The 121,896-nt window shown below is 40.3% G+C and overlaps 17 protein-coding genes across 20 annotated transcripts; 5 read left to right on the top strand and 12 right to left on the bottom strand.

The window, feature by feature from the left end:
- Positions 1-1,135: 1,135 nt before the first annotated feature.
- LOC117788790 lies at positions 1,136-15,716 on the top strand. The gene is made up of 3 exons (XM_034627658.1): positions 1,136-2,944; positions 13,946-14,176; positions 14,585-15,716. The coding sequence occupies exons 1-3, from the start codon at positions 1,288-1,290 to the stop codon at positions 14,701-14,703; spliced, it is 2,007 nt and encodes a 668-aa protein (XP_034483549.1). The 5' UTR covers positions 1,136-1,287; the 3' UTR covers positions 14,704-15,716.
- Positions 15,717-24,477: 8,761 nt separating this feature from the next.
- LOC117786510 (interaptin) lies at positions 24,478-38,924 on the bottom strand. Of its 2 annotated transcripts, none has more exons than XM_034624810.1 (4): positions 38,913-38,924; positions 25,267-27,293; positions 25,071-25,199; positions 24,478-25,013 (listed from the first exon to the last, which is right to left on the bottom strand). In XM_034624810.1, exons 2-4 carry the CDS (start codon positions 27,271-27,273, stop codon positions 24,774-24,776), a joined length of 2,376 nt encoding a protein of 791 aa, XP_034480701.1. In that variant the 5' UTR covers positions 27,274-27,293; positions 38,913-38,924; the 3' UTR covers positions 24,478-24,773. The 2 variants fall into 2 exon arrangements, with proteins under 2 accessions (XP_034480701.1, XP_034480700.1); XM_034624809.1 differs by lacking the exon at positions 38,913-38,924 and adding an exon at positions 27,347-27,487.
- Positions 27,773-33,675, top strand: LOC117786509 (alsin homolog). Its single transcript, XM_034624808.1, has 5 exons — positions 27,773-30,391; positions 30,445-31,057; positions 31,131-32,288; positions 32,865-33,016; positions 33,085-33,675. The coding sequence occupies exons 1-5, from the start codon at positions 28,081-28,083 to the stop codon at positions 33,306-33,308; spliced, it is 4,458 nt and encodes a 1,485-aa protein (XP_034480699.1). The 5' UTR covers positions 27,773-28,080; the 3' UTR covers positions 33,309-33,675.
- Positions 33,804-35,915, bottom strand: LOC117786512. Its single transcript, XM_034624811.1, has 2 exons — positions 35,364-35,915; positions 33,804-35,310 (listed from the first exon to the last, which is right to left on the bottom strand). Exons 1-2 carry the CDS (start codon positions 35,857-35,859, stop codon positions 33,896-33,898), a joined length of 1,911 nt encoding a protein of 636 aa, XP_034480702.1. The 5' UTR covers positions 35,860-35,915; the 3' UTR covers positions 33,804-33,895.
- Positions 38,925-39,857: 933 nt separating the features above from the next.
- LOC117788578 (endocuticle structural glycoprotein SgAbd-9) lies at positions 39,858-41,151 on the top strand. The gene is made up of 3 exons (XM_034627364.1): positions 39,858-39,862; positions 40,616-40,643; positions 40,723-41,151. The coding sequence occupies exons 2-3, from the start codon at positions 40,632-40,634 to the stop codon at positions 41,116-41,118; spliced, it is 408 nt and encodes a 135-aa protein (XP_034483255.1). The 5' UTR covers positions 39,858-39,862; positions 40,616-40,631; the 3' UTR covers positions 41,119-41,151.
- A 10-nt stretch (positions 41,152-41,161) lies between these two features.
- LOC117788576 (ankyrin repeat and BTB/POZ domain-containing protein 2) lies at positions 41,162-56,283 on the bottom strand. The gene is made up of 6 exons (XM_034627363.1): positions 56,165-56,283; positions 45,197-47,108; positions 43,136-44,105; positions 42,715-43,078; positions 42,328-42,655; positions 41,162-41,687 (listed from the first exon to the last, which is right to left on the bottom strand). Exons 1-6 carry the CDS (start codon positions 56,281-56,283, stop codon positions 41,445-41,447), a joined length of 3,936 nt encoding a protein of 1,311 aa, XP_034483254.1. The 3' UTR covers positions 41,162-41,444.
- Positions 56,284-66,761: 10,478 nt separating this feature from the next.
- LOC117787073 (copper transport protein ATOX1) lies at positions 66,762-67,768 on the bottom strand. The gene is made up of 3 exons (XM_034625518.1): positions 67,560-67,768; positions 67,408-67,483; positions 66,762-67,206 (listed from the first exon to the last, which is right to left on the bottom strand). Exons 1-3 carry the CDS (start codon positions 67,563-67,565, stop codon positions 67,073-67,075), a joined length of 216 nt encoding a protein of 71 aa, XP_034481409.1. The 5' UTR covers positions 67,566-67,768; the 3' UTR covers positions 66,762-67,072.
- A 177-nt stretch (positions 67,769-67,945) lies between these two features.
- On the bottom strand, positions 67,946-69,330 carry LOC117787051 (aldose 1-epimerase). The gene has a single exon (XM_034625496.1). It carries the CDS (start codon positions 69,210-69,212, stop codon positions 68,109-68,111), a length of 1,104 nt encoding a protein of 367 aa, XP_034481387.1. The 5' UTR covers positions 69,213-69,330; the 3' UTR covers positions 67,946-68,108.
- Positions 69,331-69,505: 175 nt separating this feature from the next.
- LOC117787249 (angiopoietin-2-like) lies at positions 69,506-71,066 on the top strand. Its single transcript, XM_034625731.1, has 3 exons — positions 69,506-69,580; positions 69,658-70,859; positions 70,914-71,066. Exons 1-3 carry the CDS (start codon positions 69,512-69,514, stop codon positions 71,029-71,031), a joined length of 1,389 nt encoding a protein of 462 aa, XP_034481622.1. The 5' UTR covers positions 69,506-69,511; the 3' UTR covers positions 71,032-71,066.
- A 283-nt stretch (positions 71,067-71,349) lies between these two features.
- Positions 71,350-72,953, bottom strand: LOC117787333 (probable fumarate hydratase, mitochondrial). The gene is made up of 3 exons (XM_034625832.1): positions 72,789-72,953; positions 71,722-72,730; positions 71,350-71,663 (listed from the first exon to the last, which is right to left on the bottom strand). The coding sequence occupies exons 1-3, from the start codon at positions 72,927-72,929 to the stop codon at positions 71,404-71,406; spliced, it is 1,410 nt and encodes a 469-aa protein (XP_034481723.1). The 5' UTR covers positions 72,930-72,953; the 3' UTR covers positions 71,350-71,403.
- A 490-nt stretch (positions 72,954-73,443) lies between these two features.
- LOC117787262 (probable fumarate hydratase, mitochondrial) lies at positions 73,444-75,031 on the bottom strand. Its single transcript, XM_034625743.1, has 2 exons — positions 74,832-75,031; positions 73,444-74,769 (listed from the first exon to the last, which is right to left on the bottom strand). Exons 1-2 carry the CDS (start codon positions 75,015-75,017, stop codon positions 73,498-73,500), a joined length of 1,458 nt encoding a protein of 485 aa, XP_034481634.1. The 5' UTR covers positions 75,018-75,031; the 3' UTR covers positions 73,444-73,497.
- Positions 75,032-75,340: 309 nt separating this feature from the next.
- Positions 75,341-76,770, bottom strand: LOC117788210 (aldose 1-epimerase). 2 transcript variants are annotated; one of them, XM_034626906.1, is made up of 2 exons: positions 76,629-76,770; positions 75,341-76,555 (listed from the first exon to the last, which is right to left on the bottom strand). In XM_034626906.1, exons 1-2 carry the CDS (start codon positions 76,758-76,760, stop codon positions 75,386-75,388), a joined length of 1,302 nt encoding a protein of 433 aa, XP_034482797.1. In that variant the 5' UTR covers positions 76,761-76,770; the 3' UTR covers positions 75,341-75,385. The 2 variants fall into 2 exon arrangements, with proteins under 2 accessions (XP_034482797.1, XP_034482798.1); XM_034626907.1 differs by having other exon boundaries at positions 75,341-76,545; positions 76,629-76,644.
- A 376-nt stretch (positions 76,771-77,146) lies between these two features.
- Positions 77,147-78,217, bottom strand: LOC117789086 (ORM1-like protein). Of its 2 annotated transcripts, XM_034628114.1 has the most exons (4): positions 78,123-78,217; positions 77,784-78,038; positions 77,571-77,722; positions 77,147-77,509 (listed from the first exon to the last, which is right to left on the bottom strand). In XM_034628114.1, exons 2-4 carry the CDS (start codon positions 77,958-77,960, stop codon positions 77,374-77,376), a joined length of 465 nt encoding a protein of 154 aa, XP_034484005.1. In that variant the 5' UTR covers positions 77,961-78,038; positions 78,123-78,217; the 3' UTR covers positions 77,147-77,373. The 2 variants fall into 2 exon arrangements, with proteins under 2 accessions (XP_034484005.1, XP_034484006.1); XM_034628115.1 differs by lacking the exon at positions 78,123-78,217 and having other exon boundaries at positions 77,784-78,039.
- A 60-nt stretch (positions 78,218-78,277) lies between these two features.
- On the top strand, positions 78,278-84,463 carry LOC117789082 (mediator of RNA polymerase II transcription subunit 1-like). The gene is given in 5 exon segments (XM_034628110.1): positions 78,278-78,513; positions 78,598-79,974; positions 80,032-82,013; positions 82,971-83,622; positions 83,625-84,463. Coding segments are annotated over 5 exon segments (4,722 nt in total). The 5' UTR covers positions 78,278-78,476; the 3' UTR covers positions 84,299-84,463.
- A 246-nt stretch (positions 84,464-84,709) lies between these two features.
- LOC117789084 (adenylosuccinate lyase) lies at positions 84,710-86,336 on the bottom strand. The gene has a single exon (XM_034628112.1). The coding sequence runs from the start codon at positions 86,234-86,236 to the stop codon at positions 84,791-84,793; it is 1,446 nt and encodes a 481-aa protein (XP_034484003.1). The 5' UTR covers positions 86,237-86,336; the 3' UTR covers positions 84,710-84,790.
- A 699-nt stretch (positions 86,337-87,035) lies between these two features.
- LOC117789085 (mediator of RNA polymerase II transcription subunit 1-like) lies at positions 87,036-88,266 on the bottom strand. Its single transcript, XM_034628113.1, has one exon. The coding sequence runs from the start codon at positions 88,154-88,156 to the stop codon at positions 87,125-87,127; it is 1,032 nt and encodes a 343-aa protein (XP_034484004.1). The 5' UTR covers positions 88,157-88,266; the 3' UTR covers positions 87,036-87,124.
- Positions 88,267-89,233: 967 nt separating this feature from the next.
- On the bottom strand, positions 89,234-92,924 carry LOC117789083 (mediator of RNA polymerase II transcription subunit 1-like). Its single transcript, XM_034628111.1, is given in 4 exon segments — positions 89,234-89,550; positions 89,552-91,359; positions 91,412-92,788; positions 92,873-92,924. Coding segments are annotated over 4 exon segments (3,420 nt in total). The 5' UTR covers positions 92,910-92,924; the 3' UTR covers positions 89,234-89,352.
- Between the last annotated feature and the right edge of the window lie 28,972 nt (positions 92,925-121,896).

Here is a 121,896-nt window from a genome sequence, read left to right as displayed (position 1 = left end):
TGAAATGCACATCAATATAATATAAAGTCAGTAATAGAAATAGTTTATAAAAAGCCATGCAAATATAATTAAAATTTAAAAAAATTAGAATGCTTAAATTTAAACTGTTTATTAAAAAAATAAATAAATCTTATTTTATGTTTGATTTTCTTTTTAACAAAATTATTTACATAAATATATATAGTTTAGCTTTTAGCAAGAATAAAAAATCTTTTTTATTATCATTTTTTATTTAATATTAATTTAATTGATTTTAAAAAAATTTAGTTTTTCTATTATGAAGAAATTAAATAAATAAAAAATGTAGCTTAGCTTTGCTAAGTTACTTATAATTAATAAACAATTGCTAATTGTTAAACTGCAAATATATAATAAGTAATTGATAAATGAAGTCTTGATTTTTTACAATAGTTAGAAATAATTCTAAAAATACTTCATCTATCTAGCTTTTTAGATTATTTAAACTGTAACCATTTCTAATAATACAAATCTCTTGGAAATTTGAAAAGACTTTCGAATATTACAAGCATTGTTTATAATGGATTTGCAAGTGTAACATCGAATTGAATCTAACGGTGCTCGGGAACAATAAAAGCTGAAGATCAGAATGTTGCCGCTGAGCTAAGTCTGAACTGAACTGAGTCTGTGTCTGAGTCTGAATGTGGCCTCCGCTGAGCTGAACTATATCGATATATCATTAGCAGGCTTTTGATTTACAATCGCCTTTGTTTGTTCTTTGTTGGGCCCATTTTGGCGAGTGGTTTGCTGCTTTGTGGCTTGGTTAGCACAATAAATGTGCCTGAGTGCGGCTAATAGCACTTTCCAGCCAAAAAGTATTCACATACTCGTACTCGTATGCAGAACGAATGAAAGTGTTCTCTATAACAAGCTCCAATTCGCTTCCCGACGACAGACGGAGTGGAGTGGAGCAAGCCCAAAGACAATTTGGTATGAGTTGCAACTGACTTCAAACATGCCTCAAACGGCACAAGACTGAATCGGACCAAAGCAAAGCAAAGCAAAGCCGAACTTGCAGAGCGGGCCAAGACAGCAGTCGATGTTGGTTGGGCCTGGCGAGCGGACGTGACGAGCGCGTGCAAAGACGAGAAAAGCGACAACGAAGACGAAAGCGAACACGAAAATAACGAAATAAAGACGAAGTAGTATAACGTAAAGCGACGCGAGTGTAACGACTGTGCGTGTGTGCGTTGTGTGTCTGTGCTTGTGTGCGTGTGTGTATGTTTTTTTAGCATGTGCAGCATTTGAGTAACGGCGACTTCGATCCAAATGGCCAACTGGACTCTGGCCAGACGCTGGATCGAGGCCAGCAGGCTGCTGCTGCTGCTTCTGATCATCCTGCAGCTTATTGCAGCAACGCCAGCGGCGCGCAATTCAAATCCCAACAGCAACAACAATAACAATAACAATATTTGGCGACGCGTTCGTCTCGTGACGAGCGTTAGTGCCAATTCCCCAGTTCAGGAACGTGAACGCAATGCTTATCAGCTGCTCAAGGCCAACAACAGTAGCAGCAGCACCACTAGCACTACTACCAGCACCACTACAACAACCACCACAACCACAACAACAACAGCTGCACCACGTCGCAGTGCCAAGCAATTGTTGCGTCGTGAGGATCTCAATGTGCACGAGAGCAACATATCGAGTGCAGCACGTTTGGAAATGTCCACGGAGTTCTTTGTGGTGCCCACAATGAAAGCAGTGACCAGGAGCCACAACAGCACCGCTACAACTGCCACGCCCACGCGTAGTCAGGGCGCCCGAGCACGCTCCGCAAATACGCCGCGTGCCACACAAGGCGGCAGTGCGACACCACCGAGCATTGTGTCCACCACACAGCTGCCGTTTGCCGGATTGCGCAAGGAGGTTTGGGTGGTGCCCGTCCTGGTGCTGGCCAGCCTCACCATGCTGATGATGGGCGCCTTTGAGATCTTTGTGCTGTTTAAGGCCTGGCGCACGTCGCCATCGCGTCGTCATCTGTTTCTGGGTCAAATGCTCCTGCTGGGATTGTTCGCCTGTGCCGGATTGGGAGCTGTCATTACAGCTCAGCCCACACTGCTCAGCTGTGGCGCCATACGCTTTGGTGTGGGCGTTGCCTATGCTTTGGTATTCGCCGCTCTTCTGGTCAAATGTGTCTTCCTGATCAGCCTCAATGGTGGCGTCTATTTGCCGGCTCCGTATCAGGGTCTCTTGCTGCTTTTCGCCCTGCTCATCCAAGTGGCCATTGGAGCACAGTGGCTGCTAACACAGCCACCGGAGATCTATACGACAAGTGTGCCGGTCATGGGCAGTGGTTTCCTATCCACCACAGTGGCATCGCAGACCAACTACTCGGCTCTGTTCTATCCCACATCCTACACAACGCTGGACGGCACACCGGAGATCTACACGAGAATTGCCGCAGTGAGCACCGTGCTCATTCCGCTGTGCAAGACGCAGTTCTCGGAGCTGCTCTTCTCGCTGATCTACATTGTGTTCCTCATCGTGTTCATTGCGGTGCTGGCGATCAAATCGCGTGGCATACGTGACAATTATCGGGAGGCGACATACATTGGCCTGGCCATTGGCGGCGCTATTCCCATTTGGCTGGGCTGGATGCTCTGTGGCCTGGCCGTTGCGGAGCGGCATAAGGATGCATGCATTGCCTTTGGATTGGTTGCCACATCGGCTACCGTCTTCCTGGTCATGTTTATGCCCAAGGGCAGACAGCTGGCGGCCATGGGCAAGGAGGGTCTCTATGTCGAGGATCGCGAGGAGCAGTTCAGTTCGTTGAGTCGCGCCGGCTCCGGCTATTCACCATCCTTCTTCCACTTCAAGCCCATCAAATACGGCGTGATGAGTGGCTGTGGCTTGCCGAACTCGGCAACAAACACAGGCCAGGGACTCAGCTCCAAGCACTGCTCTAGTGCCAACAATGGCGGAGGTAAGTCATGTTAAAATTGTTTTATCTTAGGTTTAAGTTGAAGTTTATCCACTTTCAAGTTTGTCACAATTGTCTGCAACGAATCACATTTACGTGTCGAGCCCAGACCCAGCCTTAACTGCAGGGTGTCCCTCCACTCAGCTGTCAGTTGCTATTCATTTTGTAATAACTTTCTTTTCTTGCTTCACATATGTATGGCGTATGCCGGGGAATGGGGGGGGTGGTGTGTTGCAAGCCTCAGGGCGAACTCTTGAACTCTTTGTTGTTTATCTGCTCGTTTAGTCTTTCTAAAAACAAAAAACAAAAACATAGAAAAGCAAAAGTCTTGACTTTCAAACGGTAGCCAACACTGCACAGTGGAACGAAAACTTTGCATAAAATAAACAAAAAAATAAAGCTCATTAATCTTTACGTTTTAAGATATTGTTTAGCATTTTGAATATAGTTCTCTACAATTTTATGCAGCAAAAAAAATAAAAAGTTGTCATTTTATATTATACAAATTGCACTCTAAATTCAATATAATGAAGTTGTACACATTGATACTTTAATTAATAAGTCAGCTCATTAATTATAATATTTTGAGGTATTTTTAAAGATTTGAAATCAAATGACTTAGGCAACGAACTTGATACAATTTCATTTGAATTTATAATTTCCAGTTTGACATTTATTAATTCGAAAAGTTCTTAGAAATCAAGTTATTTCACAAGATATTGTTATCTTGCCACCACTGTGCGGCGATAACAACTGGGCTTAAAATTGTTTTGCCATGCCGTGTAATTGTTTGGCATATTAATTTCCTCGAGGCCGTCGTGTAAGCCAAGTGTAAAAAGAGCACACACATGGAGTTATCCATGTGTCTATCTGCCAGTGTGTCTGTCCGTCCATCTGTCTTTCTATCTGGCTGTATCTATCTCAATGTTCATTTGTGTGCTCGCACGGCTGCTTTCATTTTCGTTGGTGAGAACGTCGCACAAGTTCGTTGCTGAAGTCTTTTGATTTAGTTACCTCTGCTGCTGCGGCTTTCTTAATAATTTTTGATAACTGCTACGTTGTGGCTACTGCGGTGTAAATGTGGCCATCAACGAGATCTTATTTATTAGGCAGATTTCACATTTGGTCATTAAAAGGTGTTAAATGTCATTGTCAATTTGTAGAAATTAGTCGTGACCTCCGGCAAATGGCGAATGAGGCATCAAGCACATTGTCAAAGCGGCAAGTGAAAAGTGGCAAGTGGAAAAAGAATGCCATCCAAGGAGATCATTTCGCGATTTATGAACCGCTTAACAATAATATTTGCTTAAATATTTGTTTGAAATTTCTAAACAACAACAACAATAGCATCAAAGCCGATAAGCTAACAAAAAGTCTTTTATGTTGGCTTTCTAATGAAAGCAAAAACAGTTGGATATGCTGGCAATGGAAAGAAGAGGGGCAGATAGAGGGAAGGTAATGGATAGATGTGCGTGTCCGAAACATGTAACACACATTTTTACACTTTACGTAATTTAATTAATAAAATTCCATTAAATTTACGATTACATCAAACAATTAACGAAATATTTATAGCCAAAAGAAAGTAGATACACGTAATTGGACAAAGGCGAATCTTAAATGCGCTTTCAAGGGTTGGGCAGAGGTAGCTCATAGATACTATGATTTCCCATTTAGCTTAGATGTAATTATTTTCAAAGCGTCAATTTGACAGTTAAAAAATATTTCCATCAGATAGTGTAGTACATTAATTTCTTATAATCTGACTTAAATTTAATAAAATAGCTAATTTTTTATGTAGCATTTTTGATGACAAACAAGATTATTATTTTTCTAGCTTTTTTTTTAAGTTTATTCAAGTTTGCTTGCAATTTTTTTCATTGAGATAAACAAGTCTAATCATAAATAACAATTTAAGTCTGTACACTTAATTAGTTATTGGTTTTTAAATGAATACGATCGTAAATCGCATTATTTAATAACTGATTAGTCATATTAAAAGTGCAAATGCTGACTTGCCATGGGATATTCTCAGCGTTTAAGCTCTTTTAAGCCAACTTACATAACAATTCTTCTGGTTAGGGTATAAATGTTGCAATAATTTACCGAATTATAGCACTGCGCCGCTGGGCTTAAGTAGGAAGCGTTGCACATGGCAGCTACTTGACGGCGACGACGACTCTCTGTTTATGTGTGAGTGTGTATGTAAGATTGCAGCTCTTGCCACGCATGAAAGCAAATACAACCGATACAAAGCATAGGCAAAGCTAGAGCTGGAGTTGGAGTTGGAGCTGGAGCCTCTCAGCCCACAACTGAAACGCTTCGTCTCACGCCAAGTGCCTGTGGGCAGCCTCACTCTGCGTCTGGGTCTACCCTATCGCTGTACAAAGAAAGCGAGACAGTCAGACAGACAGACGGAGACGGACGAGAAGACAGACAACTAGACAGACAAAATATAGGTAGGTACGTATATAGATAGATAAATGAAAGATATAGTACTTTTGCCATGCTACATATATACGTCAAACTGTCTGCAATTGAAAGTGCATTTGAGGGTAACAGCAACAACAACAGATACAACAACAACAACAAGATCAGCTATGACAAAAAAAAATAAAGCAAACCAAAACCCAAAGACAAATGTCTGGAGACACAGAGCACAAAATCAAAGTTGGCACAGGGCTTAACAAGCAAACGGAGCCGGAGCTGGAGACGGAGACGGAGCTGAGCCGAGCTGAGCTGACATTATCGGGTACCGTCCCATGTCCGGGCTCTGGCATGTGTGTGGGTTGTAGTTGTGATTTGAGCCAAGCCAAGCCAAGCCAAGTCGAGTCGCGTTGAGTGAAGTGAGTGAGGTGCAGGCAAAAGGGTTTTTGCTTGATTAAGGGCAAAAAAATCAAAATAAAAATAAAATTAAAAACTGGAGCTACGTGGGCTGCACAAGTAAAAAAAAGTAAAAAATAATAAAAAGAAATCAAAACAGCAAACAAATTTACATAAACCAAAGTCAAAAGCAAAAGTTGTTAAATAACAAAAGACTTAGGCACCAAACCGGCACAGTCAGATAATTTGTAATGATTGAAAGCTTACAGAACAATATGGCAAGTTCTATAGTAATGTAAGAACATGCTATCAAAAAATTTGTTTGATCGGTTTTTGATTCTTATAAATACCGTTTTCTGAGTTTTTCTTTTTACTATAAGTGAATAAAGTCCTTCAAGTCCTTCCTTTAACAAATATTTATATCCTCTTAATAAAGTAAATTAGTTTGAAATTGTACAGGGAACAAATGTAAATTTTATAATATTTGGTAGTACAAACACTTTTCATTGAAATAGGATATAAGTAACTCAAATTTGGCTTAGCTAGAAATTCATTTCATTTATAATAAATATTAGTTTTCTGAGTTAATTAAACCATCTTCAACTTCAGCAGAAGTCCAGTCATTTATTCGAAATCGATAATTAAGTTTCAGGCAAGTAAAATAACCGTTCTTATAGGTAAGGTAGAACCCACAGTCAAATGGTTTCTAATAAACCCACAATATCAAATTTCCTGTCAAACCCTATACCAAGCACAGATACCATAAGCATACCTGCAACTGTATATACATATGTGTGTGTGTGTGTGTGTGGTCGTTCCCAGTAAGCAGTTCGGCACATAATTCACTGAGCAATTTGCAACAATAAACTAAACGACAGCTAACGGCGTTGACGCCAAGGAATGAGCCAAAGTCTGAGTCGAGGTTGAGCCAAAGACTTGGAATCGTTCGATGATTGTTGAGCCAAAGGCAAAGGCAAAGCCAAAGACGAGGAACGCAGATTGACAGCTTCAGCTACAGCTACAGCTACAGCTTCGGTTTCAGATCTTGGCAGAGCTCACTGGTCTGGTTGTTGTTGCTGCTGCTGTTTGTTATTGTTGTTGCGACGCGTCGCCAACATGGCCAAGGATCGGCGAGCTGCTGACTCGCGATATGGCCGATATGAGCAGGCCGGCGGTTGCCGTTGATTGAACGCGCATAAACCGCTTGAAAAGAGTTCAAGGTTGCTCGCTTTAATTGAAGGCGCATTGTTGTAACAGCTACAACACCGCCAACCTGGCCGACACGACAACGATGATGATGACGATGACGATGGCGATGACGACTACGACGACAGCAGCAGGGAGCAACTGAACAAACTGTGCGATGACAGGCCTAGTCACAAAAATAGACACTCAGAGGGAGGTTCAATAAATATGTGGGTTTTGCCAAGAGTAAAAAGTAGTAAATCAGCTAAATAAATACATTAACTTTTAGGATGAAAAGTTGGAAAATTGACATGACGTGATCCTTATTTTATATTGGAGTTTAAATATATTGACTATCAATTCGTTAAATATATTATAATATTAGCAATTAAAAAATTAACAGATAAAGCTATACAAATTTATGTTTTATCCAAGAAAAAAGTCGCTAACAATGTCTTTTAATTTATTAAGTAATTAAGTACAGAAACCTAGAAAAATCAAGTTGTGTGTGAAAAAATACTAAGCTTAAATATTTAAAGGCGCAAAATAAGATGACAATCACTTTTGTCTATAGATGGATAAGATTATTTGAAAGTTAACTAAGTACTCAATGAACCACCCCATGATTTAGGTACTTCCGCCGCGGTTGCATGATGAAATCATTTTTTTGTTGTTGTTGTTTTTAAAGCTTTTCAATGATGTGTCGTCGTCAGGCACTTGAACTGGCGATGGCCACTTGGTCAGTAAGGTAGAGATGAGGTAGATGCATCTGCCATGGCCTTTGTTCTATGCGACGGCGCATTTTTTCGTAATTTTATTGAGTGACTTTATGCCAGGCAGATACATACATAAAATCAATCATTCATGCCAATGGCTGAAGCGACGACAATAACAATAATAATAACAGCCAATGATAATAATAATAATAATAACAACAGCAACAACAATGCTAATTCACTTACTTGTGTTGTCAACTTGGTTACCTGGGAGAAGGTTAAGAGTTGCGCGGAAGTTTTTTTTTGTGTTTTATGTCTTGCTCGCATGTTTATCTTTGGGATATGTCAATAGTTATCTGTACAATAAGCCGCCAGAGGAGGCCATAATGAAATATCGGATTAACTGTGCCGACTTTGAGACTTGAAACACTTAAAAAACTGATCGATCTTTCAATGTCAACAACAGCTAGAGTGTTGGGAACTTGAGAAATGGAAAGAAAGTTCTGTTATAATTAACATAATTCTCGATATTTAAAAGAATTATTCATAAATCGAATCACCTTAACCTACCTAAATTGGTCGCCAAAGTCTTTTGTTAAACAAATCGTAGGTCATCAAAAAGCATGTCAAATGAGTTGATAATTGAGTTTAAATAAGCTTATCATTCTTTAGAAAAATTAAAGCAACTGTTTTCTTTGAAATAAAGGTGAGAAATATTCAACTTTTACTTCTAAAAAAGTTGTACAATACAATTGTTTTTGCTATATAAAAACCAGTTTGTCATATGATTTGGTAGTAAGAGATCATTTATATTCCTATAGTTAGCTTTCCTAAAGCTTCTCCGTAAGACCACAAAAAAGAACACCTTGCTAATGAAACTTGTGTTTGAAACAGAATAACAACAATTTATAATCGAAAACTAAATGAAAAATAGTAACTGATCACTTTTTCAATATTTTTTGCTATATTTTTAATAATATTATAAGGTTTAATCATTAATCGATCATCTAAAGTTTATTCAACTGTTTTCCAATACAAAAATATACTTTTCTTTAGTCAAATTCTGCAATTTGAGACCCTATAAAAAAACTGGTTTGATTGATTCGAGTGGTTCATTGAATTGCTATGACCACCAGCATCAGCTGTCAAAAAACAGCAAATATTGGAGATGAAAAAAAATCGATTAGCCTCAATTGTTCTAAGCCCTCTTCAAACAAAAACCAAAGACTTAGGCAACGAACTTGAAATTGAAAAATTTAACAGCAACAAAAAAAGGAAAACAAATTGAATTGAACAGAAAATGAACAGCAAAGAACTGACGATGACGATGGCGTAACGTACAAATCTGTGAAGTACGTGTTGCTGAGTATCTTTGTGTGTATGTGTGTGTTGGAAACTTAATATATGAGTCGAGTAAACGCTGCAGCACGTGCTTGAAACGAGCGTCACTGTATATTACCACAAAATTATAGCGGTTTTGCAATAACAGCGTCCCAGTCGATGGCTGAGAGTAAGACTGAGCCTGAAACTCATGGATGATATTTAAGTTTTCGCCTAGAAATAGCAGCCACAGCTAAAGACAGAGTCAGAGGCAGAGTCAGAGTCAGAGCTGGAGCGAACGATGTGGACGACGTTGTAAACGTAATCGATAACCAGTTCCGAATTGTTGCAATGAAACCGAAAGCGGAAAAGCCAAGCGATTGAAGTAGTCAACCAGCCAGGCAGCGAGCCAGTCAGTTAGCTAGCCAAGCGAGTGGAGCAGCAGAAGCAACCACAGCAGCAACCACAGCAGCCACCACCACCACCATCACCACAGCAGCCAATGAGCCATGTCAACTGCATACGTTAAATTATTACGCTAAATTGGCCAAGAGCAAGCGCTGCTGCGTACGGTATCAGATACTCGTTGATTTGCGGTTAATGCCAGCACGCACATAATGCAAATTGAATTGTAGCAATTTGAAGGTCATACGCCCTTCGTCGAAATATGCAAATTGCCAACTGCGTTGCGATCATGTGAAAAAGTGCAACTCTTCCGCTTAGAACTTAAATCTAACTGTGGCTATGACCCTTGTTTGCTAGCAAAAGCGAGCCACGTTCATGACAATGAACTCGACACAGACAGATACAGAGAGAGAGTGATAGAGAGATAGAGAGAGAGAGAGAGAGAGAGGGTAAGAGCTCCCAACGAACGTGGCCAATTAGTTATAATGCTGCTTCGTGATATCACAACATCTGGCAACTCACTCTCGAAGAACTCACACACACACACACACATACAGCCACACATACATACGTAGTCATAGTAAAGCCCAGAGAAGCCAAGTACTTGGGACGGAAGACCCCAGAGCTGTAGTTGAAGTTCGAGCTGAAGCCAATAAGGAAAAACTCGACGCTCGCCAAGGAAATTACTCAAGTCTGCAAAGTATGTAGCAACAAACAACAACAACAGCAACAGCAACAGCAACAATAAGAATACTTTGCAGCGGCTAGAACAACGACAGCAACAACAACAACAACAAGAGCGAACAATGACAATCTGCACGTAGCAATCAGTCAACGTGCGGCAGTTGGTTTAACTTTAACTTGTTGCCAGCGATACTACGTGTGAGACACTGAGAGGGAGACTGAGAGAGGGAGAAGCTGGGGTAGAGAGGGAGGCAGGTAGATCCGGCAACGACAACAGCAAAATGCAAAACGTGGAAAAACGTTAGCGGTTAGTTGACTGTCAATAGAGATGGGCAATTATGTGATTTTCATGGTCAAGGTGGAAAGAAAGAAAAATCGTTGAACTTGCTCAAATGTCAGATGAAAATGCCGGAAAAGCTTTAAAATACCTAAATAATAATGAAAGAAACGGCTAACTTAGCTATTATTGGTTGCAATTTTTGACATAACGTTTTTTTAAGTATCTATAAAACACACTTTACGATAATTAAGTTTTAAAGCTTATTTTACATAACAAATTAATTTACAATTATTTTTTGATTAAGTTTTTATAAAATATACGTAAATTATGTATTACTTTCAACAATAGGTACTTGAATATAAATAAATAATAAATATTTTTAAGACACAATTAAAAGTATTTTGAGTAATTATTGAGTTAAGGTCAAGGAATTAATTTCTATTTTTTCATAAAATATAATCTATTAATTACTTTAAAAACAAAATTCTTTAATATAGCTAGCTAATAAATATTTATTAAACAGAATTAAAATTAGAATAAATATGTATTAATTTAGGACCAATTGAACCTTTAAGTAACTTCAAGAAGTCAACAGTGACAGGCCATCACTAGCAGTCACTGTCATCGCTAGCACACTGCGAATTTACGCCCACACATGCAAGCACAGATGCACCAATACTAATGCACTGGGGAACACGCACGAGTTGAGCCTGGTCATACATATTTGCACTTAATTAGTCATTTATTTTTTGTTGTTGTGGCTCATTTTCTAGCTAGGTTTTTTTTTGCTATGATTCTTGTTGTTTTTGTTGGCAGTCGAGCAAGAGGCAGCAGCCACAATGTGGCATATTTTATGCAAGCGAGCATAATTCATAATATAATAGTAAGGCGAGCTGACAGACACTTTAGCAGAAGAGCAGAAGCTATTGCTCATTTGTGAAGAATCTCATTTTCCGGGCTCTGCAAATGGAATCAGGCAGCAGCCAAGAATTAAGCCAAATTTGCCGCTTCAGCTGCAGCCGCAACAAACAAGTTTGCAAATGTGCAACACACATTCGAAAAAACACACACGCACACACACACACGGGAACATACAGAGAGTGAGTGAGAGAGGCGCATATACACATGTATTTTCATTTTCTGACACATAATTCCAGATTCACAGCTCGTGCGCCGCCAGAGCAACCAGAAGAAACAAGCGAGCTTAATTGCAGTATTTGTTCTAAGTTAATTAGAAAACCAAGACCGCGAACTAAAACATCAGGGGGGTAAGAGAGGAAGGGGGAAAGGAGACGGAGGACAGAGGCCAGTCGGGGCATAAGCTTTTGCAATGGCAAAAGAAAAGCCAGATGTGTGTAACTGCTGCATTTAACACTGTCAAGAGTTCAGCAGGCAGCCCAGTCAAACCCAGAGACCAGTCACAGCCCCATTCCCGGTGTCAGCTCCAGACCCAGACTCAGATCCAGAAGCCAGCTTAGCAGAATTTCCGAGTCAACGTTTTTATTTATCTCAGCCTCTGTTATTTTTGTTCGGTTTTTATGTCATTAACATAGTTTACGAGTACTACGTGTGTCTGTGTGTGTGTGTGTGTGTGTGCTGTTTTCTTACATTGGGCCTGCAAGCTGTTGAAAATATAATAATCATAATTTATAAGCCATGTCTGAAAAATCGGGCAGCGGCGACAGGCGTATACAGCTTGGGCAGGCTCACAGCCGGTTGATTGGCTCGCATTTGTTTGGCTTTGCATGTTAATAATATTTATTTTTAAACTTATATATATGAACTTAATTCTCTGGCGGCTAATGATAATCCCAAATTCGCTCACAAAAATAGAACTTCAAGAGTTGTCAAACAAAAGACTCAAGCGACAAACTTGTTGAGATTGCTACCTAATTACTGACAAGTTTGTCTAGTTTATAATATAATTGTTGCTAATATGCTAATTAGAGGGCTTATGCAAGCTTAAACAAAAGACTTAGGCGACAAACTCGAAGTGCAATTAAGCTTAGCAGAAAGACTTAGGCAACAAACTTGAGTGCAGTAAATCATTATTAAACTGATTAATATTTATAAGATTGCAGCTGTTATTCGCATTTATAAATAAACCATTTAAGGGTTTTTATAAAAAAATAATTACAAGTTGATTTTATCTAAATCAAGAGATTTCAACAACAAATCATTTTAGCTATGGATTCCCGGTATAATTAGAGACGCAACTGCTTAAGGTCTATTTTGTTTGTTTCTATCAGCATATCTTGTTTTTGCTGTTAATTCGCTTTAAAAACCATCTTGTTAAATAGCTTAAACTAATGGAAACTAGTAAATCAGCTGAGTTAACGATAAACATCATATTTAGTGATATTTTCATAGTTCAATGACATGAAAGTTATATAAACAGTCGGAACATGGTTGAGGGGACTCTGATCTTTGATGAGTGTAATCAATTATATGCTTATGTGAACTTTAAAGTGTCATAAAATATGGATATATGCTGTTAATGACCTTGTTGAACATAATATAAAAACTGTAATAAGCAAACGCTTAAGGTTTAGCTCAATACGAAAAGCGAACAATAATCAACAGATGCAAAGCAGACTTTCTCTATGGCTTGAGGGTGTTATAAAGTTGGCCCATTGACACGAAAGGTTTTAGCTCAGATTTTGGCATCATTAATGCTCTCATAAATTACTGCTTAGCTCTGGCGCTTAGGCAAAGGCAAAAGTGTGAAATATGACAAAGTAATTTTTGAATTTAGGTTTTCTGTGTAGCTCAGTCAGTTGGCCAGTTGGGTCAGTCTGGCTAATTAGTGGTCGGACGTAAGTGGTTTGAGCCGCAATGTGTGCCCAATGCGGCAATTGTGACATCTTTTTTTATATTATACATATAATATTTTTTTTTATGATTGCTATAAACCTTAGACTTTTTTTACCTTGCACTCAATTAATTTCTATATATACATGTATTTATTTTTCTATCACATATTTTTTTCAATCCATCATACATCATCATCGTCATCATTTTATCATCATCATTGCGACACACAATCACAAACTTATCATTACAATGGCAACAACAACACGAATCCAAAATATTCAATGGTCACCCTCATCGAATTTGTCAACATCATACAATATTCTCGACACGCTCACAACTCACACACACACATATGTACACACAACATACATTACATAATCTTTTCATGTTGTTTTTCTTATTTCTCTTATTTTATTCATCAATCATTTTGAATATCGTTTTCTCATTTTTGGTTTTGTTTCCGGTATTATACCTTTTTCAAATTTAATTAAATTTACATTGATTGTTAAAAAAAAATACAAACAACAACTGTTATTTGTATGTGCGACATCACCAAATAATTATTGTACATATATTTACCCTATATATATATATATATTTATATGCATATGTCTGTGTGTGTGTCACGTCTGGATTTTGATTTTGGTTTGGCTTGGAATTGCTATCGATAAAACGCACACACGCACGCACATGCACATACACACACAAAACCAATACCAATATCAACAACAAAAAACCCTTTGCACATCAACAACCACACGGGTTCCGGGCCACCAGATCGAGTCGCTTTGGTCACCGCCGCACCGCCGAGCTATACACGTATGTATCACTATTTTCCAGCACATTTGAGCGCGCACCCGTTTTGCTATTACCCACCCGCACCACCGCCACCACCGCCCGCACCGCCCACACAGCTGGCCACACCGTTGACCCTCAAACAGCTGGGTAACTCGCTTACCTCCATGACACAGGCGGCGCAATTGGCCAAAACGCTGCGCTATGCGCCAGGTAATAACAAATGTTTAGTTCTATAGATCGATAAAATCTTTTTTAAACCAAGTAACAGTGTGAACGATTGACCACTGTTCAAGTAAAATATTTATTCTAAAACTTTACGGTTTACAAATCCAAATTATTTTTACAACTTATTTGATTTATTGGGGTTTTGTTTTGTCGTTTGCCATAATTAATACCTACGAGTAAAATTAAAATAAAAGATAACTTACACTTGCAGAAAAATATCTTTATCTGTCTAAGTTTAAATTTTAATTAATAAGTGTTTATTGAATTCCAAATGCACCTTAGAATTGACAGCAATATAAACCAATAATAAAAAGCGAAGATAATATAATTCATACTAGAAATTATTTTTATTTAAGTTATACTTTAATATATATTCTCTTACTCCATTTAAAGGCATGTTCATACGACCCGACGAAACGAATCTATATACGACGCTGGAGCCCACATTGAGCAGCAATCCGAATGTTTATTTCCAGCGCAGTGGCGCTGTGCATCCGGGAATATTGTACTGACTGCAGGCAGGAGAACAGGAGAAAATTGAGAGCCACCGGAGCTATCGAGAACACTGGAACTGAGTATTTTTTCTTAATATTAAGCAGCACATAGCGCTCCCCCCTTTCCCTCGCCCGTTCCCCTACACTCACTCATATATCCTTTATACGGCTCCCAAGGAGCAGCAATAAGTGAATGATGATTCAAATAAATAGTGTAATACATTTGTCATAATTGCTAAGCTTTTAGATTATATAAACTATATAAAAGATTAAGACACGCTAAATAAAATGTATATTCCTAAGACATCGAATTAATAAAAATGTGCTGAGATTTCGATATATTTAAGCGACAACATGAGCTCGAAATGGATTTACAATTTGTAATCCTAGATCAATATAAAGAATTAAATATTTTTCACCATTTACACAGGCCATATAAGTTTATACTTACGTTGATCTAATCAGTTTTTATTGACTATAGCTATTCTCATTTAGTCTGCAATAATGGTGAAATTTAGAAATATAGTAGATATCGATTGTTGCAGCCGATCGAATAGAATATAATATATGTATGGTATATCTAAGAAATTATTAAATTTAACATTCAATTCAGTTTTTAGTTAAGCAATCGATATCTATTATGCGATATCTAAAATAAAATAGTCCTAAGTACTCATGTCAAGTCTATATGATTTCAAATGATTAATTTTTGTGTTGAATTTTAATTGAAATAGTTTGTGTGGAACTTTAATTTAATAATTGTAATATTTCAAATGTTCAAATCGAGTTAATCTTGATGATTTCACACAGTTTTATAACGCACTAAGATTAATGCCTTCATGAGCAATTAAGCCCCAATAAAGCCCAACAATTTGTAAGCAAAACATTTGTATAGCCAAGTAAAAGATCGTTTAAGTCAACACACACAAAAAATGTTATATGTACATAATGCCTTCAGGCAACACACACACACACACACACACACACGATGAGCAAATACTCTCAATAAAAACCGATAAGAAATAAGAAAATAAAAACGAAACACAAAAAAAAAAAACAAAAACAGAAACAGAAAACAACTTACACTCAATTACGAGTTGTTGTATCACACAACGATTACGATTACAATTACAATTATATATAATTGCAAATTATTGGCATTGCAGCGCCTATTAACGCCTTCAAACAAACAGGCAAGAGCCTGTAACTGGTATAGTTTATAGACTATACTTTACTTTGGGAGTGGGGGGACCTATATTATTGGATGCCGATGCGGCAGCGGCGCTGCATATTTCAAATAATTTCTTAACGCTTTGAGAGATTGGGTGCCAGTTGGTTAAACGTTAATGTTGAGCTATTATTGCCAAGTTCTAAGTGTAAGTGCCTTAAAGCAATTCCATTACACAGAGGCAGGGGCGTAGGCAAGCTGATGTCTAAGAGGGGAGGGACTAAATAAATATTTTAATTGAATTGTTACTTATTTTTTTAAATGATAACTTGTGTATTGCTTGTATAAATTAAAGATTGACAAATCTGAACGGAAATTCAATTAGACACAGCACACTTTTAAGAGGGGATCTTATCATCTAGCTCTAAGTACCCCTTCTTGTTAACGCCACTGTCTTAGCCAACGCCTATCAATTGACCCTATAAGGCAACTTAAAGATACACATACAAATGCAAGCCGAGGGCGTGTAGAGTGAGGCAAGAAGTGATCCACAGACTTTCAGCCTCGCATTAATTAAGTGCAACAATGCGGCTTACAGAGTGAACAACGTACAGATTCGAATGCAGCCTGAAGATGGACACATACGTAGTACTTACATACATAGTTACCACAACCACATGGAGAGTCACTTCCACAGCACGTCGTTCGTATTAATGACATTTCTCACGAACATTTTGCCAGAGCTACCGACAACGTACATAGAGTGAGTGAGAGGGAGACAGTGTCATGTCCAGATGTCCAGTCTCCAAGGCATGTCAGTGTCTGCATCTCTGGTCTCCGCACTCGACTCCATTCGTTGAGTCGCCTCGGTTCAATTAGGCGCGCCTTCAAATCACAAGTCAATCAAAGTTGTTAGATTTGCCGTCCTTAGTTTTGAAACGTAGTCTAGGTCTGGGACTATGTCTCAGCCTCTGCCTCTGCCTTTGCCTCTATCTATGTCTATGTCTATGTCCAGATCTGAGTCTAGGTCTGGGTCCTAGCAGTGACTGCCAGGTCTGGCGGGTTGACATCTTTGACATGGCACTGTGGCGGCATCAATTACAACATCTATGACAGCACAGCGTGAAATGTTTGTACATGTCTCGGCGGCGCTTCCGATGGGACCAATTAGCCCTAAGTAGGCATTTCAATGGACTCTGCAATTAGCCAAAATCGAAAGCAACAATTTCATTTCATCATGCCCATCATCATTATCAGCATCATCTCATCTCATCGCGCATCGACCATCACCCATTGCCAATCACCAATCGATCACCCGTATACGATATGGAGCTCCAATTTCGATCCTATTTCTATCTCTACCAAGGGGCGTGCCAATATTTACGTGCAAATGGCGTTTGGTAACGCTTTATGGCCTAATGGGGCAACACGACTTGCCACAAATGCTCAGGCGACGAGGGTGCGGGAATCCAACAAACATTGAATGTCTGTCAGAGATGAGCAAAGTCACGGCATCATGAGTATAGAATATTTTAATAATAATAAAAAAAAAATTAAAGCTAACAATAGTATATAAGTTTTGAAAGATTTTTGCTTAGTTATTTATCAGAGCGAAACAGACAGAGAGGTAAGGAGCAAGAAAAAAATACTCAAAAAGTGTCAGGCTATATTTTTCTAAAGTTTACCAGATTGTAACAATTTTTGAAACATTCTAGCATTTTAAGTTTTGGTTATGTTCAGTCAGAATTTACAGCTTGAAAGCATATCTTATGTTTAATGTAATTATTTAATAAAATAGTTTTTTTTTTAATAAAATCAAATAAATATTAAAAGCGTGAAGATATGCTTCGACTTTGTGTGGTACTCCTGACTCTTCAATTTTATCTAGGGCTATTCTATTATTTTTAATAAGATTCAAAATGCTACCATTAAGTATTTTACTCAGGTTATTTAAGGCTAAGTTCAGTTATTATAAATCTAGTCAATTAAGGTTTCTTAAGGCTCATCCTTCGGCTAAAATACACTCAAACTTATTTTACATTAGAAAGTCTAACGTTAAGCCCAACACATAATATTAAGTTTGGAGAGTCTTCAAAAAAGCTATAAATTATAAATTGATAGTAAAAAAATGGTAAAAGAAAACATGAGCTACTGAGGAAAGAACACGTTAAAAGCAATAACAAGCATCATAAACTATGCATTTGAGGATTTTTTTTGTTGTATTTTAGTAATTTGGACGGAGTGCTTGCGCAATTTTTAGTGATGTAATATGAACTTTGGTTTGTTGAGTTGTTAACCAAGATGTTATTGAACACCTTTAACTGGTCTTTTACAGGTTTATTGCCTTTCGGGCTCCTTGTTATTTCGCACGTATTTCTCACTGCATTGTTTGTTGTTATTGGCTTCAAAAATAGCCACTTTACGGGCAAAAACATAGAACAGTGCTAGAGTTTCTAGCATAAACGAAAGAACGATCACCGTTTTGACTCATCTCCCATGTTGCATCTGCCGAAATTGCAGCTTGCGGGTATTGCAGGCTGTCTGACTGTGACTGTGACTGTATCTTGGCTCTGTCTAACTGTATGTCTGCCTTGGATATTATGTCTGGATTTTATTTTTTATTTTAAATTTTCTTTTCTTACATTTCTTTTTTTTTGGGAGATAGAGTTTATAATAATTCGCGTTGCGGGCAAATTAAATTAGTGAGCTGAGCCGTAGCGTAATCCCTGAATGAATGGATGCAGTAAAGCCACTGGCAGGCACCTCAGATACTATTACTACTATTATTGCGGTGCAAATGTTATGGCCGTGTTATATATAAGAGACGTCAGGGAATGACCATAACACTGTTATGGGCCCTTAGGGCAGCGTCACGTTGCTGATTTGATGGTCTGCAGATGGAGATGGCGATGGCGATGGAGATGGAGACGGAGATAGAGCTTGGAGTTTGAAGCTAAAGTTAGTCTGGCGATCGGCTGTTGATAAGCTGAGCAGAACTGGTAATGCGTGCATTGACCGCAGCCCTGAAGCTGGAACTGTTGCTGACGTAAGTTGAAATTAAATTTGAGGTAAGGCCCCATTTTTAGCCTGGGCAGTGAGTACAGTTAACCTTGTTTAAGTGCGCCACGCACAGCCTGATGGTCAGCCAAACGGGAGGCGGGATGGGCAGGGAGAGGGGGGGTAGATTGGGGACAGTTGGTGGAATTGGACAGGCGTGCCAGTGTAAGTCCAATTAACAGTACCCAGAGTGCCCAGAGACGTCGCTCTAACTACGTGTCGTGCCTGTCGCGTACCGTCGCCGTCCTGAAGGAAGTCACCAGTGACTTGGACGGCATTTGTCGCATGCTCCTGCTTATAGCATATATATATATATATATATATATATATAACTGGTTCTGGCGACCGAGAGACCAAGCAAGCAACCAACTAACCAACCAGCTAGTCAGCCAGTCAACCAGCTAGTCAACTAACCAAGAATCAAACCAAAGCAAAGCAACACCTAAGCTTAGAGAACCGGCAAGCCGGCATACAAGTTTATAGCGGATGCGTAAACGCATTTGGCTCAAATGCCGTTAGGGCCTTTGACTAAATTGCATGGCCATGGACAGGGCCACTTTGCCTTTGGCTGCAGCTCAAACTGCGATTGCGTCGACGACTGCATCTCACACTGTGGCATTTGCATGCGGCAGGCAGGCAGGCTGGCAGTCAGGCAGTCAGGTAACAAGAATTGCCATTGACTTGGCATCTATCTTCGAGCAATGTTAATGCATTACGGGCCAAAACAGCCGCCCAGATCGACGCAGCAGCCGCCCATTTGACGTAATCAACACAATGGCCCAAAATGTTTCGGTCATTGAATTCTTTTGCTACGTATCTTTGAATCTTAACGGTTATTTTTTCTCTTTCTCTCTCATTTCTTTTTTAGAGGCGCGAGATCAATGTACCTACCTCCTGCCACTTCCACTGCCGCTGCCACAACAACTGACTCTGAAGTTGAGCGCACGTTGGAGTTTCATCCAGCTGCTCTCATGCTCTCATGCCCTTTTATGTACATGCTCCATTGATTAAATAATCTCACAGTAAAACAATCATACGAGAACCTTTTAACATTTCACACGTAGCACTATAAATACACTTACTTTTAAGAACAGAATTTAAAACACTAGGTACAATATTATTTAAAAATGCTATAAATACTACACTACTATCAATATGTAGAACTTTAGTACATAGCATAGTAAAAAATATTACAAATTAAAACAGATTCTTATAATGGTTTGAAATTAATGTTGTAAACGTTAAAATAAAGTTTTACACATATTTAAACAAATTTTCAAAAATGCTTAAAATATAAAATTTATATGTTAATTTAAAATATATAAAAAATTATTGTTTATTAATATAAATTTTATTTTAAAATAGAGATTTAATTCAAATTTATAACAAAAGCTAAAGAATGCACTTTAAACTATCAAAAAAGAATAGACAAAATGAAGAAAAAGTTTACAATTCTCAGCTGAAAGTTAGAGCATTACGCAATACCAAACGAAGTACAGACTACGTAATTATTTTTTATGATCTTCAGTGAAATGGCTACCGACTCATCTCTTATCCCTCATCTACCATCATCTATCTCTATTCAAGCCTTTAAAATTATCTGTATGCCATTAATTTTGGGTTGAAACTCGTGTAGTTGAACTTTAAATGCTTGGAATTGTTGAATTGAATTGGGCCAAAGAGTTTCAGCAGCGTTAAGAAGATTGAAATGTGTTTTTTTTGTTTAGCCTCTTGTTTTCTGTGTTTTTACTGCCTTCAGTAATGAAATGCAAGTTCATTGAGTCATTGTTGTTTTTGGATTTGGTGATAGAGTTGTAGAAATGATTGTGTGAAAAGCGAGTGAGGTGAAAAGAGAGAGAGAGAGAGAAAGAGGAAAAAAATGTATAGTTCGTTTAATTGTGATTTATGTATAAAGAAAGTAACTGTTTAGCCAGGCTTAAAGTAAGTAGTTATCACAAAGAAAATTGTCTGCAAAATATTAAAATTAAGATACTTAAAAGCAGTAAATTTAATACGAGTAAATTTTATAATATTGTTAGGAAAATTTTTTATAAAAATCATGAAAATTGTTGTGAAACTAATGCAATTGAGTATGATACTTATAAAGTGGAGAATCTAAATGCCTTTATCCTTATAATTGAAATGGGTCCATGTTAATTTAAATAAATAAATAAATGTTGTTCAATTCGTGATGATATTGCAATTAAGGGGTTAAAAGACAGCTGCCTTTTGAAAACATCTTTGATCGTTGATCTATTTAAAGCTTCAATCACGATTCTCTCTTTGGCATCTGCTTGGCTGCCGCTCCAAGTCATCTCTTCGAAATGTGTTCTATTCAGGTTCCGTTGCCAGCTCTCCTGTGGTGCCATTGGCCATTGTATGCAAAAGCCTCAAAACGTGCGCTAAATATAAAATTTAATATTCCAGCTTTTAAACATATGTGTGTACTTAAGGCCAAATGAAGAAGATGGTCAACAGAATGCGGCTTCTGGCTCTACACTGTGCTGATCTCTCCTAGACACTTCTTGTCAGCCTTTTACTGTGCTGCTGTGGGCTAATGGGAGCGCTTAGCTAAAAACTCAAAAGTTCAATTGCTAATGGGAGTAGGCTTGGGGTTATTTTCGCTGATTTTTTACGACTATTTTGTATCTTAAAGATACAAGTTTATTTATGGCCAGCGCCAAGTTCACGATGTTCTGGCCGTAAAGTGCAAAAAGTGCATAAAATGCAACGAATGACATTGCAACACTCCACACCACACCACCACTCCCGATTGCTGCCACAAGAAGCCGCATCAGCGTCAGAATTCGAATCACAGAATCAGCCACTAAAGATGCTTTTTATATGTACATGTGTGTCTCTCTAAAAGTGTGTGTGTGTGTGCGTGTGTGTGGGTAAGTTGAGTTTAATGTAGTTTGCCTGCTAAATGCAAACGCACAGCAGCCAGCACAACAACACACAACACACACCACACAACGCACCACCGTGGCCACCGTCGCAGCTGAATGCTAAAAGGGTTTTGCTTTGGTTTCGTTTATTTTATTTAGTTTTCTGCATTTTTTTTATTATTATTATTCTTCCTTTTTTTTATTATTTTGGTTTTTGTTGCTGCTGCGTTGATGCGCCTCATTAGGAGTGGCTGGAAACCAGTTTCAGGGGCACAGAGTCCCAGACAATTGACAATTTAAACGAATTTCTTTCAAACACAACACTGACATGGCCCCGGCACATATGACGAATAGTCAGTCAGTCAGTTGGCTGCACCGCCGCCTGGGGCCGAAGTTTACGCATGAAAAATGCAGCTCCGGCCATTTGGCCACCAACTACAGAGGGTATGCAGAAGGCAGGAGGTAGGATGCAGGAGGAGCTGTGGAGGCAGCTAGAACAGACAGCCGCCTGTATGAAGTGTCATTCATCTGCCCATAAACGCATTATTCAATATACTTGTACTAGGCGGAGTGGGAACCGAGAAGGAAGTCGATGCAAGGAGCTAGAGTTGGAGGACTGCCGCAGCTAGACAAACGAGTGATCGGCAGACGAACAACAACAACCACAACAACCACAACAACGACGACGACGTCTGACTAAATGCCTCATACTGTGCTGGGGTCTTGTGGGTCTGACTGCTGTTGTTGTTGTAGCTGATGCTGCTGCTGCTGTTGTTCCTGCCAGGCACTTGGCCAACTATCTGTCCATGCTGTCTGCTTAGTTTCAAGGTTAACAAGTTGCATTTGCAATTTGGGACCTCAACACTGCGGCCAGACGACCGACGACCCTTTCGACTGCGAACCGCATCAATCGCTTTCGGTGAGAATTAAATGTTTATGGCTTTACTGTTTGCCCAGCAACCATTTTAATGAGCGACCTCAACAAATCCCCCAATACCAAAGCAGTCATCGGCACAACGACAGCAAAAAGCACTCTCAAGCGAAGCAATTGATACTCTTGAATCTCTCCAATGCAATACAATCCAATCCAATCCCATCCAATCCAATCCTTTCGTGGCCATTTCAATGCTTAAAATGTTGCTTAAAATTTAAGTGCATCTAGAAACAATGTTGTAGGCAGAGATACGAGGATGTATAAACATATATATCTAGGATTTGCCAAAGTGAAACGACGTTGAAAAATAGTAATAAATAGCGTTCAAATTTAATTAATTTAGTTGAGGTAGTAATTGTTAATAGTGACCTCAAGTCAGCTAACCAATTCAAAGTAATTTTAAATATTTTAAATTTATATAATTAATAAGGGTTATACATTTTTTATGTTACATATATTAAATATACTTCGAAAATATACTTTTGAATTTTAGTTAATAAAATAAATTCAATAATTTCGAATTTAAATTAGTTACTAATAAAATGTAATTGAATTAAGTGTAATTATATTTATGACATTTGTAGTTCGAGACTTATGGTGGCAGTGTGGCAAGTACGAGTGTACCCGTCTGTTGCAGAAGGGCAGTAACGAGTGGACGCTGATCTATTATTCACCAGATTGTAAAAATGTAAAAATCACGCTTTCGTGTTGTGTATAAATTGAATGCAATTTATAAATGTCCAGGCATTGAATTAAATCCCAGTCCAGCCACATGGCCACGATGTTCCACCGACCTTCCTCCCTTCCCTTCTTTCGCTCTCTCTCTCTCTCTCTCTCTACAGTTGGTGATTTTTCAAAATAAACAACCTTGAGCCGCTGCAAAAGAACAATTGCTAGTGTAGCAGCAACAACAACAAGAACAACAGCTTCAACAGCAACATCAACAATAGACAAGAGCAAAGGATCCGCGGTACCCCTTAAAGGCACTGGAGAAACGATGAAAAATTGCGCCAATTGAATTTGGCCAGCGATTGTGCCCTGTGCCACAAAAGGCGGAAGGGCGACGCCGACGACGACGACGACGAGGACAACGGCAACGTTTGGGTGCAAATCTACTGGGCGGTCGCTTAGTTTTCAACGCATTTATCAATACCCAAGTGGCCGTTGAGCGACTATGCGATCTGAGACATTACCTTAACCACTAGCACCGCCACCAGCACCAGCAATATCACTGCCAATGCCTGGCTCAGTTTCAGTCACAGGCGTTGACAATGCCAAGTCCTATATAAAACGATGCCGCCGCCAATGGAAATGTGAGAAATCGATTTGAATTGACTTAAACATCTGTTGTGGAACTCTATTTACCTACGCCACTTTAACAGCATACCAGCATAAATCTTTCATTCGAATTTTATTATCTTTTTATTTAAATTAAATTTAAATATGTGTATACGTTTAAATAAATATATCAGATATATAATTCACAAAAACATAAACAACACAAAATTTGATTAATAAACTTCTCATAATTTATTTATATTTCAACTACCTTTTTTTTATTGTAGTACTATAGTAATTGGAATTTTTAATATTTTATAATTTCTACAAAAATATATTTGTGTTTGTATTATGGTTATATTCGAAATTGTTTAAACATTGAAGAAATGCTTATGAACTTTTTAATATTAAAAATATTTCGAATGATTTTTTAAATAAATTTATATAATAATAAAGGTTATTGGCTATAGCTTTTGAGTGTGAAGTTCACTTAGTTGTAGAGGCAGCTTTCAAAGGATCAACATAAAGTTGTGGGACTAGTTAGTCTGGAAGAAGTTAGGTGGGTCAGACTAATGCTTAGCACATTAATTCATTCACAAAATTGCACAAATAAATGACAAAATTAACAAAACTAAATTGTTTCTTTTGAAAAGATAGACAATAATACAAAACAAAAAACACAAATTAAGTACAAACATAAATTGAGACTAATTAAACTAGTTATGTTGACTAATTTTAATGGATATGGCTGACTCTTGTCAGCTCAAGTTTGCTCTGCAACGGCGCGTAGCTCCTCCATCAGGGAAGGCATGGGCGGTTGTCGTGTTGAACTGGCCTCCAGATTGACCAGAAGTTTATTGAGATCCAGCATATCCTCACGACAAGCGTCCAGATCATCGCTCAGTTGGCACAAGTTTGGCTGGCAACGTTGACTGCGCTCAATGAGCTCCAGTATATAACTGTTGCGTGGGCGTCCCGTCTCCTGGGCTGTTTGTTGAATGAGCTAACGAAACAAGACTTTAAGACTTGGTATGTGTAACTTAACATTAAATTTATTTACCTTTTTGTAGTCATCAATAAGATTGGCCACCTCGTGTGCTGGCTCTAAGGGCGTTGAGCTTGTTGTCGATTTGCCCGAATCGGAAGCCTCGAAGCGAGCTCGTTCCGCCGCCAGAGTTTGCTCCAGAAACTAAGCAAATAGGTAAATGTTAAATAGGAAATTGTTTTATTCTGCTTAATTCTCTCTTTCAACTCACCTTAATCCTGGCCAGCGCCTGCTCGTGCTTTTCGCTTGTTTTGACCAGTTTCATTTTCAACGCAGGCAACTCCGCTGCAGCTTTTGCTGCACGTAGCTCCTGTCGCATCGTTTTGGTCAACTGCGGCCAATTCTTCACATGCTGCAGCTTGCGACCTGTTTCCATTTCCAGCATCTGCAACAGAGTTTTGTGCCGCTGTCTGGGCGCATTTTCGCGTTCCTCGAGCAGTGTTTGCACCTGTGCCCGCAGTTGACTAAGAGCAGCGGCATCTGTGGCCTGTGATTCCCTCAGTTGCTGCAGCTCCTTAGTGTTTTGGGTCTCGTGTGTCTGGCTAAGCAGTTGCAACTGCTGCAATTGTTCATTTTGCTGGGCAAATAGCTCGTTAAGCTGCTGCAGTTCCTCGGATTTCTGCTGTAGCTGCAGTTGAACTTGCTGCTCCATTTGTTGCGTAACCTGAAGCGCTTCAAGTAGTTGCCTCCAGTCGGCCTCCATTTCATTGGTGTTTCTTATCTTCTCATTTTGTTGCTGGAGCAATTGCTGCAGCAGTGCAACAGTTTGTTGCTTTTGTTTTCGGACAGCCAACAGCTGCTGCTCCAGGCTCGCAATGCGTTGCTCCAATTCGGAGCTATCCATGATGGTTTGTGTGCACTTGTCCTTCCCGTCCTCCTGTTGTTGTTCCTCAGTTTGGACTAGCGCATTGGTTAGTTGACTGCATTGCTGCACATAAATCTCAAGTTGTTCTCGCAGATCCTTTAGCTTCAGCTGTTGCTCATCATTCTGGCACTGCTGTGCTTCCAGTTGCAATTTGGTCCCCTCGCACTTGGCACAAGTCTCCTCGTACTGTTTGTGTATTTGATCTAGTTGTTGCTCTAAGTTGTGCACGGTTTGTTGTGTTTCCTGCAGCTGCTCCACGAGTGCTGTCTTCTCTGTCGTCAAATCCTCCAGGCGAGCGTCTTTTAGCGCCTGCTCCAATTGTTGTGCCTCAAGCTGAAAATTCAGTTGCTCCAGTTGCCGCTGCTGTTCCTCATTCTGTGCCTGCAGCTGGGACATCAACAACAGTTCGTTTTGAAGGTCGTGAAGTGTGTGTTTTAGTGTTGCTATCTCGCTGGTCTTGGCATTGATCTCGCCGTGAAATGCCAGGCTATAGTTGTGCATGGCATCGATGCTGCATTCATTGCTCAGTTTCTCCTGATAATGTTGCTTTAAGTCCAGAAATTCTTTTTCCTTCAGCGCTAACAGCTGCTCCTGAGTTTGCAGTGTTTCGTTTATCTCTGCAATAACTTGACGCAGTTGCTCTCGCTCCGCTGTCACACTTTGCAGCGTTGTCGCCTTCAGTTCCAGCTTGTGTGCAAATTCGCGCTGATCATCTAGAAGCTGTTTACACTGCCGCGTCATATGTTTGTTCTCCAATTCCACGCCGGCCAGCTGACGCTGCAAATCCAACAGCTTGTCATCGTTGTCCAGACTCAGCCGTTGTATATCCTCGAGTAATCCTTTCTTTTGCTTGCGCAGCACATCGATTAATTGGCGCTGGTCCATAAGCCTCGCCTGCTGCTGTTCCGCCTCAAAGGCATCTGCAGGGCTGGCGTGCTGATCAGCTGTTAACGGCAAGGATGTCGAAACAGCCGTTGCCTGCAACTCTGTGGAGCTCTGGAGCGTAGCGCACTTGGCTTGCAAATTCAGCGATTCCTGTTGTAATCTCTGGTTTTCTAGCATATATTTGCGTTCTTGGGCATAGAGACGCTCCAACGTTTCCAGCCGATTGTGTTTTTGTGACTGAAGCTCTTGCTTATACCATTGCTCCGACTTGCTCAAACGTTCCACTTCGCTGCGCGATTTTCGCAGTTCCTGTGTCACCAGAAACAGCGAGTCCCGTTGTTCCTGATTTTGATCCTGTTCGCCTGGCCATGTTATGGAATGGTTTGTTGCATCGTCCGCTTCGCTGCTGCAGCTAAACAGCCCGGAATCATCTGCCAGCGCTCCAGCACCAGAATTATCCGAATCCATTGCTTGACTTCAGTCGAAATCTAAACGTGAATTTTATAATCATTGCAAACTACATTAAAAAAACTGTGCTCACCAGCTATTCTCCGATCCTTGCAAGTTGCTAAATTGTTTATATAATAATTGCTATACACTATAACGAATTAACTACATTTTTGGCGTTGTAAACAATAAATACAACAGTTTAACAACAATTTTTGCCAGCTGCGCAGCTGTTAACGCGAAAGTGTGACCGCGTTTGATTAAACTTTAAGTACTGCCTAAAAAAAATACCAGACGGCATGGCTGCCAAGCAATAGCATGCAGTTTACATTAAAACTAATTTGAATTTTAATAACATTTACATTAAAAGAGAAATGTTAGTGTTAACATGCAGTTTACATTTAAACTGAACAGAATTTTAATAACATTAACAGAGATTGGCTTGATGCATGTAGGTAAACAAATCTGTACATGAATTATGTAGACTAGTGTAATTTTGATGCATGTCGCGTTTTGGTATTGCATTTATGTCGCTGCTACGGTCATACTGGCTCGCAAAACCAACACAAATAAAAAAATCTGATTAGAAATTTGGCAATTTTAAAAGGGCTCGCATTACAAACTCATTCCAGGAATCCGAGATTCCGCTTTCGTTTAAGTAGCAGAATTGATAAAATGTGTGCGTTGAATGTATTGTGCAATTGGTCGCCATGCTAATAATATGTGTAAATAAGCTTTAATTAGTGCAGTTGCAAATTGCGTGTTACAAAACTGGATAGAAGAAGGAGATCATAACAAAACAAAAAAGAAAGGGGAAGAAGAAGCACAATGTCCAACGGGGACAACAATGCTGGCGAAGCATTTGTCATTTATTACAATAACAATGCTCTGCAGCTGCAGTGGAAGGGGGTGCCGCCCTTGACCCGCTCGCCCGCATTGCGACTCTGCTACATGGGCAGCAACAGAGAGGAAACTGTAAGTGAGGCTCCAACTGGAAGTCGATCCGATTCCAATTGGCTGCTGCTGCTGACGGCAGATCATTCGCTGTATGCAGCGCAGCTGGCGACAGGCAGCAGGATCTTGGAGTTGAGTCTTTTACGCACTGACATTGTGGATGTGGATTTCTGTCGCGGCAGTCGCCAGCTCTTTGTGGTGCTCACCAGTGGCAGTGTGCAGCGTCAACTCGTCACTGGCGGCTATCGACCAAATGCCTGGCAAACGCTCAGCTTTGATCCGCTCGAGCTGCACGACGAGGGCGTCAGCATGCGTCGGGTTTGCTGCTCCGAACAGGGTGTGGTCTTTGTCAGCGTCAGTGGCGCCACCTATGTGCTGGGCAGCTGTGGCGAGGTGTTCAACGCGGAGCAACCACGTCACATGCGTCTCTGCGAGGAGGGAAAACAGCTGCTGGATTTGGTCGCCGGCGATGAGCATTTTGTCATGTTGCTGGCGCCACATCAACCCGCCGACGATGTGCTGCAGTTGCAGGAGCAGCAGGAGGAGCGGGGATCTCTGAAGTCCGTGCATAGCGGCAGCTCGGAGCACAGCTTTGCAGCCAACACGCGACATCTGCTGCAGCAGGGATATGCGCTGCTCCACACGCAGCTCTTCACGTTTGGTGCCTCCAATGGCGGCCTGCTAGGCACTGGAGATCACATCAAGCGCGCCCATGTGGCACGTCTGGAGAAACTGGACGGCATGGGCGTGTGCAGCATTGCGGCGGGCAGAGAACACAGCGTGGCACGCACCCTGGACGGACGACTCTATCACTGGGGTCTCAACAATCAGCAGCAGCTTGGCGACGATCTCAGCTCGCCCATGGAAATCTGCTTGGCCGAGCAACTGACGCCGGAGCAGCACACAGCGCTGGAGGCCACCTGTGGCGACTACCGAACGCTCTTGCTCAATGCGGCTGGACAGATACAGACATTGCCCCACGTCCAAACGCAGTCCCAATCCCAGTCCAGCACCTATGAGCAGACACTGCTGCATCTGCAAATGGGCGCCGCTTGGCCACGTCAGATGCGTCTCCTGCACTGTGCCGGCGGCTACACGCTCCAGAATTGCCGTCAGTTCCAGCGACAGTATCACTACTTTCTCAGTCACCTGGAATCGCAGCTGCAGTTGCTGCTCAAGCAGCGGCAGGCAGTCCAAATCCTGCTCATCTGGGAGCTGCCTGCACTGGCGCCGCTGCTGCTCAACTGGGAGCGCATTGTCTGCCTGGTGGCAGCCACATTGCATTCCCTGGAGGGCTTCTATCGAGCGGACTATGTGCAGCCGGCGGATCTGCTGTTCATCTGCTACCATCGCGAGTATATTGAGCTATTTGAGAGCTACACGAAGTCCTATTGTGATGTGCTGTCGGTGAATGGATTTGGTGAGGCGGTGGCCACCATTGGATCACCGCCATTGAGTAACCACAATCCGCTGGCGGAGTTGGCCGAGGAGAGTTATCTGACGCGTCTATTCCAGCAGCCATTTGGCGTCTATCAACAGTTTATGCAGTTCATGGAGCTGCTGGTCAAGACACAGCCGGAGTACGATGAGCATCGGGTGGCCTGGTCCGAGTTTGCACGGATGAGCTGCATTAGCCAGGAGCTGGCGGTGAATACCAAAGAATTCTGGAGCAGCAAGGAGTGTACACCCCGCATTGCCCATCTGCGACAGCGTGAACGTCGTGTGATCCTCACATCCGCCCTGGTGCCGCTCAAGCTGGGCAACACTGGCATCAGCATGTCCAGCCACAGCTTTATACTCTTTTCCGACTTCCTCTGCCAGCTGGGAAGCCATTCCCTTCAGACCTATCCATTGAACGCCTTGTGGGTGTGGACAGAGGGCGAACTGGGATTGAGGATTACCACGCCCGAGAAGAGCTTTGTGTTAATCACACGCAAATCGGAATCCCGCAAGGTTTGGCTCGATCAACTGCAGTCCAGCATTGTCAGCGCCTTGGGTCGACCCCTGGGCAGTCCTGTGCCCAGTGTTAGATCTACGGCCTATGAATATAGTCGCGAGCATCCAAAGTTTAGCAGGGTCAAGGCTTGTGGCACCTGGCGCAAGGGAGTGCTCCATGGCAACTGCTATCTGGAGTATCCCGATGGCAGTGTCTACTGCGGCGAGATGCATCATGGCGTCATTGAAGGTGAGCAGTTGCCTATCATTAGATAACTTTATTAACATTCCTTAATCTTTTAGGGTATGGAAAGATGGTTATTCCCTCGACGGGCGTCTATGTGGGCAACTTCAAAGGCGGCCGCTTTCATGGCTATGGCGTCTATGAGATCCATGGAAATGGCGCTCACGACAGCGAAATCTATGAGGGCAACTTCTGTGAGGGACTTTTCCATGGTCACGGCATGATGAGGAACAATCGCTACATCTACGTTGGGGAGTACATGGCCAACACACGCAGTGGCTATGGCGTCATGGAGGATCTCATCAGTGGCGACAAATATATGGGCATGTTTTTGGATAACAAACGTTGTGGCATCGGCAGCTGCATCACGAATCGTGGTGACTACTTCGAGGGCAACTTTGCGGCCGATGATCTCACGGGCAGCGGTGTCGCTGTCTTCGAAAACGATTATTACTACGAGGGCGAACTGACGCTCCAAGGTCCCAACGGACGAGGCGACTACTATATGCCCAGCAGCGATGCTGGCAATCCTCTGGGTGCCAGCGAGGAGGATGACGACAACTATGAGCTGATTGGCAACAAGATGTTTGGCCATCTTAGTGGCACCTGGGAAACGGTGCGCATTCAAACTGGCGAGCTGGCGCTTAATCGAAGATTTCCAAAATATCCCAGGTGGGTGATGTTAAGTTACTTTTGGTAGTTTTATATTCTTTTTATACTCACATGTTCCTTCTGTTGGTTGCAGCACACTTGGTCGCATGGTGTTGGATCACAATCGCAAGTGGCGCGCCTTGTTCCACAACTTTGAGTCGGATGTGGCCAACTGCAGCATTTCCACGAGTAGCAGCAGTTCACTAGCTGGCATCTCGATGGGCACGCTCAAGAAATCTGCAAAAACGACGCTGAGCACGGCGCAGATCTGGAGCTGCATTGCCATCTATATGAACAAGCAGCGGGCACGTGATGCCGCCAAGCCCGGCAACTATTTTAACAACATTCTGCTCAGCCTGCCGCTGCCACCGAAGTCATCGTCCCCGGCGCAGCTTGCTACGAGCAGCACGCCGACTTCGCAGGCTTCGCTTGTGTCCGGCAAACAACAGTCCACACTGGACTTGCTCAACTCGACGCCGCGTCGCATTCACTCGCAGGAAACACTCTGCAGGAAACTGGAGAACCTACAGAGATCAGACAGTTTGCTATCGATTGGTCACAACTCCACAATGGACACGCGAAGTTTGGTTAGCTTTGGTCTCGACGAGAGTCTGTTGAATCATAGCTTCAATGGTGAATCGAATGCGGGCAATCTGAGCAGCAGTTTCAGCAACATGTCGCACCACAACCACAACAACAACAATAACAACATATCGAAGCATAGAAAAAACAGCAGCTGCTCGATCACATCGACAACCTCCACTGGCAGCACAATGCTGGAACAGGTGCCCAGTTTTGGAATGTCGTCAACACTCACCGAGCATGATGTGACTTGCATACGCTTGTATCTGGAGCAGGCCTTCAAGGATCGTTATCATCCATTGTATGCGTTGAACGAACGCATAGCGAACTGTTTCCATTACTCGTATGGATACTGGAAGGTGAAACCCACTCCGATTCTGGCCAAGCAGGCGATGCGTGAATGGGAATCCATATCGAAACGTATTTATCGCTTTGTGCGTAAAATGTTTCCTGCCTTGCCCGAGGATTACTGTCATCTGGAGGGCACCAGGGAGGTTATCTCCCATATTACACTCCTCTATCCATTGGTGTTATCCGAGGGCATCTATTCCACTCTCTTTGTACTCTATGCCAACAAATATAATCGCAAGGATGAGATATACAGACAAAACTTAAACCACGCCGAGAAGCTTAACGATGACGAACTGGTCCAACTGCTGGGCCATGACAGGTAAACCAAATTAGAAGAATCTTTTAAATTCGAATTCTAAATTGGGATTTGACTCTAAACTTGTATTGCTTGACGGCTATTTAAATTTATTGCTTTCTTATAAAAGTCATTCTCATTAAAATTTAATTAAGTGCTCGAATGCATGCGCAAAAATTAAACATAACGAGGGCAGCTTACAAAGTATTACAAATTTTAAAAAAATATTAAAAAAGAAAGCTTAATAATTATTATTTTTAATAATTACTATATTTGGATAGAACTGTGTATTTTTTGTTAAGCAAAATATAATATTGTTTGTATAATAATGATTGGAGGTATATAGCATAAACTTGTTGAACTCACCAATCAACTCACCTGTTGATACGTACAATTAAAACAAACTGTTTCAACACTTTATTTGGTAGTAAAATTTGTTCTTCAATTTGAAAATAATAATAATTTGTTGGCCTGGTTTGATGACGCTCTCCAAACTAAAGTGAATCTTATTGTAGAAAAAAACATGTTTAACATGTTATTATTATCCCATTCAAATGCAGTGAATTTATTAATGATTATTTTTGTTGTTGTTTTTTGCAGTTGCCTGAATGCCGTGATGCTGGCTACGCAATTCGATACGGCGGTGCAGACTTTAAAGCAGCTGCAGGAGAAATTTAGTCCTCAGGATATGTTGACTGTGATACAGCGCAGCATGGAGCTGCAAACGGAGGCCTATGAGCACGCCATGGCAAGTAAGTAATTACCCAATATATATAGTTACTACATTTATGTAGTTAATAATTATTTATATTTATGACAGCAAATGGATCGCAGCTCAATGCTGACAATATGATACCGCTCTCTATGCTGTGCATGCTACGTGCCGCAGTGCCACATTTGGGTGCGGAGCTGGCGTTACTGGACGATCTGACGGGTGGCCCTAATTTCCAGGCCGAAATGAATGGCATGGCCGGCTATTGTTATACCACACTCAAGGCTGCCTACGAGCATATCACAATGCGGACTCTCCAAAGGACACCTTGAACTCGAACTCAAACCAAATCTGGACACGTATATTAATGTTTTTTTTTGTTTTGTTATTATTGTTATGGCTTTTTATGCATCGATCAATTTACTCGTATAATTGCTAATTTATGCATCTTAAATCAATATTTATGTAATCGTTATATAGAGACTGTATATAGAAAAACCAAACCAACTGTTCACATAGCTTAGGCTTATCATTCAAATGTACAGTTAAAAGGTCGAGGGGTTGCTATGATCGCATATTGTTGATCTGTTGATCTATGTGTAATGTATATGTAATAATATATCTGTCATAATACTTCATATTAGCTTACAATTTAAGACTAACACATTCCCATTAAATAAACTATTTAACGAAACTCGAGTTGAGCAGTTCTACTACTGATCTTTTACTATGCAACAAATTATATTATAAAGGGTAGTTAATGCGTCGGCAAAACTCTAACCGAATGTAGTTTGACCAGGTTTATATCTAAGTACTTATTATACGGCTAAAAAATGAACAAAGGAATTTACATTTATTTAAAATTTTCAGACAACAATTGCGAATTCTGGTCGTCAATCTTATCAATGAACATTACAGATTATTGACCCACCGGAAATAGAGAAGTGGATAGGTGCTCCACAAAGTGCAGCTTGTCAAACTTATAGATCATATATTTTTCTGGAAACGTAGTGCCCGAGTCGTAGTTATAAACCAATATAATATGCTCCCCCTGTTTGACAATCTTCCGGGACGCCAGATAGGCCAAGGCAAAGACGGATTTCCGGAAAATATTCCGACGATGGCTGCTAAATGATTTGGAACGGAAGGAGAGCATGGTCACGTTGTGGTAGATGGAAACGTAATCCTCGGCAGAGCGCATCTGACTCACAAATAGGATGGATGCATGGGGCCGGAAGTGTGAGATCTTCTGGACCATGCGTGGAGTGACGCCACAGACAACAATCACCTTGGCCTGCACCTCAATGGAGGCGGTGACAACGGCACGGGCCAGGCCATCGGCTCCAGTGTGCGAGCTGTCACAGTGGGGCATCTTGGACAGCGCCGTCGTCGCAATCTGATCGAAAATGGCGCTCTGCAGGAAGCTGAAGTAGAAGGACTGACGGCACAATTGAGATTTGATCACATATTTATCCGGATAATAGAAGGCGTAGTAATAATGGGCGGGATCCACGCGCAGATGCTGCTCATTGATGGCCCAGGCATCCAGGACGATGGGCTTCTGGGCCGCATAAGCCTGTTGCATGAAGCACTCGGCATTGGGACACAATTGCAGGATATCCGGACTATTTGCAGGCTCAGCCAGTTCCACCAGAAATCCATCGTATCGCTGGGCAATCCAGTCGAGCTCTCCATCGCAACCCTTCATTTCATTGAGCACAACACGTGCATAAAGTCGAAGGCTTTCGCATTGGAGTGAAGACATTACCTTCTCCAGATCGTCGACATACGGAACACTGCCGGCCAGATAGGATACCACCACATTCAGGCCCACTTCCCGAGCGAATGTCAAGTCCTCCACCTCCTCGTAGGAGACGCGAAATCTGCAGCAACGTGACGGGAAAAGCACCGGCATGAAGGAGACAAGTATACCAGGTCGGCAGACACAACAGTAGAGATGATCCTGTCGCACCGAGCGCACCATCAACTGAATATCTTCCCCAATAAGTATAATATCAAAGCGACGGACATCGCACAGCAGGAAACGAGCGTTTACAAAGATCACCCGCGAGGTACAGATCCGAGAATAGTTGCGATCCACGGTCAGAATCACCTTGTAACCCTTCTTCATCTCGATGGACTTGTCCTCGCTACCACTCAAATAGCCGGTGAACTGATAACGTGGCGACATTTTGGCAAAAATGGTCGAGACCACGGGAAAGCCATATTCCTTGGCCACACAGATCTCTGCCTCGCGCAGTTGGACAATTAAGTCCTGGTTCTCACGCAAAGGACCCACAAAGAGATTCAGCATGAAACAACGTATGCCAGATACTACCGACAGATATGAGACACTTACTAAGGATTAATCCAAAATGTATACTCACACAAATATAAATGCAAATCCTGATTGCATTTGCCGGCGGTTAGCTCAATGCATTTCCGATTCTCATTGTCGTTTACCCCCACGGGTGTGTCCAGTATCTGGAATCCCGTAAAGTAATTACCCCAGCGCTCCTCCTCGAAGGGCAACTGGCAAATATCCTCGCTTAGTTCCTCGCCCATTTTCATCTCCTCACTTTCCGCCGACATTATCGAGACCCGTGACATTATTCTCAAACTGTGCAGCGATGTCAATCTCTGGAAGTCCTCCGAATTCGCATGAAAACTATCATCATCATCCAGGCCAAGCAGATTGATGAATGCCTTGCGACGCTGCAAGGACGAAAGCAGCTCCTTGGCTCTCTGCACTCGATCCACATCGACAGCGATTACCTTGAGACGCTTACAGATACTCTCGACCACATGCTCCATGTTCCGTATCGAGGACTCACCATCAACGGTGCCCATACTGCTCTTTGCCTCCGAATCAATTTCGTTCATGTTGATTTAATTAAATGATCTCAACCAAATCAAATTGTTGCAATAAAAATCTTAACAAAATTATGCTTAATTTGGTAAATTCACAAAATTTTATGTGTGGAGTATATTTAAATATACGAGTATTTCATATTCTGACAGTTGACGAAATAGAGGTGCTCTTTTTGATATGAAAATATTCTAAAATATTTCTTTAACTTCCTTAACGTTTATAGTAGCTTTTTTTTATTTAAATCCTTAAAATACCAATTATAGTGCTATTATTAACATAGTTTTAGTTTTTAAATAAATGTGTCTTTTCAGTTTCCTTAGAATTTCCAGCGATAAAAGCAACCGCATCTCAAAGCGCAGGTAAACTTTGTATAATTTTTCAATTTTGTTTTGATTTTTTTTTTAGTTTGTTTGATTTTGTTTATTTCTGTAATTTATTTGGATGTTTTGTGAAGCGAGAATGTTAAATTTAGCAACGCGTCAAGTGAAATGTTTACAATGTGAGAGAAAGTTATATGGAAGCTGGCAAGCAAGAGCTAAGCAGTTTTCCGAGTTCTTCTGAGTTTCCAACATCCCCAGCACTTGAAGAACAAGGAGGCAGAGACAGAGGTAGAGGTAAAGCAAGAAAAAGAGGCAGCAGCATCATCATTCTCTGCCCCGAAAACATAAACATTCGGAATGTTTAGAGAATAAAAATTCATATTCCAGGCGAACACATTCCAAATTCTTTTTTCTACTTCCATTTATTTTTTCCACTGTGTGTTCTTTAGTTTGTTGTTGTTGTTGTTGTTGTTTTTGTTGTTGATGCTGGTGCTGTTGTTGTTTATTTTTGCTGAGAACTGACAGATACATGGTCTGCTCTTGGGTGTGGCCAGTGCCAGTTTAGTCCAAACAAAAGCCGCCAGAATTTCCTTCAGCTACCTAAGGAAAACCGCTTGAACTTTGACGTGAACTGCAGCCATCGGATCTGGCACATCAGAGCACAGAGCACAGAGCACGGTGGTATGGCATCGGGTCTGGCTGAGAGTGTGACTCCTCCCTAATAAGCTATTTTGTCCGTTTTTAGAAACAATTTCTAACGCAGCAACAGCGGAAACGTGTGTGTGGGTGGGAGATGATGATGTCTAGGAGGGAATGCTGGGGGCTTCACGGGGCATGAGGGAGGCAGACCATGGGAGGCCAGCTGCTGAGCATCGCATATGAATTGCCGTGCTCGTAGATCGTTCGTGCACTTGAGTTCCGGACGCGTTCCCGCTCTCCTTTCTTCTCGCTCGCACCGTCACTTTACAGTTCGTATCGTTTCGTGTCGGCATTTCATTAGTTTTTCGTACTCTGCTTCTTCTTCCGCGTTTTCGAATAGAATTTTTCAACAATTTGGGCTGTCTTAGAGTTTTCAAAATTTTGGAGCGTAGGTGCAGTGTGTCGCGACGCGTCAGCGTGTACGGATCGGTGCGCTTTAAGTTTTCCCCAACAAAAAAAACCCTACTGAGGAAAAGGAATATTCCAAAAAAAAATATATTCAATCTATTCAAATCGTCGAAGAGTTGAGCGATAAAGTTATTAAAAATTGAAAATTACTGCTGCAAGTGCTTAAACAGGATACAATTTTTGGATTGGAGTATTCCGACTTTCAACTACGGAAGTGGGCGTTTTTTCCGACTGTTGCCAAGTTCCATATGTCTTTGTATGTGTACATACAAGGCGTACATATGTGTACATAATTTTCGGCTTTCCAATATTTTTACTCAGCCTTTGGCTAAAAATATTTTCCGTTAAAAACGTTGAAATATCCAAAAACAAAAAGAAAAGAGAGATCCCCACACACACACACACAGAAATCTCAGTGCTGCCGCCTGTTTTTCATAATTTTTCATCTTTATTTATTTATCGCATATATATACGTATATGTATATATTCTTATGTATATGTATGTATATATGTTTTTTCTTCTGCTCTCGTCAATTTCGCATTTACGTTTTGCTCATTTTCAACTTGCATGTCGTCATTTTTGTTTACCCCCGCGAAACATTCGCATTTTCACAGCTTTTCGCGGCCTTTGGAGGAATGGAAGCTGCCTTCGCTTCGGCATAATGAAACAAATCACAATTTAATAGGCAGTGCGCGTAGTTTACAACTTCCTTGGCTATATAGCTCTATATATATATATACTACATAAATATGCGAAGCTGGCACGACATGGCATGGAAAGACAGCTGTGTCTTATGTGGGGGAAGTCCATAAAAAAATCAAATGAAACTAAAATCAAAACCAGCACACAAGTTATAAAAATAAAACTATTTTTGTATGGCATGCGTAGAGCAGTCGTTGCTTTTTGCAAAGACATCAGCCTCTTGGCACAGTTTTCCAGATTCCCCCACGAGAGTTCATAAATCAATCATGCCAAATTCAATTAATTCAATTCAAATTCTAATTCACATACAAATTACGAAATTAAAGAGTTCTACCCCAGCAATGTGTTAAGCAAGATATTGAATCCAACTATATATATATATCTACTTATGTATAAATGTGGAAATTTATCTTGTTAAAGTTCTAGTCGATTTGTCTTTTTCCGCTTACTGTCTTTTTATTCAACAACGACAGGAAAGGGAAAGAGGCGTATTTACTATGAATTAAATCAACAAATCTGTAATACTAAAGATATAATTAAATTGATAGAGTATCTACTGCATATGCTGGTAAGTATCTACATAATTATAGCACATTTCATCGCCTTTATAAAGATTTTTTAATTCGGATAAACAGAGACGACAGCTTAAACGAGGCATTCAGTCAATTTAACGCTTAGTCAAATGATTCATCTGATTCACAAATGACTCATCTTAATTATGCCGAAACAAATGTATAACTTAAAAGCATAATAAAATTCTAAAAAAAACATACATACTTGAAGATACTTGAACAGTGTATCAGGCGCAATCAATCATAGAAGTTAGATCTGTATTTCATCAAAGCTTTTGATCTGTACAAACAGACACCTTTCTCTTCTTCTTCTATATCATTATAAATTTTTGGACAATTTATTGACTATACAAAGAGATCACCAGCTAGTTTCTTAGAGTTTATATAAACAAAATAAAATAAATAATGAAGCTAATATTTGGGTCATTAATTCTTATTCTCACTATAATGATCGGCAAATATCACAGGTATACTTAACACGTATGTATTTAGAAAAGTGAACAAAGAAACTTTGGTTGCGGAATTCATGTAGTCTACCATGTGATAAACATATGTGAAAATAATATAAAAATAATTTATGTACTTTATAAATTTAAATATAATTAAATATTTAGATTTTAAGTAAATTTATAATACATATGAAATGATTTAATTCCTGGTATATTAAACTTATTCTTATTAACCAGCTTTATTAAGCACCTATTCAAAATTAAACTGTTTAAAAATACATTATTATACATACATACTTGCTACACAGGAGAACAACAATTGGTATGTTAATTATTGCACAATTCAAATCAGAATAAAAGCACAAAAAAGCACCAAAAAATGTAAATGAGTTACAAAAAAAAATTATCGAAAAATTCCGTTATTCAGACTTGACTTCCATACGATATGTATGTTAATATAAATATATTTAAAGTCCGTTATTAGTCGATACATATTTGCATAGCCATATATCATATTTGGTGTGTGAATATATATGCATATAGCTAAGTAATATTTCCAGTTTTATATAAAAATATATATTGAATTTGCTGTCGATATATATAACATAATGTGTATATATAGAAATATACCACCCCCGAAATCGGGGCATTGATATTTTTGTAGCATTTCTAATGAAACCAAATTAAATGTATAATTTATTGTTGCATAAACAAAAGCCAAGAAACCGAATCGAAAATCGAACGAAACGCAACCGAAGCGCATGTGGCACCTTTAAGTATTTCGATTTGTATCTTGCCCCCGAAGCCCCCTCCATTGCCACCACACAACTTGATGCCTCATCAGACGATTGCTCCGATCTCAGGTTATGTGAAACGCATTGTGTTCCGTGTAGGGACTGGAAAATTTAGTGTTCCCGCACGAACTGAGCCAAAAATAAAACAAAACTGTAGCGAGGGTAATGAAGAGATGTTTGGAGGGCTGTGCGAGGGAGGGGGGAGAAGTGCAGGGCAGAGATTTGTTTATAGTTTTTCTATAAACAATTGCAATTGAGAAATCTTTGTTCGAGAAAAATCAAATCAGTTATACTGCCAACAGAATGCAACCAATATAATTCCGAAAAATTAAGAAAAAAAACTGAAGAGGAAGTGAATGTGATAGAGCAGAAGGAGGAGATGATGGAGGGGTAGGAGAAGCTGTAACAATGCGTGCTGAAATATCGGCAAACCGCATCATAATTAAAGCATCATCATCATTATGAGCATTATAAGTATGATCATGTTGAATTAATGAATACAAACCGAATCGCCAAGTTGGATGGCGTTAAGAGCAAAGTAAACAAGTGCAAGGAATGCGATGAATACCCATAAATACACTCAGAATGAGTACAAAAATGAATTCGCAACTCGACTGTTGCCGTGTCCGAAATTACAGGGGCGTATGCATGCGGTTAATTGATCTTAAATTAATTCTTAGAACGAGTTTCAGTTCCAGACTTTGCGACTTTATGTATGTCAGCAACTGTCCCAAAAAAAAAAAAGCAACTGCAAAACCGGTAAGGAAGATGGCCTATATAAGACGTCTACTCAACAGCATCCAGTCAATGTGAACGGAGCAGACGAATCAGCAGCAACATGTTCAAGCTTGTAAGTAGGCACACCAAGTGGATAACCCTTTGAGATCCTGATCAACTCTCAACTGTCGACTCTCGACTTGTCCTTGCAGTTCCTTAGCCTTTTTGTCCTGTGCCTGGCTGGCGCTTTGGCGGCACCCGCTGACAAATATCCCACGGCACCGCCAGTGGCCATTCTGGAATCGGGCAATGAGAAGAGTCAAGATGGATCCTATCATTTCTTCTACCAGAACGAGGATGGCACACATCGCGAGGAGACCGCTGTGGTCCACAATCCTGGCACTGACGATGCATATCTGGCAATAACTGGCTCCTATACGTACATTGATCTGGATGGCAAGGAGAACGTGGTTAATTACAAGGCCGATAACCATGGCTTTGTGCCCGAGGGCAACAGCATCCTGCCCCAGATCTCCTTGTCAGCCAAGCAGGCCAGTGAACTGCAGCCGGTTCCAGATACAGACTACAAGCAACCGCCAAGGTTTTAAGCTCTAATAATAAAATATACTTCAAAAAGAAAACAATTGCGTATATTTTTTGGAGTATTTTTTAAGTATATTTATTATTTTTAGAAACAATTTCAACTAACTACAGGATACGGTTGCTAATCTGTTCCACGTGTTCTAGCATTTAAATTAACAGTGCGCTGAACAAGTTGAGAGTACAAAATACAACTACAGGGTATTACATATTACATACAAATATAATATATGTTGGTATCTACGGATAAGGCGTTATAATACAGAGCTCAAGTTTTATCGTTTAAAACAATGCAATAAATATGACGTCTAAGTAAGTAGGACATTATATTATTCTACTTCTTCACTGGCGTCGCCGGCGGCGATCGATAGGAGTTGAGCAGTCCTCCAGCATTTCCAGGCTTACGACTCTTCAAACGCTGCTGCAACGTTTGCAAAAGCCCGGCCAGCACATCGTGATTTGGTATCTTCTTGGCAAACAGCAGACGCTTCACGGAATCATCGTAGGTCAAGAGTGCGACCATATTCTGCAGCAGAAAGCTCTGGCAGTACTCCAAGAGATTGTTGGCATTGTAAACCTACAAAAAATAAAAGTTATTTTATAGAACTTATAATTAAAATACCTAAAAGACTATTTCTAGTATCGAATATCGTAAACTGACAATAATCTAAAATTTAATGAAGACTTTTTCCTAGTAGGTTGATAGTAAATCGAATAAACTAATAGAAATCTCTAAATCTCTAAGTAACAATACGATTAATGTCGGATAAAAATTTTAAATCTGGGCATTATAAAAAGAAAGACAATTTTCAAATACAAGTGAATATTGAAAGAAAACAACTAAAATATCAAATTAAATGAAGATTTTTTCCTAATATATATATTGATGTCTATTTAAGGGGTTTGATAACTATATCATAGATATTACAACGAAAAATGTATATAAATCTATGTAAAATTTGAATTTATCTACTGATAAAATTTAAGGAGACATTGAATAACCGGCCCATAATGATTAAAAACTAATATTGAGTACAAAAGTTTTTGCAAAAGATAAATATAAATTCTAAAAAGCGAATAGAAATAGAAATAATATTTTTTTAATAACAATGGTTGATACCAAAGATTTAGATTTAAAGCGCTGATCATCCTTTTTCTAATTAGCAAAATAAAACAACCAAGAAATTGATTAGCCCAAAGCTGTGTAAGATTCTCACCTTGGCATGAATATACATGGCGACGACATTGTCCACATCGACCATTTCGGAGCAGCGTGCCTCTGTGTAGCGCAAGAGAGCCTCCAGCTGAAAGAAGCTAGCGGCAGCCATAAGTTCCAGGACATCGGCATGGGAGACATCGAGAGCATTGCAGCCGCCGCTGTAGAGGAACTGCATCACCAGCTGGAAGATGTGGTAACGAATGTCATTGATCTGGACAGTTGGCGTGCTGGTGGCATCGCTCAGCTTGGAACTGAGCATGCTCTGGAAACGTGGCGATGCGGTGACCAATACAATCTTGTGGCCATAAAAGATTTTACCCTCGACGCTGCAAAGGATTGGCATAATTAATTGGTTACTCTTCGAGAATGGGATGGAATTACTTACCGAAAGGTGACATCGCTCAGTTCCGGATTGTTGACGAACTTTGGATCGATGCGAGTGCCTTGAACCGGCTGCATGGGCGGCTGTTCCTTCAGTGGATGCAGTGCCTCCCAGCCAAAGCAGGTGGCAAAGATGTCCGCCAACAGGAGAGTGGTACCCTCGTTCTTATTCCGAAAGATGTTGAAGAGCAGGGGCAGACACTCGCTAACAAACTGGGCACTGTAATCATCCGGACAGACCTGGAGAAAGTCCTGCAACAGCTGATCTATGACCGCATCCAGGCGCAGTTCATGAGCCGCCGACAAGGCGTGCATCCAACAGTGCAGAGTCCAGGGTACGCCCAGTTTGCGCAGCTCAATGGTTATGTCTAAAAGATATATTAAACATAAGAAAATCCTCTCAAGAAGTTGTCTTCACTACTCACCCAGATGATTGTTCTCAGCGCTGTGGTACATGGCTTCCTGCAGTCGCTTGATCTGCGTCTTGTTGAGCAGCGGCAGCAGATCCTCTCCTGCTCCGGCTGCGGCAGCTCCCGTGCCGCGTACTCCCACCACATCCCCCTCGGCCAGCATCTCCTCCAGCGAGAGGACGTCCCGTGTGCCCGGCGAGACGGGATGCGTAAGCAGCTTGCGCAGACAGGAGCGATGTCCATGGGCAGCCGCCACAGAGATGGCACAGAAGCAACCCTTCTGTGCGGCTCCAGCAAAGCACAGCGTATCCTTCTGCTGCGTGGACAGGAACGCATTCCCGCCATGCGCCAGGAGTAATGCTACCATCTCCAGATTTCCCGTTCCCGCCGCCAGCTGCAGTGGTGTCAATGTGCACTTCTCCTCGCTGCTGCGTGCTCCGCCCTCCACCTTGCCACCTCGCTCCAGCAGAATCCTCAGTGCCACATAGTTGGCCCGACAGGCTGCGAAGCTGAGCGCTGTCCAGTGTTGGGTGTCCGGCTGAATGGCCGGATAGCCGCTGCTGCCCGCCGCCGGCACTTCCACGTTGGGATCACAGCCCGCATCCAGCAGAGCATGCAATGCCACCTCATCGTTCCTGATGCTGGCCACCATCAAGGCGGTTAATCCTGCGCTGTTCTGCGTATCATATCTCGTCGTCGGAGGCAACAGCTGGGCAGCCTGGGCCAACAGCTCGGCACGACCTGTGAGCAGCAGCTTGAAGGCGACTCCGATCGTGGCACGACGTCCCAGCTCCGAGGTGTCCTCGCCAATGCTGCTCACGGCCGGCGAACTGCAGCTGCTGGCGGTGCCTGTGGCGCTGCCGCCGCCGCCGCCGACGGAGCTGCTGCTGCTGCCGCTGAAGTGCGTCTTCTTGGTGGGAAGCTCCTCGTCGTGGGCCACCGGACGTATCGGACAATCCACGCCAGGCAGCAACAAACGTGCAGCCTGCAAAATCAAAGGATATAACAAGTTAAAATCGGTTTAGAGCAGGGAATAACACCGGAACCGGTACCGGAACCACTAACCGAAACTAACCGTTTCAATTTCAGTACCAAAACTGAAACCGTAACCGAATGAAAATTCTCTGTCAAGAACCGAATGCCGAAACGTTTGTACCGGTAGAGTTGTCCAACTTCCAACTGACATAACTTGATCAAAACTAAATAGATTTTCGAACGGAATGGCATTTTGATCATGATTTGGCCTCTAAATTCATTCTGTATTCAATTTTTGTTCATTTAGAAAATTTAATTATTTTCGACCAAGTTTCGATTTCGATGCTAAGGGTACCCCCTTTGAAATTTCCAAAATTTCAAATTTTATATCTCAAGTTTTCACTTTTAATCAACTCCTTATATCGTAATTAGTATAAAACAACACTTTAAACTTGACTCTGAGACCTTTCAATTTTTTGTAAGAAATCATGTGAAATTTAACAAAAAGTTGGACTTGTAAAGTGGCTAACTCCGCAGTCTTACCAACTTCAAACTGGCATAGCTTGATCAAAACTGAACCGATTTTCATGCGGACTGTCATTTTAATCATGATTTGGCATTTTAATTCATTTTGCATTTAAATTTTATTAAATTCTTAAAAAAAATATTTTCCTCTAGATTCTACTAGATATTGATTTCGAAAATGCAAAATTTGGTATCTCAAGTTTTCACTTACAATCGACTCTTTAAACGTGATTAGTATAAAACAACATTTTAAGCTTAATTCTGAGACCTTTCCTTATTTTGTGAAAAATCATGTGAGATTAAACAAAAATTTGGACTTGTAAAGTTGTTAAATCCGCAGTCTGACCAATTTTCGATAGGATGCGAATCTGTATATATGTACTTTTACAAAAATCGGTATATTTACTATTTGGAAAATTTGGATTATTTTTATATTTGCTGAATTAATGGTTGACTTGAAAATAAAAGGTACACTTTTTAAGAAAGTAAATTAATTTTTTTGAAAATTGTAAGATTGTTTTTCATATTTGGTAGTAAATGTGTCAATTGTAATTAAAAGTGTAAGGATTATCGCACCTGCAGAATGTCATCCTTGTCGATCATGAGACCGTTGCGGTGCTCGGCATGCGCGGATGCCACACGCAACCACTCGGCGAGCGGAGGGAGCACCACATAGGCGCGCTCGTAGCACAGTTCCTGGACGTTCTGGGTGCCACTGTTGGGTGGCGCCTGGCCAGCCGTTGAGGTCTGGGCCGCAAGTTCCGTGTGTTCCAGCTGGGAGCAGCGCATGAAATAGAAGAGGGCACTGAGAGCCGCGTTGGACAAGGCGGCGGCATGTTGGAACTCCTGCTGGGTGCGAAGAGCCTTCTCCTTCAGCTCACGGATGCTGCCCACGCAGGTGGCCAAGGAGAAGGGGCTCGCCCAGCGTGGCATGGCCAAGGCGCCGGATGCAATGCGTCCGGCATTCAGATGGGCAAATGGCTGCAGCAGTCCCCAAAAGTCGCCGGAGCTGGCAATGCTCTGATCCAAGGCAGCAGCTGTGGAGTTGCCGCCATTGCCGCACTGCAGCATGATCTCCTCGAGAAGATTCTCAATGCCAGCACAGAGATAGACCGCCGCATACTCGTGAATAAACTTGCCGAGTCTCGCATCCGTCATCCATCTGAAGAAGCTGCCCACGGACAGCTGGAGACCGGCTCGAGCGGATTTGCTTTGCTTGAGAGCACTCTCGCCGGGCACCGCGAACATGGCAGCGGCACGGAGGCACGCCTTGGTGCAGGAGTCGGCCAATGTGGAGCAGAGCACCACTTTGAAGGCACCGGCCACCTCCTGCTTGGAGCAGAGTCCCAATCCCGCCGAGAAACGCTGGATCTCCCGGGCAATGCGCACCAAGGCACGCTGAAGAAGGTATCCCAGCCTAGAGATGACCTCGACCGAGACATGTTCCGCCTGCTGCTTGCAACGTCCGTTGCGTAGGACGCGCATGATGCACTGCTGACTCCAAGGCGGATGCTGCAGCTCCACGAGCCGATTGTGCGAATCCACCCAGACAAACTCATCGGCACTTGTGCTGGTGATCACCGTCTCCAGGGATGAGTAGCGTCCCAATCTTCTAGCCGGCTCTGAGCTCTCCGATCCCGCACTCAGGCTGCTGTAGGTGCTGCTGCTCGTCTGGGAGCGCATGGTCAGCTGCTGTATGGCCAACTTGATGTCCTCCAGCCCGCTGCCGCTCCACGGTGCCTTGCCAGCCGGCATGATGCCACGATGTCGCCTCGAGCGTGTGCTCCGATTGGTCACCCCGGCAGCCAAGCGATCCTCGGGCAACGGACCCAAGGTCATGCCACCTGCGGGAGAGGAACTATGTCCACCCGTGTCCGACATGCTGGCATGACCCGAGCTGCGATTCTCATCCGACGAACTGTGGCATTCCTGCACCCGCTGCAACGCTCGGAACTGTTCATGTTGATGAGTTCGTGGCGTCGCCTGTTGTTGTTGTTGTTGCTGTTGTTGTTGTTGTTTCTGCTGCTGCTGCGTCGCTGTTGGAATCCCCAGCGTCGGGCGACTGGGTGAGCTTTGCAAGCTGCCGCTCAGCTGCGGCGGCTGCGACTTGACCGGCGTACTCTGCACCGTCAGCCGCGCAGGTCCCTGCACCGCCCGCTGTGGCATGCCCCCCTTGGCCACGGACGTTGCCAACTGCGGCTGCTGCTGCTGTGGTTGCTGTGGCAAAGGACTGCTCACCGCCGGATGCAGTGCCGTCTTGCTGCCAACTGGCGCCTTGTTCGGCTGCTGTGCCAGCTCCTTGAAGACACGTGGCGCTGGTGTCGCCATCGCCACCGCAAGTCCAGCGTTGCCCGCCTGAGGCGTGTGTGGCGCTGTCGCCTGCAACTGTTGCAGCTGCGGCTGCAGCGGCACCGGAACTGGTGGCAATCCACTCATCTGACTGGGCGGCTGCTGCCCAGCGAAGTTTGGCGGCAAATTTCCCGTGGGTCTGTCGACAAATTAAAGATGGAAATTTGTTAAATAATTATTAATACAAAATATAACAAAAAAATATATAAAGTTACATCTGTATTAATTAAAAATAAATTTTAATCTTAAATTGCAAAAAAAACGTTTCTTTGCACATAATACTAAATTAAGATTACTTAAATTTACATTAAAAACTTTAATATTAATTAAATTAGTGCATAAATATGTTTAGAAATCAAAATTTTATATATTTAAAAATGATTTAAACCTTTTTTTTTGCACGAAAGAATTTTTTTTCATTTTTAAATCTTGCTGTTAGTACCCCTACTTATACTAAAGTGTATAATATAAAAATTTGATTTTATAAAATTTAAAAAAAATCATTTTTAGTTAACAGCAAAATATTTTGTTAAACATTTTTGCCACATTTCTTTAATCAAATCAAATAATACTAGACCAAGTAATATTATAAATTTTTATATTTATTTTAAAATATTAAACTTTTTTAAAAAAATATAGAAATTTATAACCTTTGAACAGTGTTCAAATAAGTATTATATTATTTGTCCTATATACTTATAAAGAACACTACGTTATGCAATTCATTAGAATGCAAGAAAACTTCAGAATGTCTCAGCCAAAACACACAAAACTCCTCCTAACGGAATGTCATATATCTGTCATATTACCGCTTATCTTTCGCACTGTCTTGCCAATCAGCTTTGTCAGCTTTTAATCTGCATATGTAAAGTATCTTTATGAATATATCTCAACATCGCTCGCGCTTCGTAATAGGTCTAAGCTTGAGCTTAGGCGGTGGCACCTGATTAAAAGCAGAGGCACACTCTTGTAATACCCTGAAGAACAAAAGAGGTATTACGACTTACTAAAGCCGTCAGATACAACTCACTTAAAGCCTACGGTATTATGATCGTTAAAGAATTCTATTCTATTAAATAATAAACTTCCAATCTGAAATAATGCTTATGCAAACTTGGTGTGATTTTGTCATCAACATTTATAATATACACAAAATAATTCTGATGTGATGATCAAACAATTTTAAAATATTTTAAAATTCTTAAAATCAATAGATCGTTAGAGTATTCCCCATTCTGTGCTCCAACTAAGATTAGCGTTTCCTTTTGTTTATGAAAGTGGGTTGGCAATCGTTCTCACATTTCTGCACTGTCCTCAGCTTCATCATCGTCTTCATAACGATGATCAGCGTCATCATCTAACTGGGTTTGGCCAAAACAAAAATAGAGGTAAGAAAATGAAAAGCCAGTTACGACCACTCATTTGCATGCCGCCAAAAGATTCAAGTTAAATCTTTTGCTTTTATTATGATTTTTGATTTCATGCTGTAATATAAAACTTGCTTCTTATGTTTGTTGCTGATTGACCCAGAATTTTGCGGGAATATTTTTTTGAAAAGTGCCCATTGTTCTTTTGCTCTGGCAATTTGACAATGCGTTGAGCTAAATGCGATTTATTGCTTTTGAATTGTTTTTACAATGCATTGACATGCTTCCATTTAATGGCCTCTTGTCTTAATACAACGATCACCGACCTTTTGACATTCTTACAGTAGTCAGAACTACTTTTTTAGTTTAAATTTTAAATGTCTTTAACTTCAGAAACTGAACAAAACTGCCGATTTAAAGGGGTTTTCGGGAGACTAAGGAATAGAGTTCTCGATAAAAAATCGGATTAATATTTTAGATATCTTAAAAAAAGTATCTACTTAAGATTTTCATCAGATATATAAAATTGTATTAGAAATTGAATTGTTCTGCGAGAATCTAAGGGATTTTATTATCATTGTACAAGAATTATATCCACGGTAGCTGTAAAATTCGATTAATATGAACATGTTTTAGAAGTGTTAAAATTTATAAAGCATACTTTTAGTTGCCAAAAATAAATATTTAAAAATACATTTTTCAGTGAATGTTAAGTTAAAAATATTTCTAATTTGAAAATCTATCACTTTATTAAAATGTTTTTAAAGCAGTTAAGTTAATAAAGAATTTAATAATGTAATTTTAGGTTTTCACTTTTTAGTAAAGCCGCATGCAAATGAACCAAAAAAAGAGGTGGAATTTTAAGGTACTCGTAAAAGTGTTTTCACTTGTTTGTTTGGTTGGGCAAACCCTCCTCTTCCAGTTGCTTTCACAATGGTAGAATGGGAGCCCAGACAACAATTGATAGAGTGAAAAACAACAGCAACAGCAGCAGCAGCAACAACAAGTAGAAAATACAGTGAAAAATGGGCGAAAAATAAAATGGCAAATCATTTGAAATATTTTCACTACCGTCTCGCAGCCCGTCGCCACTCCTGAACGTAGCTCCAATCGCATGAATCCGACTGACTGGCTGTCTCCGCATCGTGGCCAGGGTCGCTGTCATCATCGTCATCGTCATCATCGTGATCATCATGATCAACTGCATTAGCATCGGATTTCAGTTGGCCAACAACTGCTAGAGTTGGCTTTGCCACCGTTTCCACCAGAGCACTGGCACGCCGGTAATTGCCTTCAATTTTGATATTAATTACGCCATTCTGCACGCTCTCAATGTAGGGCGGTAGTTCATCATCACCCGCAGTCAGCCCCAGCCCGTGCCCCTGCCCCTGCCCCACCACCGCCTCCATCTCCACAGTCACCTCCGGTACAGCTGCCAGTTGGACTGTTGTTAGCTCCTCCGTTGCCTGCTCCGTCTTGAGTTTGTCATTGGCCTGCAGCTTGTGGCACATCTCCTGCAGCAACTGTGTGTGAAGATTGGCTGGATCTGCGGGCTGCTGCTGTGTTGGTTGTCCTCGATTCATGGAGTCACCAAAATAGATGACCACCTTGTGATTTGGTTTGACCTCTCGATCTCCTAGATTCCCATTGCCATTGCCATTCCCGTTGCCTTTGTCTTTATCTGCCCGCCTGCGCTGTGTGGCCGCCCAGTCGGGCAGCTCCTCGATGGGCGTGGGCGAGGGCGTTTGTGTGGGGCGTGGCAGATCGCGAGGCAACTGACACATTTCACTATTGCGCAGCGATTGCGGTTGAAAGTTCTTTAGCGAAATGCCCCGTCGCCTCAATATAAAGTTCTCATTTAGCATGCGACCCAGCAGGGAACTCGGAGGCGTGCCCTTTCCCCCTGACTTCTGCTTGGGCTGTGGCGGTGCCTTCTTCAGCTTGTAATCGCGCAACTCACGGCACAAGCGACAGGTGCAATCTTTGGTGCAGTACATGATGATGATGATGATGACGATGATGCGGATGCGGATGCAGATGAAGTTGCAAGTTGCAAGTTGAATTAGAATTTAAATTTGATTTTTACATATATTTTTCACTTTGGTTTCATTTCACTTTGCACTAAAATTGCGAAGCTCTCGACATACACAATTTAATACACAAAATAATAACAACAATTATGCAAATTATAAATTATCATTGCTCTAGCGCCGTCTGCGCAACGTTCCGTAACCGCATCCAAAATATCGTTTATCGTCACTCCGATTCTCCAAGTATCAGTTTCAAATTCCGACTCAACTCCACGCGCGTTCAACACATCAAGCTCGACTGAAGCTTGAAAACTGCCAGCCGGCGGTTCAAAGCCAAAAACCCAGCTGCTGTTCGCTGTCCGCTGTCGACGCTGGCAGCGCCGTCGACGCCAGCAGCGCTGTCGACGAGTCATTGTGTGCGATGCGATGCGACGCGACGCGACGCAGGCAAAACGTCGAGTTTTCCGTGATTTTTCACAGAGCGTATAAACGTAGCGTAGGCCTTTGGGGCCCATGCCACCTTGCAGGTCTTTGGCTTGGGTAATTTCAGCTGCCGTGAGTTGTTGTTTCTCAGCTGTGTGACCAAAACAATGGCACAACTGTAACAGACAAAACACAACTACAACTGACAACAACAGCAGCAGCTATGAGGCAGGTAGCTACAACAACAACAGCCACAGCAACAACCACAACAACAGCAGGCTGAGATTTACTCCAGGGCAGAGCCCATCAGCTCTGCGGGCTGCCATAGAAAGAGATACTCGTTGTCAGTCACTGTGACTGGGCAACGATTTTCATGAAGATCAGCAGGTTGCCGAAAAGTATTATTCAAGTTCTTAATATAATTAAAATTTAACTACATTTTAAATAATACTAAAAATATGTAAGCAAAATAATTAATATTTGATAATGATAATGGTAAAGCAGAAATGGTTTAGGTATTCTCAGTTGTAAAAAAATTAATTTATTAATATAAGTTTAGTTTGATTTTTTAAATTTAAAAATATAAGTCCTATAGACTTAACATTGATTTCATTAGTCATAAAATTATACAAAAATAATTAAGTACTCTTAAGTATGGGGAAATAAAAATTTACAACAAAATAAAAGCTTTTTTATTCAATTTCTAGCACGATCTTATAACTTAAATATTTTTAATGAGATTATATTAATTTTTTCTACATTAAATATATTATATCTAGTCTTTTTTTAAATCGCATTTTATTAAATTAAAATTTTTCCCATTTTTATCACATTTAAATTTAATTTGGCGAACTGCTGCTCATCTCTATGCCTTGACTTTGTGAATTTAATTATGTACAACTGTTTGAGGGGCCGAGTGCTGTGGCCTGGGACACACTCGAAGGTTATACAATCTTGACACTTATCAGATCGTTTTGCTGGCTTCCTTCCTTCCGCGCCTGTTAAAAGCCAGCTGGAGAGGTAGAGTATAACAGGCACAGGTCCAAGATCATGTTATATGTTCTGAGCATGTGCAGACACGCGTAGGTTGGGTTGAAGATACATCTTGTAGATACATTTCATGTGTACCAGAGATAAATTGTTAAAGCGTAACCTGCTTCTAATGATTTATAGCAGCCCATGTTGTTGATCTAACGGTACTTTGAGGTTCTCTTTATTTTATTGGGCGGCTTTACCATATTCTTTTGTTGTTTAAGAATCGCATCCTAGGGCCTGCAGCTAAGCCACCAAATGTTTACTGAAAACGCAATTAGAAAGTTATGACCAATAGCTGGTCATTTGGTCAGTAAAAGAGAAAAGAAGAAGAGAAATGAAAAAAATAACGCCCACGTAATGCGGAAAACTCAGCGAGAAGTCAAGTCGAGGCTCTATTTATTTATTTACTTGGATTATACAATAACTTTCTTCTCTGTACTCTTTAGGTTTCTAGCTTAACTTGCTGGCGTAGTTAATTATTAAAAAAAAAAAACAACAAAATTATGAACGAAACAATTTGCGCATTAAAAAGTTTAATTTACGGAATTGTAATGACAGACTATAAATATGCTTACACCCATTACACAAAAAGACCCGAAAAAGCAAAAGTTTAATGTAAGATTTGCGTGTTTATAAAACAACTCAAACAACTCGACAGAAAATGAAGAGATAGAAAAAGAAAGAGAGTAAGAGAGAAGGTGGAAAAACTAGCCGAAGGCGGCAACTGCAATTTATAAAGCCAAAAGGTAAAACCTCAAAGAAAAATTCAAAAGAAAAAACCTATTAGTCTTGCCCGACCCTTTGGGGGGCTGCAGTAATGTCTTAAATATCCAAAACTATTGAGTATGTATGTCATTTGAGTTGATCAACTAATGAGATTACTGCAGTTATTTCAAGCAGACCGAAAGCCAAGCCTAAGTTTAAGCTTAAGGAACTTTCGTTTTTCATTCCGTCAGTTAAACAGGAAATTGTTTATGGTATTTGCTTTAAGTTAGTAGATCATTAGAACTCGGTCTCTGAGCCATAACTCGTTTGCCTTTTGGCCATTAATAACATCGTTAAGACATAAATATAATTTGAATAAATTGTTAATGTTCTGGCAAGGTTAGTTTAATTTTATATAAGATTTCTAGTCGTTGGAAAACCTTAAGTTTTGCAGCAATAAAGAAAATCATTTCATCACTGTTTTTGACTTAAAGTGTTAAAGCCGAAACTATTTTCGTCGAGTCATTTCTTCAAGTCTGGGAACAGAAAACTCGAATTTCGTCTAGTAAATTTCAAATCGCTTCAAAATTAAAAACTTGCTTCGAAGAAACTCACTTTGATATACAGACAGAAATTGTAAGAAAAAAAATGCTCAACTTTATTAAATAGTTACTTTACTTAAGAAAGAGACTACTAAAAATAAAAAGAATCTGCTTATGAACGTATTAGTTAAATCAAAAAATAGTACATAACAAACTAAGGAAATATATTCAAAGGGACATTAAAAATAAATTCAATTAATGCATGCAGTTATTGCTTTAATTATACAAAACTGGAAATATTAGCAAACCAATGGACACATACAAGATTTGATTAATAAAAGAAACTATTATTTGCTTATAGTTTCAAACAGGAAACCTAAAGGGGGTTAAAGACCAGAGGAGACTTTGATGTGCGTTCGTTGTGTGTTGGCATTCGAGTTTTGTGGATGTTTTGTTTATGCAGCTAATTGCAATGCTTATATAAGGTCGAAAAACCAAAGCAATCAGCCAAGAGACGTACACAGTACTTGGCAGTTTTCTTTTGAATTTTGCTTTTTATTTTTCTTTTTCTTTTATTATCTGCGACTTTTATGTAATATCAGATTTCATGCTTTAGTAGCTATCATTACATCTGTTGATGTCTTGGCACCTGATTTGCAGATACATTTATGGATACATATGCGTTGATTGTGTCGGGGCGCTAACAAGATTTCCGCATCTTTCCGCCTGCTTTACATTGCCCATTACCCGGGGGCAAGAGGAGCAACAGTTGCGGTCATTGGATGAGACGAGGGGCAATGCTTCCGTTGGGCCTTAACTTAGGGTCGCATTTGGCTTTAACGGCTTAATTAATCAAGCGAGTGACGTTGATGTTGACGTGATTATCTCTAGCATGTGGCATATGGCATGTGGCATGTGGCAAAGACTGGGCAACAGCTGACTGTGGCTTGCCACAAACAACTCCCACACTTTCGCGTCCAGCAATGCTGACTGCAGTCTTAGATATTTTGACAAGCGTTAAAAGTATCTCACAGATACACACGTACGTGTGTATGGATAATGTGCCTGGTTTCATTGCGCTTGACTTTAATGTGCCTGGCTCTGTCTCTCTATTTCTGTCTCTGTTTGTGTGAAAGAAAGTGTTGGCAGCAGCGGCACGAGCAATGTATAAAGGTAACAACATTTTCACTTGCCTCATGTCGTCGCATGAAGATGCTTCATAGAAAAATGTAACAACTATGCCGGGGTTTATTGCCCTCGACTGCAGGCACAGACCCAGGCCCAGAGATAAGTGGAGACCCAGGCCGAGACCCAGGCTTAGACCCAGGCCGAGACGGCATATGCCATTGTCATTGGCGTAGCTGTTGTTGTTGCTGACTTGGCTGCTATAGATACAGATACAACAAGACAGATACAGATACAGATACAATTAGCTGCTGTTATTGCTGTTGAGGGAATTGTGTGGCGAATTTTGAGTATATTTTTCCTATTCGAGTTCGTTTGCTGTGTGTATATATTATTATTATTGTTATTGTTTGCAGCTAATTATTCACATTTTGCCATTTTCACTTTCATTTGTGTGAATTTCTACTGTCATTTGTTTGTTGTTACACGTATTTCAAAACCTTAGCTTTTTTAATTGTTTGTCCATGCAAAAAGTTTCCAAAATGCCAGTCATATTTTGGCTTCCTGTGATGTGCACATGCATCACACACACACAAATTCACACTCCAAAAGAGATTTCAATCTTCAATTGTTGCGGCTTTGTTTGATTGAGAAACCGAGTCGGAAATCGCATTGATACATTTGTATGTTCAGTTTACAGAGTTTTCAATTAAATTGAATTAGTTTATGCTTTGTATGACTTGGCAATAGTATCAGCAAGTTATTTTTAAATATTCATCGCTCTAAGTCATAAAGCAAGTTGTTATTTGTTATTGTTTTTGGCCCACATCCGCTGACCAAGTGAAGATCTTTTGCTCTATTCAGTCTGACACTGACAACGTTAGCATTAATTTTCCCTAAATTAACCTTGACCGGCTTCACAATGCGATTTCAAAAAGATATCTAGACGTTTTGTGCCCGTTTCTTCTGCTTCTGCTTCTTCTTCTGAATCATCTTCTACTTCTCCAACCAACAACAAGAAATGTCTGTAGATTTCCTAAAAATAGTCTGGCATCTGCTATTCTCTGTGTTTTTGTTGCGTGTAATGGTATTACTGCTACTTCCGAAAAGAAGTTGGTCGCCGATCAGAACCAAAAGACAACAACAACAACAAAAACAACGATAAACAAAAGTAAAGTTTATTGTCCATTCAACTTTGGATGCTTCACGCTTTTGTGCACAATTGTGCATGCAAGTGTCCAAGACCAAAAATAGTATCCATTGTTTTGGTTTCGACTCGAGACCTATCGGAAACAACAGCAAGAAGCAAAACAAATGAGAACCCAGAACGAAAAAATCTATCTCTTGAAGCAGTATCGATACCTTTACACATCTGTCTGAAGGTCTTCTCTATACTCTATACATATACTCTTACAGAAGGTCTATTTACAAAGTTAATTTACTAAGAAAAAATAAAAGAATTTTCGTAAAACTATAAACAAAAGTCTTGTAAATTAACTGAAGTTAAAGACAAAATAAATTGAATACGAATTTTAAATTCTAAGCTTATTTATTTCATTATTTCATTGAGAAAAAAAAACTAACCTAATGTCAAAAAGTACAACAGCCAACGAAATAGTTTAAAAACGCATCTTAAGCCAAAACCAATTTCCGATCTAGTTCGAATTACAATTATTTGTATCAAACCAAACAAAAAAATGTAGCATACTCTTAGGCAGCCTCAAAATTAAAACGTTATTAGCGCCATCTAGCGGTCGTTTACACAGATTAAAATTACAAACTTGAAAAGGGAAAAATTCAATCAAAAATTTAATGAAAATTTAAATTTCAAAATTAGATAAATTAAGTTAAACATTTTAATGAAGTTCGTCCAGCAAAAAAAAAAAACAAGAATTTAAAAATAAATATAGTTTAATTTTTAACTTGAATATTAAATAATATAAATAGTATAAGAGATTCGAAATTTACCTGCGTGGCTTTGGCCGAAGTATCTCATGATTGGCATCGGTTATGCAAAGTGGACTTAGTGCGCCCGCTAAATGTGCCACGCCCACGCGCTCCGAATCCCAATTGTGGCGAGTGGGCATTTTGGCAGCAGAGTTTTAAAGTTACAATTTAAAACTGCTGCTGACGCTGCATGTTGTCGGGCTGCAAGAGAAATACAGAAAAATGGAAAGGAAAATGATATAAAAAGTTGATTTAAGTGGATTGACAAAGCGCAGACATTGAATGTGTTTGTTGTCATCAGTTTGTTTGCTGTCTAGCCTCTAAGGCTGGTTCTACAAATTAAGGAAGGCACCCCGAGTGCAATTAGTCGCTGCCAAAGTCGTCTTCACTTCCTCTGCTCATAATAATTAACGCAGCAGCAGCGGCAGCGGCAGCAGCGTCGCCAGAGAAAGCCAACAAGAGTCGCCGACTAAGATTGAGACTGATGCCTGAGACACAAACAGAAGCAGAGCCATGGTAGGAAGAGGGGCGGAAGGGAGTGAGGCAGGCAGGAGCGGTAGCATTGCGTGCTTTGCGTCATTCGCCTTGAAAGTTGATCGTCTGATCGTCTGTTGATCGTCTTGCTACTCTATAAATGGTTACTTGTCTGGGCTCTGGCTGCAGGTGTCAGCCAAGAACTTTGGAGCCACATTGGCATGCAATCAATGCCGTTCGATTTCATTTCGTTGGAAATTGTTGCCGACCATAATGTCAGGCATTTTTGCTATAAAATGCTTTTTATACCCAGCACCCAATAATCTAACAAAATGGGCATATTACGAGCCCAATTTTTTTATTGCAAAATGTAAGTAATCTCTAAAATTCCGTTAAGATACACAACTAATTTGTGTATCTTCCGCATAATTAAATACACTGTTATTGAATTAATTATACGAGCAGATTGCGTGCTGAAATCTGTCGTTCTTATTAAATTACTAAAAATCAACAATAAGCTATTTATAAACAGTCTGCGCTTTTAATTCTCAACCTATTTAATCGTATACGTGATATTTGAAACTTTGACATAGGTCGGCTTGAAATTGTCTGACAGTCTTTTAATTCGGCTCAGCAGCACAACTCTTATGACATTTGTAACAATAAATCATCTTATTTTTCTTGTTTGAATATTCTTTGTGAAGTTAAAATATTTTTTTAGCTTATTTTTAGATTTCTAATATGTTTTACATTGATTCTTTCGTTTGGAAATATTTCTCAACCACTTTATCTTAAGTTTTGTTGTCATACTTTAAAATACATAACTCAACGTCGTTGAACCCAATTTTTTCTCTCTGTGTACGTAATTTCGAGCCCTAATATATGATTATTTTCTTTGTGCAACAGGGCATCATAAAGTTGAGCAGTTTCAAGTGCATCACACCAACTTGTTATGTAGCTAGTTGTGTTATCGTTCCCGGTAAAAATGCTCAAGTTCAGGCAAATAGCAGGGTCTTTGTGTCTGTTGTCTGTCTTCTGTTCTGTTTTTGGTTTTCTATTGAACACCGTAGTGCGATCTTATCGGAAGTGCCCAAGGGGACGGATGCGTGGATAGCTTAGGATGGATGGTGAATGCAAGAGTGAGATGAGAATGCATTGCCAACGCCTTTTATACTCTCTATGGTGATCCAAAAAACTCTTTGAAGAAATGCCAATGTTTCAGTTTTCAGCTTTTTATGATTACAAGTTTCAAGCAGAAAATACTTCGACAGATGTCTGGCTAAACCATCCGTTATATGTTTTATGATTAATGACTTGGTTCGGTCTCTCGTCAATACGACCTTATGAATTTCATAATTTTAGCAGTGCTTTATTGTGCGGGCTTCCGCTGTTAATGGGGTCCGAAGAGCACTCCAAGAGTTCACAAACGTGTCTTAAATATTTGCTCAGCGTTTGAATCTCTGGGCCCTTTATCGATATCAAAGGCTTTATTGGATTATTTGGGGTCATCTCAGAGAGATTTCTTTTTGTTTTCGTATTTTTTATAATGCGTTCTTCTTCTGCTGTACGTGCATTAATTAAGTGTGCTTGCTTTGACAGTCGATAAAGGAAAGAACATCGATTGATACCCATATAAATAGCATCTAAACTGCCGCATTTTAAACGGCATTAGTCGTTGACCATCTCCAGTTGATCCGACAGCTTCTCGGATGCTATTGGCAGATTTATGGGACTCCGGCGAGAAAGCTCTGTGAACTCTCTCAATGATTTTGTCTAGCCAATGATATCAATTTACACAGTTTATAGCCAGCCGTATTATTTTTCTCTATTTGGTTATTTTTTTCACGAAGTGCGATTTCAGTTGAAGATATTCTAAAAATGTTTTTACAGCTTGTTTTGTTTTACGAGGTAAGTTCTTTAAATAGAAATTGAAGAACTTCTAAGGAAACACAACTGCAAAAGGAATGCTTAAAAATTCTAGTATTGCAAATACTTTGAGACAAAAATAAAGTAGAATATAAATTGTTCCGAATGCAGAAAAAAAATAAATTGTTATTCTTTTGTAAACTACTATTTATTACTTACTTTAATTATTCAAGATATGCAAATAATTTTAAAGAATCTAAAGCCGGTTTTCTTTCTGTTATTTATTGAATATATAATAAACTCTGCATTTAATTGCACACATTATATTGCCTTCATGTTTGTTTCCATTATCTTCACAAATAAATCAGTAAATTTATTATATCTTATGGTAAAAACGCGTAACTGGCTGGCCAAAATATTTGGCTAAATCTGATTGCACTGCTTACCGCTAAATGGAATCTGAACTGACCGGCTTGAGTTTTTTTCTTGGTTTTTTATTTTATGTGCTTTATGGGCTGTTTTTTGCGGCTACCGCATTCCGAAGTGAAAGGCCAGAAAGTCAGAGAGACCGTGAAAGATACAAAACACACACACGCACACACACACACACATTCTCACACGCAGACGGACAGGAGACTGGAGTATGTTGTTGAGGAAGAAATTTCATAATTAATATGCCGCACAGGGAACTAACTGTTTGAAGCTGACATGCCACATTAATATGCAACAATGTGGCAAAGAACTGACCAGGCGTTGGTGTTATCGACAATGGGTTATTGAAGTTTGTGGCTTCTTTTATTAAGGTTCTCTTTCTCTATGTTCTAGCCGCATAGACGTGACACTAATAGATGTGGCCTTCTACGCCCTTTGATGATAATTTAAATAATAAAAAACAAAAACACAGTCCCTTCGATAAGCTGGGCCTTAAGCTTGCTGGGTCATAGCAACATTCGTTTCGATTTGGATTTGGTTCCATTCATTAATCATACTAAAAGATTCACGTTGAAAATTTCATATAATTTTCAAGCCTCTGGCTGTGATTTGTGTTTGTCTTTTTGGTTTCGGTTTCGGATTCGAATTCGGATTCGGTTCGATTTCTAGTTATTACAAAGATTAATTGCGTTGCTTATGCAAATCGATTGTCATTAGCCATTTATAGCCATATTGCGGTGGCAGTTTATGCGCAGATACATTAAGACAGATACAGATACAGATAAAGCTAAAGATACAGATTGCGATTTCAGCTACTCATTTTATTTGCTTTATAAATAATTTCATCGATTTATTTATAACCAATTTGGTTAACATTCTTAACTATGTGCCAAAAGTATCTTATTTCTTCCCATTATTTCTCTGTTCAACCTCGCTCGCTCAGTTAACCCAAGTATCTATCTATTCTGTCTGTCTCTTTGTGTCTTTGCCTGTCTGTCTGTCTGTTTGTTGGTCTCATTTATGGCCGGGGGCGCAAGCGCGTGTTAAAATGGCTCAAAACAAACAAATGGTCAACGATAACCGATCCGAAATTACTTTTATTCCAAATGGACACGGCGCAGTGAGGCAGCAAAAATTGAAACGTTTTGTAACTGATACTCTCAAGGAATTTCATCGGCTGCGCTTTACTGTCAAGCCTAGTGCAAACACTTGAATATGGAACGGGTTTCTTTTTTCCTTTTCTTTTAACTCTCTTGAGATATTAGACTATTTGCCACAACTCTTGTAACTTTACTTTGATTGCGGCATTACGACTTAACATGGGTCTGCTACTCAGGCAGCCAAGCATCTAAGCGGGAGTAAATCAATCGATTTGATTATGAGAAAAGAATTTTTCCGTTCGAAAACAGGAATTGATTCTACTGCGGTATTCCAAGTCACAGTTACTTATTAAAGATACAAACGCAACTTTAGTTCAACTAATAAAGTAAATATGACTTTATGTGAATTTTTGAAGATCTATTCTATCCTAATTAATAATAAGATGAAATATGTAATTCAAATCATTGCGTTTATAATTTTAAATATTATATACATTATTTGTTAAGCCTTATGAACAAGTGCAATATATTAAATTACTTTAGAAAATCTTAAAAATAAATTAAAAAATTACTTTTAATATTTTAAATAAGCTTTCATCATACGTATAATAAATAAATATTACAAGCTTATAGACTCATTCTCTAGATCTCTAATATTCTCGGCCCTATATCGATAATATCGATGTCATCTTAAATACAAACCTGTTCTGATTAATAATTGTGCTGAAAATGTTAAGTAAAAAGAATAAAAGATAAACAATGCGATTGTTTATCATTCGTTAAAGAAGCTCAATCTATAAGGTGGCTAATTATGATTCTGTTGCTTTCAACCTGAACTTGATTATATACGAGTATCTTCTACCTGGCCTTTAAATAATTATGGTATGAGAGCAGGGCAAACTTTTTTTTTGATTTATGTGAAAACGAACGAGCCAAATGACTTTGGCTCCTCTACTCGTATTTTTTGGTGTGTTTAATAAATTCAAAATTAAATTTTCTCTTAATTGCAGACAGACGAGACGCTGCTCGAAGTCGGGCAGAACCCGATCAAGAGAAAGTGTTTCTGATTTTTGTTGTATATTTCCTGAGCTTGGTTGCATGCAGCATGCTGGGGCAACAGTGGCTCCTCGAAATTAGGTCACTCTGTTGAGCCCAGCTAACAGCCCAGCTGTTTGCCAGCTCTGTCTGACTGTCTGTCTGTCTCTTGTCCGATTGTCTGTCTGCTCTTTCGCTCATTGACATTTAAATTATGTAGGCGCAATTCGTGTGCTTTTCTTTTATTTTTTGGGCCACGAAAAATGCCACCGAAACAGCATTTTTGCTGCTCAACTGTCGCGTGATGTCAGCCGAGGGGGCAAATAGCTTAAAGAAAAAAACCCGGAGAAAAAAACATAGCAACAAAATCTCTGACAGTGAAAAATATGTTTTACTGACAGCTTATGCAATACAAGATCAGATCAAGTTGGCCTGCTGCACTTAACGGACAATTGGCTTATAGACAACGGGCCGCTCCCCGCTCAGATGACAGCCGCAAGAGGGTCAGCATCAAGTTGTCGCCGCCGCAGCATAACGGTCTCGATTATGCGCCCATCAAACACCCAAACAACAACAACAACGAAAACAACAAATGGCTCCATTGGTAATTAAAAAAGCTAGCTCGATCTGTGATCTTTGATTGGAACTGACAAAGGTGTCTGTTTCTCTACGTATAAATTCTCTTATTTTTTGTGGCCCTTTCGCTTTGACTGCGACCCTATAAAATGATCTCGTAATGTTTCAATAATGCCTGCCATTCGATCTGCCCGCTGTTGAATCACTCTTGGTTAAGTCTCAGGTGTGTCGGCACGAGCGACTCATGTTTCTCTCTCCCTCTCTCTCTCTCTCTTTCTCTCTCTTCTTAGCCTAGCTTGGTCTCTGTTCACAATCGCAAGTTACAATCTGAATTCGACTCAAAGGCTTTTATACAATAGAATTTTTGTACGCTTTGTGTGCAGTTTCGAAACATTCCGAAACATGTTTTTCCGGGATTTATTGAAAAGAATAGATATTTTTAATAAATCAGTTTCTACTTTAATAAAATTAGTTTTAGTTGAAGCACAATTTAAAAAAATTTAATTGTTAAGGCTTTGAATGAGTATAACATCTGTAATTTGTATAAATATTTAAATTATTTCTATATTAATAAAAATATGCATTTATTTTTAAAGTATCTCTGTCTATATCGACAGCTTTCGATTTAAATTTGCATGAAAATATCGATATTTATTTGATAGCGTATTTTAACAACGCTTGTAAAGCCCTCATGTTGTTTTACCAGTTTATATGTTTTACATGACTCTTTTTAAATAAAAACAGTTCTTTCCCATTGCTCGAGATCGTAAACAAAAGCGCAAAGGTGTCAAACGTCAAAGCTTAAGTCAATAAAAATAGTTAACCATTGGTTGTATACACAAATACACATACACACATATTTGTATGCATATGGATACATTTTTGTATTTGGCTATTTACGAGCTTGTTTGTTAGCCACTTAAAACCAGAACGGCAAAATAGCAAAAGTATCTAACAGATTTGTGTATGTGACATATTTTCTGACGCTGACAAAAAGGCGGCTTGACCGTTTTGCCAAAGAGTCATCGAAAAATAAAAGATTCAAAACTCAGCTTGACATGAATTCGAATTCGGATTGAAATGGGAATGAGAATTGAAATTGAATTAGGTTGCGACACAGAAAGTGGCTTTTGAAGTCGTTGTAAGTTTGCATATTTGCCTAATTATATTCAATTTTGATCTGCACATAAATTTATTCATATTTCTTTGTATTATTATTATCAAATTTGCCTAAGAATCAACTCATTAGTAATGCGTTTTTAGGTGTGGAAGCCAATTTGCTACTCGACTTAAGATCTGCAAATGGACTAAACAAATGTTTTTAAATTGAGCATTAGTTATTACTACTGTTTCAGGAACAAACACACTGATTGGAATTAGAACTTTAAGATCAACTTTTAAATAATTCGACATAGGGAATTAAACGGTTCTCTACAGCAAAAAATTAAGTGTAAGCTACATAAACAACGTTATCTTTTTGTGAGCTTCCTTTCTTAATTTAATATTGTACAATGTACATACACATATTAAGCTTTGTATTAATAAATATGTTTTGGAACTCTTGTTTAATTAATAATCTTGTTATTCTAAAAGCAACTTTAAATAATCAAATTAGAATATTTTTTCTTATTTCAACATCATTTTTTTTTTATCTGCACAAACCCCTTCCTCCCATCATCTCACTGAATACCACGCTTTTTCATCACACATTTTACACTCACCTTCAATTGTTAAATCCTTATGCGCAAATGTTTTTGCTGTTGTTGTGTTGGTTAATCCAAAGGTAAACGCTCTCAGACATCCAGCTATAGAGTATATGTTCTCACTGATTTGATTAAGTAGATTTGTAGAGTATTCCGCTTCATAAACTTGGTCTAAACTTGGCACACAAATCTACTTGTTGACTGGTTGAGGCTTGCGTGCAATTAATTAAACAAATTGCTTTACTTTCACCTAAAACTGCGAGTATTCAACAAACAATTATTTACATATATTCACGATAACTTTATGATCGGCCAGGCATTTACATACTTAGCATTTAGCACAAAACACAGGAGGAGGGGGCACTCGACACCAAAATTTACTTATGTTGCATGCAACTTTTGTGGATGTATTCTGTTGTTGTTGTTGTTGTGGCTGCAGCAGTTTTGGCAGGTTTCGTTAACAGGAAAATTGACTTTATATATATATGCATGTGCTACACATACTCATCCATATATTAGTATGAGTTGTAGCGAAAAACAACTTTTCGCGAATATTACACCAACACGTACACACACACACATGCACACGCACACACACACACATGCACACGCACACACACACACATACAGCGAAATAACGCCCGCGGCGGCTGCGTCTGGCGTTAATCACGTTGAGGAGAATCGTTCTGCACGACGAAAAGTCAAAAACACAACTGAAACTTCTTTGGGAAAAAGTATTTTTACAGCGCACACGGCACGCGCAATAGACCAACAATGGGTCTTGCTTGGGTCTCAACAGGTCTTGAGCTCAACACTTTTGAGTGAGTTTTTTTTTGTTGTTTGTTTCATTTTTGTTGTTGTCCTCTTCTGTTGCTTGTTGCTGTTGATGAAACCAGTTGATCTTGTTTTTGAGCCAATTTTACTGGTGGTGCTGCTGCTGCGGCTGCGACTGCTTCGACTGAGGCTGCGACTATGTCTGTTACATGACTCGATGGCTGCTTCGGCTGCTCGCTGCTCCTTTGGCAAGTTCGTGTCCTAAGTCTTTTGTTTTGGCTGCATTGCAATTGCTTTGCTCGTAAATGCATGGCATTATTATCTATGAGTTATTTACGCTTAGCATTTTTGCTCTTGTTATGACCAGACGTTCCATGACTCCGCTGTTGCGATGCTGTTGTCGTTGTTGTTGTCGTTCTCGGTTCTCGGTTCTTGGTTGTTGGTTGTTCGTTGTCGTGGGCTTGGCACACGCTCAACCTCAACCCCCTGTTGAATGTTTGGTGGGGGCACCAAGGAATGTCCATGGCGGCAACAGCGACAGGTTTACCACAGCAATCGAGCAAGCACTCGAAGTCCACTGCAATTTGCACATTTGGCGTAAAAATCTTGGCTACTGTTTCCAGTTGCAATTGGCCAAATGTACATTTAGTTTGGTGTTTCCACCGCGTAGGAGTCTTCGGAAGTTCAATGAACCGAGCCTGGCAATTTTTAAACAAAGCAACGGAAAAGGGGAACAGATCGAGAGGAAGAGAGAGCTGAAAACGACCTTGTCGTGTTTGAGATTTGTGTTGGCATCGTCACAACTTTGCTTTTTTTTTGTGGAATTTATTGGCCCAGCCGTTGGCCAGGTTAGTTTAGTTTAGTGTGCCATTGTTCTGACTGTCGGTTCTTTTCAAATCTTATGACAATAAAGAGCGGCAACTGCGGTCGCGGTATTTTTCGATTTTTCGTTCTTTTTTTCAGTTTTTTTTTTTTTTGCTTGAAGCTGCCGCCATGTGGAAACCAGTCGCGGTCCGTGTACTCAATGCTCTGCTCCTGCCAATGCCCCGAAACGTGAACGTCCGCCAGCCACTTGATCAACTGGGCAGCCAACTGCCCAACTGGTTGAGAGTTGCTGAAAAGCATGCGCCAAAGAATTTAACCAGCGATTTTTGGAATGTTTTCAATGCACCAAGTGTGCAAACACCAAAAAAATACACTCGCAGATTTTGCAACGAAGTTATAATACTCTAAATTTTGAATCTAGAAGATATTTTAAATATAAGTTAAAAGGCTGCCAGAAATTTACAATAGAAAAATATAAATAAAATTTACAGCTTCGATACCACCAGTAATAATAAACAAAAATTTAAGAACTCCACGAATTTAGTTTATTTTTTCTATAACTTATTAAAAAATAAACGGAAATTTGATATTGAACTCGATAAGAGCATTTTAAAGTCGTAAAACAATTGTCAGTTGGCTAACACATTAGCCACATTGTTGCCAGGAATTTTTATGTAGCAAGACAATGCACAGGGGCAGTAAGACAGACAGTCAGACAGACAGAAGACAGAGGCACCAGCTGTTATTTTTACTAAGGTAATTTAAATGGCATTAGCGCTAATAATTTGCTTTTACCTACTGTATAGTGAGATGGCCAAGAGCAAAGGACAGACAGAGAGAGGGAGAGAGCTGGAAGTGTAATCAGAAAATCTCTTGCATCACTTGAAAATAATCATGGGGCAAGGACGTGACTGTGTTGTTGACGTTTTGTTGTGACAGCCGCACAGGCAGTGACCGATTTGGGTATACGGATTCTCTCAGACCTTTTGGCTAAGAGACCTGATTCTGGGTTCCTTGCTGTTTAGGTTTGGTTACGGTTCCGTTCCTGTGTGTCGCCGCATGGGGCATAAATCAACACGAGCTGCAAAATGCAACCGCAACAAAGCAAAAGGTAGAACGCAGGTAGCGACACCAACAACGACAACGGCAACAACGACGACGACAACATCAAATTCCAAAGCAACGTTCCGTTTGTGGACTCAGCTCTAAACTCAATTAGTTGTGAACGCATGTTTGTGTGTGCATCTGTGTGTTAACTGTGTGTGTTGCATTCTTTGCATGCCATTGTGGCATTTGATTGATAATTTCGTTACGCCTCGAACATGTTTCAAAATACATTTTTATAAATTTGGGTAGCCGTTCCCGAGATTTATGACATGTTATGCTCTATTCTATTGTTATTGTTATTATAAAACGTTAGCTGGATATTTGTCGTTGTCGTTGATTCGTTTGGACAGCTTCTCTCCCTCTTGACTAAGTGCCCGCATTTCATGAGATTCACCTGAGAGTCTCAGATATGTAAAACAGTTGGGTTAATATGACACGGCAGCTGAAAGAATCTTTATCAATGTTTATAGTTTATATATGAGAAGCAATCTAAGAAATGCAAATAAATGATTTATTTATTTTATTTAAGTATATGTATATTGCAATATGTTAAAATTTGTAATAATTATGCATGTATATAATTATTATTCATATATCATAAGAAGATAATTGGCATATAATTAGTTGAACTACATTGGAAATATTTTAAATATTTCTAAATATTTAATAAGAGCAAATATTTGATTAATTCATTTCTCTACTTAGTTATTAAACAATTGAGCTTTAAATTCTGAATCTATGGTTGTATAACGCTTTTAATATACTGTATAATTTAATATCGAGCTACGTAAAATTTGGGCAAGAGCATAATGTGTAGATAAGTTCCTCATGTTTATCTCATAATTTGGTTAAGTCTAATAATATTTTAAAAACATTTTCGTTGAACCATCATATGCATCACGCTGTTTTTTGAATGATTTCTCAAATGGATCATATATCAACAGATACGACAATGAGTGAATCCTTTGTGGGATATCCATCGATTATACTTCAAGCTTCAGTTTGCCGTATTTCTGAAACTTGCTGAGAAACTCGTCTCATTTCTTCACACCGACATATGAAACTGCCTTTCCCGACTTGCGCAACTGTTCCAACAGTTCGTCGGCCGATAAGTTTGAGGTGATAGTAACAGTTTTCTCATCCAGATTGACATTCACTTTTTCCACCTTATCTGCAAAACAACAGTAAAAAGCATACGTTTGTTGGCAACCACAAATAACCGCCGCCTGATAAGGTGGACTGCAAAATCCCCAGTAATATGTGTATACATATACATATAATACACAAATTAAGCTCCCTCCAAGCTCCAAACTATGATAGTTCACACACACTTATGCATGTCTACATATGTGTGTGAGCATTGTGTACTTACCGCCCAATTTGCCCAAGACCTTTTCTACGGCGCTAGCACAGCCGCCGCAGGTCATTTCCACTTTAAATTCATGTACCTTAGTGCAATAAATAGAGTTATTGCAAATTAGTCAATGTTATTTGATATAAATTACTCAGATATTTGGTACATACGGTCATTTTGCAACTGCTACTAGTGGGACGAGTGGAGTCCGCTGTGGTATGCTTGTAGATTTGCGGTAGATTAAACAGCTTGAAGGCGGTTTTTGTTTACTGATTTGGACGTGGCACAATCAACTATTTACAGCTGTCGTTTAGCTGTTTTTCAACAAATTACTTTCGTTTTGTTAGCAGCAACAGAATCGATAAGAATCGTATCGAATCGTTCGGACTAAAATCGATAAAAATGTTTAGCTCCAAACGGTCGACAGTCTGTGGCGGTTGGGCGATGACTGTTAGTTAACAGAACTACTTTTTGGTTCTGTTATGAATATCCAATCGATAATTAATATGCTTAACGCTTAAAATTCAAATTAAAAATAAATAAAAAATATAAAGAATTGAGAGTTTTGATATATTTTTCTCATACACTTGATGTGGTACATGGCTCTTTTGATGCTAAGTTTCAACTGACCCGGGTTGTTCTGGTACCACCAAATTTAGATAGAATTTGATGATAAATTTATTTTTTATACGATTAGTGAATTTACTGAGAATGCAATTTTAGACACGTTTTGGGCATGCACCAAATCGATAGACCACCTGATGATCGTACAACTGTCCTGGATTTAACATAATCGTTGGGAATTCTGGGTTATTCATGGCATCTGGATACTTTTGTGTCTCCATACAGAAGGATCCGTGCCTTACGTAATGACAACCGTCTTTTCCAACGTTGGGAACATCCCCTCGCTCCTCATCGGGTAGATTGTTTGCTGTGTAGAATTGCAAACCCGGCTGATTGGTATGAACTTCCATAAAGCGACCGGAACAGGGATGTACAGCACGGGCCACCAGCTTCACTTGATTGGGATCCACATCCGTGCAGTAGTTGTTATCAAAACCACAGATGGGACAACGATAGATCTGATTGATACGTTTGCCCAGGTTGGTTAAGGTGGAGAAATCATAGGGTGTGTTACGCACGGGCATTAGTTTGCCAGTGGGGATTTGTTCCTGATCGGAGTCAACAATTTTACTTGCTTTAATCATCACCATGTGCTGGAAAAGTGTATCTCTGCCAGATCCATGACCCGCCAAATTAAAGTATGAATGATTGGCTATATTGATGCAGGTGGTTGCCTTAGCACGCGCCTCGATTCTCATGCCAAAGCATCCCGCCTCGTTGAGCGAAAAGTTAATGTTAACTGTCACTTCGCCCGGATATCCCTCATGACCATCGGGCGAGACGTGCTGCATGGTAACGCCATCCTTGTGTATGCCCACCACATCCCATATAACGCTATCGAATCCCACATAGCCACCATGCAGATGGTATCGGTCTTTAAAGTTACGAGACAGATGAATCTCCTTGCCACACAATTTGAATTGGCCGCGAGCTATACGATTTGCCACACGTCCAACCATGGCACCAAAATAGCATTTCTGATTTCGATAATATCCGGCGACATCATCGTACCCCAAACACACATCCTCCAGCTTACCGCTGTGATCTGGCACTTTAATGCTTTGTACGATGGCACCTAACGTGAGTATTGATACGGACATGCCCTTCTCTGCGGACAACGTGAATCGTCGAATGTGTTCGCTCTTCTGCGACATGGGATTGACGGCAATGCCGAACACATCTTCTGTGACTCGTACCATCGCTTAAGCTTGAATTTATTTGGTGAGTTCCAAAACGTTTTCTAAACTAAAATTTCGTATATCATGAATCAAACTGAAGAATTTTTAATAAAATGTAAATCTACAATGGAATCGTTTCCAAAGCCAACTGCCCAAAATCAGAATTCCATTTGTTTTTACAAATAAAAATGAAAACTTTGTGGTATACAGCATCCTTTTAAATTGACATGTCAAATTATTTCTGGGTATTCTAACCAGATCATTCATATATTATATAAATATTTCAATATTTCAACAATTTAAAAAAACTTGTTTTTAAAATGAATAATACAAATATATTTACTATACAATTGCACGATTCTCAAGAAGACAAGAAGACATGTGCTGTGGTAAGTGGATCATGAAGATGTTTCAATATTTATATAGATTTTACCAAATGAGATATTATTGTATCCCTTTCATACAGTCTTCAGCTGAGTGGCAAAATATCAGAGAAAATTCTTATAGTACATTGACTGAGTTGAAGAAAGTCAAACTATCTGTATTCAAGGAAAAACTCAATTTATATCACGAGAAATGTAGGATTAAAGATGACGTAATCTTGGCTCTAAAAACATGTTTAGAAACTTATAAAAACACCAATGTGAATAACAACGACATGATAGCGTTTCTAAAATCTAAATTGTGCGAAAGAAAAGAAAATTGTATCGCAATAAAAAAGTCTTTTGAGCATCAGTTAACTGAACATAAAAATTGCATTAACGATAAAGATGATCAAATTGTCAAACAACATGAAATTATTAAAGAAAAAGATAACAATATAAATGAGTTAAAGGAAGAATTGAAAAAAAGTGCAGAAAAACTTAAGGAGACAACCGATCTTTCGGTAAACTATGAGAAACAGATAATCGCACTTCAAGCCATTATTGAAGAACGGGATCTCAAAATTTCAGATTACAAAGCATGTATTAAAGAGAACGAGAATCAGATCGCCACATTAAGAGATGAAGTCGCAACGAATGTGGAAAAGGTGAAGTCAAGTCAAGAGCTGGTTAGAAATTGGAAAACTCACATTCTCACTCAGACCTTTAACTGCAAGGCCAAATTAGAAGCTGATCTGCGGAACAGTGCTGAAAGGATTAAGAAGCAGAATGATCGCTTACTACAATACTCGATCAAGGAACTTCAAGAGAGCCTCAGTGAAGATGATTCCAATGAGATCAAAGAGTTAACTCTACCTCGGATTGGTTCACTAAAGGTGCTAGCCCAGAATTGCCACTCTGGGCCAGGTTGGATAGTTATTCAGCGGCGTACCGATAATACTGTGGACTTCAATCAGGGATGGTTCTCCTATGTTGATGGGTTTGGTGATATGGATGGTGATTTCTGGTTTGGACTAGACAATATACACGCTATAACAAAGAGGCAACAACATGAACTATACGTTCATCTCGTTTTTCCCAATAACGAAACACGCTATGCCCATTATGACAACTTTTCCATTAGTGGAAAGAACGACGACTACAAACTAAAGTCCCTGGGAAATTATTTCGGAAATGCCGGCGATGGATTACGTACTCATGAGCATAATATATTCAAGACCATTCGATACGATGCGAAAAATGTTACGGAATATAATCGCTGGTGGCATCATGAGTATCCAACTTGGTAAGTCTGAAAACTCAATATATATAATGTCTAATAACAATATAATAATTACAGCAATCTAAATGGAGTTTTTGATCATAAATCCGAGTTCGGCGTTTGGTGGTGTCGTCGAAAAGGCCAATATATTTTTGTAGAATCCGTTCAAATGTTAATACGCCCAAAACCAACATAAATTGCTTAATAAAAGTATTACATTAATTCAAAATCTAAATTATTCCGTTTCTATTTATCTAAATTTGCAATTTGCAATTGAACTAATGTAAAATGTATTAACGGTTCAATCAATTTATCACCTTTGACACTAATGATTTTGTAATTTAAAAAAGCAGTTACAGGTATTTGCGTGTAAGATTAAGCATGTTTGGTTATAATTTGCAGTAAATATATATTCTATTATATATATAATATATTTATTCTATTCTGATAATAAATAACATACATTATATTTTCGAAACTTTAAAAATGTTTAGTTTAAAACTATTCCTTCAGATAATTTCTTAATCCATTTATTCAGAATTGTTAATTCAACAAATTGTTACAGTATCTAGTTAGGACCAATCATCTTCTCAGGACGCACCCAATCATCAAAGTCCTTCTCCGAGATTCCAGCCACGACGGCCTCTTCCTTTAAAGTGGTTCCATTCTTATGTGCTGCCTTGGCAATTTGTGCCGCCTTATCATAGCCAATATGAGGATTGAGAGCTGTCACGAGCATCAGAGATTGATGCAATATTTCAGCAATTTTTTCCTTGTTCGGTTGAATGCCTTTCAAACAATTGTTAGTAAAAGAGTTGCAGCCATCACCTAAAATAAAGAATTTGAGAATAGTATAATTTATAAACGCTTTCTATATAGAACTCACTGAGCAGTCTTATCGAACGAAGGACATTTGATGCAATTAACGGTTTGAAAACGTTAAGTTCAAAGTGTCCATTGGAGCCACCTATGGAGACGGCCACATGATTGCCCATGACCTGAGCACAGATCATGGTGAGGGCTTCACATTGAGTGGGATTTACCTTGCCCGGCATTATGGAGCTGCCCGGCTCGTTCTCCGGCAATGAAAGCTCACCTAGGCCACAGCGTGGACCGGAACCCAAGAAGCGAATATCATTTGCAATCTTCATGAGGCTAACGGCAATGGTATTCAATGCCCCGTGCACCTCAACCATGGCATCTCGAGCGGCCAGAGCTTCAAAGAAGTTGGGTGCAGTGACAAATGGCAATGAGGTTAGATGGGCGATCCGACTGGCGGCCTTCTCAGCGAATCCCTTGCGAGTGTTGAGTCCGGTTCCCACAGCAGTTCCTCCCAATGCCAACTGGTAGACATGGGGCAGGACGGATTCAATGCGTTCCAGACTGTTGGCTATCTGCTGAGTGTAGCCGCTAAATTCTTGACCCAAGGTCAGCGGAACAGCATCCTGTGTGTGGGTGCGACCAATTTTAATGATGTCCTTCCATTCGTTTGATTTGCTCATAAGCATCTCGTGTAGCTTCTTAAGTGCTGGCTTCAAACTCTTGTTTAGTTCAATGGCCACGGCGATGTGGATGGCAGTTGGAAACGTGTCATTGGAGCTCTGTGACTGATTCACGTGATCATTGGGATGCACTGGATTCTTGGAACCCAGTTCGCCACCAAGCATTTCGATTGCCCGATTGCTGACCACCTCGTTGACATTCATATTGGTCTGAGTGCCGGATCCAGTTTGCCAAATGGGCAATGGGAAGTGACCATCGTCGTAGAGTTTACCCGAAATCAGTTCATCACAAGCGCTCGATATGGCTGTGCTGATCTTTTTATCCAGTCCAAACTCCTCATTTACCTCAGCTGCAGCCTTTTTTAATATGCCCATGGCCTGTATAAGTGGTTTCTGTAAAGACAATAGGTTAGTTTCATAGTTCAGCAGAGGATTGAACTTTACCAGTTACCGGCATACGCTCATCGACGCCTCCAATGGGAAAATAGATCAGACAACGTCCTGTCTGGGCGCCAAAGTAGCTATTGCCTGGTACCTCCACCAGACCAAGAGTATCGCTCTCTGTGCGCATGGGCACCTTATTTGGCATCATATTAAAACTGAATAAAACTCGTATCAAAATAGGTATATATAATAAATATAAGAATATATGTAAATAGATTGATCAAAATATATCTATGGAAATTCTGGACAACGCCTGAACAACTAGGGAGTTATAAAGGTTGCTCAGTTAAAGTCCAAGCAGTTGAAAATATTCTTAAATTGTATTCTAAAATTCAGAAATATGTGTTATTTAAAGAAATAAATCCAATAAAATATTTAAAATTAAAAAATTTACATTTAAAAGAAGAAAATAAAAATATGTTTAAGGTCAGATTGTTTTTATGTAGTAAATATGATGGTGAAATGCAAATATCAGCCGATAAATTATGAGTTCTACTGTATTCCTTTCTCAAATAAATTTAAACAATATATTCTGTAGAAGATTGAAAAAAAATAGAAGCAACGCTTATAGAAAATCGTTTATGTATCAAAATTTCCAAGAATTTATCAATAAGAATATCAATAAATTATAATTCATAAAGTATCAAGTAAAACCCAATAACTTGACCTCCATTAAATATGGCATTCGCTTTATTGAATGAACTTTGTAAATTACATTATTCAGAGGGTCCTAGCATATTCGAGGGATTGAGCCACATGTCGATATCTTCCTTGACAATGCCTCCCCTGATGGCCTCCTTTTTCACTGTGGTGCCATTGATGTTGGCAGCTTTAGCAATTTCGGCTGCCCTATCATAGCCAATATGATTAGTTATTGCGGCCACGAGCATCAGGGATTCGTTCAATGTCTTTTCAAGCCTTTTCATATTTGGCTCAATACCTACGAGGCAATTGGTGCTGAAATTCTTGAGGCCACTACTCAAGAGGTTAATGGAGCGTAGAACATTGGAGGCGATCACTGGCATGAACGAGTTGAGTTCAAAGTGTCCATTGTAGCCACCGACAGTGACTGCCGTCTGGTTGCCCATCACCTGGGCACAGATCATCAGCATGGCCTCGCATTGTGTAGGATTTACCATGCCAGGCATTATCGAACTTCCTGGTTCGTTCTTGGGAAGCTCAATCTCACCTAAACCACAATTTGGACCAGAAGCCATGAACATAATGTCATTGGCGATCTTCATGGTACTGACAGCAATGGAGTTGAGTTCGCCATGGATCTCGACCAAGGAATCACGTGAGCCGATAGCCTCGAATAGATTGGGAGCGCAAACAAATGGAAGTTTCGTGAGCTTCGCTATTTCGCCGACACATTTGATTCCGAACTGATCGGGACTGTTTGCACCTGTGCCCACAGAGGTGCCTCCAAGGGACAACTGATACAAGTGCTTTAATGCCGAGCCCAATCTCGTAGAGCAGTTGTCCATCATTTGCCGATATCCGCCGAACTCTTGGCCCAATGTCAGCGGCACAGCATCCATAAGATGAGTGCGTCCCATCTTAATGATATCTCTCCACAGCTGCTCCTTCTTGGTCAGAGTATCGATCACCAGCAAAATGGATGGAAATAGCTTCTTCTGCAGCTCCATGGCCACAGCAATGTTAATAGCCGAGGAGAAGCTATCGTGGGGGCTATGAGCCAAATTAACATGAGTCTGGGGATGCACTGGAAAATGGCCACCGATCTGACCGCGCAATAGCTGAATGGCCCGATTACAGACCACCTCGTTGACATTCATATTGCTGTGGGCCCCGGCGCCCTCCTGCCAGGTGCCCAATGGAAAATGATGTTCATCGTATAATTTTCCAGAGATGACATCGTCAGCCGCAATCGAAATGGCATCGCATACATTGGGCTCCAATCCGAAGCTTCGATTAGTAATCGATGCGGCTTTCTTGATTAGGCCCAATGCAATAATAATGGCACGCTGAGGAAGCAGTTGACAAAAGTAACACAATCTAATCTTATCCAGAACTAAGGATTACTTACCGGCATGCGATCCTCTATGCCACCAATGGTGAAATTCTTAAGGGCACGCGTTGTATGACGTCCATACAAACGATCCAAGGGAACATTCACAGCACCCATTGCATCCAATTCGACACGCATTTCCGTCTGGGTAAGACGGGCCAGCTTATATATTATATTGAATATTTCCTTTTGATCGAACGACATTTTGGTATTTTAGAAATGTAAGTGTCTTGCAAGGTGAGAAATTATAAAGAAGAAATCAAGCAAAATTCTCAGAGACTACTTTGATTCAACGAAAAAAACTTTTGACAGTTGACAGCATGAACAAAATCAAAATGGCAAATTCTGATTTCCATATGCAACCCTGCAGCACAGTAGCACTAAAATGTGACACTCTGTGACACAAATAAATGGTACCGTTAGGAATTTTTAAATTAAATAAGTTCAAGGCTTATAAAATTAAGGAAAATGGAAAATTAGAAAACACAGATAAGAAAATGGGGCTAGTAAGATAGAAAGAACCGCTATTTATAATTGGTACCTATAGAAACAGACAGCTTTATTGGATTGGATTATTTGTTATTACAGCAGCATTTCCAAGATTCTTCTATGTTAAATTTGTAGATGACCTCGTGAAAATATTTCTCGCCAGGATTGAGAAAGATCGATGGGAATTCGGGATGATTCATTGAGTCTGGAAACTTTTCAGTTTCTACACAAAAGGATCCATGCTTGCGATAATGAGTGCATTCCTTGCCAATCATTGGACTATCGCCATTCACCTCGTCCGGCAAATTGTTGGCCGTGTAGAATTGTAGACCCGGTTGATTGGTGTAAATCTCCATGGCCCGTCCGGAGGGCTTGTGCTGTAGCTTGGCAACCAGATTGGTCCCACTGTCTTTACCCTCGTTGACCACAAAGCAATTGTCATAGCCCTTGATCAGATGATTGTCGAACTGCTTGAGGCGATCCCCGAGCAATACGGGAATTCGCATATCGAAGACCGTATCATCGACACTGACGAGCTTACCCGTCGGTATTTGAGCGTCATCCGTTTCGACAATCTTCTTGGACAATATCTCCACTGTGTGCTCGGCCAGACCCTTGGGACCAGCGGCGTGGCCGGCCAAATTGAAATAAGCATGATTGGATAGATTGACAGCGGTCGTTTTATCCGTATACGCCTCGTAGCGTACTCCCAAACGATTGTGATTGTCCAGCCAGTAAGTAATCGTAGTTGTCAGCCTGCCCGGATAACCTTCGTCGCCATCGGGTGACACATGACGAAAGGTGATTCCCAAATCCGACTTATGTACCACCTCCCAAATTACGCTATCGAATCCAACGAAGCCACCATGCAGTTGATACGTATTCTTGAAGTTCTTGGTCAACTTGTACACCTTCTCACCCACTGAATATTCACCGTTTGCCACACGATTCGCCACACGGCCGAGAGTGCCACCAATGTAAGCCGATCTCGTACTCATATAGCTGGCAATGTCCTCAAAGCCCAGGCAGATATCTTCAATCTTCTGATACGCATCCGGCATACGTACGCTCTGTATAATGGCACCCAGTTGGATCACAGATACCGACATTTGATTTGGATTTGTCATTGTGAAGCGACGCACCATTTCGGGTGCTTTGGTGTATGGATTCTTGGCCAGGCCAAAGATTTCCTCCTCCACAGTCACCGACATTCTTAAGCTGCTGCTGCTGCTGTTTCTGGTACCTGTTTTAAGCTCAAAAATTTGTTAGGTTTTCATTCGAATTTCAAAAATATAATAACAACTACTGCCAAGCAGACTGACACACCTCTTGAAAGTCGTTAAGGTCGCGATTCGTAGTTGCAAAGTCAAAAAGGGCAATAGACGAATCTCTCTGGCGCCAACTACAAAACTGATGCGACTTGCAATGCCGGCGATTATTAATATAGAAGAGCGACATTGATAACAGAATATAATATAATACACATACATACATATATACAGATTGGTTAGGTAAGTTACGTAGTAATCTTCAATTGGCATACTTAAAACTACAGCTGTAATTGTAAAAGCTCTTATTTTAAAAAGAGAGAGCTCTTTCTGTTGTCTAGTTCTGCCAGAATTTCAAAGGCTGCATTATTGAAATTCAATTAAAAAAGTACGGCTAGAAAAGCTAAACAATTTTATTTTAAAAGAGTTCAAAATTAGTCCATTCATTTCTTTAAAAATGCCGAATTTCTAGTATGAACACTCCTTATATTTGTTTAGCCTTTGCAACTACGAAAGTAATAAAGCTAGCTGATTAATAGCTAAAATGTCAACACTGCCACTGAGTAAGAGAGAATATTTATGTATATCTCAGCTCTGCTATTTATTTATATTATTTATGTATTAAATACAAGTACAACAGCGCCATTTACAGAAGTATAGTTACGATTTTTCAACAGCTTATTAAAACAAAACCAGCAAATCGGTCAGTCTACTATCTTTAAATATATACAATATAGGCTTTGATAAGCCTCCCTGTTCGGTGAAAGATATTTACAGGCATAAACCAATTATAGAAGCACCTTTCAATACTTGTTAATATTAAACAATCGAACGCCATGGAACTGCGGCAACTTGGGCAGCGTAACGACAACCAACGAAATAAAGTTGGCTATGAAATGTTCCGTATTGTTGCGAGTGTACAAACAAGTTAGGAGGAATCTGGAAGAAAAAAAACACAATTTAATTAACAGAAAAATTAATATGATAAATCGGCACTCACAGTACAATTGGCACAGCAGTCAGAAATTTGCGCGTTGTCGTCAATTGGACGCCGTCATCGATTTGCTCCCAATGTGTCCAGCGTCGATTGGCGTCATTCTCGATGCTCATCCAAGGCGCACCTTTTATTATATGCAGAAAATACAAGTGTGCCTAAATGAAACAAATTGTCAATAGTTAACATTGTTGACGTGAACTTCGAATGGATACTCACAAAGTTATGCAGCAAATTGGTAGTTGTCCATGCCATTGAAATAGTAACAAAGGGCACTGATAAGAGCAGCAAATGCACAAACAGTAATCCCAGGAAGTAGGCAAGCCAAAAGCCTCTGGCACTTAGCCAGGAGCTATTTGGATTGGTTTCGCCATGTCCGCCAGCAATAGATGTCATTTTTATTTGGGACTAGAAATTGGATCAATCCGTTTGGACTTGTTTTGATCAATCGACTTGCTAATAGAGCTGTAACTCGACTCGATTTTCAATCTATTAAATCGATGCTAAATATTTTTTGTGTAAATCGATTTGAAAATAATCGGATATTTCCAGCTGTAGAGCTAAGCTAATTGAAAGAACTTAGTTGCTCGTTCATCTTGTTCCGACTAAAATACTCAAGATAAACTGTTAATAACAGTGCGCAATTGCAGTAGAAGAAATTGAATTGATAACAGAGTCTTAACAGTTTAGACAAGCGAAGTAAAATTAGAATCAGATGCAAAACAGAACTAGTTCAGTTCACGCGAGTCAGTCATAGTGAACCGAAAATTTTCGCAAAATTCGTTGATTTTCGCAAAAAATGGAAAAAGTGTAAAAATAATTGTTTCAAATACAATTTTATTTGTTAAACTGTGATTAAATATAGAAATGGTAGATTGAAAGTGTAAAAGAAAGAAATTAACAGGCGGAAAAATGAGCGGAAACAATGCAAAAACAAATTCAAGCGCAGGTAAAATTTTCACTTGACTTAAATCGCGATTAGGTATACATTTAATTGTAATTATTATTTGTGTTTAATTTGTGATCTGCACAGGAGGAGGATATGGCAGCCAGATGGGGCAGCCCACAAGCATGGCAGTGCACATTCCCAGCATTGAGGAGAAGAACAAGCAGATGCAGCAGGAGACGATGATGGAGAAGCTGCGTGCCAAGTACAGGAACAAGCCGAAGACCTACGAGGAGATCAAGAAATCAGTGAGAATGTACTTTATTGAGAAGCACTATCCGTTGGATCCACTCTGCAAGGCGACGCTGCAGTCGGCACTGGACAAGCTGCAGCATTATATCAAAGTCACCTCCCGACACGGCCTCGTGGAGCGTCTAGAGAGCCTGTCCCGACAGCTGGGACTTAAATTCATGGAGGATCAGCAGCTGCTGTTCATCTCGACGGACATGTTCTATGTAGAGATACTGCTGGATGCGAGTGGCAACCTCAACGACGTCAAGGTCCACCACGAGTGCAAGAGTGAGCAGCAGTCCAATTCCAGCTCCAGCTCCACTGAGCTCCTCAACTGCCTCAAGGCAGGCGACTTTGCCGACTTCACAGTGCAGCTGGAGGGACTGTCCTCCATCTACCAACTGAATGCGGAGCCCAAGGTCAAGAAGAAGGCATTTGTGGCACTCCAGGCCATGGAAACAGATATCTACAATCTCTACCAGCAGCAGCTGCAGTGCCAACAACAGTTGGGTGGCATTAGCGATAGCTACCACATCATGAACAGATCCGCAGTGGGATTGGTGCTGCCACGACGTGGTGGGCATCCCATGAAACTCACCTACTTCTGTCCTCCTCTGCACCTCGTGGAAACACAGGTGAAGGGGGAGAAGTCGTCCACTGCAGTGGGAACTGCCAGCAGGGATTTCAGCATTGAGCAGGTGATGAAGAGTCCAATTGGACTCAGTGCCACCCTCAATCTAGAGGGATCCTCTGCGAACAAACTGCAAATCCTGCCAATTGTGAGCTTCACCAGCGAGTCGGGACTCCCCTTGGAGCTGCCTTCCTATGCACCGCTCACCCAGAACAACTCCATGTTGATGCCGGCCACCTATGTGCTCCGTCTCAGCAAGCCAATGCCAGTCTGCATCGAATCTCTGCGGGCTTTGGCTCTACCTGGTCTGGGAAGTCTGTCGAACGAGGGAGCGACGTCTGTGATGAATCTCATTGTACAGACTGCTTCGAGACAGGCCATAAGGAGCATCCACGTCCAGAAGGGCCTGTATGTCAACCTGCCAAAGGAGACGCACTGTTACTTCCTCACGGATAACCGCAGGCTGCAGGGCACCATGATATCGTCTTTGCAGTTCACGGAGCCGGCACAGGTGCCTAGGATCATCGCATTCCTCAAGAAACAGGCTCTGTTCTACACACTCCTGGGCAGCTGCGTCAGGGAACAGCAGAAGCAGTATAATGGTAAGTAAATCAGGAGTTCGGGAGACATAATCTTATCTACTTTTGAATTTCTTTCAGACATGGACAGCACTGTCATCTTGGAGGTTACTGCCGTCTCGCTCACCCAGATCACTGTGGAGCTCCAGCATCCGTATGAGGAGTCCCTGGCCACAGTGGACTTCCTGCTGGAGGAGGGAGAGGCCACCTGCACCATCTACTGCCTCAACAATGACTACGAAGCACTCTCCCAGAAGCTGACCAGGACAGTGCGTCAGGTGGTGTCCATTCCCATGGTTATATACAAGCTACTCAAGTGCTGGGATGAGGAGCATCTCCAGAAGCTGCACGGTGTACCTGCTTTTGGTGCAGGGACAGGCAGCGGAGCAGCAGGTGGCTTCAGTGGCACTGGAGGAAGTGGAGGAGGTGGAATGCACGGTACAAGCAACTTTGGCCAGTTTGCCATGGATACGGGCACGGGCACAGGCTCTGGGGAAGGCAGTAGTGGACTTGGCGGTGGCTTCAGTAGCGTGAACAATCTGAAGATGGACTCAAAAGTGCGTTCCTTGGCGGATGCCTTTGCTGCCTCCACTTCGGCGGCTGCGGCCATTGCTGGAATCATGAATCTGAAACGGGAGACGGATCCACAAGCTCCCTCTGGAAGCAGTCCCATTCCCAGCCCATCTGCTACTGCGTCCAAGTCTAGCGATCATGAGATTGCGGACAAGTACAAAAACATTTGGAAGGATAAGACACCCAACCTGAAGCACTGCGTCAGCATCACGCCCATCCCTGGCGATGGCAAGACGCCTCTCCAGCAACAGCAGCAACAGGTGGATGTGCAACGCACGGGCGGCATTGAGATCATTCCATTGAATGCACAAACCAGCGTAGGAGCCACTTCAAGTGCTCCAAGTGGCTCTCCAGCCACTACCATCACCATAACCCCCATCACTGGAATCAGTGGAGGCCAAGCAGGCAAGGAGACATCCAAGGAGCCCAAGAAGTCTGTGTCTGTGTCGAGTGCCAGTGGAAGTGCTCCAAAGCGACCTCATGAGAGCAGCTCCTCCTCTTCCTCGTCTTCGACTTCGTCTTCCTCTTCTAATTCGAGCAGCAGCAGCTCCAGTGACCCACAGAAGGAGAAGAAGCGCAAGAAGAAGAGAGATGACTCTCCCATGGGTCCACCTGAGAAGATCTATTCACGGCAGAACTCGCCCGCATCTGGCGGCATGGGGATCGGCATCGGGATGACGGATGCTTCAGCTGGCAGTGGAGTAGTGCGAAAGTTCTCCTCTCCCTCAGCGTCGTCTTCATCCTCACCCAAGGCGGGAGTCGGAGCTGGAGTAGGAGCGGGAGTAGGAGTTGGAGCTGCTCTTGGCCTGATGGCGAGCCAACCGTCGGCTCGTCCCAGTCCGAAGCACTCGCCTGTCTACAGCAGTCCCAAGCACAACAGCAACACCAACACCGCCTCCAACAGTCCCAAGTCGCCATTCGGCACTCATTCGCCCAAGCATGGATCCTCTGGCAAGCCGAGCATGTCCACTCTCAAGAGCGCCACGGCGGCCACAAGCCTCAGTCCCAAGTCGGAGAAGTCCTCCTCTGGCAGTGGGGGAGTGAGCTCAGGTGCAGTTTCCCTGGCTGTACCGCTTCCTATACCTACAGGCACACCTGGTTCAAGTGCAGGGGCTAATCCCTCCATGATGAGACCCGTGCCGCCCTTGGCCAGCAGCAGCGGACAGTTGCCGGTTGCCATCAAAAAGGACAAGTCCATAGGTAGCTCCTCCTCATCCTCCTGCTCGTCACTGGCATCGGGAGGAGCATCTGGAGTCGTTGCTGCTGCAGTCGCCGCCCTCAAGAGTTCCCAGCAGCATCAGCAGCAACTGAAGTCGTCTGTGGCCAGTTTATCGCATCTGGCAGCGGGTGGCAGCCTGGGCAACTATGCGCCGCCAGCGGTGGCCGCCTTGGAGCTCAATGTCCTGCGCAAGGGCATGGCGGGAGCGGGATCGGGATCTGGAGTGGGTGTGGGACCGGGAATGGGCGTGGCAGCGGGAGCGGTAGGTGCGGTAAGTCCGTTTTCAATTTATGAGTAGCTCTCGTTGTGTGCCCACCTCCGCCTCCACCTCCACCTCCCTTCACCTCCAACTGCACCTCTTAACCCGTAGTTGCCTGACTCTTTATTTTTTGTTTGAACCTACAACTTGAACTAAATCCAAATTGAAATCTAAATAATGTATTTAACTAGTGCAACCTAATTGAATATTTGTAATTATTATTAATTATTAATATTAATCGTAGTTCTTGAACTCTGATTTGAATTGATTTCTGATTTATTTCTTTTGTAAATATATTTACTGCTATTTTCTAATCGCATCCGTTTTATTTTTTCTTAATAATTCCTGTGCTGGGCTATAATCCCAATAAGGATCTTCCCTTCCTATTTACGCATATATAAATAGTGCACGTTTTTGTTGGTTAATCCTGTTTAAAATGCAATTTCCCGTCGGTAGAAAACTTCTTCACATTGTGTTAATTAACAGACATGTAAAGTGTTTGATTCAACTCTGTTACTAACAGAAGTGTTAAATGTAAGCAACAGGACATTCCATTGCCTTAACATAGCACTTTGCTTTTTCCGATCACTCTGGAATAAAGGTTGAATTCGAATTGGAACTTTCTCTATGTAATGTGAACTGTTAATATGAAGTAATATTTGCCTTGTAGTTATTATACATACATATGTATTTTGGAGCTTTTGATAATCTGACTAAATACTAACGGGTTTCTCTCTCTTTTTCTCACTTGCCTCTCTCTCCACCTTTGTCTCTATCGTTCTCTGTCTCCTTCCGTCTTGCATGACACGGGAAAACGGGAAATGTTTAACCCTCTATCGACACTTGTGCTTCTTTTTGACACGTTCTACGTTTGATTGTTTTAATTTGCATTTTCGGTTCGTTTCTCGTTCGTTTGTCTTCACACACACACCTACACACACGCACACAACCACGCGCTTCCTTTGTCAGGTTAGTTTGATGACGTCGACGGCAGTTTCGACGGCAACCATTCCAACCACAGCAGCAACATCATCAACAACAACACCATCAACAACAGCAACAACAGCAACAGCAGTAGCAACAGTGGATTCATCACTCACAGCATCAACAACAGCAACAGTGGGAACGGGACTGCGAGTGGCAACACCAACAACAACAGCAACAACAACAACGGCAACACAGCAACAACAGCTGCAGCAGCAACAACAGCTGGCAACGGGAGCACATAGTAGCGACAGTGGCAACATCAGCACGGGATTGGGAATGGGAGCGGGAACGGGAACAGGCACTGGACTGTCCACGGAGTACATGGTGAAGCCGAGCAGCCAGGAGGGCCTTAAGCTGACCATCAATAAGACAGGCAGCAGCAGCAGCAAGAGGGAGAGCAAGGGTGGAGCATCTGGCTCATCCTCCTCTGGCAGCAAGAAGCAGCACACGGGATTGAAGCCTGGAGTGAACAGCGGACCAGCCTCAAAGAAGGCACACTCATCAGGCGGAGGCGGAGGAGGAAGCAGCTCCAGTTCCAGTTCCAGCAAACACCTTTTCCAAAAGGCCAACTCATCTGGCAACCTGAGCAGCAAACTAAGTGGTTCCTCCAGCTCAGGCGGTGGTTTGCCTCTGACCAGAGCAACAGCACCAACTCCTTCCAGGAACATGGCGCACCCAGGCGAAGACCGAGCATGTGCAGCCTGGGAAGCAGCAGTGGCAGTGGCAGTGGCAGCGGAGGCCCAACTGGAAGTGGAGGGCAGCGCAAGACACCATTAGCGGGACCTGGAACGGGAATGGGATCGGGATCTGGATCAGGAGTGGGGGGAGTGTCGCCAGCTGCGTCAAGTGGGTCAATGTCACAGCCGCCACCACGTTTCGATCACCACACGGACATGATGACCATTCTGCAGTATGCGTCGCCTAGCATGGCTGCCAGCATGGAGGGCTTCATCAAGGGATTGCACAACAAGTTCCAGATACCCAAGTTGTCGCAACGCACTAGCAGCAGCAACACTGGATCCGGACCAGGAGGAGGAGGGGGACGCACCACGCCCAGCACAGATCAGACAACAGCGACAATGTCTTCCTCCTCCTCCTCCTCGCAGGAGCAGCAATCCAATCTGGAATTAAATGCCTTATCAGCTGGAATCAGTGCTGGATCCAGTGGACAACAGAAGCCAATGACAACTGCTCCTCCAGCAGCGAATGATTTGCCTTTCAACTTGGGCAGCACTGGAGGATCAGGATCAGTTCCAGGTCCAGGCGATGGTATTGACGAGGAGCTGCTCGCCAGGTTGGCAGGCGAATAACATCGGCGATCATCACTTGGTTTGTTTGTTAGGTAAATAAATATGTATCCTGTATTCAATAGACTCTACAAGTGATCTTGGACTGTGAACGAATCTAAACTTAGAACTAATAAGAGAAAAGACAATGTTGGGCAAATGTGATTAATAAATCTTTGAAATCTTTGAGCAAGGTTCTCTCTACTTGGGTCACATCTGAATCTAAATCTGATGCGGTTTGTCAATGAATCCCATGCAATTCCAGGCGATAAGGCAATCGAAGCTGTTGGAGGTCTGCGGTTTCCAACTGCGTCAGAGAAACGTGCGGAACACGAATCGCATTGGAGGTCAGGGAACTCGACCCTTTGTAAGCTGCGATAACCGCAATTGGATTGGGAGGGGTTAAGGGAACAGAGGAAGAGTCAGGTAAACATGTTTACGCATAGATTATTCCATTTGGAATATAATAACAGTGTATTTGAGCTTTGAGCTTAAGGAATAATAATAGAATGTGGCTTAAATGATCAGCTGGACATTTTGGACGCTTCGCAGGGCATCTGCGTAGTGGGCCAGCACTGGTTGCACCTCCTCCTCGAGGAACTCGTCCACCTGCTCGCTGGCTCGGCCAGTGAAGGTGCGTGCATCCAGAATGTCGCCCAGTTGATCCAGGATGGGGGCAAAGTAGGGATCGTTGCGAACTCGATCGACCAGATCGTTGTCCTTGCCGTGCTGCTTCACCTGGGCACCCGCCTCCTGGGAGAGGACGCGAATCTTCTCGTGGCACACCTGACGATCGCCACCAGCCTTTACCATGGCCATGATGATGTTCTCCGTGGACATGAACGGCAGCTCCTGGGCAATGTGGCGTTCAATGACCTTGGGATAGACCACGAGTCCCTGCGAGATGTTCAGCAGCGTGAGCAGTGCCGCATCCGCCGAGAGGAAGCCCTCGGACAAGGTCAGCCTCCGGTTCGCAGAGTCATCCAGGGTGCGTTCCAGCCACTGGGTGGCATGGGTGTTGGCGGCATTGCTGAACAGTGTGATGAGATGGCGGGAGAGGGCACAGCAGCGCTCGGAGCGCATTGGATTCCGCTTGTAGGGCATCGCGGATGAACCGATCTGTGTCGTCTCGAAGGGCTCCTCCAGTTCCTTGCGTGAGGCGAGGATGCGCAGGTCGGAGCACATCTTGTGGATGGTGCTGCCCAGACTGGCGAGTGCAGCCACCACCTCCACGTCCACCTTGCGGGTATAGGTCTGGCCAGTGACGGCATAGGGTTTGCTGAATCCGGCCATTTGGGTGACCAGCATGTCCAGCTGCTTCACCTTCCGCCCGTCGTTGTTGAAGAGCTGCAGGAACGAGGCCTGTGTGCCCGTCGTGCCCTTGACTCCCCGGAAGCGCAGATCCTCGAGGCAGCGGCGCAGTGCCCGCTCGTCCATCAGCAGATCCTGCATCCAGAGGCAGGCCCGTTTGCCCACCGTGGTCAGCTGCGCCGGCTGCAGATGCGTGAATCCCAGAGTGGGCAGCGCCTTGTAGGATTCGGCGAACTGCTTCAACTGCCCCACAATGGTGGCCAGTCGCGGCAGCAGCAACTTGAGTGCATCCCGCAGCACGATGAGATCCGTGTTGTCGCCCACGTAGCAGGAGGTGGCACCCAGGTGGATGACGGGCGCAGCTGCCGGACACTGCTGGGCAAACACATGGACGTGGGCCATCACGTCGTGTCGTGTCAGTCGCTCCTCGGCAGCCGCCGCATCGAAGTCGATGTCCTTGATGTGCTGCTCCATCTGCGTGATCTGCTCCTCGCTTATCTCCAGTCCCAACTGCTGCTCCGCCTTGGCCAGCCAGACCCACAGCTGCCGCCATGTGGAGAACTTGTTCTGGTCACTGAACAGGAACTGCATCTCCTTGCTCGCATAGCGGCTGCTCAGCGGCGACTTGTATCCTTCGTAGTTGCTGCACATTTTTCACTATTCTTTGTTCTTTCTTCTCACAAATTAAAAAGATCAACTACTTTCCTCGATCAGCTTTTCACGACTGCCAAGAAAAAAATACCACACACATGTTGCTAGCCCACCACTGTTGCCAACTTAGCTATTTTATAGCTAGTTCTGGCTATTCTCAGAGCTCGTTTGCTAGAAAAATTTCAAAATTGCTATTAGCTGGCAAACTGGCTATCTAAAATATATTTTCAGCTAAGGTTTGCAATTAATATTTTTAGTAAAACTATGCAAAAGTGCCCACAAAAACCAATTACGATTTATTTTTCAGCCAGAAACGGCTTTTTTCCTCTAAAAAGTTAGCAGCAGTGGCGCCCCCACTGGCTTATCAGGGTGACCAAATATTGATATGCTTCACTAAATGTCATATATCGCATTTATCGATATATTCGAAATATTACTTTCGTAGCACAGACAGCAACCTTGCAGGCGTTATCAAATACAGCAACCATTTCGTACCAAATTTTAAAAGACAATGTACCCTTTTCTTTAAATGGTACACTTGTATGTTGTCTTTATAGCATTTTCAATTTGAATTCTCAATTTAACCATGGATTCACCTTTATATTTGAATTTTTAGCTATTGTCCAACTGGAATACCTCAACTTTTTCCTTAACTGTGTGATTCCCCGTTATCGACATTTTTAAACGCTGTATTTGATTGCATATAAATCGCATAAGGGAAGAGATTCAGTTTTATTTTGCTATTGCAAACAATTGTTAATTGGAAAATTCTTTAAATTCGTATTATTATATTATCATATCTGTCTACCTAAATCTCTTATGATTATATTTATGAAGTATAACAAACTAAGTGATGATCGCAGAAGATGTCAATTGCCAGTCGAGATGTCATTCGCCTGCCAACCTGGCGAGCAATTCCTCGTCAATACCATCGCCTGGACCTGGAACTGATCCTGACCCTCCAGTGCTGCCCAAGTTGAAAGGCAAATCATTCGCTGCTGGAGGAGCAGTTGTCATTGGCTTCTGTTGTCCACTGGATCCAGCACTGATTCCAGCTGATAAGGCATTTAATTCCAGATTGGATTGCTGCTCCTGCGAGGAGGAGGAAGACATTGTCGCTGTTGTCTGATCTGTGCTGGGCGTGGTGCGTCCCCCTCCTCCTCCTGGTCCGGATCCAGTGTTGCTGCTGCTCGTGCGTTGCGACAACTTGGGTATCTGGAACTTGTTGTGCAATCCCTTAATGAAGCCCTCCATGCTGGCAGCCATGCTAGGCGACGCATACTGCAGAATGGTCATCATGTCCGTGTGGTGATCGAAACGTGGTGGCGGCTGTGACATTGACCCACTTGACGCAGCTGGCGACACTCCCCCCACTCCTGATCCAGATCCCGATCCCGTTCCAGGTCCCGCTAATGGTGTCTTGCGCTGCCCTCCACTTCCAGTTGGGCCTCCGCTGCCACTGCCACTGCCACTGCTGCTTCCCAGGCTGCACATGCTCGGTCTTCGCCTGGGTGCGCCATGTTCCTGGAAGGAGTTGGTGCTGTTGCTCTTGGTCAGAGGCAAACCACCGCCTGAGCTGGAGGAACCACTTAGTTTGCTGCTCAGGTTGCCAGATGAGTTGGCCTTTTGGAAAAGGTGTTTGCTGGAACTGGAACTGGAGCTGCTTCCTCCTCCGCCTCCGCCTGATGAGTGTGCCTTCTTTGAGGCTGGTCCGCTGTTCACTCCAGGCTTCAATCCCGTGTGCTGCTTCTTGCTGCCAGAGGAGGATGAGCCAGATGCTCCACCCTTGCTCTCCCTCTTGCTGCTGCTGCTGCTGCCCGTCTTATTGATGGTCAGCTTAAGGCCCTCCTGGCTGCTCGGCTTCACCATGTACTCCGTGGACAGTCCAGTGCCTGTTCCCGTTCCCGCTCCCATTCCCATTCCCGTGCTGATATTGCCACTGTCGCTACTATGTGCTCCCGTTGCCAGCTGTTGTTGCTGCTGCAGCTGTTGCTGCTGTGTTGCCGTTGTTGTTGTTGCTGTTGTTGTTGGTGTTGCCGCTCGCAGTCCCGTTCCCACTGTTGCTGTTGTTGCTGCTGTGAGTGATGAATCCACTGTTGCTACTGCTGTTGCTGTTGTTGATGGTGTTGTTGTTGATGATGTTGCTGCTGTGGTTGGAATGGTTGCCGTCGAAACTGCCGTCGACGTCATCAAACTAACCTGACAAAGGAAGCGCGTGGTTGTGTGCGTGTGTGTAGGTGTGTGTGAAGACAAACGAACGAGAAACGAACCGAAAATGCAAATTAAAACAATCAAACGTAGAACGTGTCAAAAAGAAGCACAAGTGTCGATAGAGGGTTAAACATTTCCCGTTTTCCCGTGTCATGCAAGACGGAAGGAGACAGAGAACGATAGAGAGAAAGGTGGAGAGAGAGGCAAGTGAGAAAAAGAGAGAGAAACCCGTTAGTATTTAGTCAGATTATCAAAAGCTCCAAAATACATATGTATAATAACTACAAGGAAAATATTACTTCATTTTAACAGTTCACATTACATAGAGAAAGTTCCAATTCGAATTCAAGCTTTATTCCAGAGTGATCGGAAAAAACAAAGTGCCATGTTAAGGCAATGGAATGTCCTGTTGCTTACATTTAACACTTCTGTTAGTAACAGAGTTGAATCAAACACTTTACATGTCTGTTAATTAACACAATGTGAAGAAGTTTGCTACCGACGGGAAATTGCATTTTAAACAGGATTAAAACCAACAAAAACGTGCACTATTTATATTTGCGTAAGTAGGAAGGGAAAATCCTTATTGCGATTATAGCCCAGCACAGGGATTATTAAGAAAAAATAAAACGGATGCGATTAGAAAATAGCAGTAAATATATTTACAAACGAAATATCAGAAATCAATTCAAATTAGAGTTCAAGAACTACGATTAATATTAATAATAATTACAATTATTCAATAAGGTTGCACTAGTTAAATACATTATTCAGATTTCAATTTGAATTTAGTTCAAGTTGTAGGTTCAAACAAAAAATAAAGAGTCAGGCAACTACGGGTTAAGAGGTGCAGTTGGAGGTGAAGGGAGGTGGAGGTGGAGGCGGAGGTGGGCACACAACGAGAGCTACTCATAAATTGAAAACGGACTTACCGCACCTACCGCTCCCGCTGCCACGCCCATTCCCGGTCCCACACCCACTCCAGATCCCGATCCCGCTCCCGCCATGCCCTTGCGCAGGACATTGAGCTCCAAGGCGGCCACCGCTGGCGTCGCATAGTTGCCCAGGCTGCCACCCGCTGCCAGATGCGATAAACTGGCCAGACGACTTCAGTTGCTGCTGATGCTGCTGGGAACTCTTGAGGGCGGCGACTGCAGCAGCAACGACTCCAGATGCTCCTCCCGATGCCAGTGACGAGCAGGAGGATGAGGTGGAGCTACCTATGGACTTGTCCTTTTTGATGGCAACCGGCAACTGTCCACTGCTGCTGGCCAAGGGCGGCACGGGTCTCATCATGGAGGGGTTAGTCCCTGCACTTGAACCAGGTGTGCCTGTAGGCATAGGAAGCGGTACAGCCAGGGAAACTGCACCTGAGCTCACTCCCCCACTGCCAGAGGAGGACTTCTCCGACTTGGGACTGAGGCTTGTGGCCGCCGTGGCGCTCTTGAGAGTGGACATGCTCGGCTTGCCAGAGGATCCATGCTTGGGCGAATGAGTGCCGAATGGCGACTTGGGACTGTTGGAGGCGGTGTTGGTGTTGCTGTTGTGCTTGGGACTGCTGTAGACAGGCGAGTGCTTCGGACTGGGACGAGCCGACGGTTGGCTCGCCATCAGGCCAAGAGCAGCTCCAACTCCTACTCCCGCTCCTACTCCAGCTCCGACTCCTGCCTTGGGTGAGGATGAAGACGACGCTGAGGGAGACGAGAACTTTCGCACTACTCCACTGCCAGCTGAAGCATCCGTCATCCCGATGCCGATCCCCATCCCGCCAGCTGCGGGCGAGTTCTGCCGTGAATAGATCTTCTCAGGTGGACCCATGGGAGAGTCATCTCTCTTCTTCTTGCGCTTCTTCTCCTTCTGTGGGTCACTGGAGCTGCTGCTGCTCGAATTAGAAGAGGAAGACGAAGTGGAAGACGAGGAAGAGGAGGAGCTGCTCTCATGAGGTCGCTTTGGAGCACTTCCACTGGCACTCGACACAGACACAGACTTCTTGGGCTCCTTGGATGTCTCCTTGCCTGCTTGGCCTCCACTGATTCCAGTGATTGGAGTTATGGTGATGGTAGTGGCTGGAGAGCCACTTGGAGCACTTGAAGTGGCTCCTACGCTGGTTTGTGCATTCAATGGAATGATCTCAATGCCGCCCGTGCGTTGCACATCCACCTGTTGCTGCTGTTGCTGGAGAGGCGTCTTGCCATCGCCAGGGATGGGCGTGATGCTGACGCAGTGCTTCAGGTTGGGTGTCTTATCCTTCCAAATGTTCTTGTACTTGTCCGCAATCTCATGATCGCTAGACTTGGACGCAGTAGCAGATGGGCTGGGAATGGGACTGCTTCCAGAGGGAGCTTGTGGATCCGTCTCCCGTTTCAGATTCATGATTCCAGCAATGGCCGCAGCCGCCGAAGTGGAGGCAGCAAAGGCATCCGCCAAGGAACGCACTTTTGAGTCCATCTTCAGATTGTTCACGCTACTGAAGCCACCGCCAAGTCCACTACTGCCTTCCCCAGAGCCTGTGCCCGTGCCCGTATCCATGGCAAACTGGCCAAAGTTGCTTGTACCGTGCATTCCACCTCCTCCACTTCCTCCAGTGCCACTGAAGCCACCTGCTGCTCCGCTGCCTGTCCCTGCACCAAAAGCAGGTACACCGTGCAGCTTCTGGAGATGCTCCTCATCCCAGCACTTGAGTAGCTTGTATATAACCATGGGAATGGACACCACCTGACGCACTGTCCTGGTCAGCTTCTGGGAGAGTGCTTCGTAGTCATTGTTGAGGCAGTAGATGGTGCAGGTGGCCTCTCCCTCCTCCAGCAGAAAGTCCACTGTAGCCAGGGACTCCTCATACGGATGCTGGAGCTCCACAGTGATCTGGGTGAGCGAGACGGCAGTTACCTCCAAGATGACAGTGCTGTCCATGTCTGAAAGCAAAAGAAGATAAGATTATGTCTCCCGAACTCCTGATTTACTTACCATTATACTGCTTCTGCTGTTCCCTGACGCAGCTGCCCAGGAGTGTGTAGAACAGAGCCTGTTTCTTGAGGAATGCGATGATCCTAGGCACCTGTGCCGGCTCCGTGAACTGCAATGACGATATCATGGTGCCCTGCAGCCTGCGGTTATCCGTGAGGAAGTAACAGTGCGTCTCCTTTGGCAGGTTGACATACAGGCCCTTCTGGACGTGGATGCTCCTTATGGCCTGTCTCGAAGCAGTCTGTACAATGAGATTCATCACAGACGTCGCTCCCTCGTTCGACAGACTTCCCAGACCAGGCAGAGCCAAAGCCCGCAGAGATTCGATGCAGACTGGCATGGGCTTGCTGAGACGGAGCACGTAGGTGGCCGGCATCAACATGGAGTTGTTTTGGGTGAGCGGTGCATAGGAGGGCAGCTCCAAGGGGAGTCCAGACTCGCTGGTGAAGCTGACAATTGGCAGGATTTGCAGTTTGTTCGCAGAGGATCCCTCCAGATTGAGGGTGGCACTGAGTCCAATTGGACTCTTCATCACCTGCTCAATGCTGAAATCCCTGCTGGCAGTTCCCACTGCAGTGGACGACTTCTCCCCCTTCACCTGTGTTTCCACGAGGTGCAGAGGAGGACAGAAGTAGGTGAGTTTCATGGGATGCCCACCACGTCGTGGCAGCACCAATCCCACTGCGGATCTGTTCATGATGTGGTAGCTATCGCTAATGCCACCCAACTGTTGTTGGCACTGCAGCTGCTGCTGGTAGAGATTGTAGATGTCTGTTTCCATGGCCTGGAGTGCCACAAATGCCTTCTTCTTGACCTTGGGCTCCGCATTCAGTTGGTAGATGGAGGACAGTCCCTCCAGCTGCACTGTGAAGTCAGCAAAGTCGCCTGCCTTGAGGCAGTTGAGGAGCTCAGTGGAGCTGGAGCTGGAATTGGACTGCTGCTCACTCTTGCACTCGTGGTGGACCTTGACGTCGTTGAGGTTGCCACTCGCATCCAGCAGTATCTCTACATAGAACATGTCCGTCGAGATGAACAGCAGCTGCTGATCCTCCATGAATTTAAGTCCCAGCTGTCGGGACAGGCTCTCTAGACGCTCCACGAGGCCGTGTCGGGAGGTGACTTTGATATAATGCTGCAGCTTGTCCAGTGCCGACTGCAGCGTCGCCTTGCAGAGTGGATCCAACGGATAGTGCTTCTCAATGAAGTACATTCGCACTGATTTCTTGATCTCCTCGTAGGTTTTCGGCTTGTTCCTGTACTTGGCACGCAGCTTCTCCATCATCGTCTCCTGCTGCATCTGCTTGTTCTTCTCCTCAATGCTGGGAATGTGCACTGCCATGCTTGTCGGCTGCCCCATCTGGCTGCCATATCCTCCTCCTGTGCAGATCACAAATTAAACACAAATAATAATTACAATTAATAGTATACCTAATCGCGATTTAAGTCAAGTGAAAATTTTACCTGCGCTTAAATTTGTTTTTGCATTGTTTCCGCTCATTTTTCCACCTTTTACTTTCTTTCTTTTACACTATCAATCTATCATTTCTATATTTAATCACAGTTTAAAAAATAATATTGTATTTGAAATAATTAATTTTACACTTTTTCCATTTTTTCGCAAAAGAAACCAACGCTTTGCGGCATAAATGGCAATCGTAATAGTTCTTGTGAACGGAAACATGATGAAATTGCATCATGAACGGAACCAGAACCAGCTCGTGTGAGCTATACATGTGCTATCGATTATAAATATTTATCGATTTTATTGTGTTGGTAACTGAAATTTACATTTAAAATGTATGACTGTTTTGAAATCCAAGCAAAATTAAATATGTTTAAAACCAATAAATAATTAAATAACTACAATAATGGCAAATATTCGACTTATAAATAAAGCACTTTAGGTTTATAGTCGTATTATATAAATTACATTATTGACGATATTCTCATTTGCCGTATAAAAAACCTTAAAAAATTCATAAGAATACAGATTTTTTACTAATGTAAATAAATGCGTTAGGTAGGTACGGTTCCTGTTTTTCCTTCGTTCTTATGTTCCTCTACAGACACCGACACACGCTTCCACACGAGTTAACAACTTTAACTTTATTAAGCTTCAGCGAGAGTTACCTGTTAGCTGGCTGCTGCCAGTCAGTCTTCTACTTCCGCTCGGTTACCGGAAGCAGCGCCAAATATCATAACTGCCACAACAAGCAGCTTCGCGTATAATTCAATTGCTTTTCGGTTCGTCAAATTCACAGAGCATACTCATCAATCGTCTATCTATAATCGAATACACTCGTATATGAACGTAACTTGTTCCATCTGATTTTGTAGATATTTGGATTTTTCTTTCTTATTGTATTTTCAATTTCAATTTTCGTGCTCTGTGGCGCGACATGTGCTGTCAGCGAGGACACATGAAAACATTCAAAGGCTCCAAAAGCCAACCACATTAACAATTTAATGAGGCTCCCCATCTTGCTGCTTGCCACTTGACTAGACAATCAATGACTTGAATCATTTGATGTGCTTTTTAACGCGATATTATTGCATGTTTCTATTATGCTATCTAATATAATATATTTTATTTTGTATTACCAATTACAATTAACATAAATCATTAATATTTTATTATTATTTTTACACTTTTCCATTTTTAATAAAAAAGGCAAACAGACTTGAGCGTGCTATTTACAGTTCAATTAACTCCCTCCCAAAAATATGGTAGAGAAAAGCGGAAACTGACGAAGGACAGATCCCCAACTCGAGTCATGAATGAAAGGCTCCATCTGCTCCCCACTGACAGCATCTAATTTAACTTGATTAACGCAATCATGTGCATAATTTGGGCCAGGCCAGAACCCAGCTGTGATTTAATTTAGCTGTGTGTAAGCTTAGTGTTTTCTTAAAGTTATAACCTTATCGGTTTCCCATTAGGTCAACACCACACCATAGCACGCCCACTTGGCCATTATGATGGCATACAAAAGCAACAAAAATAAAACCCAATTTACATAGAATAGCTAACGATTATCGCATCAAGTCGCCTTATGGTTGCCGCAAAGTGCGCCTGCAGCGTTTTTAATACTATGCAACAACGTTGTGCCTCGTGCACGATCCCGGATGCACCAGCTGGAGTCCCTTCACCCCACTTCCTCCCCTCCCGCTGGCATCAACAGCGATGGCCAACTTACACAAGCAGAAGGAAAAAATTGTATGCACAACACTTGCATAATATTGTCGATGCCGATGCTCAAACTTTTATCCTTCACTTGGCTGGCTACAATGTAGACTCCACTCCACCAGAGTCAACCCCACACTCCCCTTTCGCCTTGATTTTCGCTTGGTTAAAGGCGTTTCATTTTGTTCAAGTTTGTCTCCGGGTCTAGCCGGTTTACTCTAGCCCATAAACGTCTTGTAATGTAATAAACTTCAAGTTGATTATTTTTTGGCACAATGCAAATGACACGACATTGTTGTTGTTGCTGTTGCTGGCATGTTCATTTGGTTATAAAATTGTTGTTCCTCATGGCTATTTGTAAATAAATACGAAAAGTACGGGTAATTCTGAATAATTAAGCTTTTCATTATTAACGTGATAGATGCAGATAGCTTCAAATATTGTAAATATTAAAATATATGATGTTAGTCTTAGAACTTTCAGCTTCTAAATGTCAAAACCGAATTAGTTTGGAAATAACTATGAAGATCATATACATTATTGCATTTCAATTATCTTGCTGTGTCTTGTAGTTTTTCACCTTTTGACAAAGCTAATCTCCTTGAAATATGCTGGCCTAAACCGTCTTAAACTTCTCGCTTACAAATTCTCTTTAAGCCTTGCGATAAATCCACCAGTATAACCGAAACACACGACGCATTCGCAGCTTTAAGCGCAAAGCCGTGCGCCAAATGCATTTGAAATGCAATTCAATTTCCTTTGGTCTGCCATCGTCCTTGGAAGTTGTTGGTGGATCCTATTGCCAAAGCGACTGCCACATTTTCACGTCGTTTGGGTACTTTGGTTATTGATTGTGAGCCTTAATTTACCAACATTGAACATTTACGGTGGAGCCAAGCTGTTGCAGTCTCCCCTTTCTGCTGTCCCCTTTTCCTGTCTCTTTAATTTGAAATCCAGTTAATTTACAAGTGTCACGAGCAGAAGCTCTCCGATGGCAAAATCTCTCTAGCAGTATTGCTCCAATTGTCCTGTACCCATTTAGTCTCCCTATCAGATCTACCTGTCTTTGGAGCTGTTTTGCAAATTTGTTGCCGTTTGGAAATGCAAATGCATTTCAATTGCAAAAACGTGACGCGACTGTCACGCAATTAACGGTACATAAAGTAGATTATCGTGTTCTATCTTCCAATTAACATTATATTAAGTGATGGTACAAAAAGTGGATTTTTTGCATCTATCAGTAAGTGAGATAAGTAAGTCTTTAGTTCCTCCATTGAAGCTAAATTTTAAATATAAATAAATATTACTTGTAGAAGATTATTTAACAAATTAAATGATGTCAAGTTACGAAAAAATATATGTAAGTTTTTTGAGATAAGTTGATGGTAAAATAAAGTGAAAAGTGTATTTTTTTTGTGGATTTCCTAAAATAACTTTGTAGCTCAATTTCTCAAACTATTTTTCTTCCGTTTTACTGTTCCAATTGAGCATGAAATGTGAATGGTCGCAATTTTTAGACATTTTTTTCAATTTGTTGATTTAGACACTTATCATTCTCTTTTTATCTTTTCTGCTTTGCTTTGCCTTTCATAATATTCAAGGGTGTCCCAGAAATGTTAATCAACCGAAAACCAACCAATTTGCAAGAGTTTTTTTTTTGGGTTTCGGCTAGTTTTTTTTTTTTTTAAATATTAGTTTCAAAATGTTATTTATAATTTAATTATTAAAAATTCTGTCTCCTCTTTGGTCAGATTTTATTAGATCAACCACTTCTTGTTAAACGAATATTTTCCGTCTATTCCTGGCATATTTGTCTTAACAATTGATTGTTGTTGTTGGCAGGTGGAAAAGTAATTGAAGTTGGACCGACAAAGTTTTGCCATCAAGCAAACCGACAGCTGCTCGCTTTATCTGCCATCGGTGATTTCGCCTGCGGCTCGTTGGCGCTTTGATGTATGCTACGTTTTCTTTTCTTTACTGGCCAACACAGGAAAAACGGCCAGAGTGTGTGTCAGATTTGAGGAAAAGTTTTTAGAAAACTTTCTTCCTATCACCAACTCTTGCTTACCGTTAAGACTTTTGTTTGTTGGTTCAGTTAGCCGCAAATTATTTGCATGTGGCAGGCTAACACACACACACAAACACACTCTTATATAACTCACGCCACAAACTCCCGTCGATTAATCTTGTGCATATGTGGTAGGTTTGTCTTTGGGGTATTTTCGCTTTCACTGTTTGTTCACAGTTTGGAAATAGATATTTTGTACTTACAAGCTTTTATAGTATGTTGTTTTTTAATGTCAGTTTTGTGTTTGTTTTAGTTGTCGGTTTTACACCCAAGGCTATCCGGGTGGGCGTGGCCAACAAGTTGACGTGCCAGTAACAAGACCAGGTTAGAGTTGTGAACGTTACAAATTTTACAATGGGCAGAAATTTAACCATTTATAATACCCTTTTTTGAGTCATAAGTAACATTTGTCAAATATTTAAATGCATTTATTTTTATAATTTAATATGAGTGTAATTTTATTAAAGTATTTTAATAAATTAAAATGTATTGCTAAAATAAATAATAAAAAATCGCAGCATTTAATTAAAAATGTAAAATAAAATATCTGCCATAAATATGACGTTAAAAGCATCGTACTATCGATTGACGTGACTCAATGCGCATCTCTAACACAAACTCCAAAGACGGGCAACTTGAAGGATTTTCAATCAGCTTTGACCACAATGTTGTTGACTTGGCCCTCACATAAGTTGGTTATGGGTTAGAAAGATTTTCTTATCAGGTGATTAGTGCTATCAACGCTTGCGGCCATGTTGCCAAGTTCAATAAGGCCAGGATTAATGAGAGTGTATATGTAAAGATGTGTAGATGTGTTGTTTACGCTTATGGCATTGTAATCAACAAAAGAAAAAAACAAAGCAAAATGAAACGCTCTGGGGCAGACAGTCTGAGTCCTGGGGCATGTCGTTGCCAGCAAGCGTGTAAATGCAATTTCCGTTTGTTGCAACCGGAATTTCGTGCACGGCATCGCCCAGTGACTGTTTGACTGGTTGACTGCTTGACTGACAGCAGAGAAACAACAACATCAATGTAACCGACAGGCAACTGCATCGTCATTGACAGGAAAGCCAAGTTGGCCTACTGACTGATGAACTGCAACTCCCACAACTTAAATAGAGCACCATTTTTTTTGGTGTATTTTTTATTATTTTTCTCTAAACAATACTTTAACGAATTTACTAACTTATTTATTTAGAGCTGGCAGGGAATCTCAGTTTTGGCATACCCTAAATATGGGCATGTTGTTGCAATTTTAATATCTTTGCCGTCTTGCATTATATTGAACTCGTTGTTGACCAGAATGCAACGTTATTGACGTGGCTTTCGTTGTTATGGTTGTTGTTTTCCCATTTTCTGGACAATTCGCGTTATTGCTTTTTGTATATTGTTGCCTCGTGTGGCAGCTCTCCGTCCCGTAACAAGATTGCTTTATACCAATTTTGTGCTCAACAGTTTTTATGATCTTGTTTTAAATGCTTTGCCTTCTTCATAGTTCGTTGTAATGATTTTATGTGCAAGCACGTTTATTATTTTATACTGCACAATTTTCAATGGTTTTATGGATAATACTTCAAAGCATTCTGCAGCGGTTATTTGAATGTGTTTGTTGACTGTTCACTTGGTTGCACTTTAATTTTCCATTTTTTGCTTTAGTTGTGCTACGTATGGACGGGTTTAAATGAAGAAATAAGTTTAAAGAGACTTTGAATTCAGCCCTTTTTTTTTTATTATTATTTGTGATTACAGGGTAATAAAAGAACAGCATAAGGTTACCCTGAAGTGCACTTAGCAGCTCAACTGCTCCTAAATACTGCAATTTGTATGCAGCAAGCGGTGGCAAGCTGTGCTATTAGCCGAAGAAGCACATAGCTGGGAATTGTATCTTTAAAATTGTAGGATTTTATCACAAATAAAATAACACAATTTAATTTTCATCCCTAACAAATATAATAGCGGTCGTGATTACGTTATTAAGAAATCTGTTTCATTCATTTATATTCGTATTAAATATGTTCTGTTTCCTTGGAATAATAATAACAACAATTACAATGTAAGCAATTTCAAAAACACAAAAGCCGTTTGGTTAAAAGTAATTTGTGTGGCAATTAGTGTATATGTGCGTGGGGAAACACTTGAGTGGAAGACCTATGTACCGAGTAAGTCTCTGCCGCACATTTCCAATTGCAAAGTGTAGCCATGCTTAAGATTTCCGCCATTCTGAATGTGCCACAAAGCAAGCAATTCAAAGTACACCAGAGACAGTCACGTGATTTTATCTGATTTCACGACACGTGTTGCCTTCTTTAACTGTATTATTAAAAAAAGAAATGTATATCTTAAAAGGTGTAAAATAATACAGAATAATACATCACATAAATGGATATTAATAAATATATAGAAAATAATTGAAAATAAAACAAACGGAATGTCTTTTTGATCATGCTGTGGCCTCTTAGTTCATTCTGCATTCAAATAATGTTTATTTAGAAAATTTAATTATTTTCGACTATCATAGCCATAGCCGATATTCGTTTCGGTTTGATTTCCTGGCTTTAAGAATATTCTGCTATCTATAAAAATACATAAAACTATATGATGTTCCATTGATACTTAAATTTATATTATTTTGAGAAGGCAAACTTAAAGCTGCGTTTCAAGTACGTATTTACTGTTTATGATCACGAGAGTTCACGCGCTCCTATCTAAGGACAAGCACACATACATGCGTATACACTTGTATAACATACACACGCACACACTCATACAGATTTCACATTACTCCCGTTGGCACTTGAGACGAGTTTAAGGAGAACGACGCCGTTGCCAATGTCGCTTGACACTCGGCTGATAAGCAACGATGGCGACAAAAGCGACAAGTTGAAAGCAAACAGCAAAGCAACAAAACAATGCACACAACAATAACAACGACAATCCCATGAAGTACAACAACAGCAAAGAGCATTCAATGAAATGTTAAAGCAAAGCACTTACAATAAAAAGTGTCGACCGCGTCATAGAAGTCGTCACATGGACGCACTTAAATGCTCGTCCAGTCTCGGTCAGGTGGTGGTGGTGGTGGTGGTGGTGGTGGTGGTGGTGGTGGTGGTTTAGGGGCAACAACAGACAGCAGTGGTGCGCTGGATAATGCTTCCTGTTTCCTGGTAGCATTTCAGCTCCTTTGGCTGCTCCTCTTGATGGCTGATGCTGGAATGCCTTTATTGTTAGTTTCCTGCAGTTTGCTGTCCACTTGGTGACTGCTTCCGTTGTCGTTGCCTCAATTGCAATCATATTACAAGCAACATTTAATTTAATTTGATGCGGAAATCAAAAAGATACTCCTGACTTCATACACACACACACAGAGTTCATTTGGTTATACTTTTTGCAGTTCAACAACTGCTGCTGCAGACGCACTTTGCGGTCAACTTATGGTTTCAGTTTGTCTCTTAATGGGCCGGAAAAAAACATACATATATGGCTTTACTAACTCTGCTCTTTGGCCTCTTCTCCGGTCGTTGCTCTAGTCAGCATCAAAAATCAAGTCGTCCTTTGTTCATTTCAAGCTGCCTGCATTCAAGCACCCAAAAAATGGCAACAATTACACTCAAATCATACATTGAGTCACTCTTAAAGGCGCATGCGCTGATTTCCCCCTTTGACAGTTGCCAAATTGGAGCAGCTTCCCCACATGTTGTGCAACATTCCATGTTTATCATAGAATTTTACAGACCTGTTGCTTAAGTCATACGTGTTTAACTTCGAAATACTGAATTACAATATTATAATAATATTATAATTAATACATTATAATAAACTAATATAAATATTTTAAGTTCTTATTAAATTATTATGATTAGTATTAGCATTTTGTCGGTTGAGTATTGTAAGGCTTTTGTTTATTATATTAGTGTATCTTATATATTAACTATTTAATTAAACCTTAGAAATGTCCGTGTACTTTAATTGAACAGATAATTAAGAAACCAATACTTAATAAGTTCATAGTAATCTGGAACAGCTATAAAATTGAGAAATGGTTAAATCTCCACATTTATGGGAAGAAAAACTAATTCAATAAAAAGTTTGAAACTTATTTCATGATAGAGATTAGGTGCATTGGCATAATAAAATTTACATTAAGTTTGTTTACAGTCTCCTTCTGGGAATACTCGTCCATAAACTTTTACAGAGCCAACTTTCTCAGTATGACCATAAACAGTAGTTGTTGATGGTTGACTTTCAGTTCACTGATAAAATCTTTGAAGGTTCTTTCTGATCTCGTTGTGTTCGACTATTTTGCAAGTTGCCAATTGTGTTTGTCCCTTGCTTTTGTGTAGGCAAAGGGCACTTGAATTGAGCCTTTTTGATCCGCTGCCAATTACGTGGGCAACAGACAGCTTACAACTTCTCGCTAAAGAGGCGACTTTTTAGAGGCCACTTTGTGCCTTTGTGCCCAGACATAACATAAGTATGTTGTGAAGCAGAATTTTCTTGCGAAATCTGCTTTGAAATCCTTTGGTAAGTGGTGTTTAGCCCGAGGTAAGCCAATGCCGACTTGTTGCCTGACCATTTGCTTGTCCTTGTCCTTGTCCTTGCTCTTGCTCTTGTCCACGTATATATCCGTAGTTCCAGCTAATGGTTACGAGTCCAGAAGCTTCCATTGACAACGGTGACATTTTGAATTAGATAATTGACTGCACATTCGCTGCATTTACCTCTCTTCAAGGTATTTTACTCATGAATTATTCAACTGTAAGCCAGATTGCGTATACGCCCCATAGCCGAGTCGCAACTGAAAACTGATTTAACTGATTTAAATAAACGAGGCCAACTGACACCAGCTGCGGCACTGCGAATTTAAAATTGTAAGCTCTCCTCCCTTTGCAAACGTATTTTTCATACTTTTGGAATGAAGGTCGTTGTGAAAGTTATCTTATTTATGCCCGATTCAGCCAAATGATAAACCAAATGCATTTCCCGCGGAGCGATACGAAATGCCAATCATTGTGTCAAATAATTATTTACATTTTCATGCCTCGAACACAAAATCAATAGTTTGCCAATATATGTGCTCGTATTTGAATTGGCAGCTTACTTAAATTTAATCGGAAAGGGAAAGAGAAATTCAATTTTATTAAAATATGTCTAAATAGGAATAAAATATGTGTTTGTTGAGCAAATTTTATTTTAATAAATTTTATTATTCAATTTATGCAAATATTTATTATATTTGTATAAATATTTTTATTTATAAATACATATTTAAAAAAAATGTTTGCTGTAGGAGTAATGTACAGAATTTATTTAAGTTTGCGGTTCAGTGAATTTTTGGGTTTAAATTTATTTGAATATGAAAGGGATTTAAGAACATTTTACGTTTTTTACTTGATATTTAAATTTTAAGAACTGAGAATATTGTATAAAATTGTTGTGTTGAAGATGGAATGAATAACCATATCCTTTTGGCTGCCCGCTGCCATTTGCAGTGTTGTTGCTTTTACAGATTGCTGTCGGCTACTCGGCTGACCAACCTATCAACCAACCCTCCCCTCCAAGCTTTTTTGCGAAAAATTTTTGATGTTACAAAAAAAAATATTTTATAAAAATTGTTTGCAATATTTATGAACGTGCACGAACACGCGCATAACTTTAAATGCCGCTAGCAATTGCCGTTCTCTTTTCCCCTTGATTTCGCCTTTTCTCCTTCTAAAGGGGTTGGGGGGAAGAAAAATGTGCAGTGAAAGCCTAATGAAAATACACGACGACAACTGCAAAGAACAATGATGAAAAAGGCTTTACCATATTAAATACAAATTAATTTCTTTTATTATTTATGTATAGTATATACGTAATTGAGTCTCTCTGTATCCTGACGCTTCGGCACGCTTCAACAATTATCGCAATTTACAATGATTAAACAGTTGCCAGCTCTTTTATCAGTCCGCGTAATATGAAGCCCGCAACTTGCAACCTGCAACCTGCAACCAGTCATCGTGGTCTCTGTCCACACACAGTTGGGGAATTTATTTAAAGTTAATTTCCCAATGCCCCAGACATTATTAATTCTTGATTATTTAATTCATCAACCGCATCAACAGCGTAAAAATGCACAAAGAGACAAGCGAAAAGTCTCGTGGTTAAAAAATTGGACTTCCTTTCATTTAATATTAATTAGCTGCGAGCTACTACATTATATCCTTACCGGGGCTGTTACGACTATAAGGGTATGTAAGGGTGCGTTTAAAAATGCATTAGGAGATAATATAAGAATGATGAAGCACATAATCTACATCATAAATTAATTAACTCAATAAAAATATATAAAATTTGAAAAAAGTTTAGCTCTATTTAAAATCTTATGATTAATATTGGTGCAGGCTATCTTTTGGTTGAGCATGTCCGATTTTAGTACTTTGCTACTTTTGTTATTTTCTCTGGTTGAGTCAACTTGGCAGCTCTGATGCCCTCTGGGCTGCACCTGCCGCTTCCTCTTAGACTACTCAACCTTTCGCTGTCAGCGTCGAAGATTAAAGGGGCAAGCGGTCAGGGAGCAGTGTCAGATCTCGGACCTAGGGGCAGCTCATATATAAGTGCAATTTTACCGCAAAGGCGTCACAGAATGTTGCCTGCCCTTTAGTTTATTTTTTCCACACATTCCTTTTTTTACTTTATTTCTTCTGCTCTATTTTCTTCTTATTTTGACTGGCTTTCACTTGCAGTCACTCGGCTGCTCAATCGTTGCTTTTGTTGTTGGTGTTGTTGATATTGTTGTGGTTGCTGATGTTGCTCGTCATGTGCATTTTGCAATACAGAAAATATCCACACAGTGTATATACTTACACACTTTCAGATAATGGCACTGTCAGTCGCGCATTGAGCAACATCAATCATACGCACCGTTGTGCGTCGCACATTGCCTCAAGACAGACAATATCTTGGAGTGGTCGGTATTCTACTGTATTTGCTCATGTTGCAGCTACTCAGCTCAAACCTGTCAGTGAGCACCTTTGTCACGCTCTGGAATGGGAGTGGGAATGGAATGGGAAGTGGATTTTGGGTGTGTCTTCTGTCCTTTTTGCTGGCTGTCTGTCTGTCTGACACTCACCTCGACATCTCCGACTGCTACTGCTACTGTGACTGCCACACTGTGATAAATGAAGCGAAAATTGACCTTGATTTCAGTTGTTGATGCCACACCCTTGTCTACACACTGCTCTTACATTCATATAATTTGAATAAGCAAATTGACAATTAATTAATTATTAATATGACTAAGCAATGCCCTTTGTCAGCCTGACAAATAGTTGAACGTTGCCTTTTGTTTCTTTTGACTTTGTCACTTGCCGCGAACTTGTTAAAATTTTCGAGTATCCTAAAAATTTCAGATTGAGTGAAAATTTCATAAACTCGAAAACGAAGAAAGTAAGTAAGTAAGTAAAGAAAAAGGAAGCTTAAAATTAAATTAAACTCACGTTTTTATTTATTTTTTTTTTAAAAGGGAACCGTTTACAAAAATATTATTTTAAAGAATTCAATAATACACGTTATGTTGTAAGTTTAGTAATACATTTTTTGGCAGTATATAGATTACGCAAATGTTTGTATTTCTAACTGAAGAATATTTAGTTTTGAATAAATTTTTAATAAACCTGTAACGAATTAAAATTTTTTTAAAACTATTTTAAAAATATTAGAAGTGACGTAAGGCCTAAGGCAAAATTTTTGTAATATTTGCAAACTTATTAATATTTTGTAGAGTGAAATTATAAGAATTTTTTGATCACATTTTATTAAAGCTTTATAAGTGTTATAGACAACTTAGTTCTATTCATAAATATTTTTATTTAGTAGTGTATATAAGCGTGAGTGTCTCGCAAATGAATAAACTCTAACTAAAGAAAGTTTTCTAATGTTTTTTCGTCTGTTATTTGCCAAACGGGCAGTTACAATGTGCTGGGGGAACATGAACTGAAATTCATCAAGTTAATAAGTCGTAATAAATCGTAATAAGACGTATTTGTGTGACGAGGGCGGTTCGCTTACTGCCTAAGCCGATAGCCATCAGTGGGGTTAGTTTATGAAGTTTGGGTTTAGGTACATTTCGTTGGCATTTCTAATAATAACCGGGTGCACTTTCTAATTGCTTACGACAAGCAAACAGCAACAAAGGCCAAGCCCGAGGCACAGGCAACATGAACAAATAGCCACATTGTCACAATTTGGACACGTACTCTTGAGTGGGTCAGGTGCAGGGGCAGACAGGAGCAGACAGGAGTGAACAGGCATGGACAGGAGGGAACAGGCTAGGACAGGCTAATGGTCAACGCTGCTGCTACATGAACAACTGCGACAAGGGCTGCTGTTTGGGCTAGGCAAACAAATTATGTTCAAAATTATCAACAAAAACAAAGCTAGCAACGAATCAACGACTATTGAATACACTAACAAAACAGAAAAATAAATGTCGCACTCTTTTAAAAGCAAACCCATCAATATCTTGGTCGAAAATGGAATTCAACCTGTGACAAACAGCTTGATGAGACTAAATTACTCTTTGTATTCTCTACCTACTTTTGGCGCAATGAAATTGCGTTGCTCACGCACACACACAAATACACACTCACACACTCACAACGAGAGCTGCTTGTGTTGTTTTTCTATACTTGGAATTTTCTCTATTGTATTGAAGAATTTTTACTGGCGCCTTTTGCGAAAGGAATTTCACTTCGATTCACATTGTCTGAAATATGTTTTATTTTCTGCCACTGTTTACTTTTGGCCCTTGGCAAGAAGTTGGCAGGATACTCGTACATCGATAGGTCCTAGGCATTTCTTGTTTCGCAGTCAGACTCTTTGTAATTAGAAAATCTCAACGTTTCCATTAATAATGTGTCAGCTTTTGAAAGTTGCAATCGACGAGGCGGATCGCCTGATTTATGTGATGTGGTGCCAGATGAATTCAAGCTAGAGGATGAATTAAATGCTCTGACATTTGATTACTCAATATGGGAAATGGCGTCGGCTTTGCCACTTCCGGCTGTCTTGTTAGGCGACCCTTTTGCCTTCGTATCTTGACTACTAATTGAGTAATTTATGCGTGTTTGTCGTTGCTCTTCCGTGCCCCGAAAAGCCGTTTGAGCCTCGCGGCGCATTATCTAAGCAGATGCCGTTGACAAATTCGCCAGTCAGCCCGTTTTTTTCTTGGCCTTCTTATGTCCTAAAGGCTCAGTCGCTGGCTGTGCTCCTCCTGGCAAGCACAGCAAATTCATAAAACGTGACAAGAAACGAAAACCGCTCTTAGCATCCAGCTCAGTATAGTCCTTAGATCTTAGTCCTGGCTCTCAGCTCTGGCCTTTCGTCTGTGCTTACCTTGATTGAAAAGCCAAAAGACGCACGCGCCATTTTCCGGTTGCTTCCAGCGTGCTAAATTAATTTGACATTTCTGGCATTGTTGCGGCGAGCATCCTTTACCTCTGCCTTTCCGTTATCCAAGTCGTGATTTATGCAAAAGAGTTGCCCAAGCTCTCAGCTCGGTTGAGTCCTGTCGCTGTGATTTGCGTTCGTTGCACGCTAATAAAAGAAATTTGACACAAATTATGGCTTAGTTTATAATATTTACTTGGCTTTGTATTACATTTAATAATACTTTATTAAGATTTCAGTTTTTTTTTAAATATTTAAATTTAAAATGATTTAAATTAATTACAATTCTGTCTGTTCCTTATTAAAATATTTCAAATAGTTAAAGTTTTTTATTATATTTACCTCTTGGAAAACATCTGCTGATAACGAATATCTTTGTTGCTTTTACTGATATCAATATAACTCATAAATATTTGAAATCGTTACTTTAAGCATTATTAATCTATTACCTTATGCCAAGTTTACACTTTATGGCTCTTTGGGAAGAATTGAATCGGTTTCTGATGATGCCATAATGCCAACCAAGCATAACAAAGTATTTCAACTATTTGACCCTCAACTCGCTAAACAATTTCACTTCTTTTTTATTAAACCTTCCGATTTGTTTTATTTTATTTCGATTCTGTTCTATGCAAATTTTTATGCGTTGTCATTTGTATCATTAGCTGATCCTTTTTAGTCCTTGTTTTTTTTTAGTTGAAGCATAACAAAGCGCTGACGTTGCCGAATTGAGCTCGGAACTCGGAACTCGGACTTTACCCGGCGACCTGCTGATGCGTGGCGCGACTTTATGCTTTGTTATGCATTCAAGTGATTTCATCTTGTTGTTGTTATAGGGGAAACCAACTCCGCACCCTAAAAGATACACTTAAAACTTTCCTTTTTTTGTTTTATTAGCAGCAGGGAAAAAATTGAAAAATTCACCTCCGTTCGTCTGAACCAATTTTATGGCTCTGCTGCCTTTGAACGCAGTCCAATAAAGGGGCATAAAATAACTCCCAAAAATTTCAAAAGTTCTAGACATCAGTTGTATCTATAAAAAAAGGTCAAATAAAGCAGAAGAAATGCAAACTCTGCAATGTCCTTCTACAACATTTCATTGCAGTTCATTTCCATAGATGAATATATAGTATGTAATTTCCTGTTCGACAGAACTTTGCCTCCTGTCCATTAGGTCTGGTCCTGTCCTATCCTGTGCTGTTCAGTTACTCATTGTCATCGACAGCGTTCTGTTTGCTATATTGCCACATCAGCATGTTACTCGCGATTTTAGTTGCCACAACAATGTTTGCCTTTCTATGCAACCGGATGTTGCATGCGACGTGGTTGTGCTTAAAGTTCAACTAAACAGTTTGCAAATACTTAATGGATTTTTATTCTGAATCAGTTGGAATTGCATTATTAAATGCAGTTGATAATTTCAATGCAAAACTTTTTAAAAATGAATAAATCATTCTTCTCTATCTTTAAGATTGCTATTAATATTAGATTCCATTGTTGCTTTAATTTTGTATTTCAAACATAAATCGTTATTTAAACTGTCAATTTATAAAAACACTTTTCAGTAGACGAGCGAAATATTCATATCTTTTAAAGTTAAGTATTTCAGTGTCGCAGCTTTTGTCATTGTCCTTCGAGTTTTGCTGTATTTTCTGCTGTTTTTCAGCTGTTTTTGGTATTCATAGCATGCTAATGACACTTTTTACAGAAACCGCCAGACATGGCAACCACAAGCGCCATTCACATGCGAACTTTTTTTCTTTTTTTGATGTGGTTATAGGTGGTGCTGCTTAGGGATAAATGCTACTTTATACTGCTTCGTTTTGTGGCTTTCATTTGGTATTTTTTTCTAATTCCCGTATCATTGTCAGTCAGGAAAATTCATTTACTCTTTCTTTCGTCAATTGGCAACTCATGGTCATTTGGCTAATGAGTTGTGTGTGTGTGTGTGCTTGTTAATTAGAATGACAGGAAACGCGAATTGTTTTTCCGATGTGGTTAAGTTAAGTGCATGAAATTTGCTCCACTTTAGTTAAAACTGGGAATTGTGGTTTTATCTTTGTTGTCAAGAAAGCTGAATTTCCATTTCAAATCTGTGGGAAAACTACTTTTGATTCGCATCTGGGGAGGGAATATGTAATGGATTTTACTGGCCACTAAAAAGCCATTTTCAATGTGCATCAAAATGTAATCAATCATGCAATATGCATAAAGCACAATTACAAATATACTCCCTCACACGTAGTTACTAAGAACCAAGTGAGTGCTATCCTTTTGGCCATTTGCCGTGTGGGCCATTAGGGCTAAAGGTTCGACAGTTGGCAGCCAGTTGACAGGACAGCCGACGAGTAAATAATAATAAAATATGCTCGTAAGGAGCCACGTGTGGAAGCCAGGGTTGTGCAAGATGCAACATGCCACGTGCAACATGCTACTTGCATTGCTTGTTTGCCTTAAGCAACTTGGCAATTGCCCAAGGCAGCACTTTGGCTTAAGCACTCAAGATACTTTGGCATTTCATTTAATATTCAAACTAACAGAATACCACTGGGATGTGAATTGGAATTGAAGTAGACCAAAATTTGCTTAAAATGCAGATTTCCTTAAGGGATTAATATCACTTGTACATTTAGAAATAAATAGAATATTCCAGCATTTATTTTAAGTTAAATTGTTGCATAAAACCTAATACTATTTTCATTTATAACATGCTTATTAATATTCCGTATATTTTGTTTTTATTCTCACCACTTAGTAAGTGTATCAAATATATTAATTTTTGTTCTTGTTAAATTTACATGAGTACAGTCTCTAAATTTATTTAATAAATCATAAAATTCGAAAGGACTTATTAAAATATTTACATCATTTCGAAGGCAACAGAATGTCAAATATTTGATGGCAATTTAAAATCTCTTTAAGCTGCTTGCCTTCATTTCATTCCCAGCCATTTACATACTCTTAGCCTATAAAAGTGTCGAATAGACACCATTTGCCTTTTCACTTATAAGCCATAAATATGCAACACATGCCGATTTAAGGACGCATAAACTGAAAGCAAACAACAAACAGCCAACAAATCCAAAAACTACTTTTAAGAACTTGACACGCACCAACTAAAGACCTTTCACCAAAATTTACATAACAACTCCCCTTTAAGCTAAGGAATAATCCTGATGGGGACTGATTCTTGTTGGCCCCAAAAATCTGGCTAATTTTCTATGGCTTGGCATGCTTAATGAAGTCTTCAAATTGTCGCTGGCAGATGTCTTTTTGGGGTCACTGTGCATATTTTTGAGGGATATAAATTTGGCTAGCTTGTGGAATGTTTGAAATGTTTCTATTTTCTTTTATTAATTATATTTCTGTAAAGTTATCAATAATAATTTAATTTATTTTTAGCCAGTAAAATGCCTGCAAATTATATAATAACAACTTTTAAATTTTTAATAAGCGCACTTCCACAATATATAATATGTAAAAAGCTATAATCTGTAATATAATCAGAAACGTAATTATGTGTACACAATTTTGCCACCTCAGAGAATAAACAAAATAATTAGAGTCCGAGTAAATCCAATAATTGCATTCTACTTTGTTAATAAGATTGACACTGACAAAAATTTCATGGGAAAAACCAAATTCGATTGTTTTCAGTGCCAGCAGGGAATCGTAATGTATTGAAATAAGAGCAGAGGGTGGTATCGTTGCGTTGCTATCGATATTAAGTTAAAACGATAACAAATTGTAATTATACGGCACGACATGCAATTGGGGCCAAGAGCCGAGTAAGAGTTAATGGAGTTTCGGGCCAAGCACCGTGCCACATAAATAAACAAATTGACATAAATTAGTAAAGATTGAAAAAATGGCAAACGGGAGCATGGATGGCAGGCACAGCAGTATATCCTTTTAGTTGTGGCCTGTGTCCAGCTGGCTTTGTCTTTTGTTTTGCTGGTTATAAATGTGGCTTTTATGGTTGACCACGTGTCTGTATGCATGTGTGTATGTGTTGTGTGTAAAGCTGTCAGCCTGCATTAAATACACATGTACTTGGGCCACTTAACTCAGTAACTGTGTCTCTTTCTCTCCCCCGCTCTATCTCTCTGTGTCTGGCATAAATTAAGAGCCAAATAAGGTCAAGAAATAAATTTCAATTCGATTGCCCCAGAGACATGAACTGACGCCAGAATATCAACAAGTTGACTGGAGTCAACAGAAACTGCTGGTAAATTCTTTAAGCATTTTCAGGAACTATAAAAGCACAAGACAAACTACAAGCAAACCGAGTAAGTACAATATTATTTACTCTTATACACATCAAAAAAGTAAATAAAATGTGTATAACATATATACTTTTGTTCACTCTAATATTAATCTGACTATTGTGTTTGCTCGCAGCACAACTAATCTATGAGAATTGGCATTCTGTACTTCAGTGAACTACTTGCTCACATTTGATATCTGTCTTAGCCTTTTAACCTCCTAGTCACTAAGCTGCGGTAATATTCTATGTCAAGTCTATTGCATTTGCCGTCTACATGCGTAATGCGCTTTTCGGATTAACACCAATTAGGGAAATGCTCAAACTAATTGTGCACCGCTGAAACCACACAATAATACATACAATATATAAGCTATTCAATATGTACTTGTTTGTAGTATTCAGAGTATTCGCTATGCATATGCAATTAGAATTTGCGCAATAACATTTCGGTGTCTCATCCGATATTGAAAATTGTGCTGGTGCCTCCTCTTGTTCGCTCGGCAATTAAGTTCAAGCTGCCATTCTGCCTTGGCATTTGACATTTGATAACAAGTACACTCATGCGTACGCACACAGCGACAGCGAGAGAAAGAGAGAGAAAGCCATAGAGACAAAGAGAGAGAGAGCGACAGTTGCTAAGCCGCAGCCACCGGCTTGGCAATATTAGCGGTGATATGACAAACAGCGCAGTCGACACCAGGACAAAGCAAACACAATGTGGAACGGCTGTGCAAGCCAAAAGCAAAAACCACTGCCAACCCAGTATTTGAGATTAGAGAAATGTGAAAATACTCTATTAAAGATTTAAATATATATAAATAAATACAGTAAAGCCAAAAGAAAAATCTTTAAAATATTATAGAAAATAAACAGGACAATATTATTTTCAAAGTAAATATCTTAAATTTAAAATAATTATAAAAAAAATATAAAATTACAGAAAATATAAACATTATTGCAAGGAAAAAATAATTTGGGAGATTATTCTAAATATAATAAAAGACGAATTTAAATTTCAGCAAACGTTGAAAGCCTTAATATTAAGTATACGTATTTGTTACATAACCGCATCATCTTTGATGCGTATTATAGTGTATAAACTCCAACACCACATACACGTACGATTAACTTGGCTAAGATGAAGTCGCCATACGTCGCTACCAATGAGCATTATACGCTTTTGTGGCTTTTTAAGTTTAATTAGTGAACGTCGTGTCGGTTGCTCCGTGTCCTTGTGGGTCACGTGAGTTGCCTTTGTGGCGTTGAAAATACGTTGTCGATTCGGTTTTGTGGTTAGCAAGGTAACCCCAAATATATTATTGTTGCTATACATGCCGGAATTTGATGTTGTGGTTTAATGATAAAGATCAAATCAAGTGGCAGTTGGACTTGAATAATTATAAGCGTTATTATAAGAAGTTCTTGACTTTATCTCAAAATTAATGCGCATCTTATGCAGCTACAATTGAGCTATTTATAAATTCTCAATAAAACGAATACACATTTCCTAATGTGTACAATTGTGTGGCATTTTTATTTGATTTTTATGGTGCTTGCATTGAGCATTTTGGCATTTATTGCACATTTAATGCAATTAATGTCAATGCTCAGTTATGTAGTCTAATGTCGCACGGAAATCCATTTATATATATGCATGTGAGATACGATGGGAATGCCACTTAAAGCATGCCACGCAGAGGCAACTTTAAATTTTACGACCAACTCGGGGAAGCTGCAAACGCTGCTAAGGAAACGTGTTTGTTGCCAGGCGGCAGAGCTTTGCGCCAAAATGGCGTCGTCAGTATCCAGCCAGCTTGCACATCCTGTATTCAGTGCAATTGAAATACAGCAAACACGCACACACACAAACATATTTCTCGTGCCCCGTTTTTCTGGAATCACAATAGCGATTGTGTGTGCACATAAATTTTTAAAAAATATATATTTATTCTGCTGTTTGCCCCGCTTGCAAAACATACAAATATTATGTATACGTCGGCAGAAGAAACCACAACTCAAACTCCTGAATATGTATATATGTGTGTATGTGTGTGCATTCCATCTGAAAAGTGCTAATCGGGCAAACGTAAATCTACTTTCTGTGCAGGAGGTAATCAGAGTCAGTCATGTGTATGCATGAAAAGCATTCATGTGCAATTGTTTCGACAATTTTTGTATAGCAATCACAAGTGCGCAATTATACGAGTATATGTTATTCATAAGTACGAGTACTCATTTATAAATATAAGTGCTCCGTCTGTTAAAGTAGACAGTATTATTATTTCAACAACTTAATTGGTCGTTAGTATTTTGGTTTCTTTTGTACGAATATTTATAAGCAATAGAAAACTTTAGTTAAGAGTGCTTGAATACGATATACCCAGTTCTAGTCACGGACTGTTACCCTCGAATGGGATAATATTTTAATTAATATTTCCAACACCAAAAAAAAAATAAATATTTTTTGCAGAGTTTTATTTTGTCTATGTGTAATTGATCTACTTCACAACAATACAACAACCATATTAATAACATTTCATTCCATGCGTAATTATTCTTTTCTGTCGAGCTATCCATCAGAATATGTACATATGTGTCTGTAAAAATGTCAACTGTATAGCTTTCTAACCGTTAATAAAATTGAGCAAGTAATTAATAAAATGACTGAAGCGTCGCGTCCTTGGGATTACTCCATGGCTAAGCACTTGTTTATTTGCATTTAAGTTAAGCTTAAAACTGAGCGGAACAAACGGGCAGACAGACGAACATCAAACAGGCGCAACAGGAAGCACACTTAAGAACTGAAGTGAAAAGTTAGCACCCCGCACTTGGGTCGGTTGAAAACTTTCGACAATACTTTTCAGATTTCAGTGCCCAAAAGGTTTTTCTCGGGTCTGCCTTTCAAAATGAATTTCTCCTTTCGCTTGTTTGGCTTAATTAGTACGAAAGGGCACACACACACACACACACAGAGTTTCGACAAAAAACAGAAAACTCATACAAATTGGTTTTAAATTTCAACATGAAATAAAGTTGTCCCCTTTCACTGCTCTCTCTTATCCTTCATCCACTCAACCCGTTCGTTTGACTTGACCAATTTTTGGGCAGTAAAAGTAATTATGCGCATGAAAGTAGGCAATGCTTTTTATTGGTCTAAGTCAGAGTTGCCTTTCTTGTGTAAGCCCTAAAATATACATCCATATGTACTTTCACTTCTAAGACACTTGAATTATATGCAGTGTGAAGAGTATCCACTAGTTGTCTACATCTTTTCATGTTTTTTTTTCTTTTTTTTGTCAGTTTGGCATTGAAAGTCAATTTTGGAAATTGAAATATAAATTATTGAAGCGTTTAATGGAATGGCAATGGGGATATGAGGAAGGGGTTATGGTTACTGACCAGTGACAGGTTAAAAGCTTGGAAAAATATTTATAAATTGTAGCTAGCAAATGCATTTACAAATTTTAAAAATGTCTAAAGGTAATAGTTGAAGAATCTAAACTGAATGCATTCTGAATTAAATAAAAAATCAAGTATAAGAAATACACTGTGCAATTCTCGACTATTTATCGGAGATTTAAAGTCGGAATTTAACAGACTTGAGTATACTTGAAAATATCAAGTATTGAGTTGACTTGAACAAAGATGAAGTATACGCCGGGTAAACATATTAATTATACATACGACTTCCCACATAAATTGCAAGAAAATACTGAAGCAGACAATAAATCAAAATATTTATTTACGATTCGAGTCTATAGAAAAAGCGTTAGCTATGCGACGAGGACATTTCTCTCTCTCTCTCTCTCTCTCATTCTCTGTCGCTCTTGCTCCTTTTCTCGTGTTCACACTTTTGCAATATTCATAAACGTCTGTCTACCCTTACTTCCGCGGTCACCCTTTCCCCCATTGTTGGCATTTTGTTTGGGTTTCTGTGTCGCCCGCATGTGGCATAAGCAAATATTTATATTTTGTGTGAAATGTGTTGGCATTGGGGGGATTGCTCCCCATTTCCGAGTCTTTATCGTTTGTTCTTGCTCTGTAGAACGCGAACAAACAACAAAACATTCATCCGAAAAAATGCATAAATTGAAAATTCAATTTCGCAAAAGGCATTTCACGCACAATTTTTCCCCAGCCGCAAACAGAGAGAGAATGACTTCTCTTTCCATAAAAACTAGAGAGAATTATTTATTAAACAATTGAGGCTTAATAAAAATATTATAAAAGTAAGCAATACATAAAAAGCAAAAGGCGTTTAGGAAGCCAATTAAAATCAATGTGCCATAACTGTAATATATGTAAATAAGTTTATTGGAATTGAAAGTACGCCTGATTGAGTTCACATCAATAATTGTCGACCAACAAAGTGCTCAATGCTGTTGTCATCACTTTTGTGATTGCCTAAACAATGAGACAGATGAGAAGATTGAAAGATTGTCACGCATGAGCTGAGGAGGAAGGCACGTGAGTATTAACATTTAACAGATATAAATTCCTGTAATTCCTGTACAAAATTTGAAAGCCAAATTCAATGTGATTCCCATTACGAGTTTAAACTATCAGCATTAATCAAATTATTGAGTATGTGAGAGTTAAAATTACAATAGTTAAATCTATATTATAACGAATTCAATATACTCGTGGAATTTCATTAAAATATTTTATTGTATTGTAGTAAATCGTTGAGAGAAATGGCAATAATGTTAAGTATCCTCCGAATTTCTCCATATTGTAAAACAGAGAGAGTTATACACATAGCTATGAATTTATATTGTATATTTATTAGACAGCTATATTGGATTAAATTTCTTTTTTTTTCATTTTAAATTTGCACTTTCATTAAGTTAAGTTGTCGGAACAAATTTGAACTCTGTCAAATTGATATCAGTTTTTAATTTATCAAGGAAAGTCAAGTAGACAAGAAACCAACAGCAGCATCATAAGCTGTCAATCAAGTGAATCAAATTGAAATTCAATCAATATCTCAATATGCCAATGGACACGTTTCGTCGGCTCTTTTTGTAGTCACTTTTGTGATCTGATGTCCAAGTTCATTAAGCAGAATTAAATACGTAAAAGGGCAGGAAAAGAAAAATGGGAAGGTAAATGTTAATGTTTTGGAAAGGGTCTTAAAGTTTGTTGCTTTTTGTATTCGGCGAGAATATGAAAGAAAAAGGGGCCAAAATTCAAAGTATTTAAAGCGACAAAATTGGAAAAAAATAGCGTTTTCAAAAAGGAAGGAAAAAAAAATAGATTTTCCATCATTTCGCAGTTTACGTTTCATATTAAAGATTTATTTATTTATTTTGTAAAATAAGTCAGTGTATTTTATAGCTAAAACTTTCCTTCATCTACTGCAAAAATAAAAATCATGTTGATTTGCTGGCTGTGACAAACAGTCAAAACAAATCAAACGTTTCCTTTACTGACAGCTTGCTTGATTGACCAGAGTATTTGTCAAATTCTGTGGGTTGACATTGCTAAGCTTTTGATTGTTGAATACCCCAAAGAATTTGATTTCTAGGCTGAAAAAGACACACAGCTTACGTTAAAATTGTTAAAGTGCTGCTGCTATACATTTCCGGCTTTAAGAAAAACTCTCGCAGCTGTTTCCCTTGACTTGTTTTTAGTTCCCCATAGTGCAAAAATAAATGGTCCAAATGAAAGAGCAGAACCAAATAGAACAACAAGCAAACTAACAACACAAAAACCCGCAAATATGCCGAAATGTTTGCGTTTTTCAGTCGACAAAACTAGAGTATGGTATTGGAAAGGGATTTGTTTCAGTCTCCTTGTTCGACCGTTCTCTCACATACACTCCGTGTGATGTTTCATTGTCGCTTAAATTGTTGTCAAGCAACGCACAGTGGAACTTTTTCTTTTTTTGCAGTGGAAAAAATGTAAAATGTAAAATTAAAATGTAAAAATATGTTGGTAAAAAATTTCAAAAATTAAGACACAATTTTGTTTGGTATTTTATTAAAAATTTACATTTATTTCAGATGACATCAAAAATATAGAGGTAGGTCGCATAATGCGTCTACAATTTAGTTCGAATGTTGGTATTTTTTTCTGCAAAATTTGCACATATGATTGAGAGGCTGTACCATTCATGATTTTTAGTTGATATCAAAATCATTTTAGATTTTAAATCATTTTTAATATTTTTGTTTAATGTTTCCATCAAAATATAATTGAAATATTTCTGCTTGAGGCCACAGTGTGCGGTGCTGTAAAGCCCCTTTAGGACTGGATTAGGTCTAAAGTCAACTTGTTCTACGCACGTCTCGTTCGAGTATCAAATCTGGCATTTTTTTCCACAATTTTCATCTGCTTTCCCTTTGCACTACCTTCTCTTGCTTTAGTTCGATTTCGACATTCATTTGGGGGCCCCAAAAATGTTTGAACATGATGAAGGGTTTCATTTGATTTGGTTGGGTAGCCATTTTTCTGGTTTCACCGCCTGTTACTCTTGTTGTACTTGTACTTGTAGTTGTTGTTGTTGTTGTTGTTGTTGTTTGCCAAGCACTAGACTGCAAAAGGGGCAACTCTATTTAGCCACATGCCCAACGAGCAAATGAAAAATCAACATTAAGCATATGCTTCATGTTGAACAAATCGCTTCAATTTCCATATGGCCAAGGGAAAATGGGAAAAGGGCTTGGGAAAAATGTGGGGCAACAACCGCTGAAAGTCAACTCAAGTAAAGTTAAGTAAATAACTGAATGGCAAATGTTTGAGGAGCGTATAGAGAGGAAGTGGGACAAAAGTTTTTTATCTGATGTGAAGCTTTATGAATACATTCACATTCTTAAATTTTGTTTCAATTCAATTTCATTTCAAAAAAAGGGCAACCTAAAACGGCTGTTGCATGGAATGTGCAACACGCTGTTGCTTTTGGTGTTGCAAGACCTTTTACAACCTGTTAGGGGCTTCTGGATGCATATGCAAATATTCTGCCACACTGAAATCAATTTCGCATGAAGGCAAAAAGTCAAGCGGCGCCACATGAAGCACAACATTCAACGAACACATGCAACAGCTACTGGCTCCGGGCTCCTTTGGCAGTCGGTTAAATGAGCCAGAAGTGTTTTATGCAGCAAAAGATGCAATTACTTATGTGTGTATGGATGGATGGGTGTGTGTGCGCGTGTGTGCGCGTGTGTGCAAGTGTGTGAAAGTGTGTGTGTGTGAGTGCCTGGGCAGCCGCCAACAAACGTGCATGGCTTTTGACATTTATATGCAAACTCGCAAATATGAACGCCAAGTACAAGTCTCCGCTTACTGGCCAGCTGCCACTTTGATACCCTGTACAGAAGCCATGTTAAGGTAAGGTACAAAATCTAATGTAATAGCTGAGTGTAAGTCTGAGATCTGAGATAAATTCTCAAAATGTTTTTCAGTTTCAAGATATCACTTAGTTATAAAGTTTAATTTATAGTCATATTATCTGTTAATTTCATATATCTATTTTATTCCATGTGCGTTATACCCATTCTTTTAATTTGTGCCCCCATCCCCTGGCGTTGTCCACATTGCACTTAAGTGCTCCATCGCTTTGTGTGTGGCATTGTGTTTGGTTGACGGAGCAGCTTAGCGAAACGACTGCCGTGGTGGACAGGCGTGGCAGCCTCTAGCTAAAAGTCATTAGTTGCAGTATACGTAAACAGGACGCAGGACGTGCACAGACGAGGAATACAGCTCACTTAGATTCTGCCACAGCTGCCACTGAGGATGATCTCCGCTGTGGCATACATTTTTTTTAAATGTCTGTGTGTGCTTCTTCCTCCCTATTTAATTTGCTAATGTTCCGTGTGCTACAATCACATATCTCACATATCTTATCCGCGAAGTGGACCAGATGAATTTATTTTTTCCACTGAATTCTAGCTAATTAATGTGGAAGGAAATTTCAACAAAATTTCGTCAGTATTTCAAAGTTATTGTAAAATTATATAGAAAGTCTTATATTTCTTACAGTTGGTATATTCTAAGAATTTAATATTAATAAGTTCCAAGAACATATACGCAATATCCTCCTTCAAATTTCGTCAGTATATCAAAATAATTGTAAAATTATATAGAAAGTCTTATATTTCTTACAGTAGGTATATTCTAAGAATTTAATATTAATAAGTTCCAAGAACATGTACGCAATATCCTCCTTCAATTCAATTGTCAATAATCCAGTGATCCATGAATACAGTAATCTCGTTATGGTGTCCCAACTATGGTCAACAAAAATATTTATTCTTAAAGAATTTAAATTAAATTATATTGAAAATTTAAACTGTTATTTTTGTTAATATTTCCAATTTGTTGGAAATTCAATAACTCTGCAAAGGGAAGAAAATTATCCCTCTGTCGGCAATTTTTGTAGCATTAAAAAGTGTAGTATACTTTTCAGCGCACCAGCTAAATAAATAAACGAATTTCTACCGTGTAGGTGTAATAAATATGCAGCACTCTTTTTTTCTGCGCAACAGCTAAAACAATTTTCTGCTATCCTCTGGATGGCACGTGCTGAGCCATTTAGCGTTTTCATTTTGTTGCATTTCAGTAAAGTTGCATCATCAACACTTTTCACTTGCATTACTTTTTGTTGATACCTTCGAAAGCCTTTCTAACTATAAAACTAAACTTTAAATTAATTATTATTCCATTGAAACTTGATTTTTAAGCATGGTAAAAGTTTGCATACCTTTTAATACTTTTAGTTGCAAATAGAATATAATTTGTTGTGAACAAATAAAACTGAAATTAAGTTAGAGATAATACACTGTAAAGTTGACTGCTAGATTCAGACAAAAGTTGTAATTGCAACATGATATACAGTCCACCCAATTCTGAAGTCGTTAAGCGCACCCAAGTAAATTCCGTAGAACATAAGACTGACGATTGAAAAGTTCAACTTTTTGCATTGTCTTGTTAGATTGGACTATGTTGCCTCACTTGCCACAAACTTTTGTTGCTGCTTTTGAGTGACACTTTTCGCACAAAAACATCTGTGTACTATGCAACTTTTACAACGTTAAGTTCGTGTTGCAGTTGTAGTTGTTGTTGTTCTTGTTCTTGTGCATTTTTGTTAAGTGGTTTTATGCGCGTTTTACAATTACAGCAGTTGTCTGGCTGTGACAATTTGACTTTAAATGAAAATTAATTTCATTAGCTTTTCCAACTATATTAGCTAACCGTTTTTTTATGGTCAGTCAGACAGCACAACAATTAAAAATGTAATGGTTGTGAAATATTTATTGATACAAAAGATTCAAATAAAGGCTTTACATTATTTTTGGTTGCTGCCAGCACAAAAAAAGAGCACATAATATAAATAATAGGCAAAAAAATTATCGAAAATAATGATACAAAATTATTAAAATTCAAAGAGCTTTACTGAATAAAGAATACAAGAATAAATCTGTTAATTTACACGCGTTTTGTTTTTGTTAATTATAAAAAATTTTTGTCAGCTTAATTATTAACATTGTTTTGTTGTCCAGAATAAATTAACATGGCATTTGGTAGCCTTGCTGCAGCTATACCAAACCATCTCTGAACTTGTTGGTATGTGGCATTGTAACCACACAAAATGCAACAAACCAGTCTAAAGCAAATAGAGGCACATATTTTAAAGCATGATTCACACACACAAACACTCAAACACACACACATGTGTACGAGAGCCTGCTTGTCGCACATGTGGTAAGGATGGGGTGGGATTTGGGGCTGGTTGGAATTCTTTAGCAGAATCAACAACAGCGTTGGCAATTTTCGAACCAGAACACAACCTCTTGGTATTGGGCAACCAAATAATGTTTCCCAACCAACCGTGCGAAAGAAATTTATCCAGCAACAGCTAGAACTTCCATTCGACCTCCTGGTGGTCGTAATATATGAGGCTGTTATGGTTTCCGCTCCAAAGAAAAATTGTAATGTACTCAGTTGGGCAGACGGTACCAGGTTGCCGAGCTGCCGAGTTGAAGAGTTGCCAGATGCTATTCTTCAGCACCACATGAGTTACTGCCACACATTCGTAATGATTATGTTGCAGCAGTTGTCAGACAGATATTCGACAGCCTGAACGCACACAGGAGTGGCTCCAACATCAGCAAGCAGCCTTTCAATTAGCTGTTGTAGTTCGAGTAGCCAAGGCCAAATAGTCCTATCCTCTTCTGTTCAAAACAGTTTATTAATTTGTCCTTAAAAATTTCATCACTCGGTTGCTATGGAAATCTGATGAGTTGATTGCATTGACAAGCCTTCATTGAGGCAATTGGACAGGTTGACGTTGTTACCAAGTTACCCAACTGAATTCCCACAAAAGACAATCAGCTGTCTGATTGTGGTCAAAAATCTCACAAGGCCAATGACATGACCTTGTTGTTGACAGATGCCAAATGATCCTTGTTGTTCGGCTTGCTGATAGGATTTGATTTCTCTTTGTGAGTCTCTGATTTGATTTGCATTTTGATGTTGAAATCTAAGCAGTTTGAAAGGCAACAGGTCGAGTATATTTCTGATGTAAGGTAGTAATATATTTCAAGAATCTGTAGAGCTTGAAGTCTATCACATATAAGAGAAGCACAAGATGAATCTTCTTTGAGATATTTCTCTAAATCTCATTTAAATAATATACTATATAATGTTTGTTTAGTTTTTATCGATGTGTTTTCCTTAATTTTTATATAAATAAATTAAGATTTAACTATAATCTCTTTTATCTACAAAATCTTAAATAATAACGTGTTTTTTTTTTTAAATTTAATTTATTGCCTTTTGGTTAAAGTGCCTGCCTGATTTATAGCCTGATTGTACAAATAATTGCAAAATTATCTGAACTACGGTCGTTGCGGCTGTGGCTGCAATTGCGGTAAGTCAATATTTTAAACATAATAGTCATTTTATTTAGTAATCAGCGTAATCACTGCGCGTAGGCAAATCATCTGCAAATCAATGGCTTACACTAGAAAACACAGAACAAAAACTAGCTAATTGAAAATAAAACATAAATATATTTAACTGTACGAAAATAAATTAGCAAATATTTATAACATACATATATAGAAAATGATAAATTATTGTAGTATTAATAATATTATAATAAACTTTAAATTGAACATTTTATTATTACTTCTATCTTTACCAAGTTTAATAGTTTAATAGCTGTTAAATGGTTCTGATACCTGATACATTTTATTTGGTATTCAATGTGCCTCTCTTGTTGGCTCAATCAATACAAGTTTGTGCAACTTAATTGCTTACCGGATATGTAAATTTCATATTGAAACCAAGTAAAATAATATGGGTTAATTAAAATAATTGGTATTAAAATTCACTTTAAAGGTGTCTTAAATTAATTAGAATTCTATCAGAACATATGAAAAGAATTTACATACGTATATGTATAAAGTTACATATGTATGTTCTAGCTGAAATGGCAAAAATGCCAATGCAATTGTTAATTTGGAAATTGCATCAATTATTTATGGCCTATAAATGTAGCTGGCTCTGTCAGTAAGAAGTTGAAACTCGTTCCC

Source organism: Drosophila innubila (assembly GCF_004354385.1).
Source record: "Drosophila innubila isolate TH190305 chromosome 3L unlocalized genomic scaffold, UK_Dinn_1.0 0_D_3L, whole genome shotgun sequence".
NCBI classification, from domain to species: domain Eukaryota; kingdom Metazoa; phylum Arthropoda; class Insecta; order Diptera; family Drosophilidae; genus Drosophila; species Drosophila innubila.
Note: the sequence above shows the minus strand (reverse complement) of the source record. Positions and strands in the feature narration are given on the sequence as shown.

Coding starts and splice junctions, on each gene's coding strand:
- LOC117789084 (XM_034628112.1), bottom strand. CDS start 86,236: ATGTGCAGCAACTACGAAGGATACAAGTCGCCGCTGAGCAGCCGCTAT.
- LOC117788576 (XM_034627363.1), bottom strand. CDS start 56,283: ATGCCCACTCGCCACAATTGGGATTCGGAGCGCGTGGGCGTGGCACAT. Junction 47,109..56,164: donor CTTCGGCCAAAGCCACGCAG/GTAAATTTCGAA, acceptor ATTTGTCGACAG/ACCCACGGGAAATTTGCCGC. Junction 43,079..43,135: donor CGCTGAGAACAATCATCTGG/GTGAGTAGTGAA, acceptor TATATCTTTTAG/ACATAACCATTGAGCTGCGC.
- LOC117787051 (XM_034625496.1), bottom strand. CDS start 69,212: ATGGTACGAGTCACAGAAGATGTGTTCGGCATTGCCGTCAATCCCATG.
- LOC117789086 (XM_034628114.1), bottom strand. CDS start 77,960: ATGACATCTATTGCTGGCGGACATGGCGAAACCAATCCAAATAGCTCC. Junction 77,723..77,783: donor CCAATTTGCTGCATAACTTT/GTGAGTATCCAT, acceptor TGTTTCATTTAG/GCACACTTGTATTTTCTGCA. Junction 77,510..77,570: donor ACTGCTGTGCCAATTGTACT/GTGAGTGCCGAT, acceptor TTTTTCTTCCAG/ATTCCTCCTAACTTGTTTGT.
- LOC117789085 (XM_034628113.1), bottom strand. CDS start 88,156: ATGGGAATGGGAGCGGGAACGGGAACAGGCACTGGACTGTCCACGGAG.
- LOC117787262 (XM_034625743.1), bottom strand. CDS start 75,017: ATGTCGTTCGATCAAAAGGAAATATTCAATATAATATATAAGCTGGCC. Junction 74,770..74,831: donor GCATAGAGGATCGCATGCCG/GTAAGTAATCCT, acceptor CTGCTTCCTCAG/CGTGCCATTATTATTGCATT.
- LOC117787249 (XM_034625731.1), top strand. CDS start 69,512: ATGAATAATACAAATATATTTACTATACAATTGCACGATTCTCAAGAA. Junction 69,581..69,657: donor ACAAGAAGACATGTGCTGTG/GTAAGTGGATCA, acceptor CCTTTCATACAG/TCTTCAGCTGAGTGGCAAAA. Junction 70,860..70,913: donor CATCATGAGTATCCAACTTG/GTAAGTCTGAAA, acceptor TAATAATTACAG/CAATCTAAATGGAGTTTTTG.
- LOC117787073 (XM_034625518.1), bottom strand. Junction 67,207..67,407: donor GGTCTTGGGCAAATTGGGCG/GTAAGTACACAA, acceptor GTTGTTTTGCAG/ATAAGGTGGAAAAAGTGAAT.
- LOC117786512 (XM_034624811.1), bottom strand. CDS start 35,859: ATGAACGAAATTGATTCGGAGGCAAAGAGCAGTATGGGCACCGTTGAT. Junction 35,311..35,363: donor GGATTTGCATTTATATTTGT/GTGAGTATACAT, acceptor ATCTGTCGGTAG/TATCTGGCATACGTTGTTTC.
- LOC117786510 (XM_034624810.1), bottom strand. CDS start 27,273: ATGGATTCGGATAATTCTGGTGCTGGAGCGCTGGCAGATGATTCCGGG. Junction 25,200..25,266: donor AGGCGCTGGCCAGGATTAAG/GTGAGTTGAAAG, acceptor CTATTTGCTTAG/TTTCTGGAGCAAACTCTGGC. Junction 25,014..25,070: donor TTATTGATGACTACAAAAAG/GTAAATAAATTT, acceptor TTGTTTCGTTAG/CTCATTCAACAAACAGCCCA.
- LOC117788210 (XM_034626906.1), bottom strand. CDS start 76,760: ATGTCGCTCTTCTATATTAATAATCGCCGGCATTGCAAGTCGCATCAG. Junction 76,556..76,628: donor ACCTTAACGACTTTCAAGAG/GTGTGTCAGTCT, acceptor CAAATTTTTGAG/CTTAAAACAGGTACCAGAAA.
- LOC117787333 (XM_034625832.1), bottom strand. CDS start 72,929: ATGATGCCAAATAAGGTGCCCATGCGCACAGAGAGCGATACTCTTGGT. Junction 72,731..72,788: donor GCGTCGATGAGCGTATGCCG/GTAACTGGTAAA, acceptor TTGTCTTTACAG/AAACCACTTATACAGGCCAT. Junction 71,664..71,721: donor TCGTTCGATAAGACTGCTCA/GTGAGTTCTATA, acceptor TCTTTATTTTAG/GTGATGGCTGCAACTCTTTT.
- LOC117786509 (XM_034624808.1), top strand. CDS start 28,081: ATGTCCAACGGGGACAACAATGCTGGCGAAGCATTTGTCATTTATTAC. Junction 30,392..30,444: donor GCATCATGGCGTCATTGAAG/GTGAGCAGTTGC, acceptor TTAATCTTTTAG/GGTATGGAAAGATGGTTATT. Junction 33,017..33,084: donor CTATGAGCACGCCATGGCAA/GTAAGTAATTAC, acceptor TATTTATGACAG/CAAATGGATCGCAGCTCAAT.
- LOC117788790 (XM_034627658.1), top strand. CDS start 1,288: ATGGCCAACTGGACTCTGGCCAGACGCTGGATCGAGGCCAGCAGGCTG. Junction 2,945..13,945: donor TAGTGCCAACAATGGCGGAG/GTAAGTCATGTT, acceptor CCGGGCCACCAG/ATCGAGTCGCTTTGGTCACC. Junction 14,177..14,584: donor AACGCTGCGCTATGCGCCAG/GTAATAACAAAT, acceptor CTCCATTTAAAG/GCATGTTCATACGACCCGAC.